The sequence below is a fragment of the Brachyistius frenatus genome, unplaced genomic scaffold (genome assembly GCF_029030835.1).
Source record: "Brachyistius frenatus isolate BFR_SWC_R1_liver_20210118 unplaced genomic scaffold, ASM2903083v1 Contig_104, whole genome shotgun sequence".
Lineage (NCBI taxonomy): Eukaryota > Metazoa > Chordata > Actinopteri > Embiotocidae > Brachyistius > Brachyistius frenatus.
Genome location: NW_027210703.1, coordinates 1096408 through 1218303, shown reverse-complemented (window position 1 = coordinate 1218303; position 121896 = coordinate 1096408). Strand labels below are relative to the sequence as shown.

At 43.9% G+C, this 121896-nt stretch overlaps 5 protein-coding genes across 13 annotated transcripts in view; 2 read left to right on the top strand and 3 right to left on the bottom strand.

Moving 5' to 3' along the window:
- Nucleotides 1-6329: 6329 nt before the first annotated feature.
- elp6 (elongator acetyltransferase complex subunit 6) lies at nucleotides 6330-9699 on the top strand. The gene is made up of 7 exons (XM_069711915.1): nucleotides 6330-6582; nucleotides 6681-6759; nucleotides 6860-6930; nucleotides 7403-7527; nucleotides 7692-7899; nucleotides 8014-8178; nucleotides 8954-9699. Exons 1-7 carry the CDS (start codon nucleotides 6529-6531, stop codon nucleotides 9077-9079), a joined length of 828 nt encoding a protein of 275 aa, XP_069568016.1. The 5' UTR covers nucleotides 6330-6528; the 3' UTR covers nucleotides 9080-9699.
- A 768-nt stretch (nucleotides 9700-10467) lies between these two features.
- On the top strand, nucleotides 10468-40082 carry scap (SREBF chaperone). Of its 2 annotated transcripts, none has more exons than XM_069711932.1 (23): nucleotides 10468-10722; nucleotides 16940-17140; nucleotides 18585-18705; nucleotides 19234-19391; nucleotides 19623-19843; nucleotides 21594-21699; nucleotides 22611-22783; nucleotides 23808-23934; nucleotides 26294-26406; nucleotides 26510-26604; nucleotides 27141-27239; nucleotides 28256-28468; nucleotides 28897-29285; nucleotides 31225-31374; nucleotides 34370-34571; nucleotides 35050-35165; nucleotides 35689-36250; nucleotides 36713-36798; nucleotides 37293-37375; nucleotides 37509-37675; nucleotides 38544-38624; nucleotides 38966-39172; nucleotides 39837-40082. In XM_069711932.1, the coding sequence occupies exons 2-23, from the start codon at nucleotides 17019-17021 to the stop codon at nucleotides 40080-40082; spliced, it is 3837 nt and encodes a 1278-aa protein (XP_069568033.1). In that variant the 5' UTR covers nucleotides 10468-10722; nucleotides 16940-17018. The 2 variants fall into 2 exon arrangements, with proteins under 2 accessions (XP_069568033.1, XP_069568032.1); XM_069711931.1 differs by lacking the exon at nucleotides 10468-10722 and adding an exon at nucleotides 12989-13070.
- A 3958-nt stretch (nucleotides 40083-44040) lies between these two features.
- ptpn23a (protein tyrosine phosphatase, non-receptor type 23, a) lies at nucleotides 44041-60580 on the bottom strand. 2 transcript variants are annotated; one of them, XM_069711929.1, is made up of 24 exons: nucleotides 60327-60580; nucleotides 58201-58275; nucleotides 56887-57014; nucleotides 55961-56037; nucleotides 55173-55222; nucleotides 54960-55091; nucleotides 54783-54863; nucleotides 54555-54686; nucleotides 54353-54400; nucleotides 53628-53684; nucleotides 53461-53519; nucleotides 53262-53341; nucleotides 52466-52580; nucleotides 52280-52345; nucleotides 51645-51790; nucleotides 50717-51034; nucleotides 50011-50165; nucleotides 49510-49841; nucleotides 46867-49399; nucleotides 46322-46506; nucleotides 46070-46174; nucleotides 45782-45920; nucleotides 45474-45587; nucleotides 44041-44818 (listed from the first exon to the last, which is right to left on the bottom strand). In XM_069711929.1, exons 1-24 carry the CDS (start codon nucleotides 60408-60410, stop codon nucleotides 44243-44245), a joined length of 5787 nt encoding a protein of 1928 aa, XP_069568030.1. In that variant the 5' UTR covers nucleotides 60411-60580; the 3' UTR covers nucleotides 44041-44242. The 2 variants fall into 2 exon arrangements, with proteins under 2 accessions (XP_069568030.1, XP_069568031.1); XM_069711930.1 differs by having other exon boundaries at nucleotides 60331-60414.
- An 18620-nt stretch (nucleotides 60581-79200) lies between these two features.
- On the bottom strand, nucleotides 79201-86452 carry LOC138628732 (cortexin-3). The gene is made up of 2 exons (XM_069711923.1): nucleotides 86087-86452; nucleotides 79201-79631 (listed from the first exon to the last, which is right to left on the bottom strand). Exon 2 carries the CDS (start codon nucleotides 79552-79554, stop codon nucleotides 79303-79305), a length of 252 nt encoding a protein of 83 aa, XP_069568024.1. The 5' UTR covers nucleotides 79555-79631; nucleotides 86087-86452; the 3' UTR covers nucleotides 79201-79302.
- Nucleotides 86453-116415: 29963 nt separating this feature from the next.
- sema6cb (semaphorin 6Cb) overlaps nucleotides 116416-121896 on the bottom strand; it is a 156307-nt gene continuing 150826 nt past the window's right edge. For all 7 annotated transcript variants that reach the window (XM_069711939.1, XM_069711944.1, XM_069711943.1 and 4 more), the window contains one exon: nucleotides 116416-120672. In XM_069711939.1, the coding sequence (XP_069568040.1) occupies nucleotides 119345-120672 (1328 nt within the window). In that variant the 3' untranslated portion in view covers nucleotides 116416-119344. The remainder of the gene's footprint in view (nucleotides 120673-121896) is intronic.

Here is a 121896-nt window from a genome sequence, read left to right as displayed (position 1 = left end):
ACTTACAGTCGTCTCATGGCACTTGCGCGCGCACACACACACACACACACGCGCGCGCACGCACACACACACACACACACACACACGCACGGCTCTGTTCCCATCGTGACCCCAGTCTGATTTTAAGGAGACGGTCATCAATAATCAAGATGGTGGTGACGTGCGTAGGAATGTCAGGATGAATAAAATCAGAGTATAATTTATATATATATATTATATTATTTTATATTTGCGACGTTTGTTTTGTTTTTTTCTACTGTGACAAATCCACAGACTCGACCTCTGGAGCCTTTCAGCTCATCGTTTTGGTTTAACGAACCCAAACTTTTATTGTTTTGATTCAGTCTCACTGCACTCATCAGTTACTGCAGATTTAAGTGAAAGTGTAGAAGCTTTATCAGTAAAATGTACTTAAATATAATGTTACTCTCTTTTTCTTCTTTTTTTTTTTCTCCATTTGTTTATTTTCAATAAGCTTTAGAGGCCAGCGGAGGTAAACCCATTCAAAATTTAACAGCCCAAAATATGATGTATTTTTCAAGTCAACATCTTCACGAGCCCTCAGATTTATTTTGTGATTATTGGGAGGGCACTTGAGGTTAGGATCCATTGGTTTAATCCATAACATTAATCGCATTGTAATTTGTGTTTACTAGATTTTTGCTTGCAAAACCTTAAACTGCAAAGTATGAAGTCGGGAAATGTCACATGCAATAAATAAATAAAAAAATACAATAACGTTCTCTGATATGTAGCGAGAGGATATTTACATACTCCAAAAAAAAAGAGTAGAATTAGTAAATCACGAGAAATGATCCTTCGCAGTACTTTAATTTTTATTTTATTTTACTGGTGATGAAAAATTCTCCTTTTCCAGCTGGACTTTAAGAAGGAAAACCAGTGCGAGAGAACCGAGGGTATAAGAGAAGGAGCAGGAACAGAATTGAAAAATGGAGAACATGGCGAAGGCGTGTGAAGATCCTTCTTCTTCTTTTTTTTTTCTCTCTCTGATGAATCCCGAGTCAAACCTGCCGGGACTCGGGATTCATCAGCCGCCTGTGATTGGCTGACGATGCGGTGGAACGATGGTGTTCGGATCTCGGAGCGGCTGCCGTGATTGGCTGGTGCGGGAGTAGTAGGACATGAAGGAGGCCTGCACACATGTACAACACACGCACACGCACAAAGTCATGCATGTATCTGTGCCCCCCCCACCCAAAAAAAAAAAACACACACATGGAAATGCAAAAAAAAATCAACACACAAAGTACAACGTTTGAGCTACATGCGAATATAAAACACACACACACACACACACACACACACACACACACACACACACACACACACACTCGAATGTTAAAGCGACCGGGAAACTGCTGGAGTGCTCTTAATTTAGATTTACATGCATGCACACACACGGCACACAGTGTGCCTTCACAAAAGCCGCCCTGAAAAGCAGGGAATGAAACCAAAAGGAAAGAAAAAAGGGGAGGAGGGGAGGGGGGGCTGCGGCGGGGGAGGATGGGGGGGGGGTGTGTGTGGGAGAGATCTCCATAAAGTCTAAATGAATCCTTCTGGCACCCTCTAGTTTACTAATGAGACTCTGAGGAATGTGGCTGATTAGAACGGGACCCTCTGGCTTCTTTTCTAATGGAAATCTGACAATACATTACCAGAGTAACTCACCCCCCACCCCTCACCCCTCACTCCTCACTCCTCACTCCTCACCCCACCTCCTCACCCATCCATCCATCAATCCCAACCCACCCCCCCTACCTTCAACTTCCCGTCCTCCTGCACTACATCTGCGGTGACTGACTGGTTTGGCAGCAGGCCGCGTGATGGCTTCACCAGGATGAGAGTGATGAAACTGAAACGGTTCGCTTCAGTGGAGGCTGCAGTCTGATGAGGATAATGATGATGATGATGATGATGATGATGATGATGATGATGATGATGATGATGATGATGATGAGGCCCCCGGTACGAGTTGAAGTCTCAGCCTTTGTTGTTGTTGTTGTTGTTGTTGTGAGGTCAGAGTTGTAGTATTTGTTCGGGATCCGTCTTCGGATGCAGGAATATTTCACCCGAGCACCTTTTTAGTCCCAAAAATTTGAATTGGCGCGAAAATTTGAGGAGTTTCCCTTCGGACGCTCCGGAAATATCACGTTTCGCGAGCACGGGCCGATGCGATGGTACCGCGACGTTGACCTCTGACCTTTCGACCACCAAATTCAAATGACCACCAGTTCATCGTTGGTATCGAGTGAATATTTTTGACAAAGAAATTCCCTCAAAGTGTTCTCGAGTTTTTGTTGTTGTTGCATTCACGAGAACACGAAAGACGGATAAGAGGGGGACATGAGGTCGTGGCTACCTTGAACTTTGACCTTTGACTACCACATTTTTTTTAACCGTGAGGCCAAGTGAACGATCGTGTCACATTTATTTATTTTTTTTTTTAATTCCATCCAGGCGTTCCTGAGATATCGTGTTTCACGCGAACGTGTACAATTGAGGTCACAGTGACATTGACCTTTGACCTTTGCGCCGCCAAAAATATAATGCATTCGTTTGTCCCCGATTTGAAGGAATTCTCACGAGGCGTTCTTGAGATATCACACGAATGAATTCGCTAATTAGGACCAAAAAAATTTTTTTCCCTACTAATGTCTAATAGGACGAAATGAAGTGATGACATCTTGCATTCAGAAGGTCAAAGGTCAGCGTTTTGGTTTTCTGTGTGTGCATATCGAGCAGTGCATTTTCTCAGAACTTTCTGTGGCTCCAACGTCATTGATCGATGAATCTGTCACGCGTCTCTACGTGGTTTTTCTTTTACTCTGCTCGTGATATATTTATTTTTGGTGATAACCGGTCTCTTCCTGCACCGCCAAGGTCACCATCAACCTGGAGCTCCACCTCTCCAAGAAGCTGACGTCCTCCTCCTCCTCCTCCTCCCCCGGAGGAGGAGCTTTCGCCCAGTACGACCTCTTCCTCTACAAGATGCCCAAAACCAAAAAAATCCGGTTCGCCGACGGCCCGAGGGCGGGGACGGCCAACGGCCCCGTCAGGTCCAGGGGGCGTGTCCTCAGGTGGGAGGACGACGTGTACCCGCCGTCTCCTCCCGCCTGCTCCTTCCGCGGCCCCGTCAGCGCCCGCTCGCTGCCGACCTCCACCGTCAGCATGCTTCAGCTGCCGCCGCCGTGGATGCTCTGACCTCACACCCCCTGACGGAGCGCTTTTTTTTTCTTTTTTCTTACATCTTCGTGTGTTTTGCATTTTGTCGGGAGTTTATGAGAAGCTCAATTTACAAAAAAAACGTCAAGCTTTTTTCTTTTTTTTTTTGCCTCGATAGTTTGACGTACGTCAGGTTGAAACGGGGACTTCGATGACGAGTGTCGGACGAAGTGGACGCTGTGGTTTACATTTTGTTTGCAGGTCTTTTCCGGCACGAGAAAAGTCTGAACCAAGGACTTTTAAAAAAAAATTATTTACTGGATATGAACTAATTTAAAGAATTATCGACCAATAAATACAGTTTATTATAACATTCATCTAAAACCGCCGATTAAAAGTCGTCACGTAAAAACAAAAGAAATAAGTACCAAAAAAAAAATTATTTAAAAAAGAAACAAGGCATTAATGTAAAATCTACAAAGATAAATTGTGTAAATCGACAAAATAAATACAAAAAGTTTTTGTATTTATACTTGGAACAGTTTTTCGCTTTACTCTGCTCGTTATTGTGTTTTTTTCGGGGACACTTCGGAGACTGCGGGACTCAAACCGACGACCTTTTGGTTTTCAGGAGAGGCTTGACCTTCAGACGAAGCCGAAAGAACGGACGTTTTATTTTTTGACATCCGTGTAGCCGTGCCAACAATTATTACGGCAGAACAAATCGGGGCGGTTTGCCAAACGACGAGTCGATGAAACGCTCATCGGATTGTTCCATATCGCTCGTCTGACATTACACATCGTCTCTGATCGCCGTTCAGTCAATTCGCTCGCGTCCCACTCGGCGGTGTAAAATAATACTGATGACTGTGTACATAGTATAGATTAATTACGTAATCCCCGTATCGATCCCCGCTGACAGACTCGTTCATTTTGTTTTCACACAGACTGAAAGTTTCAGATGCGACGAATCGTTATTCAACTAAAAAGTTTTCATTTTTAAGAATTTAATAAACTAAAATTTCTGTCAGGATTACTCTTATTTACATAGAGCTGAAAATGTAAATATGATTATGTGCCAGTATACAGAGAGAATTGAGGGAAATGTCCATTAAAACAAATCCACTGGGGAAAAAAAAGTTGCTTCAACTTCTGACTACGATAAAAATGCATTAACTTCATAATTTTCATTTTTAGAGCTGCACTAATCAACAGTTTTATGTAAACAAAGGTTAAAATAGATTATGTGGAAGATGTTGCTCGTTATTTTTTACTGTTCAGCTTTTTTAGCTTCTTTCGGCTCATTGTTTTGGTCATTCCGCCTGCAACTTTACTGGTTTGGTTTTTGTGTCACTGCTTGAATTGCATTTTTTTTTTTCCAGCCACATCAGCAAACAGATGTTCTCAGGTATCAAAGCTCAGATGAAGTGACTGTTCACTTCCTGCTCAGCACCAAGCAGCAAGACAGGAAAACCTTCTTCTTCTTTTTTTTCAAGAATCAATGGAAAACAAACAGAGCTTGTATATTTATCAGGTGGAAAACATGACTTTAAATACATGATAATGTCGCCCCCATCTGTACTGGATGTATAAAATGCTTGCTGACATAAGTGTTTAAAAAAAAAAAAAAAAATAGATGCATCTTTTATTGTGTCATTTTGAATTACAGCATTTTATAGAACAAATAAAAGACTAAAATGGACAACTGACCAGCTCAAGAAAAGTCTGCTTTATATGGGAATATGTGTGGTGTCATATAAAACCTGCAGAATCATTGCATGCACAGTCTTGATCTCTTTTATATCGAGCTGTTTGAGAGCTACACACTGCCATCTGCTGATTGGACAAAGAAAAAAGTTCAGTGGCTGATTTCTCTATCTCCCATTTTACTTGTCTTTTTTTTTTTTTATTCAGCTGTTTTGCATAACCTGTGAGTATAAGATGGATGACTTTTGTGATCCAGACTAGATTTAATCACATTTATAATCACTTTAAACGATTGACTTTTGTTTTTCAACACAAAAAACATTCTCTTCATGTGGAGGATCAAATATTTATAATGGCAACATGGTGAATTAAAACAGTAAGATTTTGTTTTTGTTTTTGTAGTACAGCAACAAAAATGTGTTTCAGAGTCTGTTCAAGGAGTGCACAGTTGCTATACCCCAGATATTAAGGGTTCAACATCTTCTGGTAAGTATTTCCTTGCAGCTTTAAAATATTTTCAAGACTTAACCTAAACTTTAAATGTACCACATGTAGAGTAGGAAGCAGTTCTGTGACAAAAAAGACAAAAAAAAAAAAATGAGGGGCATTTTCTTGACATAAAGTAAGATTTCCCACTTAATACCGTCAACCTAAAATACATTATTAATTAAAACTCAATATAAATAAAAGGGATATGGGAGTGTGAATGACAATCACATAATCCAAAAGATGCAAGTCACAATATAGGTGATTAGAACAATAACAGGAAAATATTAAATTAAAATTTTTCAGCAGTACACTAAGGATAAAACACAACTTTATTATTGCAGAATATATTTGACAGGTCAGCTATATTGGTCATATTTAGATGATAAAATGTATTTATTATTGTAAAGAAGAGTGCAGATTTAGTATCTCTGAGGATGAATTTGTCTCCATCATGATGAGAATCATTTACTTCCTTGACATTTAATTGTGGCTCATAATCGCTTCTATCATCTCAACATCCATATCTGCTTCTGCTATTACTAATAAAGGAAAACTACCGGAGCTCACCGCTACTGCTGTCGCTCATGAGGCCCGCCAGCAGGAGGCGCTGCCTGCAATCTAAAACAAAGAAAAGAGACGACGAAGAAGTTGCCATGTGCGAGCAAAGATCGTCTATTAGAAAAGACTGTCAACACGTTGTTCGTCATACACCCGAGGCTTTTGGTTTTTCAAAAACAAATTCCCCATCAAAACATATAATGTAGTCTTTAAAATGAGCATTTAATGTCGCATAAAGCTAAAAAATAAAATAAAATAAAAGATATTCGTGTCTTGTAATATCCGCATGATCTTAACGGCCTCTCTCTGATCAAAAGGCTTTTTCTGCCGCCGGAAATGCGCTTCAGAGTGAGAGCTCCTGCTCGCCTTTTTTTACCCCATCTTTACCAGCATGCTAACTGTTACCTCACCAGCTGAGCAGAGAGAGAAAGGCGTTTCAAATCGGCTATTTGATGAAAGATGACTCTCTAAATCTGACTTTGCAGCCTCCAAAAGCGCGTAAAGCAGACTTTAAGATTTAACTCCTGCTTCGCGACGCTCATTTAGCTCCCTTTGCAAACCATTTCGCTTTGTGTTAGTTGAGAGTTAGCCATGTTTACAGAGCTCAACAGCATCCTGAGCATCTCTCCGGAAAACTTCACGCAGGTGACGATTGCACGTGTTATTTGTTTTTAAACTTGTGGTCCTTAATATATATCTTTTTTTTTTTTATAACATAATGTCACGTATGTTTGAACCTGCAGGGAGAATTTATCCTGCTGTCGGACAGACAGAGTGACGCCTCATTCCTCATTCACCACTTCCTCTCTTTCTACCTACGAGGTGAGGATGTCAAAATAAAAGAAAGATGTTTATTTATTTTTTTGCATTCCTATTTAACAGCTGATGTCTTTGTTTTTTTGGTTTTTTTTTGTGGTTTCAGCGCGATGCAAAGTGTGTTTTCTGGGTTTGGTTCAGTCATTCAGTCACTACAACGCAGTCAGTCAGAGACTGGTGAGTATCGACTATTGTGGGCTTTTATTTTTGCATTTATCAACACAAGAAAATATGAGTCTCCATCTGCATTAAAACAGAACATTTATTCTTCTAAATTCTGTATTACAAGGTCACAGAAGTTAGGTGATCATTTTCCCTATCAATTAACCTGTCCGTTACTTATGACTTCAATTTTCCACGGCTGTTTAAGTATGTTTAAGTACATGTTTTATATATTAAATATGTTTTATTTTTAGTACATGTTTTATATATTAAATATATATATATATTATACATATTTAAGTATATGTTCATGTTTAAGTACAAGGCAAGTACGATTGTCAGCTGGCATAAAAAAATAATTAACATCTCTGTATTACATTGCTGTTAATCAAGTACTGATGTTTTCACTGATTCATGGCTGTCTCTCTCTTTTTTTTTTAATAACATGTGTGTGTGTGTGTCTGTGTGAAATGTGTGTGTTTCTCAGGGTGTAAGTTTAACGCAAGCCAAGGAGAAAGGTCAGCTGATATTCCTGGAGGGACTGAAGGAGTCGCTGTCCATTTCGATCCCTCGTGAAGCCGACGCAGGAAGTGAAGCCATGGACTTCCTCAGGTACGATCGTATAATCACCCTTGTTTTTGTTGTCGTTTCACTTTTATTTCTATCTTGTGTTACAAACCCATAAATGATATATCTATTTAATAAACAAATTATTATTATTTAACCGTCTTTTGACCTTGTGGGCCCGCCTCCCACCGTCTCCCCTCCGCCCTCAGGGATCCTGCCGTCGGCCTGCGGAGTCTGTTCGAGTTCGTCCGGTCCGGCGTGAGCGGCGCCGTCGGTGGGGAGGACGGGTCCGAGGAGTGGGGACCCCCCGTGCTGCTGGTGGACGACCTCAGCGTGCTGCTGAGCCTCGGGGTCGGCGCCGGAGACGTGCTGGACTTCAGCCACTACTGCAGAGCCGCGGTCTGCTCTCAGCTGCAGGTCGGACCGAAAATAAATAAACGTCTTCGCTTTGCGATAAAATGTTGACCGTGAGCGGGATGGTCTAAAAAAAACAACAACAAAAACAACAACATGACTGTCTGTCAACCACAGGGGAACATGGTGATGCTGGTGCGCTGCGACGGGGGAGGAGAAGAGGAGGATGACGGAGAGGATGAAGGCCCAGAGCGGCTCCTGAAGGCCCTGACCCACCAGTGTAGCCTCACTCTTCAGGTTCGGGGTCTCCCAACCGGATACTGCAGGGACATACACGGGCAGGTGTGTTTTCTGATTGAATTTGAATATGAATATATATATTACATTACATTTAGCTGACGCTTTTATCCAAAGCGACTTACAACACACCGATGGTACAACATCGGGAGCAATTTTAGGGTTCAGTGTCTTGCTCAAGGACACTTAGGCATGTGGACAGGAGGAGCTGGAGATCGAACCAACAACCTTCCGATTAGTGTGCAACCCACTACCAACTGAGCCACAGCCTCTCGTGTGTGTGTTCGTGTGTGTAATAGATAAATTAAGACATTATTAATCCCACAATTCATTTGTGTCGTCACAGCAACATAGAAACACAGTTAGGGGAAGAAAAAAAAGGTGCGCACAATAAGAAAAAAAAAAATCACAAATATATATACAATAAAATACAATAGAATAAAAGAATTTTACCAATGAATAAATACACACGCACAAACTATACACAAACATAAATAAAGACAATAACACCGTTGCACTGTCTTTAATTAATTAATTTTATTTTGTTCTATTTTATTTGTTTATACTTTGCATTTTTACATGTTTTATATTTATACCTTTCCGACCTCTATTTTTATTCTGTTATTTTTATTGCTTTTTAGAAAAAAGTAAAACCCAATGAATAAATGCACACATGCGTACAAACTATACACAAAACATAAATAAATGCAGCATTGTAAAGACCCAATCTGGACTCTTAACGGCGACGTACATGTTTAACCACCGTTACAACACAATCTAAACTATTTATATTTATTTAAACTATTCACTGTGTTTTCAGGTGGAGGTGTGTTGGAGGAGGAGACAAGGTAACGGACAGCAGACGCAGAAGAAACTCTTTCAGTACAAGGTCCACGATAAAGGAGCCTCCTTCTTCGCCCGCGGGACATCCAGCGCCGTTCTCTAAGCTCCGCCTCTTCAACAGACGCTTTTAAAACTGTCCCATTTTTACGTGTGATTTTGTTGAATAAAATGAACTCAGTCTGGATCCAAGACCCGTCTGGAGGAGGATGGAGGACGTGTGATGCTGCCGCTTGGAAGAATCTGTTGTTGTCGTGGTTACCGGATCGCCAAACATACGGACAAGCGAACCGGCTGGTAATTTAAACACGTTGTCCAATCGTGAAACTCCACTGACCGGGAGACTGCTGGTGTTTTTGGCTGAGAGAATTCCTCTAGCTGTAATACAATTCATATCTAATAAAAAAAAAAAAAATAAACAAAACATTTTCATTGTGTGTAAACTGTTTGAAAGGAGTGTTGGTCTCACTTCATTTCATTTTAACGTGTTATAAATGTTTTCTAATTCTTCGAAACAAGAAACAATGAACTTTTGTCTTCATCGAACTTTTTAACTACAACTTGTGAAACAGGGATTAATAAATACATTTAGAGTTACAGCACCATGGATGCTACGGCACAAGCAATACAAATTACAGAATAAAAGTAAAGCTCCGCCGTCACGAGGACAGATACAGGAGATCATTCCTGCCGACCGCAATAAGTCTGTACAATAACTCACCTCTGGCAAAATCCATCACAACAATAACACTGTTGTCTGTGTTTCTTGGTTATTTGTATATAATATATATAGATATATACTGTACTGTATATACTGTGCATTTTATATTTTTTTTACTGTTATTTTATTGCTTTTTATTATTCTATTATTATCTTATTGCTTCCTGTATGCTGCTGTAGCGAAAAAAAATTCCCCTCGGGGATTAATAAAGTAACTACCTACCTAAAGGAATGAATATACTTTTTTTTTTTTTTTAAATGCACAGTATATACAAATAAAACATTTAATAAGATCAAGATTACATGAAATTAAAAAACAGTGCAGCCCACTGCTGTAATTTCAAGGTCATTTTTGCTTCTTTTTTTTGTGTGTGTGTTATTTTTGCATTATTAACAAATGTTTCATATAAATTTAATCAGCATTTTGTTTGGACAAGAGAAACTGCTTTATAGATCCCGTCCACCAGAGGGCGCTCCTCGTCCTGCTGTCCCCGCTGCAGGGTTGAGAGGTCGGAGTGGAAGAAGCATCTCGCTCGGAGGTTTTGACAACTAGAGACGCGGTGTTTCCTCCTCCGGCGTTTGCACGTTAAAGCAAACACCACCCACCAACACCACCCACCACCACCTCCACCTGCTCGACGGGACCGCAAAGCGGAACATTTGCGTCTCTCTGAAGTTTTGTCCAGGTAAGTGTGTGTGTGTGTGTGTGTGTGTGTGTGTATGCGCGCGCAGCATCGGCGTTGCGCGACTTAAACGTCGTGCTAATACCCGAGCGGAGCTAACTTTAGCATCACTTTGATACTCCGGCGTTCACGGTCCGGTTTGAGTGACGCTAACCACTCACAGTTTATTTATTTATTTATTTATCTATCTCGGGGGAGGAGGTCTCTCACCGTAAGGTCTTCCGGTGAAAACTAAATCCACCGACCCGGACCAGGGGCGTTCACGGAGGAGCTGACCGAGCTTAGCCGCCTGCTAAGCAGCGTTTATCTTCCTTCAATCACAAGTTTGTCCAGAGGTGCAAAGAAGGTAAAAAACAACAACAACAACAACACTACCGTTTAACGTTTTAGTTGTAGTATTAAAAAAACAACAACAATCTGTTTATTCCCGTTTTTAAAACGCTCTTGTTTTCTGCGTGCAGAAGTCACGCAAGAAAACGCGAGCGCGCTAACGAGCCCCCGAAGATTGTTTGGACCTAAAAAAAACCAAAAACGGGTGAAGTTGTGAATAAATGTTGTTTTTAGCCGAGCCGAAAACTCAGTTAAAGTATTTTGTCGCCTGCTTGGTGTTTTCAAACGATTAAAACGAGTGTTTGCGGAGTGAAAGTTGGTTAAAAAGTACGAATGGCGGATAAAGTCAAGCGACCATGGTTGACACTTTTTTTTTAACAGCAGCGGGTATGAATGTAGTTTTTGCATGGGACACATTACTGCTTGTTTTATATTTGATCTCTATTAGCGTTTAATTTGATTGCATTTTATCTGTTCTCATGCATCTCATTTATTTTTCTATACTTTTAAATGTTCCTTTATATCTTTTTTTTTTAAAGTCAAACACTTGGAGCTGCATTTCTTGTATGAAAGGTGCAAATAACGTTTTTTATTATTGTTATTATTATAATAAATTAGACCATTATTTTTGCTGAGTTGGTTTCTTCAAACTTGCATTGTTGACAAATTGTTGTGTGTTTTTTTTTGGGGGGGGGTGAGAAGTCACAGACAGACTTTGTTGTTGTTGTTGTTGTTTATCAACGTCAAGTTACATAATTTCTGACTATATGTGAAACTTGGTGTTTGGAAAACTTAAAAACAACAACCAAGTCTTCTCAAACCAGTTCTGCTATGCTTGGGTCAGTTTTCTTAAACATCCCACAGCTTTCATCTAAGTTTTAAAAAAACGGCACGTTATTCGATTTGGGACAGTTTCGGGACAGGGTGAAGGAAAACCACCGGACGTCCTGTGGCTCCGTGCATTTTGGGGAGACACGCACCGCACTGAACTTGCTCTTGGCAAGGCGAGTTTATTTGTGGAGCGCATTTCGACATCAAGGCAATTCGAAGTGCTTCACGTTAAGCCATTAAAAGCATCAAAACATAAGGCAAAGAGGAAAAAAAAAGGACATTTAAAAACAATTAAGAGCACGTGATTAAAACATTAATTAATGCAGTTTTAAGACATCCTCGAATCGGGTTCAGCGAAAGGCAACGAAACAGAATAAAGTCTCGATTTTAAAAGCAGCTGAGAGTCGCAGCAGACCTGCAGCTTTCTGGGGACTTTGTTCCAGATATGTGGAGCATTAAAATCTGGACGCTGCTTTCTCCATGTTTAGTCCTGACTCAGCAGAAAGGAGACGGCCTGAAGGGTGGGAGTGAGTGTGTGTGGGGGGGGGGGGGGTCTGGATGGTTCATAAAGTGTAGCAGCAGATCAGAAATGTGTTTTGGCCCCTTTTAAACCATTCAGCGCTTCACAGACCGGCAGCAGGATTTTAAAGCGGATTCTTCTTTCGGTGTAAAAAACCTCCAGGAACCGGAGTGACCCGATCCGGTTTCTCGGTCTCGAAGCTGCAGCCGTTCTGATTGACCTTTAACCTGTAAACACACCGTTACAGCAGTTGATGTTGCGACACACGGTTGCATCATCCCCCCCCCCACCAAATCTCTGCCATGTGCTTCACTTGTCTTGTGAAACCTATTTCACAATTATATATTTTTTTTTTTTCTAGCCTAGTTTAAACAGTCTGGATTGTAAAAGCACGTGCTGGAAAGAAAAAAAAAAAAGATGTTTGTTTGGATTTTTTTGGGGGTTTTGTTTTCTGTTTAAAAAAAGAAAGAAAATAACATCTGCATAATGATCCACAATTATAATCAGATGGCAACAGACTCCCTGCTACACACACACACACACACACACACACCGGTCATTATTAAGTGTTGGTTACTGATTAACAGGAAGTTTACCCTTTTTTTTTTTTTTTTTTTTTTTTATCATCAGCTGTGGCTGTAAAAGGCTGCGTTGCGGTAGATCGGCTCATCCACATCGAAGCTGGTGTCCGCGTTTGCGGCGGGACTAAATAGGTCTCCGCTGATCAGAGGCGCGAGCTTCGGCGTTATGCAACCATGTCCCTGAATTTGAATGCAATTATGCTACGGACACCGGACGCTGCGTAAAAGGAAAACAAAAAAAAGCTCTCCGGAGATGTTTGTGGATACCGGCGTGGCTTTTTTGGGGGGCCTCGGATTAATTCACGCGAAAACCTTTTTTTTTTTTTTTTATTTCTAACTGACACCCCAAAAAAAGTTGCTGATTATGCCGCTGAAATCCACAAACCCCGGAGATGCCTTTAAGTTGGGCATTTTAGGAAGTGTTGAAAAGAGGTAAGCTGTAGTTGTTGTTTTATTTTGTCCCTTTTTTTTTTTATGACATTTTCGGTGTCGGGTTAAAAACGTAGCGCTCCGTTTTGCTGACAGCCGGGTTTGCGGGCCCGGTGTCTTTTTATGAATCTCGACTTAATCTGTCTGAAATCTAATTGAAGCTACAATGATCTCCCTTCACTGAATTTTGCGCTCGCAGCGTTGAAGCGCTCTCTTGTCATCTCCTGTAACTTGGTTGTTTTTTGGAAGTGGGACCGGCGTCTCACGTGGGAGTCGTATAGAGTCCTCTTTGTTTAGATTATATGTCCACACACACACACAAGAAGTCCTGGGTTGTATTTTTTTTCCCGTCAGGTCGTCATGGAGATGTTTTTTGGGGTTTTTTTTTCCAGCAGAAACTTAAAAAAAAAAAAATGTATTTCCCTCCAGCCGGAGGAGTCGCCGGTATATATGTCCCCAAACCGGGCACCAGTCTGGCCGCACAGGACAGAATTCCCAAACAATCACTGGTCACCTGCCAGAAAGTCTTGACGGAGAGCCGGAGATACTTTTCCTCACCAGCAGTCGGCCCGGCGTTTCACTTTTCAACCGCGGTTTGGTGAAGTTTTTCCTCGTTAAGTTTTTTTTTTTTTTTTTTTTTTTAAACTTGCAATACACGGACAGACATCAGTGTCTATGGCTTTCCTTATGTACTGGCATGTTACACCGTCGGCTGGAAGGGATGAGGGTGAGGGAGGTGGTGGAGAGGGGAGGGGGGGGGGGGGCTGAGCCCTGCTCGTTGAGTTTTCCGATCAGCTCAATCCCGGATTAGTTCACTGACGAGGATGCTGCTGAGCCAAATCGGGCCTCACAGCGACGCCCCGCGTAAACCCGGCAGGCGAGCGGGACGGTCGGGACGGCTGAGAGATGGAGGCGCTCGTTCAAAGTCTTCCCCCGGCGGGACGGCGAGCGGGACCGTGACCCGGCCCCCGACGGCTCGACTCCAGACGCACAAAAAAAAAAAAGGGGGTCGAGAGTTTTTTTGTTTTTTTTTCCCAGAAGCCGTCGCCGTGTTTACTGTAAAGAGTATTTATAACAGCAGATCAAGAGACTCTCGAGGGCCCGAAACTCCTCCCAGGGAATGTTTCCGCTGGGGAGTGTGTGTGTTTTTTTTTTGGGGGGGGGTTGGTTGTTAACCGCTAGACACAGATTAGGCTAAAACAACACCGGCGCCGCTGCTTTCAGGGGACGCCGGCGGGCGCGAGTCGGAGAGATAAACCGGTCTCCCGTCGGCAGATACGGGTCTCGGAGCAGCGCCGGGCTCCCGCGGCGGATACGGCTTAAAATAACACCTCGTCTCGTCGCGGTAACGTTAACGACTTGCAGGCCGCCCGCTTTCGACATCCTGGGAGAAACTGTGCGTCTGCGTCTGCGCGCCAGGAAAGCAAGTTAAATATTGTAATAGAGCCGTGTTTAAACACCGATAGGCAGAGCTGAAACCGTCCGCTGAGCAAACACGCAGACGAGGAGCTGAGATTTGGGCAAAGGCGTCCACGGGAGGATTGAAAGAGCAGACTTTTTTGGGGGTGGTTTTTTTTGTTGTTGTTGTTGTTGTTGTTGTTGTTTCAAGTGAGGCTGAACTTCCCTAAAAGCAAAGAGTCAACACATTTCTTCCGCGTTAAGCGGCTCGTCCGCAGTGAAAGAAAATCAAAAGTTGACGTTGAATTTTAAGCGCGCTTCATTTCGGAGACTTTCAGCGTGAACACGCTTGCGTTGTCATTTTTATTTTTTATTTTTTTATTCTAGCGTCCCGATTTATTTGAGGAAAAATAGTTATTCTGGTGAAAGTCTTTTTTATGTATTTGTCATCAAATCGAAAGCGGCGAAAATGGTTCGATCGGTGGTTAGACCTCAAACAATAAGTCGATCTTTGTCTGAGAGTTTTATTCCCAAAAAACAGTCGTTAGTGACTATTTTCCTAATCGGTTAATCCTCCAATCAAATGTGAGACTTCGTCTGATTCCAGCTTCTCAAATCTGATGGTTTCCTCCACGTGAGAGTAAACGGATTATCTTTTGGATGAAAAAACAAAACAAAAAAAACAAGCAATTTGTATTGTTTGCTGACTTTTTTTTTTTGTTGTTGTTTTTTTTTTTTGGACTACTTGGCAAGCAAATTACTGAGCAAATGATAAACGGATCACTAGATGAGGAAAATAATTGTTCGTCGCCTCTGGCTGTAGCGTCACTAAAATCATATCGTACGCATCACGTCTGCTGGAGCTGCACATCTGGCTGATTGAATGGTGGTTTTTTTTAAAACCTAACTATTCAACTGCAGGTCCTCGTTAACAGGGGATGTGTGTCCGCACCTTTTTTTGGGGGGGAGGTGTGTGTGTGTGTGTGTGTGTGTGGGGGGGGGGGGGGGGGCTTGAATGAGCTGTGTGTTTGACACCAGCGAGCATGTGACCTGGTCTGAAGGAGGAAAAAAAAACACACCGTGCCTTTAGTCAGCAGTCATGTGTGCCAGCGCAAGACGCATGTAACTAATTAGGTGTTTGGGACAGAGGCCATCTCTGTGTGTGTGTGTGTGTGTGTGTGTGTGTGTGTGTGTGTGTGTGTGTGTGTGTGTGTGTGTGTGTGTGTGTGTGTGTGTGTTAGTCCTTGGAGATGTGCTACAGGATTCGCCCTGATAAGATACCAGATAACGTCTGTAAAAATGTATCTTCGGGCTACGATTTGCGTCTCGCTTGTGCTTCTTAAACTCCTACTTTTTTTGAAACGTGGACAACGGGGATCGCGTAACTTTGTCGAGGCAAGCAGAAAAGCGGTTGCTTTGATCGCAACACAAACTTTTCACTCCGCGTGGAAATAGACATATTGATAGACAGTAATGGGACGTCAGCAGTTCCTCTGTAAGTAGTAGTCCGCATTTTCCCCGGATCTGAAACGAATAGTCGGCTCGACAGAAAAAAGAAAAGAATTGGCAGCTATTTTGATGCTTTTCTTCGGTATACTGCGTCATATAATGTATTTGTTTTAAGTCGTAAAAAAAAAGTACCAAATATTCACTGGTAGCAGCTTCTTAAATGTGAGGAATTCCTGTTTCTCTGTGGTTGATACCATCAAGTTTTCTGAACTCTTGGTGGACAAAACAATCAAAAATAATCATTATTTTTCACTACTTTCTGACATGTATATTCTAAAGGGTTAATTAATTACTCAAAAAAAAATGTTTGATCAACTTCAAAGTGATTTATTGGTTGCAACCTGTAACCCAAAAGGTGAATGAAGCTGCCTGAGAACTCGAAACCAACAATGATTTTTTTTTTTTAGTTAATCTTTATTCTTTTTTTTTTTTTTTTTTTTTTTAATGATCACTTACAAAATGCTTATTAATATTCATCACAGTCCAAGTATGTGACTATAAAGCTGTTTTCTTGGGGCATTTTTGCAGCAGAGAAATGAAGTGATTTATTATCAGAAAAGTTGGAGTGCAAATAATTCTGTTAATTATGAGATTATAATCAGCGGTAATGAAATACTCTTTAAAATCTCCTCAACAAATCTGCCCAGTGGGCCCCCCAAAAAAAATAAAAAAAATAGGTACAACACAAGAAGTTTCAGTGTGTGTGTGTGTGTGTGTGTGTGTGAAGCTGTAAGTGTTTGAAGTTTTGAATAATTAAAAGATGAATTAATTTATTGTACCATATTCCCCTCCCGGGGCTTAAAAGTTATTCATATCAGGTGTCTGTGAATCTTTATCTTAATATGCGGGGTGAAATTTTAAATACTCCTTTTATATACATATTCTACAACATGAAACTGAGTGTTTTTTTTTTTTTTTTTTTAATAATAATTCGTTAATGTGTCGGCACACTCGCTTCCCCTCAGATCCCTGGATGCACCGCGGCGCCCCGTCCTCGGCCGCCCAGCGCTTCTCAATGGCCGGAAGTTGACCACGTCCGCCAAGATGACGCTGCGCGAGCGGCTGAGAGAGAAGATCTCGGCGGCCTTCTACCGCCACGGGCTGCTGTGCGCCTCCTACCCAGTACCCATCATCCTCTTCACCTCCGCCAGCATCCTCACCTGCTGGTAGGAACATCCCCCACCCCCGGCCAACGTTTCCGTTTCCGTTGCGCCGCATTCAGATTCAGTTCGAAAAAAAAATAATTTTTAAATGGTTTGGTGAACACATTGGGTAGGTGCATGCTGATTGGTTGAAATGAACCCGAGGTATACGCCCAGCGGGATGAAACGACATGCAAATGATTCCCCTTATGGAGGGTGGCCAGATCGATATTCGCACCAGTGAAACTGTGTGCGTGAAGGTTAACTTCACTTTCAGTGTTACAGATCCGTTTATGTCACATTTCCTGTGCGCAGCCCTACGAATGTGCCGTTACCTCCTCTTCGAAAGATGTCGCCTGCTGACGGTCAGTTTGTCACCCCTGCTTTTGGGTGTGTCCCTTTTTATAGCTGCTGTGCGGTAAATACTTCCGCCGGTGTGGTTGAACAACATGCCGACCAAACTGGCATTGTTCTGGCAAAAAGAAAGAAAGAAACCCGGCTCTTACAAATCTGCTGTAACCGCCGTGACCCCGGACGGATGGACGACTCCGTACCTCTTCGTGTCTGCTCTTTTGGTTTCGGCCTCCCGTTTTAAATCAAGAGAGAAAAGCAATCTTTGTCACCCGGCGCCGACGGACTGAATCGTAGAGAAACCGAGTGCACCGAGGAGACAAGTTAAACGGGCTCAACTCGACACAAAACATTTCACCGAACACACGCACGTTTCTGCTTCTTGCCGAATCGCCGGTCGGAGGACGAGGAGGCGGAGGTGGACTGTAGGTCAGAGAGTTGGCTGGGCTTCGTCTGTGAAGGCCTCGTAAGACAATCCCAGCGGTCTGAAAGCGCACCACATGCACCTGCTGCGCGCTTGTCCTCGCGGCACCTTACAGCAGGGGTGCCGGGGGTGGGGGGGGGATGAAAGAATAGAGCTGGACGACGGGGATGTTTAAAGGCAGGAGCAGGAGGGCTGTGAGAAAGTGGCCTTGTGAGAATGGGATGTCTGTCCCTCCATCTGCCTGTCAGGAGGGGGGCCGGCTCGGCACAAAAGAGGCCTTTGTGGAGGTACAGTGACCTAGGAGAGCGGAGGAGGCCGAGTGGGGGAGGGAAGCAGGGAGGGAGGGGAGGGAGGTGAGGGACAGGAAAAACAGAGAAGAGACCAGAGAGTTTCTGTCCAACTGACCGTTTTGTAGAAGAAGAGAGTATGTGTCCAAAGCGGGACGCGAAATTACCACACGGCGTCTGCGTGGAGGTGAATAATGTTGATTATTGATACCAGTGACTCAGCAAAAACTTCTCAGCTTCTTTCAATTCACTCCCAATCCCACTTTCAGTACATGCAGAAACAGACGTGTAAAAAAAAAAAAAAAAAAAAAAAAGAAAAGAGAATTGATTTTGTTTTAGAGATAAAAAAAAACTTCGAACTATCTCTTTCCCTCATGAATCGTATCTCTTTCCTTGTCTCTCACAGCTATCCGTTACTGAGGCTCCCCCTGCCCGGGACGGGTCCCGTGGAGTTCACCACAGGGGTGCGAGACTACAGCGTCCCTTCCCATGAGCCTCAGGGAGACCTCGGTGAACGGCCTGACTGGGTAGGAGAGAATTATTATTATTTTTTTTTTACATATTTATTCCTCCCGCTACATTCATTCTTTAACACTGAAATCTACCTGCTCATCCAAACCTGAGACTATCTCTGATCTTAAGCCTAAATGTGCACCCTTTGAATTGATAAAAACAAATACGGAGATAAATTGTTTTTACGTTTTCCTCCGACACACACACACACACACACACACACACACACACACACACACACACACACACACACACACACACACACACACACACACACACACACACACGTATGAGTTTTACAGCAAAGATGGAGGCTCATGAATAATAAAGCAGAATCTGAATACAAAGAAGTGGCTTACTTTTTTTGTCAGCAGTTGTTTTAATTCACAAAAAAATACAAAAAAAAAAGACTTTCACTGTCTTGAGTTCTGGCGTAAAGACTTTAGGTTACAGTGGTAACCCCGGTTACCTGACTGAAGCACTTCCTGTGTGTCTCTAAATGTGTGCTTGTGCGCGTGTGTGTGTGTGTGTGCTCGCTGTAGTACCGGGGTTCTCCGGTCGCCTACATCCAGCAGGTGTTGGTGAAGGGGGCGGTGTCTCCGTGGGACAGCAGCCTGGTGCCGGTGGACGTGTTTCGGTCGCCGCTGAGTCGAGTCTTCACCCTGCTGGAGGAGATCCGCAACCACGTCCACTCCGACAGGTAAACGCAGTATTCGATCGAACAAATGCCGCAGTGGAGAAATACAACATTGCAAATGAAAAGTTCTGCGTTCAGATCCTATCAGCGTAAAAGAAGACTCGAGTAAAATGACCCACGATGCAAAAAAATGTAATTGAAACAGTTAAAAGAGAATTGTAGAAATTAGGATTGTTTGGTATCTGTGAGCTTTTCTCTCACCTCCTCTCCTCTGCCTTCTCCTCGTCTCGTCAGCTCCGGCATTCGCAGTCTGGAGACGCTTTGTCTCCAGGTGACGGACCTGTTTCCGGGGTTACGGCGGATGCAGTCGGTGCTGCCGGAGCACGGCTGCCTGCTCGTCTCCCCCGGCAACTACTGGCAGAACCAGCGGGAGCTGTTCGACTCGGACCCCGACCTCCTCAAGACCATCCAGAAGCACGAACCGAAAGGCCTTCACACCTCGGCGACCCTGCGAGGTTAGGGATGAGCGAGCGGGACTCGACATGATCGGAGATGGTGCATAAGAAGACAGTGTGATATCTAAATTTAAAAAAAAAAAACATGATCTCCATTTTTGTATTTGGCTTCAAGTTATTTTATTAGAAATTATGAAAAAGTTTTGGGGATTTTGAAGGAGACGGCAGATTTTTTTTTAGCCTCCTGTTGTTCGGAGGTTTTAAGGTTGAGTTCACGTCTCTTTGTGAACTGTCAAACGTTGAGGCCCGTGACGGATTGATCGGAGTAGAGCATTCATGAATATCTCACCTCAATCCGTCCAAAAAAAATAATAATTATGAACCAACTTGAACTCGAGCGACATATTTCTGGTTATCTGTCATCCACTGACGTTTAAAAAAAAAATTTTTTTTTATTGGACAATAAATTCATTGTTGTCAAGACTGTTTTTAAGGGTTTTGAGACTCAAACAAAACAAAAATTGCAAACTCAGCATTTTCCAAAAAAGACATTCACTTGTTCTTGAACTTTTCAGGTGTGAGAGGCACCGATACAATAAGGGAGCAATTACGATTGGGATTGTTATCGGATCTTTTACTCCCAACACCGTTTTTTTTTTTTTTTTTTTTTCATTCCTACAAATTCTAAACACTCCCGAGTTCTAGGAATTTAGTTTTGGTAAGAGATTCCCAGTGTTGAAAAGTGGTGGTTTCCTCATCTAATGTATTTTCAGGGGTTAAAATGGTGCCTTATATTCAGTTCCATATGTTTGGTAAAACTGCTTCATAAAGCTGCAGAATAAACTCTTAATAAGTCCGTCTGACCGCCTTGTTGGAAGTAGCCTCCCATCAGTCAGCATTGTTGGGGGGAGGCGGGGTAGGGGGGGAGGGATTAGTCGTATCAGCCACCTAAGAGGCTTTTCATAATGATCGAGCACAAGCAGTCTCATTCCATGGGAACTTAATGAATTCTCTTCCAACTTTACCCACTGACACAGTGAACCATGTCCGCCCTCCCCGTCCCCGTCCCCGGCCGCCCGAAAAGAAAAAAGAAGCCAACTCAGCATTTCTTGTCCTCGCCGTGCAGCTCAAAGTGATTTAAGAGCTGGGAAGCTGCTCGTGGAGTCAGAGTCAGGGCAGCTTTTGGCTGCCAGATAACAAAAAAAAATGAAATGCTGCTTTTCGGACAGCTGTGAAATGAATCCCAGCTGCTTATAAGTCCGCAGAGATGATATCAAGGTTAGGAGGAAATACACATGGACGTGATGGGTGTTTTTTTTTTTTAGGTTATCCAGGTGTGAACAAATGCAATAGTTAACTTTAGGCGCGTTAACCCCCTTTTGTCTCACACACATTTTGGGATTAGATATCCCCCAACGGAGATTTCCACGTTTAGAGTTGCACTAAAAAAACAACAAAAAACAATAAAGTCCCCTTTCGGCCGGTCCACGGCGTACAACACGTCCTCGGTCCCTCCCTCGGGGAACATCGGTTATGTGCGTAGCCTTTAGTTATTTCGCTGTACTTCAATTCAATTTGATTTACGCCGCCCCAAATCACAACACGGGTTATTTTCATGGCACTTCACACATTAAAGTCCAGAATTTATTTCTTACAACAGCATTATACAGAGGAAACCCAACAATTCAACAATTCCCACATAAGCTAGGAGGGGGAAAAAAAACCCACCTCTTTTAAGGGAGAAAATAAACCTCGTGGGCAAATTCTACTTTTAACTTATTAATTGTGTGTGTGTGTGTTTTTCTTTTAGACCTGCTGTTCGGCGTCCTGGGGAAGTACACCGGGGTCAGTCACTACAACAGGAAGAGGGTGGTGACGTACACAATCACTTTCGTGCTTTCCAGCTACGATGCAAGGTGAGTTACATTTACAAGAGAGGGGGGGGGGGATTTGTTTTACTTGAATTTCAGACCTTTCATCTCCTCCTATTTTACTTCTTTTTTTTTTTTTTTTTACTTTTTCCACCGTGTAAAGACCAACTGTCTTAGGGCCAGTTGGGACGAGAGGATTTTGAAAATTTGTAACTACTCGCAATTTGTCGGTCGGCAGCCTCGCAAGTCTTTACACCGAAAGCAACAAGACGAGATGGTGCGACATCTCCACGGCAACGACTCTCTGAACTTTTCATTTTAACTGACGGCCATTCAGTCTTTTTGTCGTAGCTGGATATCATTTCTAGCGTCTGTAACCATGAGTGATGGCAGAGTTGCATTTTTTTTTTTTTTTTTTTTTTTTGATGAATTGGCGAAAACAAAACAAAAACAAGAGTTTCCGGAGGTTTGTGTGACATGTTGTTGCCGCCAGCGAATTCGCCGATGACTGAAAACAAATTCGTCGCGCCGTCTCCCGACATCTTTACGACCCGAGAGCTGTCAAACGGCACGTCACTTTTTCTTTTTTTTTTCCGAGGTTACGATGTCAAAACGACAGTCTGAAAGATGTTAACCGAGTGTTTTCGAGAGCCTGACGACAGGAGACTGCGAGTCTGTGACAAACTACGCAAATAAGTGTCACAAACGGTGTTACATGTTGCAATCACACAAGAGAAGTGGCTTTAACGATGATTGCGCTCTTCTCGTATGATTGACAGGACGAGTGTATAAATGCCTCCTTTTTTCTCCAAAACGGATGTCGGAGGTCTTGTTATAATCGGTACGTTTCCTTTGTGTGTGTGTGTGTGTGTGTGTGTGTGTGTGTGTGTGTGTGTGTGTGTGTGTGTGTGTGTGTGTGTGTGTGTGTGTGTGTGTGTGTGTGTGTATCCGTCCAGGTTCCTGGGCAGCCTGCGGGCCCGCCTCAAGCAGCTCCACCCGTCAGCCAACTGCAGCCTGAGAGACGACCACATGGTTCACGTCCACTTCAAAGAGGAGATCGGCATCGCCGAGCTCATCCCCCTCGTCACCACCTACATCATCCTTTTCGCCTACATCTACTTCTCCACCCGTGAGTCCACCGCTTTTATTTATCTCGCCTTCTTTGTTTTGTTTGTTGTTGGTTTTTTTTTCCCCCCACCTTTTTCTTCCCAACGCCTCAGCCCTGGTAACTCTTGAAAACGCCCCAAAGGTTTGTCGATCTGGTCTTGGTTTGCGCCTTGTGTGTTGTGCGCACGTGTGTTTTGAGTGCCAAGGTTGTTCCCGTCTGCCGCGGGGATTATCCTCACACGGGAACATTGCACGCCGCTGTAAGAATGTACCGAGCTAACCCCCACAGCGACTTGCCAAGCGCAAACATTAGTTCAGAGGACATCACACACACACACACACACACACACACACACACACACACACACACACACACACACACACACACACACACACACAGTCAAAGTACTCAGAATGAACTTTCACACTCAAGCTGATTAGCTGATTCACGTTTGGCACCTCGGTAAATACGACTTTTTAAAGGGAATTTGCTTGAGAAACCTCAAAACGCCTAGGAAGGGCAGTTTTGATTAGTTTATTTTTCAAGTTGAAACTTCTCAGGCAAGATGAGAAAAGTATATTCCCCCCCCCCCCCCCTCACAACTTCCCCACCCCAAAAAATATAAAGGGAGCAATATTTTTAAGTTAATGTCAGTTTTTGTTTTGTTTTTATTCATTTATTCATTTTTTGCTGGTATAGCTATAAACTATCACTTTTTTTTTGTATGTTAATCATCATGCAGCAATTTTCGTGATTCAAATATTCAAATTTGGCTTTTGAATGCAAATCTCTTTAAGTTTGAAAAATAGATGATTGGACTATTCAGGTTTTGAAACATTATTAACACTGGATCAGTTTTAGTTTAAGAAACACCTAATGTAATTGAAGTCTTCCTCGTTTCCCTCCAACTTTCAAAAATCATTTGAAGTGTTTGTTAAGAGAACTTCTCCCCTCCGCTGCCGAGGTATTGAGTAGTTGACTATTGTACCGTGGGTTGCCACGGTGTCCCGTTTCTTCAACGCCTTTCCCTTCTGCTTCCTCGCAGGTAAGATCGACATGGTGAAGTCGAAGTGGGGTCTGGCTCTGGCTGCCGTGGTAACGGTCCTCAGCTCCCTGCTCATGTCCGTGGGACTGTGTACGCTGTTTGGACTGACGCCCACGCTCAACGGAGGGTAGGGAGGCCCACTTTTTCTACATGCCTCGGTGTATGAACATAACTATCGATGATTGGTCTCAACTCTTATTTGTTGGTTTGCAAGGAACAAAATAGAAATGGTGAGATATTATCCGACATGTTTTTGCCACAAGGAATACAATTTTTTTTTTAAAATGTTGCCTTAAGGCAAGTTGATGTGAAAATGAATTCAAAACCAGGAAGTCATTTGAACTTGATACTTGATGCTGAGGTTTCCTGTTGATTATATTATCAACTTTTAGACGGAAGGAAGCTGTTCAAGCATTTGGGTCATTTTGTTTTTAGTTTTTTATTAGCCGTTCTTTCCTGTTTGCACCCGACTGAAATATCTCGGCAACCGCCGGATGGTTTGAAGTTTTGTGCCGACATTTGTGGGCTTTTAGAGGATAGTCGTTTGACTGTGATCTCCTGATTTGTTTTATCGTGACATTTTTAAACAGCTATTGAATGTACTGCAAACAAAATCGGTGTTTTTCAAATATTCACGCTGCCCAGAGGATGAATCCGAACCACTTTGGCTAACTTTTCATTTAGTTCCAGCATGAGGTCAAAATTATACTTTTATGATCAGATACCATTAAAATACTTTGTGTTTAGTGTTATATATTTGACTAAAAGATTGTGAACATGCTAGATGGGGTCAAATGTTGTCAGCAATCGGAATTTATTTAGCAACTTTGCCAAAGTGCGGCCTGACCCATCTCACAGCTTGTGTTGCAGTTTTTTTTTTTAAAGTAGGGTCAATTTTATCAAGACACATGGTGGAAAATCTGCCTGAAAACAATTCGTATCCAAGTAGTTTGAGAGATCACGGTAAAATGATTGAATGTAGCTTCCTTGGAACGATGTCTGCAGCTGTTGTGTGCTCTTTATGCCCGACATGCAAATATATCCTGTTCATTTTTTACTGCCCCAGCAGGCTGTTGCAGTTTCATTGTCGCTTATCATATTCACAGAAAGGCAAGGACAGGCCTCACACACACACACACACACACACACACACACACACACACACACACACACACACACACACACACACACACACACACACACACACACACACACACACACGCACACCAGATTATTGATTTTGCACTTCCTCTCTAATGATGGATTTGTGTTAATGTTTACATTGGGGTGGAAGGGGGTGGGAGGGCAACAAAAAGTCAGTGTGTTAGTGTGGATTTAAAAAAAAAAAAAAAAGGACTGGGTATGGAAGCGTGGAAGTGGGTTGGATCACCTGAGGGGGCGGAGCTACGGCGACATTCAACGGTCGTCCAATCGTTCGAGGACGATTAGAAAGCCGACGTCATGGCGTGACAGTGAACACGCCGTCGTCCAACCACCGAGTAGGACCCACGCAGGTCCGCTGTTGGCCGTGCTTTGTACCGTGTGCGCGAAAAAAAAAAACCCCAAAAAAACCACACACACAAGGTCAACATAACGTTTTGCCGAGTCACAATCAGCTTCACACACGGGGCCGCGGAGATAGCGTTGTGTGTGTGTGTGCGTATTAGTGTGTGTGCGTACACTGTTCCTGAGTGCATCTGATGTAACGCGCAGTTGACTCCTCTGTGACCCAGTTCCATACTTTGCTCCAGTTTATCTATACCCTCAATCTAATCTCTCTCTACACTTCGCCAGGGGAGGAAAATCCCAGCAGACATCTGCCAAATATTGACAAATAAGTTTGAACTTAGTTGATTATTGGCTTCTTTTTTTTTTTTTTTCTAGCAGCAGCGCTGATTGGAAAATGATCTTCTTTTTGAAAGTCGCTTTTGGCTCGTTTCACATTTAGTTTTGAGATCCAGGCGTCGCTGTCGACTTCTTTATATTGGGGCTGCAATATGAATCATAGGGTCATAGCTCCCACGCAATCTCATTTCTAAATGACAAACAATTCTGCCGCCTTTTCATTTGGTACATCAGCAGCATCAAAGCAACGAATAAGGAAGTGGCATCACATCATTCGATGCAGCAGCGGCTGGCAATAAGGAAAATATACCTAATGAAGAAGAGTGAGAGACACGGCAGACTTATAAGAGAAGATCATAATTTTAGTTTTATCCAGAGTCGTGCAGCCCAAGGTCATACTGATGTCCACATGCGGTTGATGTTCATCACTCTTTTTCACATCACTTAATTTATTTGTTTTTGGGTAATTCTTTTCCGAAGGGGTTCCTCTGTTGTGTCTTTGGTATAAAACAGAAAGTGTAAAACGAACCACCACTTTAAAAGCAGGGGAATGTGATTGAAATGTAACTGCAGATGATCACATATGGACAAAAAAAACCCACCCAAAAACTCATTTAGTTTTTGCTGTTTTCTCTCTGCAGCGAGATCTTCCCTTACCTGGTGGTGGTGATCGGCCTGGAGAACGTCTTGGTCCTCACCAAGTCTGTGGTTTCCACTCCCGTCGACCTCGAGGTCAAACTACGCATCGCTCAGGGTGTGTTGCTGTGTGTGTCGTAAACTGATTATTAGACATATTCTGTGGTTTTTTTGGTTTTTTTTTTTTTTTTATATATTAATGCTGCTCTTTATCTCTGCAGGCCTTAGTAATGAGAGCTGGTCTATCATGAAGAACATGGCCACTGAACTGTGCATCATCCTCATTGGATATTTCACTCTGGTGCCAGCTATACAGGTAACCAGGTGCTAATAATAGAAAATAGTTTCTAGATATGTCTCGTGAAGATCCACTCTGTGAAGTGCCCCCCCCACATTTCACCCCCCTCTTCCTCCTGAAAGAAACAATATACGAACGTACTCATAGAACTGTAGTTATGTCTAGTAACTACTATTTATTTACTTAGTTCCTGTGCACCCATTTCATTTCGGAGTTGCTCATGCATTTTCCTGTCACTGAAAGTCGCGCTAATTTGTCTGAGAAACAAGTTGGCCGCAGGTGAACGTAGCTAGAGTCGATGACACCTGCACTCATTACGTGACTGGAAAAAAAAACTTAAAAAAAAAAAAAAAAAGCGCAATAAAAGCTTAAAGTTAAGCTATCGGTGGACGAACCTGAAAACCAGACCAGCAGAGGAAACGCTGCTGTCTCTTATGCAACAACTTCCTGTTTTGTCCAAGTGAGCAAAGCGTAATGGTACATTAAGCTAAGTGGGAATACTAACGTGTGGTTAGCGTGTGCTGTGGTGTAACGCTTGTTACTCTACTTTGTAGGAGTTCTGTCTTTTTGCTGTGGTGGGGCTGGTGTCTGACTTCTTCCTGCAGATGTTCTTCTTCACTACAGTTCTGTCTATTGACATCCGCCGCATGGAGGTGAGAGACACACGCACACGCACACGCACACACACACACACACACACACACACACACACACACACACACACACACACACACACACACACACACACACACACACACACGTGCACGCATTCAAAACTGAGTTTGTATTCATCATCAAAGTAATCGTTGTTGTCACATTTTGAGAATTCACTTCACTAATGATTCTATTTAAGTAACATATATTAGCCACTCAAGATATCAGCCTCAAAGTTAAATAGAAGTCAACCTTTGAAAACCTTTGTGTATATTCATCTCCTGTTGTTGTACAATTTCTGTTATAACCAACCAGAATGACGACTGACTCGATGTGTGACTTATTTGAGCGTTACATTTTGTTCAGAATCGCTTGTTGGATCTGAAAATCCAAAAAAATAACACGCGCTGCACCAACTATGACTCGCACACACAAAACCTCCTACTCATGAGCAAATATAGGACACAGAGGAGGTCAGGTGGAGGTCACAGGCCCACATACATTCACCGCATAGTTTTCAGATGACTGTTTCCCCACATTATTGAAAACCCTCTTACTGTTTGTTCTTTTTGCTGTCACGTACGTACCCAAACCTTTCAGTAGTGTTCAGCTCAGTGCTAAGCTGATAAGCATTAGCACCACAAGCTTCTACACTTGCATACAGAAAACAACTAGAGTATCCAGAAACCTTTAATCCCTCCAAAGTATATGTGGTATATGTACAATATGATTGATGGGGATTGTTGATAATTGTTTAGCCTACAAAATGTTCATTGCAGTTTAACGCAGCCCAGTTATTTACAGGATTCAAGTCAAATGACAAAAAAAACAACTTTAGGTTACAGAGATAACCCCGGTTCTCTGATAACATGAGTGATACCTCACTCGTTATGTTCTGATGGGATACCTTGCGAATGTTTGAAAGAGAACTTTAGGTTACAGAGATAACCCCGGTTCTCCGATAACTCGTCACAGTAAGCAAAATCTTTTAAACCGCGTAATTTCCCCCTACCAGCTGGCCGACCTGAACCGCCGCCTGCCGGCCGAAGCGGGTTTGCCGCCGCCCAAGCCGGGCCCCCTGCGTACACGGGAGGCCCCCCCTCCGCCCCGACCCTCCCCGCACACGATCACCCTGCAGACGCCGGCCTTCAGGAACCTGAGGCTCCCCAAGAGGCTGCGCGTGGTCTACTTCCTGGCCCGCACACGGCTGGCTCAGCGCATCATCATGGTGAGAAGACGGAAGCAAAACTGACCGTGAATCTGTGTGAAATTTGGCTGTTTCTCATGTAAAATGTATAGAATTAACATCGTTAAAAAACATCAACTAGTGGCTGGAAGCTTAATGCTATGTCCACAACTAGCTAACTGAGCCAACACTATTAGTGCATCTAAAGACTAATTTGTTGCATCAATTGGTAAAAATTTATTTATGCATAACTAAACAACAAAAAGTGAGTATGCGGGGCCATTAAAAGATACCCATAATGTATTATAATATATGAATGTTAACAAATATACAGACTTAGATTTTTTTTTTTTTTTTTTTAAACAGCAAATGGGTGGATAATTGACTTCAAGTTTAAGTGAATATTAATTAAATGTAAGCTGACATTCTTGCAGTGCTGATCATTACGAACATTTTAAATATTTCTCCAGGTTGGCACGGTGATCTGGATCGGCATCCTCGTCTATACAGACCCGGCCGGGATCCGCACCTACCTGGCGGCGCAGGTGTCTGAGCAAAGCCCCATGGGAGACCCCGGGGGAAGCGGTCTGCCCCCTCACCTCGGCGTGGCGCCGGTTTTTCGCGGGGGGGATCCGACCAGCACCCTGAGCATCCACCCGGCACCGGCTCCGACTCCCTTACCCGAGAACCAATCGCAGGGCCACCACGGCCCGGCGAGGGGGGTGCTTTTCCGCCATGCCCCGCCCCCTGCCGTGCCTCAAATCACCTGGGGGGCGGAGGACGAGGAGGGGTGGAGGAGATTGTCCTTCAGGCACTGGCCGTCGCTCTTCAGCTACTACAACATCACTTTAGCAAAAAGGTGAGAGGAGGCGGAGGATTTTATTCAGTGTTCATCAGTCACAGCGTTTCTGAATTTTACTCTGTTGTGGACTGAAAAGGAAGATACTTAAAGCCAGGTTAGATTTAGATTTACCTCCAGGTAATGTATTGAGTGAACAGAGTCAATCAGGTTGACAAATAATGAGTGATCGATTTCCATGAGGTCACTTTCAAATTCAAAAAAATTGTGGGTTTTATGATGTCAACAGCGAGGGAAATGTGAAAATGATAAATACATTTCTTTAAACTGGAGAAACTGAAGCAGTAAAATTCACCCATTTTTAAGTTCTTGCCTTTTTAAGATTTATTTTTTCAGCCCAAAAAGATAATAATGATAACTTTATTTATACGGCACCTTTAAAAACAGAGTTTACAAAGTGCTCGACAGAGAAGCAAAGCACTTGACATATCGTCAATACCGGTAAACATTTAAGAAAACAGGAGGCAAAAAAGACCAAACCATAAAGGTAATGAATACAACAAAACCAAACAAATAACCAAAACAAGCAAATGGAACAGAAAACAAATAAATGAATAAAATAAACAAACAAAAACAGGGGAACAAAAGAACTGCATAAAAGAAGCAGGATCTGTGTTTCAAAACTTAACTGAGAGTCAAACATTACTTCAAAGCAATTCTATAAAAATGGGTTTTAAGAAGTGATTTAAAAGAAGTCAATGATTCTGCAAGCCTTATCTCCTCAGGTAGGTCATTCCAAAGTTGAGGGGCCCTAATGGCAAAAGCATGGTCACCCTTTGATTTTAAGTGTCGACTTTGGAACGGCCAGAAGGGCCCCACCGGAGGATCTAAGGCTGCGAGTTGGCTCAAATAGGGCTAACATTTCAATAATGTAGCTCGGGGCCAGACCGAGGCGGGTGGAGAGAGGCCAGAAGCCTGGCTGCTGCATTCTAGACTAGTTGGAGGCGGGAGATAGATTTTTGGTTTATGCCAGAAAGGAGGGAGTTGCAGTAATCGAGTCGAGAAAATGAGTGCATGAATTACTTTTTCCAGGTCAGAGTGTGACGGTATGGGTTTGATTTTGGAGATTGTTCTTAATTGAAAGAAGCAGGACTGGACAATTTTTTTTTTATCTGTGTTTCAAAACTTAACTGAGAGTCAAACATTACTCTCAAGTTTCTGGCAACAGGTTTTAAATAAGCAGACAGGGGACCAAGTTGACTCTCAATGAGACCGGTGTTATTGTTTGGGGAATTGAACAATATGACTTCTGATTTTGAGTTGTTGAGCTGAAGAAAGTTTTGAACCATCCAACAGTTAATGTCAGAGAGACAATCTTAAGACAGCAGCCAGGCTCTTTGGGTCACCAGGTCTCAGCGGAAGGTATATCTGTGTGTCGTCTGCATAGCAATGAAAAGATACATCGTGTCGTTGGAGGATTTGGCCGAGTGGAAGCATGTAGATAGAAAATAAAATTGGACCTAAAATTGAACCTTGTGGTACACCACAGGTAATGTGTGTCGTGGAAGATGAGTAATTGCCTCTAGGTTCTTTCTAAAAGGTAAGAATAAAACCACCTAAACCAGCTACGATAGCATGCAGAGATTAAAGTCACTCCTGTGATCGTTTTCCATGAAATGGAAAAACTACACTACCTGTACAGATGGTACACTTTATTATTTATTCATATTATATTGTCCTGGCAGAAACTTATCCATTTTTTTTTCTCGATAAAATCTTTATCAATAAGTTTCTCAATCACTGTCAAACAGCAGCTCTCTGACTGGCTTTAAATATAAAGGTGAAGGGAAGAACAAGTGGACAAACATCAGACCCACAACTCCCGGCGCGTTTTTTGTCCCGATGCAAAGAAACGTGCGTTGGCCTCCGTTGTTTTCCCGAAATGGATCGTCTCATCAGGTTGTTTTTTTTCACGTCCTCTCTCTCTGTCCGTTTCCAGGTACATCAGCATCTTACCCGTCATTCCCGTCACCATTCACCTGAGCCCGCAGGACGCCATCGAGACGCGTCACCCTCAGGACACGAGACACCCTCCGCCACCCATCCCCAAGGTTTCTGCAGACCTGCAGATGGACCTCACCCTCTACAAGTAAGCGCAGAGAAACGCACGGACGTAAAACGAACCCTCCCGGTGTTTTCTTTTTACACCTTTTACGGGATCAAGTCCTGCAAATGTCCAAGGTTTTTTTGAAATCCACAATCCCATAGGTTGTGCTAACTTTGAGGTTCAGGGAAGAAAAGACTCTTTGAACCGTTTTCGGGGGGGCATGAGCCTCCCAGACAAATTAACATTATTTTGTAAAAAGAATCGTTTCAAACGCATATCTCATCAAAAGAAAACATGGACTTGGTTTGGGCATCAAATTCAGGGCATCTTGGTGACTCACCTAATAATTCTTCCCCAAAAAAACAACAACAAAATGATCATACTAGAGGCATATTGCTAAAGCACTTAAAATATGTCTCCCTAAATTAAAAACAATAAGAAATCTGATCCCTGTCAAGCTGCATTTGTAAATGCGTCATAAATGCCGTTATTTTTTTGGAGCCAGATCTGTTAAGTTAATGTTATTTATATAGTTGTGCAGTACCGATATTTGTGTTTTATTGTTTCACAACATGAAAATGATTATGAAATATGCTCCTGGTTTAAAAAAAAAAAAAAAACCACTCGTACACATAAGCAGGAGCTCCAGCTCCAAGATGACCTTGACCTTGACCTTGACGGTTGGCTCTCTCCAGCTGTGTGTCATTGAACTGATTGCTCAGTGGACATTGAAGCCTTTAAGTCCTCTCTGCAGTAGAAACTCCAGTTGCGCTGCAGGTTGTTTTAATGTTTCAAGACTTTGGATTTACTCCGTGTACTGCAGGGTTAAGTTGGTTTGTTTTTTTTAACGTCTAAATGAAGGGAGTACAAGAGAAGCCTCATCTTTGGCTTGACTTGTAGTTCACTGTGTCAAGTGTTATCTTATCAGAGGCAGAGATAGAGACTCGGGTCCCATTCACACATTGATATGCATCTCGGCTGATTCCGATGACGCGTTGAAGACACATCGAGATCGGATCTTCGGGAAAAAAAAAAAAAAAAAGAGGATGATCTTCCTGTAACGTTCACAAGATGAAGCTTTGGATTTTCAAGACAAAACTGAAAACATTTCTAATACTAATTTGGTGACCTTGCCGAGAATGCTGCACTACGCTGAGGTGACTTCTTTTTTTTTTTTTTTTATCAAATAAACCGACATCCTCTATAAGCAGACTTATACACATTTTTTGTGTTAACAGCATCATGTCAAAGGGGAAAAACAACAAGACGACGAAAGTAAAGTTCTTTGGATTTCTTCTTCTTCTCTAGTTTCCGGCAGCCTCGGGAAGCACGGCGAAGCGCGTTGCTGCCTCCTGCTGGCTAAAAGAAAAAAAAAAGTTTTGATCCTTGCAAATGTAAATGTTGCACATGTAGAGAGTGAATTGCGATCCCAAGCCGTCACTGGAGACACAAAGAGACGCATGTTAACGGTAGGTGTGAACGGAGTCATAAAGGGAGAGAACAAAAGACAAAGGAGGCTGGTTTCTGCCTTCAGCAATATTTCCTTTCAGCCTGACCGGACCAACCGGGCCGACTGGTTGCTTCCAGCATTTGACAGCTCTCTCCCCGCGAGAGGAGCCATTCAGGTGTGGGACGGTTAATGTTAATCCTTCTCCGTGAGAAGTTTTAATCTTGCGGCGTAATTTCGCTTCTGTTGGTCTCAGACGATGTTTCAGTCAAAGCTTTGTACGTCTTTCCAGCAGTTATTATTTCGGACTGTTCTGGATCGGAAAAAACGTGTGCGGGAAGGGTGTGTTTGTGTTGCCGTGACGACGCTGCGTGTCCCCAGTCAATCCCCATCATTTTATTTTTTTTAATTTTTTATATATACATGATGACAAGGAAGTTTTATTCTTATGTCTTAAATTGTAATTGATGTAAATGCCTTAATTTTTTTATTTTTTTTTAAAAATAACCTTACAACAGCAGCATTTATTTTGGGTGCCAAAAGGAGAGTCGATTCTTGGCAAAGTGACCAAATTCGCATTAGAAATGTTTTCAGCGTTGTCTTGGAAATCCAAAGCTTCATCTGGGGTCATGTTATGGTGAACGTTACAGGAAGATCATCCTCTGTTCATTTTTTTTTTTTTTTTTTTTTTTTAAACCATGAAATAACTGAAACTGGTTCAGTCTCCTCTCCAGGTTTTATCAGCTGCTACTTCTCTCACCCACCCGGCCCTCAGTCCGCCATTAAGTTTTCACTTTGCCGTGTGGTGTTGTGTAAGGAAGTCACCCTGACTGCTGAGTGGAGGTTCTTCACTTCATCTTTGGACGGCAGACATGAAGGCCATCAGCTGTTCTGGGCTCAGGGTCGCGACCTTGACAGTCGGGGAAGTTACAGCTGAGTTCAAATGACTCAGAGTCAGACAGAAGGTCGACGTGATAAAGAATCTCAAGAAAGAACCTTCACATGCAACAAGAATCCCCATTCACGCTCTATTACGCTCACTTCTTCCACATTTATCTGAACGTTTATCTGCTTTTACACACTACGCTGTCTTTATAATCCACTTCATTCTGTCTCCATAAACCAATAATCAGCTCTGTCTTATAAATGACGCAGTAAATGCAGTAAATGAACCCGACTTCCTCCTGAATATGCGTTTAGATTTGTTCGATGTTGCTCTGCAAGCTTCTTTTCCTCTTTTATAAAGTAATAACAAATAATAAAGAGGATTATTTAAAAAAAATTAAATAAATAAATAAAAAAAAAATTCCCTTTTAAAACTGTGTCGATGTAACTATGAGCCTAAAATCGAAGGGAGAAAACTCCTACCCGAGGAATGAGTGGTTATCTTCAATGACACCCTAACCCAATATACTATTGGTCCTAGTTGAACAATGTAATGAACAAATATATAAATGTAGTTGTACATATTGCACCGTGTAGAGCGGTACAAATGTTAGTCGTGGAGAAGCTTTGGTTTACAAGCGAAATAGTAGAATTAAAAAAAAAAAAAAAAAAAAAACATTCCTTATTCGTCCCTCTTCCTTCCAGGGTTGCAGCTCTGGGTCTGGCCGCGGGCGTCCTGCTGGTCCTTCTGCTCTTCTGTCTCTACCGGGTCCTGTGTCCACGCAACTACGGGCAGAACGGCGTCGCTCACGGGCGCCGGCGTCGGGGCGACCTGCCCTGCGACGACTACGGTTATTCGCCGCCGATCAGCGAGATCTCGCCGCTGCTGCTGAGAGGCCACAGCATGGTGAGAACCGACGCAGAATCACATGGAGATGAAGAAGCTTTTGTAATCCTCAGAAACAAAAGGCGGGAAAAGAATGAACACACTGTTTTTGGTATTGAACGGAGAATATGAAGAGTATTTACAAGAGAAAACTCCACAGAGGGACCTTTTTAAATAATCCAGTGGCACTCTGTAATCATGAAAGCGTTTCTAATTACTCTGATAAAAGTGAGAGCATTTCACCGACAGGAGTCAGATTAGTTTGTCAGAGTTAGGAACAAAAATAACAAAATATTCGTGACTCCTGATTCCAAAAACGAGGCGTGAAACCAGAATAAACTGACACCTGCTTGTAGAAATGTGAGGTTTAAACGCCAAAAAAAAAAACGGTCACGTAAACAAAGATTGACAATTTCAAGTTGTGACATTAAAGCTCGTTTATTTGTCGAGTTCAGTTTTAAAGCGAAGCGCGTCGATGCTGCGTCCGTCTCTCCCGCAGGACATCGAGTGTTTGGCCAGTGACGGGATGCTGCTGGCGAGCTGCTGCCTGGCCGGACAGATCCGGGTTTGGGACGCTCAGACTGGGGACTGCTTGACCGTCATCCCCAAACACGGGTGACACTTTTATAATATTTATTCTTTTAAAAAGTTTGGATCGCTCTGGCAGACGTGTTGTCCTCCGAAATTGTCCAGAATTTGTACATTTTTAAAAATTTTTACAAATTTAAACTCGTCGTGAAGTGGGATTGCTGTGATATTCAGAGTGAATTTCTACGGTTGATCTTGCATGTTCATTATTAAGTGGACTGAACATACGGTTTTACAGCACCAGGCAATGGTGACCTTAAATTTTATATATATTTTTTTAAATTGAAACCTCTTCTGCACTGTTGTTGACAACAAGCTGTCGTTTCCCCGATTTTATTCTTTCATTGGTGTTTTCAAAACGAAATATATTAAGAATGCTCATTTTGAGTTATTCACGGTGTAAAATCGTTGTGGAACGTGATCTCAACACACTTTACAAACTACAGTCAATACAACAAAAGACTATTGTAAATATTAAAGTTAAGGGCATCCTGCAGTCGTACACATGCATGAAGAGAGCACAATGAATAATGCACATTTTCTTCCTCAGGCTGAGGCGGAGCAGCAGCAGCGGCTGCTGGGAGCAGCGGGACGGCTGGGACGGCGTCGCCACCACCGAGTCGGACTGTTTGGGCTCGGAAGGTCGCGACCCCTCCGCCGGCGGCGACGGCCTCTCGGAGGACGAGGGCTACCCGCTGAGGCGGCGCACCGCGCCCGCCCGCCCGACCCTCTTCACCGACCAGCCCGACCTCACCCCGCTCATCGACACCAACTTCACCGCGGCGCCGTCGGGCGCCCAGCCCCCCTCCCACCTCGCCGCGCCGCCCCCCAGGGGAGGCTTCAACTTCGGAGGCCTGGTGGAGCGCGCCTACATGGAGCACGAGCCCCCCTCGCCGTCCGCCTACCCCTCCCCTTCCTCCGCCTCCTCCTCGCCGCCCTCCGGCGCTCAGCTCCAGAGGAGACTGAGCTTCGGGGACGCGGCCGCCCCGTCGAACCAGGAGAGAGCCTCCGCCGCCGGGACGCACCCCACGGCGGACTGGGAGAGCTCCGTCTGGGCCATGGAGCTCCGAGGGAATCTGATCGCCGCCGGGAGGAGCAGCGGCAAACTGGAGGTGTGTGAAATGGAAACATCAGCTTGTTTTACGTGGGAAACATTTGATAGTTAGAAAATGATAAATCTTGTGTTTGAGACCGTAAACAGGTTGAACTTGTCTTAAAGTAAACAGCATCTAAATTAAATCAAAGGCGTCTTATCTGTCATATTATTTGATGTGGAATCTGGAGATTGTGATTTTTGTGTTCACAAAACAGCCATTTAAAGATGTTTTATGTTTCGAGAGGCACTTTAGAAGCTCAAGGACATGAAAAATAGATTCGGTGGAAACCGAAGGGAGCAACAGTTCAGAGGCTGTCGTGGGGTCGGAAAATGAGTTTTCTCTTCGAAAGATGAACTTCGACTCTTTTTTTTTTTGGCCCAATCTGTATAAAACATCAACTCCAAATGAATAATAAATTGCAAACGCGCACTATTCACGCGAAATGAACGTTCACGTCACACTCTCGCTTGGTTTCAGCTGTGGGATGCAGTGGAGGGGTCGTTACGCTGCAGTAACGAAGACAGCGTCTCTGGGATCACAGCCCTGGCCTTCCTCAACAACAGGTTAAACACACACACACACACACACACACACACACACACACACACACACACACACACACACACACACACACTGAGACTGAACCGTACTTCTAGGATCTGACTAATGTTTGAATTTCTCATTTCTCAAGTTTCGGAGCATTAATTTGATTTTCATACATATATATATATATATATATATATATATATATATATATTATTTTTTTTTTTTTATTTATTTATTTATTTTTTAAATTTATTTAAAACGCGTGTAATAACGTGTTATTGCGTTGAAATGATTGAGTTTCTGTCGGTTCTCCATCCTCATAACAAAAGATGGAGTTTACACTCTTCGATTACTAAAATAATAAAAGCAATTCCAACAATTTATTTTTTCCCCCCGCGTCAAATGTAGACTAGATAGAAAATTAAAAACTCGGCGAATATGAAGCTAAATCGTGACTTTAAAAAGCTTATATTCATTTTATCGGGGTTTTTCTGTTTCTCATCCTCCTCAGAATCGTGGCGGCTCGGCTGAACGGGTCCTTGGACTTCTTCACCGTCGAGATAAACAAACCTCTGGGTCTGCTGCAGTACAGAGGTGAGGCTCAAAATGGCCGTCAATACATCCGTGTAGAGAATATTTCTGATTTGATCGGTAAAAGCGGGCGGTCGCTTTAATAAAAAAAAAAACATGAAGAATTATGATAAACTTGATCATAATTCCTCTGCAGGGCCCCCCGGCAGAGGCAGCATGCCTCCGTCGCCCTGTTACAGCAGCGAGGACGTGATCAGCTGCCAGCTCACGCGCTCGGTGCAGTGCGCTCACCAGAAGCCCATCACGGTTCTACGAGCCGCCGCCGGACGGGTCGTCACCGGAAGCCAGGACCACACAGTCCGGGTAACAGACCGACCCGCTTTTAAGTGTCCGGACTCTTACTGTTTTAACACAACTTGTGAGGAGAATGAAGCACCAGATCGTCATTCACCAAATTTAGAAGAACAACAAAAATATTTCAGTATTTTTTTTTTTTTTTTAATGTCTTACACTGGTTTATTTAATTTTTTTTTTTTATTTCATACATGTATTGTCCTGTTTTCCAAAAAAGTTGGCACTGTGTAAAATGCAATGATTTGCAAATCACATTATTATTTAACCCAATTCTGTCGCAGAAATCACTGCATGGGCTCAAAAACACTTTAGAAAACCATCTGTGAACACAGTTCGTCACTGCGTCCACAAACGTCGGTTGCCTTGTTTGAAGCTATCAAAAGTCGGTGCTCTGATTTCTCATAAAATACGACAGAAAAAGAATAATCATCAGATCGTTATCACCAAATTTCGAAGTAGAACAAAATATTTGCATTTTGTGTCTTACACTAAAATGAAACTTTTTTTTTTTTTAATTTATTTATTTCATACATACATTTTAGCCTGTTTTTGTTTGTTTTACAACCCAGTTTCCCAAAAAGCTGGGACACGGTGTAAAATCAAATCACACAAACCCATATTTAACTCAATGCTGTCGCGGAAATCACCGCGTGGGCTCAAAAACGCTTTCGAAAAACCATCGTCGGTGAACGCACTTCGTCACTGCGCCCACAAACGTAGGTTTCCTCGTCCAAAAGGACATAAAATGAGTCAAAAGCTCCCGATTTCTCATAAAATGCTACAGAAAAACATATCGAAGCGGTCGTGAACGCAGGCGAACGATATAAACTGTCTTTATTGGTGTTGCTTATGAATCCTGTTTGTGTTTGTTGGTCAGGTTTATCGTCTGGAGGACTCGTGCTGCCTCTTCACCCTGCAGGGTCACTCTGGAGGGATCACAGCCATCTACATAGACCAGGTCAGGAATATTCCTTCCCATAATGCTGAAAAGGACGCCAGGAAATAACCTGTGTTTTGATTTGGCCCGATATAAATACAGTTGAATTGAATTTTATATTCCAATAACAATCTGTAACAAATAACAAAAAGTTTTAGCCTTTCAAAAGTTAAAACAAAGAGTTTGTGGTTATAGTTTTTGTTCTGATCTTATTTGCCGAACGCTGACAATCGGCTGATACGTTGACGTGAAAATGGTCCGATATCGTACGCATTTTTTTTATTTTCAAAAAAAAAAAAGGAGCAATAAACTAGAAAACAGTTTTTAGTTTTTTGGTTGAGCCTCTCCGTCGCCCCCTGCAGACGATGGTTCTGGCGAGCGGCGGGCAGGACGGTGCCATCTGCCTGTGGGACGTCCTGACCGGGAGCCGCGTCAGCCATGTTTACGGTCACCGTGGCGACGTCACATCGCTGGTCTGCACCACCTCTTGCGTCATCAGCTCGGGACTGGATGACCTCATCTGTATCTGGGACCGCAGCACCGGGATCAAGCTCTACTCCATACAGCAGGTAATGAACGTTTTTATTTATTTATTTATTTTTTTTATCTCTGGCTCCTTCATATCTTTGATTCTTTAAATCAGCGATTGACAAACTTTTTTTTTTTTTTTTGTAACCCATTAAGAAAAAAAAACTGTCTTCTTCTCACCGCCTGTTTTTCAGTCTTTTTATTCATATTTTATTTAGCGGAAATGTCACATTTCCATAAATATTTCCACGTTATTTTGGAGGTTTGACCGACGCTCTTTTAATGATGTCATCTTCTTCTGCTATAATTTAGTTAAAAACATTTTTTTATATTATACATAATATATAATTTGTACCTGTTATAGTCATTTTATTGCATATTTCAGTTATTTCAGTTATATCTGCCCAGTGCGGATCCATTTTCCCCCTATCCCGTATTAATATGACGTATAACATCAACAGAATAACAAACCTTATCACCTTCACGCCGCATTATGGAAGATCAAACTATTCTCCACTTTCGTGACGATCCTTAAAAGTATATCATCGATCAATAATGCGAAACGTTTTCTGTTTCTAGTGACGGTTATTCTACAGATCCACGTTCATGAACAAAACAAACAATTTAAATAGCGTCTGCTTCTGATCCATTTTCTGTCCCCCTCTCCTCCCCTCCTCCCCCTCCCCCCCCCCCCCCCCCCCCCAGGAGGCGGGCTGCGGGGCGAGTCTGGGCGTGATCTCCGAGTCCCTGCTGGTGACGGGGGGTCAGGGCTGCGTCTCCTTCTGGGACCTGAACTTCGGCGACCTGCTGCAGACGGTCTACCTCGGCCAGAGCAGCGACGGCCAGGGCGTCCGGCAGCTGCTGGTGCTCGACAACGCCGCCATCGTCTGCGACTTCGGCAGCGAGCTCAGCCTCGTCTACGTGCCCTCGGTGCTGGAGAAACTGGACTGAATTTTGGGGTGGGGTGGGGGGGGGGGGGTTCCTAGCAGCCGATTGGCCGGTCGTGTTTCCGGACATTTCGGATGAACACGTACGAGTTTTTTTTTTTTTTTTTTTAATTTTATTTTGTTGTTTTTTTATAGCAGTCAGATGTTCTGAGTCTGGGTGTAAAAAAAAAAAAACAAACGAGGAGCCGATTGTTCAACCTGCTGCATTTTTATCAGAGCCGTCGAGGCGACGTTAACGAAGGTCATTGAGGTTCGTTTAAAAGAAAAAAACAAAACTGGAAACTTCTCGCTTAAAGAGAATCTCAGTTTGTGTGTGTGTGTGTGTGTGTGTGTGTGTGTGCGTTTGTTTTGTGGCTCTGCCCTCTATGCTGCTGACACGGGTGGGGCTTCACTGTGACCCCGCCCGCCCCGAGAGGAAGATAAAACCTCGTCTTCTTTTTTTAAATTTTTTTTTTTTTTATATATTCCTGCTGTGCTGTTCGCTCGATTGGCGAAGTGCAGCCTGAGCTCCACAGGTCTGCGGCCTGTTGGGATGAACTGGGCTGTGTGTGTGTGTGTGTGTGTGTGTGTGTGTGTGTGTGTGTGTGTGTGTGTGTGTGTGTGTGTGTGTGTGTGTGTGTGTGTGTGTGTGCGTGCGCGCGCGCTTTGCGAGGGAGAACTGACAATTACTGTACAAAGGTAAGCCTCCAGAGGGGGCTGTTTTTATATGTATAAATCTATTATTTATTAGCGATACACTTTTGAATAACGGTTTGTTTATGAATGGCTAACCCCAGCTCGTAAACAACAATATAAACAATGTGGGAACGGTGACTTAAAAATGCAAGGAGGTGTTTATTTTTGTTCTGGCAGCGTCGGGCTCCCGGTTATGAAACGATTATTTGAGCTGTTTGCTGATGTGGAGTTATTTTTTTTTTTGGGGGGGGGGGGTTGTTGGGTGGAGGAGGGGGAAGGGGTGGGTGGGGCCTCTGATTCTCAGGGTTACTGATGCTGTAACGGGGAGGGGGGGGCTGCGTGCTACATCATGGTTTGTTTTTTTTAGGGGGGGGGGGGTTCAAACTGCTTGAATTTTAAGGATGAGGATACTGACCCTGTCGACCCTGCGCAGGCTGTGATTGGCCGGTATCACGTTTACATTGGCTAACGGTGTTTTGTTTTTTTTTTTCATCAATTATGCCCTTTGGATATTTTTTTGTTTTTGTTGTTATTTTTATTTTTTATTTTTTTACTGTAACTGGCTTCACTTCAACTATTTTCAGTCCACGTGTTTTTTTTTTAAATTTATTCTAACATTAGACATTTTCCTACGTAGTCTTTCCACCTCTTTCTGCAACCAGTCAGTTAAAATGTGAAAAAAAAAGGGCCCCAAATAGACAGAAAAATATTGAATATATCAATTTGAAAATATTGGTTTAATGTATAATACAAATATAAATGTGAAAAATTCAAAAATGGTCTGACAGCGGTCCGTTGAAATGAGATAATCTCTACATTATATATATTATATATATACATTTCAACGGACCGCTGTCAGACCACGTTTGAATTTTTCACATTTTGAATTTAAATTCTGAAAAAACAACAACTCTGCAGGCTCGTCCGCTAGTTTTTTTTTTTTTTTTTTTTTCTTGTGTTTTAATCGCACCGGTCGACTCCAGTTGTACCGAAAGCACCGTCCTCTCGAAGGAATGCGTTTCCTCCAAATCGGTCCCTTCTTAAAAAGTTGTGAATTTTATAACGGATTCTGCAGACGAGGCTTAAAATTTTAAAAAAAAAAAAAATTAAAAAAAGATTCTCAAAGTCAACAAGCCAACATTGAAGAATTGCATCCTGTTTTATTGCAGTTTTTTGACATGTGACCCCCCCATCCTATTCCAATCAGTGCCTGAACGTCACCCCCCCCCCTTTTTTTTTTTTGGGGGGGGTTGTTGTTTTACTCTGGATGACTGTTGAAAGAATGTAATCTTTCAGGTTCGAAGACTTCTTTTTTCCCCTGACGGAAACCAACAACATCCAGAATGTATTGTTGTTGTTGTTGTTGTTGTTGTTTTTGCCCACCCCCTCCCCCGTCAATCATCAAGCGCATCTACTGTATCTGCATCTGCTGAACGTGGCCTCGGCAGGTTGCGACGAAGAAATCCAGCAACCAGAAATACTAATTCAACGCACTCTTGAGGCACTCGCTCACACGAAAGGCACTTTTGCGAACGTCGGCTTAAAAGGAGAGGCGGGACGTCACCGGACTTTGCCAACCGAGTTGTCAACACTGGCTGAAAACGCGCACATGTCCAGGAACTGCAGCACTTGGTTTTGGTTTACTTTCCGTTCAAGGGGACGAAAACTTTTTTTTTTTTTTTTAACATTGGAGTTCGTGACACCTGCGATCGCGTCACGCCATCGCCTCGGAAACGTGTTCATTAACGAGCTTTTCTGTTTCGTAGCGGAGAACTTTTTTTTTTTTTAGAAATGTGAAATGTGTAAGTTTGTTTTGTTTTTTTAGACTTTTTTTTTTCTACTTCTGATTTTCTAGCAATGTGAATTAAATTTCAAGTTTGAAATTTTTTTTGGGGGGGAAAAAAAACAAAAACGCTCTTATTTACTTTTCGACGCGGAGGGTTGAATTGAAAGTCAATGGTTACATTTAGCCGAGTTAGGTTAGCTCGAAGACTGATCTGTCCCTCCGAAGCTCATCAAATACAGTTTATTTTGAGAACGGAGTCCCGATTTATGGAGAACAAAATCCAAAACACGTTTCGAGAATGAAGCTGAAATGCCGAAAACTGCCGATTTAAAGTTGAAACAGCTGTTCAATGTATCGTCCGTGCAACAGAGAAGGGGAACTTTTAAACGGCCGTCGAGAAAAATCACAAGTGCTCGGGAGAAAATGTCGTCTATAAATCCCCCAGGTCTGCTTCGCCCTCCCCCTCTCCCCCGTCCTCCCCCCCTTCAAATCCTTCTCCCGTCATTGGCTGGCCACAATCTACGCAGGCTGTTGTAACGCCGGTAACTTATTTTACTATTTTGTAACACAAAAAAAAAAAAAAAAAAATGCGCAAAACTTTGTACTAATTTTCAAATAAAGAGGCTTTGATACCACAGCAGCTGTCTGTCCGCTGGATTTATTTGATATTTGTAAAATATTGAATGAGCTGCCTGAAACGTTCGGCTCCTGAGATGAATTAGTCGGAGCTCCACAGCAGCGATGATGTTTAGTTAATAACACGATATTAACTTAAAAAAGACCACAAAAAAAACCCATCTTCACGAGGATGTCAGGACTATAAACACACCAGAGCACCAGAAACGTTACAATATGGGACCTTTAATATATTTACAGTGTTACAAAGGAAAAGAATCAACTTGTCAAAACGTGCTGATTTGTGTATTCTGCTCTGTGTTTACCATCACGACTGAGCTCTATGCACTGATTGAGGTGGGTGGGTGGGGGTGGGTGTGGGGGGGAATGGAGGTGGGCGGAGGAGGAGGAAGGGGGTTTACTGTTCTTTAAAAAAAAAAAAAAAAAAAAAAAAGCTCCACCACTTCTCCCCATACATTTATTCTTCCAGTCATTAAACGGACCAGCGCTCCCAGGAGGGAGCGGCTGACGCCTCCGCGCCCCACGTGTGAAGGTTGGAGTGCATGCTGGGATTGTTGGTTGTTGTTTTTTATTTCTTGGTGGGAAGTGAGGGCCCACATCCGGCGCCGGAGGTGCAGAAAGTGCTTCCGTCCGACACGGATACGCAGACAGAAGCAGGAAACGGCGACAGAGCGAGTGAAGAGTTACAGACAAGTGCATAGTGAGCTGGTCCCAGGAGCCACCGGTGACAGAAGTGTGTGTGTGTGTGTGTGTGTGTGTGTGTAAACCCACCAGCATAAGGTTGATGTTGGGGGGGAGGGGAGGGGGGGATAATCACCCTTAACTTCTGACCTGATCGTCTGCCACCAGGCACGTCTTGGTAGTCAACACCGCTAAAAGAAAAACGGCTCCAACGCTCCCAGGATTCAGTGCAGGTTTTTTGTCTTTTTTTTTTTTTCTTCTTCTTCTTCTTCTTCTTCTTCTTCTTCTTCTTCTTCTTCTTCTTCAAAAGCAGGATTAGAAAAAGAGCTGCTGACGCCCGGCGGTAAAGTGAGAGACAGAAAGGCAGCGATCCGCGGAGTCTTTTCTCAGGGCTTGTTGAGGCTCCACAGGGGGTCCAGGCTACTGAGCGGGTCGTCCCCGCCCTCGTCCCCCGCCCGCGTCCCGTGGAGACCCTGACCCTCGGCCGGCTGCAGGAAGCTCTGCTTGGTCACCCGCTGCTTCCCGCGCCCGGCTCCGTCCATGTTGAAGGCCTCGGGTGTCAGCGAGGCCAGGAGCTCCAGAGACGAGGCGGAGGAGGCGGGGGGCGGGCTGACGCCGGGCGGGTCCTCGGGGGGCGGCCCGTGGTCGGGCGCCGGCGGGGTCGAGGGGGAGGCGGCGTCCAGGCCGTTGGGCGGCGGAGGAGAGCGGGCGGGGGAGGCGAGGGGGGGGCTGAAGGAGGCGGGGGGCGGGGGCTCCCGGAGCGGCTGAATGTCGCCCAGCGAGTCGAGCGGAGGCGGGAAGCCGAGCTGCTCCTCCGGGCCGCAGGGGGCGCCGGCCTCCATGGCCGGGTCCGTGGCGCTGGGCGGCCGGATGCTGAGCTTGGCGATGGTGGCTTGGATGGAGCTGATGGGCATGTCACCGCCGAGGACGATGTCCTGCTGGGACTCCTGTCTCGCGTAAGGCTGCGGAGAGACCGTTCATAAAAAAAAAAAAAATACAGATACATTTTCTAAAGTATTAAAAAAATATATACTTCCCAGAATGCAGCAGCAGTGTGCACGTGTCATTATTATTATTTTTTTTAAATTACAGTTTTTATAAGAACTATTCTTTTAGTGGAAGATAAAACTCCAATGTGAATTATCTAAAATTGTTTCACTTTAGAAAAAGATTTAAAAAAAAAGGCTGCTTTTGAGCTTTTAAAAATAATAATAATAATAATAACAATAATAATGTTATTAGTCACATATTTTCCAAGGTCCAAGTATCCATCAAGATAAAAGGGTCCAACGTAGAGCTAATATAATATAAAATTATTCCAGTGAGTTTTACGCTCGAGCCGCTTTTCAAAAGAAAATGAAAAACATTTCCTCGCACCGAATTTTGCAATCGAATAATTTACAGTTTCTTTCGCATATTTAACCGTTAATAAATAAGAAGTATTTTAAATATCCCGTAAACACGGGGTCAGATAAATTCTCAAACTGCAATTTTCCACTTTTCTAACTGCATAATAATAATAGAAGCTGGCGAAGCCCAAACAGCCACTTCAACTATTCTTCACGACCTTTTTTTTTTTTTTTTTTTTTTTTTTTTTACACCAGAAGCGATTCAAACCTTGGTGGCTGCAGAGTTGCTGTTCTTGCTGCAGGTGGCGGTAGTGATGCCGTGACGCAGAAGAACCTGCTCAGCGTGCTTCAACACGGCCTCATAGCAGAACTTCAGGTGGAGCTGGAGACACACACACACACACACACACACACACACACACACACACACACACACACACACACACCAGAATATTAAAATAGAGCTTGTTATATCTAAAAAGCCAGGATTTAAAAGGTGCATTCAGCATTCTCGATCAGCGACCACGCTGAATTCGAAAAGCCTCGGCTTCAGATTTCTGTGCGGGCGTGTCTGACCTTCTCCTGTAGCATGTTCTTCCTCTGTTGTCTCATCTTCTTCACCAGCAGCGGAAGGTCCGGGATCCCGTTTCCGGCCTCCAGCTCCTGCAGGGCGGCGTACAGCAGGCAGAGGGCGCCGGTGCGTCCGACGCCCGAGCTGAGACGGGGAAGCGCGTGCAAAGTTTTTTGGTGAGGTCTGGGAGCACTAAAAGGCGCAATTCTTTCGGCAGGAGTGACACGCGCGCCGACTTCCTAAATAATAAACGATAAAAGCGTCGAAAAGGACGGTTACGGGAACGCACTCACCTGCAGTGCACCACTACAGGTGTGTGTAAGGGCCTCTGGTGGAGGTAGTGTCCGTGGACCTCCTGGATGAATCGCAGCAGGTTGCTTATGCTGTCGGGGAGACCCCTAATGAGACAGAAATGACCGACTCCTTCAGAGAGAAACAACACTTCAAAACGATTAAATCCCCTCCGGCAAAGTAGTTTTTTTTTTTTTCCGTCTCCAGAAACTAAGCTCAGGCATCTTTTTAAACGCGAAACGGCGACGACTCACAGCTCCGGCCAGGAGGTGAACTGGAGATGGACGACGGTGCGTTTCAGGCTCTGGTCGCGGTACTGCAGGCTGATCATGCGCTCCACGTGCGTCGGCGTCGTCTTCTGCGTGGTTAGGCTGAGCGTGATCGGTCCCTGAGAGAGCTGCTGGCCGCGCTCCGTCGGGAAGTAGCGCAGCACTTTGCCCTGGAGAGATTTTGGGGGAGGAGGGGGGGGGAAAAAAAAAACAACGTTGCGTAACAGAAACGAACAACACGATAGATTAAAAAAAAAAAAAGAAAATGACACTTTGGGATAGAAATTAGACTAAACTTGATGATGTGCGTCCCAAGCAAGATGAGACAAAATACAGGAAATTGTTCCCTCTCCTTTGAAGAACAAAATAAAATCAGACGGTGGCGGGAATTGGCCTAAAAGCTTTTGATCACTGGTGATCGAATAATTACGTACGCATTTCGAATAGCGCTTTTGCTTGAAATGCCCGTCCCTGCTGCGCAGCGCGTGTTGTTTTAACTACTGCCACGTTAAATCGCTGTTGAAAAGTACCTTTTCCAGCTCCTGCTCCGAAACCAGCATGACTATCAGGGACACCTTCTGCTCGTACACCATCAGCCAGAAGTCCGCCGCCGTGCCGGTGAGCGGAGCCTGTGTGGCGATAAGGCGTGGGCAGTACGGCGACAAGTCCTCCACGTAGCTGGCGTTGATGTAGTCGTCCTTCCCCGACTGCAGCACCACGCGGTTGAGGTCGTAGGGCATCACGTCCTGGTGACGGTTCTTCATGGTGTAGCAGCGGGCGATGGCGATGGACAGCTGGCGGGCGTCCTTCTCCTGCTGGTCCTGGAGCTCCTTCCAGCGAGCGTCCAGCACGGACAGACCCCCCTCCGTCTCCGACGGGTGCTCCAGGGAGTCCACCTGGGCTCTGAAACGCTCCAGTTCGCCGTGGAGACGGGCGACGCGCTCCGGCGCTTGGTACGGGTCCCCCTGGATCAGCAGAACTCCCTGGGAGCTCTTCTTTCGACGCTCCCCGTCCTGCGGGTCGGCTTTGGTGGGCTGGAGGACATTGGTGGGGGCCTTGGGGCCTCCGGGCTGGCTCTCGGGGCTCGAGGAGAGGAGGTCGTCGGTGCTCGAGTTCTGCCGTTGAAACAGCGACGTGGAGGGAGACGCGGCGGAGGGGGAGGGAAGAGCGGGTGGGGCTGTGCCTCCGGGAGTCGGGGCTGGCGTCGGTCTCTGCTGGGGGTTCAGACCCAGGGAGGTGGGACCCGGAGAGGGAGACGGTGAGGGGGAAGGCGAAGGGGAGGGGGGGATAGTGTTGGATGGCTGCACCACTGTCGGGCCTCCCGGAGAGGGCTGAATCATGTGCTGCGCGGGGGGGGCGTGTGGACCGTGTGGGCCTACGGCAGTGGGCTGCTGTGGGGCACTTGGAGGTGCGTTAGGTCCTGGAGCTGAGGGGTACATCGTCGAAGGCTGTGGATGGGCCATGGGAAGAGGAGCCTGAGGTTGTTGGGGAGTTGCGGGCTGCGGCGCCAGGGGTTGCTGAGGCATCATCGGAGCGCCACCGGGGTAGCATACTCCCCCGGAATGAGGGGGCTGAGACTGGGGTTGGCTTGGCATCCGCATGGACTGCTGGGGCATATTTGGTATAGGAGGCTGTCCGGGATGGGGGTGATGCTGCGGGGGTAGTGCACTGGGGGGCATTTGGGGCATCGGGCCCCTTGGCATGTGCACCTGAGGACCGGGGACCATATGAGGCTGCGAGGCAGGAGGCATCTGAGGGTGCAGGGCCGGGTGAATGGGCTGGCTCGTAGGGGGCATGTAGTTCTGTGAGACCGGAGGCATCGTCTGACCCGTCGGGGGCATCTGTGCTCTGGGACCACCTGGTATCTGCATCTGTGGGTGTGGCGGTATCTGCTGCGCGATGGGGGGCATTGGGATTTGCTGCTGTTGTGGCAACATGTGTTGGTGAGGGAGCCTCGGGGGCATCTGCTGGTTGGGATGGGGCAGGTAGGGTTGGGAACCTGGCGGTGCTGGTTGAGAAGTTGGGGGAGTTGGTTGGCGTGCGGCGTGAGGTGGCATCTGAACCTGAGGTGGCCTTGGCATCGAGCCCGGCATCATCTGAGGGTGCTGCTGGTGTACGTAGCCCTGTGGAGTCTGGTAGCCTTGGGGTATCTGAGGCTGGAAGCCATTTTGTTGATGTGGCTGCAGCTGACCTGGGAATGCCTGCTGGTACTGGGGAGGAACACCCGGCTGAGGGGGCATATATCCATGTGGGAAGGCCTGAGGGTGTGGACCAGGAACAGCCCTCGGACCAGGCTGGTACCCCTGAGGGAGTGGCTGAGGGTACTGCTGCGGATGCTTCTGCTGCTGGGATTGGGGTCCAGGTGTCTGGCCTGGGCCTTGAATGGGAACGCCTGGTTGGGGCATAAACTGGGGGTATGCCCCCATCTGTGGGGGTATGATGTAGCCAGTTGAGGCTAGAGATGGGACAGGGTGGTGTGGTGTGGGGTTGTAGCTGGGGATAGGGGCCTGGATGCTGTCCACAGTGGTGGTCGAGGGTCGGACCGCGATGGGGGCAACGGGGCCGGGTTGGGGAACTTGCGAAGGGGGTGGCCGGTAACCGGGCACTACTGCTTGGCTTGGCATTTGGGGAGGCCTGTGATGAGTCATCTGAGGGAGGGGCCCACGTGGCAAGGGTCCATGTGCTGCCAGACCCCCTGAAGTAGGAAACTGAGCAATCCGTGCCAGGAGCTCTGGAGGGGGCAGGTTGGCCGGGAAGCGAGGAAGACCGGCCGCTGGAGCACCAGGCCAAGGCAGAGAGATGCTACCGCCCAGGTTAGCACCAGGCGGCATGAAGGCTTCGGGACGAGGCAGGTGAGCCGCGGTGTTAGGGAGGGAAGGAAGGTCAGGGGGGAGGCTGCGGAGGTCTTCGGGAAGGTCACCCCCCAAGGCCAAGATAGCAGCACTGAGCTGGGCCAACTCGGAGTCCTCAAGGCTGGAACAGGCCGAGTCCACATCCGAAGCCTTCGGTTTAAAGGGGGGCTTAGCTGCTGTAGGCCGCGCTGGGGGCTTCTTCTGAGTCTCTCTGGGGAGGGAACAAAGCACAGAGCCGGCATGAAAAGCAGAAATACGAAAAAAAAAAAAAAAAAGTATTCATAATTAATAGAGCGAGGTCGCAGAAAACATCGTCCTTACTTCTCCAGGACGGGCTTCCTGTCGTCCGACCTGCTCTGACACAGGGACTTCGATCTCTCCAGCAGACGCGACGCTTTGGCCTCCAGGTCGTCGTAGAACTCTTTTCCCTCCTGTGACTTCTTCATCAGGTCCTCGTAGGCTTCGTAGGAGCCCACCAGTCCCTGGACGGTGCTGTTCCACTGCTGCTCGGTTTGGCTCAGGCCCTTACGGACGGAGGCGTACTGAACGTTGGCCTCCGTCAGGGCCTTCAAGATGTTTTCCTGTGCTGCCAGGTTCTGCTCGATGTACACTTTCACCTGCTCGTACTTCTTCAGCTGCTCCTCAAATATATGCTGGAAGGACAAAGACGAAGTTAAAGCGCTCAAGAGCACACGTAACATTTAGCAAATTCTTTTCGCAATTTGAAGTCTTCCTCAAATCGTTTTCGTTTCCCCTCAGACCTTTTCAACTCACTACGTGCGTGTTTATTTGTACTGAAAGAAACGCGTGCAGCCAAATGACCTTTATGTCGGCTCTCTCGGAGGTGACGAGGGTGGAGGTGATGTCGTCCTGCTGGATGAGGTCTCGGAGCTGTTTCTCCAATGAGCTTCTCTGTTCCCTCATCTCTTGCACTTTTCCCAGGATCCGCTTCATGCACTGCAGCCCTGCCACTTCCTCTGCAAACACATTTGGTGACATTCACACTTACTACGTGAAAATTATATTTAGAGACATTCGTATTATTAGCTACATGTCGTGTTGTCCATTTCACGACACAATGCAGTTTGTATAGTTTCATATTTGAAACCCTGTTTTCCTGCACTTGAATTAGAAAGAACTATTTTAGATTGTATAACCAGAACTATTTAGATAGTCAATCGTTTCGAGCTAAAACGCATGATACTTCTGTTTTTCTCTCGTGTGATTCCTCATTGAATATCTTTTAGGTTTTGGTCTGACAAAACAAGCCATTTCATGACATCACCTTGAAGCTATGGGAAATTAAAGACTATTTTTTTGGACATTGTATACAGGCAAAACAAGTACTTAGCTAATCTAGAAAACCACCTGATTAAGCAATGAAAATTTATTTGCAAAAAATTTTTTTTTTAAAAATCACGGTGCTGCAAAAAAAGTTTCTTTTTTTAGAATTTCGTCACGTCTGAAGACTCATATTTCACACACTGCTAAATTACACACGAAACCGCACTAGGAATCGGACCCTCACCTTCGCTGAGCTCGGGCCGCGGCAGGGCATCCCTGAGACTTTCCAGGGGCCCCCCCAGCAGACGCAGGTTGCTGATGTGCAGGTTCATGGCCCGGTGGAGCTCCGTGTTGGTGAAACTGGCCTTCTCGTGGGCCTCCATGTACTTCTCCAGGTCCCTGCGGATCTCCGCCAGAGCCTGGCCCTGAGCAGCCGGGTGCACCTCGCCCGCGGCGGGGCCGCCGACCTCCTGGAGGGCTCGCTCGCCTGCCTCGTCTTCCTCCAAGACGTCTCTGATCTCCTTCAGTGAAGACTCCACGTCGGTGAAGACGCCCGAGAGCACTGCGCAGGCACGAACGTGAGAGGAATTATTCAGTCGGAAGCACGCAGCAAAGCGTAGCACAGAAAAGTACAGTAAAAGTTCTGAGTTCAGGTTAAAAAAAAATTTGATTTTCCAAACATATACAAGTCTTCAAGAAAAAGGTCCTTCGTACTCATAAACTATGTTAAAACTTGGTTTCGTTTGAAGTGCAATTTTATCTGTAATTTCGATTTTTCATGAAAGAACACGTCGAACAAATTGCGTCCCCCAAATAATAAAAATTCATAAAAATCGAAACATTATTCAAATGAAAAAGTACCTTTATTAAATCATAATATTAAATGCAATGTTAAAAGTACTAATTTTCAAAACTCTGCGTTTTTCACAGGTTGCCTTTTCATTATTAAATTTCTTTAAATAGAGGAAAATCATAATCACTATCATACATTATTTTTTTTTGTTTGTTGTCAAAATCAAGAAGTGACTTTAGGGACACCCACTGCAGTTATTATTTGCCCCTCTCCCCCCCTCCCCCTTATCACTCCTCTGCACTCTCGCAGTAAATCACTGTAAATAATAGCGCCGCTGTGTTTGCTTGCGTGATTGCGTTGGGAGGCCGTCGCCACCGACCCTGCATGGACTGGATGAGGCTCTTGACGGTGTCGGGCCGGACGCTGAGAGCGGCACACTTCTCCATCAGCACCAGAGGGATGTGGCTGTACAGCTCCAGGTTGTCGACGGACTCCGGCTCCAAGCCCAGAGAGTCCATGAACTGCCTGCAGGAGGAGGAGGAAGAGGAGGAGGAGGAGGAGGAGGGCAGTCACGTAACAGCGGTAGCGCCAGCTTGAAAACAAAAATCTATTCCTGTCGGTGCTTCGCGATTAATTCTTCGGTGTTGCTTTTACGTTTTTGTTGGGGCAAAATGTCAAAAGATATTGTCGGTTCTCGATCAAAGAAACCAACAAGGAATTCACAAGAGTTCAGTCACAACTTGAATGCCAAACTTCTGAAAATATCCATGATGAAAAGAAGGATATAATCTCATGTTAGGTTTGTGTTTTATAAAAAATAAGAGGTCCACAATTTGCACCTTAAAGCGACTTAACGACTCAATTAAGGGAGAGAAATGACATGCGTTCAACTGCCTGCTTAGCGAACAACGAGAGCTATTGGCAAAAAAACAAAGACCCTAATTTGATGATAACAAAACAACAAGGAATATTTTAGCTTTTTCAGAGAAACTCTTCACTCGCGCACATACTCACTCTAGTGTTTCATTCTTGCTTTCAATCTTCGCCATGATGTCCCTCAGCAGCTTGGCCTTCTCCTCACTGGAAAGAGACGGAGACGCGACCACGGACGTGACTTTAAAACTTTCTTGCACGCGTGTAAATCTGACTGCACATGTTCGTCCAACCTTCTGAACTTGACATCCGCTGGCGACGCCCTACCTGTACAGAGAAGAGGCCTCGTGGGCAGCCATGGGCACCAGTTTGGCAAACAGGTCCGGTCCGGTGACGCTGGGATCGGTGGGATTGACCGGCAGAGCTTTCACCAGCGGAGCACCTGGAAGGGGGAAACGAAGACGTTTCACTGGCACATCGACACATAAACTTGATTTTTATAAATGTCACGACACGGAACAGGATTAAAAAAAAAAAAAAAAGGAGATCCTGTTGATCGACCGCACGGAAAAGAAACAGCTGGAAATCAAATCAATAATGTAATAAATAAAGAAAATAACTGGCAGATTCATTAATATAATAAAAAAAATTAAAAAATTAAAAAAAAAAGAATCCTCTACTTGTCCACTGTTCAAAGACAGAAAATTAATTTTGGCCCTTTGATTTCAAAAACATCACATTAATCAACTTAAAAAGGACAAAATCCAGAGGTAATTAACTACACATTTTAAACCCTGCCACCAAAGTATGTATCTTTCATCGGAGCTTTAACCGTGAATTCATTCTGGTTTCAGATACATGAATACGGCTGCAGTTGGAGACAAATAATACCTGATGAACAAAACTATAAAAAAAAAATTTTTAAAAAATCACTTTAGTCACTAAACCGATATAAAAGTCCAGGAGTTTTCTTTTGAGAAACCTGCTGAGTCATGTTTAAATCATATATTATATATATAGATGCTATATATAAAGCTGTACAGTACGTACATGCATTAAGATGAATCTTTAATAAGAACTGGCTGTACATGTACGCGGTGGCAACATCGAGGCTTCCTGTTACCTTTGACTGAAGCCAGAGTCTCCAGAGAAGGAACCGTCTCGTGGTAGATGAAGTCGTTGTCCTTTTTGGCTGAACTAAACCTGAAGTAAAAAAAAAAAACAACAACAAAGAAAACATGACCACCATGTATTTCTGTTGAGTTTTTAATCAAAAGTAAGGAACAACATGAAAATACCATTAACTGATACACGAGACTCACTTTCCACCGATGACATCCATGGTGAATCTCAGGGCCTCTTGCACGCTGTCAGGTTGACCCTGGTTGTACCGAGACGACACAACAGAAACACCAAGACAATGACTTCATTATACGCCGCTGGGAGGTAATAATAAAAAAATAAAAAAATGTAAATAAACATATTTTACCTTGGCGAGCTTGATGGCTTCGCTGAGTTTGTCCAAGGAGCTCTGCAGGTACGCCAGCTGTAGGAAACGGAGAATTCAAGTCACTCAGCCGATGGAAAAGTAAATTCCGACTTAGCTTAGTTAAATATCAACATTTGAACTTTTAACAGTCTGGATTTTTTGAAAGCTGACTTTTAATTTTTAAGTTTCATCACAATTTTAATCACAATTTATGACATTTTAGCTCCACTTCAGGAAAACTGCAAAAGCAGCAGTAAACTAGTAAAACTTGCTCCGTTAAGTCGTTTTCGAGTGTCTGAGTTTTTTGTTGTTGTTAGTATTGTGGCCAATATGAAATTAATTTCCTGCAAACATGCGAAAACAAACAAGCCTCTTTAAAAAAAAAAAAAAGGAGGAACTATTGCTATAAAATGGTCAACTGGAAAATCTTGTTGAAAGCGATACAGCCTGAAGGACAAAGAAGACGGAAACATAACTTTCCCAGAAAATTAAGGCTTGATTTATTTTATGGATAAGTGAACGGCTGGGATTTTTAATTTTTGGCAAATTACTGTTATTTGTTATTAACAGAATAGCTGCATTCATTCCTCACAAACTCACCAAGGGGGCTTTTTTTTTTATTTATTTTTTTATTCCTGTCTGCATCAATGCAGCAAAGGATGATTTGCACAAACCCAAAACGCAGTTTCATGTCAGAGGATAGAAAATAGACGGAAGTAATCTACCCGCTCTCCGTACTTCTGCTGCTCCTCTGCCTGTTTTCCCATATGAAGCTGTTGAGATGAAAAAAAAACCCCAAAAAAACAAGGTGATTGTGAACGCATCTGACAAATCCGATGCCAACAACACAAACAAGTTCATAGACGCACTGAATTACCACGAACACAACATCACAACCACACACTCGCTCTCATATCAGACACTCACATGTGCGATTGCAGCAAAGTAGTAGATCTTCATCTGAACCAGCTTCTTCCAGTCCTTCTGGATCTTCCCCAGCATGGAGGCCGTCTCGGAGTTCTCCAGAGCCCTGCAGGCCTCTTTGTAGTAATCCACCACCTGCAGCAAAACCCGCAACCACTTATCAGCCTTCGATATTTTCTAGTATTGACTATGATAAAAAAAAAAATAATTAAAAAAATTTAAAAAATCAACCTGAGCGCTGATGCGAGCGACCAGGAAACTCTTCCTGTTGTCCAGCATGGACTTCTCCAGGAGACACTCCTGAGCCTGGCCCTGGGAGACAGAGACATATGGATGAGACGTGATTCTTTGTGTGTGTGTGTGTGTGTGTGAGTGTGAGTGTGAGTGTGTGTGTGTGCGTAAACCCACCAGCATAAGGTTGATGTTGAGGTTGAGAATCTGGTGGCTCATGTCCACGCTGAAGTTGTGGCTGAAATGGTCTCTCAGGTAGGAGAACGCCCCGGCGGAGCACTGGAAGTGGGTGCAGGACACCTTCATGCCCTGGACACACGGCACAGAGAGTCAGTGTGTGCGTGCGCGTGTGTGCGTGTGTGTGTGTGTGTGTGTGTGTGTGCGTCTCACCTCCTCAGACACCCTGTTGTCCATGGCTCCCAACATGGAGTGCAGCGCCCCTGCAGATAATCCACATTTAGCTTCTTTTTTTTTTTTTTTTCTTAAGGCTTTGCAGGTTTTTCTGTTTACGGTTTTTCTAAACAGGAAGTGAGTGTTCAATTTCCTTTAAATGTTTATCTCGCTGCATTTGTGTTGCTTAATAAAGCACGGTTGGAGGAAAATAGGGGACGCATTTGGGTACACTTGAAGGACAGATTCACATTTTTGGTGTTTTTGAAGCTTAACACAGCATGACATGCTGACATGTTCATATTGCACGTAGATTAAGAGGGTTATCGTTTGCTTTGATTGTGCCTTTAAGTTACGATGTGACTGTTGCAGAATACAGTTTAGAAGTAGATGATAAATCAGTGAGCCTGCATTTATTTCTTAGACCTAAAATCAAATGCAAATACTGAAGAGTTTTCTTCAAAAATGGAGACAAATAGCTCTGAAATTAAAAAAAATCTATGCAACAAAAAATATCAGCATGAATATTATTTAGTACATAAAAAAACTACTTGTAGGACTTTTGACCAAAGAAAAAACTGCGTTCATGATTTGAAATGTTATTTTAGAAAGGTACAACTTTTTTTTTATTTTAACTAGTTAACACAAAAAAAATTACAACTCCTCATTATAATGATTCTATGATTGAATCTTCATATTCACATTAGCAAGTATAGCAGCTTTAATATCCTTTTATCTGGTCTGGTTTAAAAACTAAACTACAAATTGCTGTGTGTGACTTTACTCACCGAGATTGTAGAGGATGCACGCTTGCTCGTAGCTGATGTCATCGTGGGTGACTGTTTTTCCAGAGAAAATTTCAGTCCTGAACAACATATTAAAAAAAATATATATTAGAAAGAATAAAATTAAAACGCCATTAAGTCAATAGGATTTATTAATAATATCAGTCCGTCCAAGATTTTACGTTTTTTCTTTTTTGATTGTTGCGATAAAAAAATGTCTGATTTTACTGCAGCTCTTCTAAAAAAAAAATAATAATAAAAAAAAAACGTTGAAAAAAGCAATAAAATTGTTTTTAAATAAAACATTTTAAGTGTTGGTTTTTTTGTGGTGAATTGGAAAATATTGCAAGTCAATAATTTGATTTTACTTTCATAAACTATGACCTAATGAAGAAAGACCCATATGTAATCACTTCCTTTTGTAATAAGCACACTGCACATCTCAGATATAGCAGGATGTATTTTATTTCTCACATTTAAAAAATAAAATGAAGTAAATGTTCCTTTTTTTTTTCCTTCATCATTTTTCTTGATAAGGCAAGTTTTGTTTGAAAACGTTTACTTTTTGACCCGATGCCTTCAGCACAGCTTCGATTGAGTAGTTTTATTGCGGGAATGTTTCCAAAGTAGCAATAGTGAATTTGCATTTTTTTTTTGCAACATCACAATTTCCTCGAAGACTAGTCCAAATTTAATTAAATTAAATGCACATAGTGCCAAAAGCTACCTTACAAATCATACGCACATAAACGTTAAGATTCAGAGCAGTGAGCCGATATTGTTATCTGAAAATAATTCATTCAATAATTTGAAAATTGAAATATGCCTCTATAGCTCAGTAGAACAGACTGCAGCAGGATGGGCGTGATTGTGTTGTGTGTGTGTGTGTGTGTGTGTGTGTGTGTGTGTGCGCGTGTGTGTGTTCCTACCACGAGATGGGGACAGCAGCCTCCTGTCCTGTTCCCATGGGGACTCGGCTCTGGAGGTAATGCAGCTGACCGAAGTACTTCCTCAGAGTGCTGCATCCCTCGAAGTCCCTCGTCACGTTCACTGCGCTCTGTTAAAACGGACACAAAAGGCCGTGTTCAAATCAGCCGTTCTTCAGCCCTACTGCTACAAAATCGCAACCTCAGCAAAAACACCATGACCTCTGTGCGTGTGCGTGTGTGTGCGCGTGTGTGTGTGTGTGTGTGTGTGCGTGTCACATCGCAACCAGTTTGACCGATGCATGTTTGGAATTCATCATTTTCTCGATGCCGTTTCCGAACAGCTCATTTTTTAGGACGACCTGATTTAATAACTGACTGTGAAACCTGACAAGCAAAACGCGGCAAATATCAATCAGGTTTTAAGGTCTTTACATACTGGAGGGCGTCGTCGTCCCGCGAGGAATTTCCAAGTCGATACGTTTTTTTTGTTGTTTTGTTTTGTTTTTCCAACTGTTGTTTTTGAGTACTTTTCACACCGTGTGAATATCAAGCAGCAAAAAAAAAAAAAAAGGTGACTTTTTGCCTTCAGACGTTGTTGTTTTTTTTTGGTTTTTCTTTGGAACGCCAGAAAACGCATCAACCAGTCAAGTCACACCACAGCTCCGAACGACGACGTCGAATGTTTTGCGTCTCCGGAGTTACAATTTACAAAGGGCACTAACATTTTTTTTTTTTACAAAGACAGCCATCTCGGCGGGAGCGAGTTCGTGGAGTTTACGTTTGGATGTCGTGGAGAGGGTAAGTAAACGGACCGTCACGTCGGGATGCGGCTAAAAACATTTGCAATTTGTTGTACGGCAGAAGAAGCAGAGCAGCAAATGCTTTGATTATCGGGAGGCTGGACTGACGAGAGCGTTTCGGCATTTTGGCACTATTCCTGAAAACGGGACACAGAAACCATTATTGAATGATCAAATCTATTGCTTTGAATGAAGTTACCTCGTAAATAATCACTTGATGCCGAGCTCGTGTAAATTATCACGTTCCCGCTCTCCTAAATGTGACTTTAATTTACATTTCCTGCTATATTTTGGGGATTTTTAGCGACCGTACGTGGCAATAATATCAGCCCGGAGCTGGGAAACACAAAATTCCTTGCTCGTGGTATTAAAAGTAGTTAATGTCATCGAAAAGAGGGATTTATCGGTTGACGGTACGTTTGACCATGACACACACACACACACACACACACACACACACACACAGAGATCTGAGAGGAAAAACATGTCTGCCGATGCTTCACGCGGCGCTCACCTGCCGCAGCGTCTCCAGCTTCTTCATCTGTTCGTTGTAGTTGTCCGGATTCTCTCCATAGTTCTTCAAGATGAACTAGAGGAGAGGAAAACACAGGCAGGTGAATGTGCTGGAAAAACGGAGACTAAAACGACCTATTTTAAAAACCGAATCAATTATCTGATATTCAGGATAAATGCTTCGGGAGGGGGAAAAAAAAAAACAACAGAAAAAAACTGTTAGACAATCACCGAACCGTAGCCGATTAGTCATTAGGCTAATCTTCTGTCTTCGGCGTAAGACGAGAGTTTGGACTCCCTTTTTGAAAGCCTCTTAAGATCTCCCATCATGCTTTGCCAAGACTTTCACCGTCTCCACGAAGCCACTGGATGTCGGGTCAAGAGGTAAGACAGGCAAGGGCAAAACCCCTTCTCTTCTTTACCAGCGCCTCCGTTCCCGTTTATAATGAAATCACGGGAGCAGGAAAGGTCACGAGGTCACCGGAGAGACGCACGGCGACGCAGCAACAAGACCGGCATTGTCCCGCTTTGACTTCCACAAGCCGGATGACGTGACATTTTTGTTCAGGGACGAAAACACTGGTTGCGATGCGAATCCTCTCTCGCGTCATATATTTGATCTGGCATTTAAAATGAATAAAATACCCGCAAACTTTATTCAAAGTTAAGCATTTAAACAACATTTGCCAATAAAACTTGTCATAAAATATTCTCTGACAACAACTTGTCCTAACAAATTAGTCGCGAGGGCAAAGGTCGGCTCTTTTTTTTTTATGTGACAGGAATAAGTTGGAGAATCTGGGTCACCAGATAAAGAAGAACACCTGGGAATTTTATTTTTTTATAATTACAAGAAGCCCTCGAATGACCCGCATTATCTTTCCCGTAAATATCAAGACACGTGAGCTGGAAGCGGGGTGTGTTTGTCGTGACTGTCCTTGCACAGCTGACAAGATGTGTGACTACGCAAATTAGTGTTTTGAAATTCAACAGGCCGACCTGGAGCGGGAGCTCAGGTATCCCACTCCAGTCCGTCCTCATTTTTCTTGACGGTGAAAACAAACATCACTTTTTTTTGTTGTTGTTCACTTCAAAACACTCCCTTAAAAACGGTCTTTTCTCCTGAATGGGGAAAAACACAGTTTTACATCCAAAAATCCAAATTTTTCCTCTTGTATTTTGTGTTGTCATCCTTCTATGAATATATATATATATTTTTTTTTTATTTTTATATATATATATATATATATATTCATCGTTCGCATTTCACATTTCTGTCATTTATTTTGTTTGTTTGTTTAAACTGCATATTTAAACACTTTTTTTTTCTTTTTTTTTTATGCCGCTGATTGTAAAACTACTCGATTTGTGCTTTGTAATACAGTATTCAAATTTAATTCAGTTTTTATTCATATAATAGTCACAACATTATCTCATAACCAGAAACCAGCTTTCTTCTGATTCAGGTGACGAACTGAGTGACTGATTTTTTTTTTTTTTTTAATACTTTTTCTTCTGTGACTGTGACAATAAAATGTAGAAAATACGTCTGTATTTTTAATTAGATTTTCCCCCAGCTGGTAGTTTTCCTTGTGGATCCGGCGCTCAGGTGCATGTGACAGAGTTCAGTTTATTATTTCCATGTCTGACTGGACCGGGAGGAGCCATGCCACGTCTTTTTTTTTTTTTTTTTTTTTTTACAAATATGTTTTTTTTGGTTTTTTTTTTAATTATTTAACCGCCGTGAGTTTAGTTTAGTTTCGTGTTTTAGCCGTTTAGCTGAAAGCTAATTATGAACTTTAACTTCGAGCTTTATTATTATTATTATTATTATTATTAGCCATCGAGCGGTTAGCTGAACGTTAGCAAACAAAAGGCGGTGGTCAGGGGTGGAGGGGGGGGGGGGGGGGACCTCGGACCGCAGCTAGCCGGCCACAAGCTACCCGCTTCTGGAAGACTCTCTCACGAACTGTCAGCGCGAACCGCGGCCGACGTTCGCTTCTTGACCGGGTTACCCAGTCGTCCGTAACCCCTGTTCGGTTGACTTCCGACCTCAGCCCTGTTGCTCCGTGTCTCTCTCCCCCCCCACCCCCCTTCCTCCTCCTCCTCCACCCCGACCCAGCTCACCTGCCTCACGGCCGGGCTGAACTGGAACTCCCCTGCCTCCTTCAGATCCAGCCAGATCATCGGCATCCGGGGGACCGCCTCCATCGCGGCCGACTCTTTTACACCGGACCGTCAGCCGGTACGATGTCCCCCAAAACAAAACAACAACAAAAAAACAAAACAAAAATCGCCCCCGTCGGTGGTTTCGCGGCCGTTGACGGTTTTCCCGGAGATAACGTTCCTTTAAACAACCGTGTCATGGATCCATTTACACTTCAAACCGGAAGCACGTGACGCCGAACGTCAAATACGCGCCCCCGCTAGTGCTGCTGGGAAATGTAGTCGATCACGCAGCTCCAGCTTTTCTTCTTTTTTTTTCCTCCCCCCCTCCCCTCCCCCCCCCTCTCTGCTGTTTGATTGCAGTTACGCATTATGGAAGTGAGATATCTGCAAAACACAGTTGGAGAGTAATTTACTTATTTTAATTAAACAAAATGAATCCATATTTTATAACAGACACCAAAACCTAAAAAAAAAAAAAAAAAACCACTATAATTTAATGCCAATGCTTTGTTCTGGAGCTTTCTGTCATATTTTCTTCCACGCTAAGCCAACCAACATCGACAAGAAGTAAGCAAAAGGAAATTATAAAAAGAAAAAACTATAATAATCTATTAACAGCCCAAATTTGTGTTATTCAGTCATGAAGTAATAAATCAGTGCAAATCAGTAATGAAGCGAACAACATCATTAATGTATCTTGTTCATTATTTTCTCGATTAACCAATCACGTTTTTTCCTTTATTCCTTCATAAAATGTCAGATAATATAAGAAATGCCAACCACATGCCTTCAAATTATTATGTCAAACCAACAACTCTGCAAAAATCTTCAGTTTACAATAAATTTATGAATAAAACAAGTGAGAAGCAGTGACTCAACACCTTTCAGAAGCTATAGAACAAGAGAATGTTTGTTAGGTTTTGCTTCATGAATGGATTAAACAGCGTATCGATTATCAAAACGGCGGCGGATCAACTCGACTAATCGACCGAAGCGCAAGAGTTTGAGAATGACTTGGAAAGGAAGATACTAGAAGATCCCGATGAAGGACAAACTTAAGATTAACGCACGACAAAACAGCGTTAAAACAATTGTGTAACTTTCCCTGTCTGCAGATGTCACTGGTGCATCCTGCAGCGGCAGCACAGACTGAGCGTGAAGAGGATTTCAGACCGGGTGAGAAGATTATGGAATAATCTTCAAACTAATCTGTAATGAGACGAGTGTCATCTGTGGCCACTAAACAGCGATTGCCATCTCTCATTGACGTGCGGGAGTTTTGTCACCGTGCAGCAGCGTCGAAGCCTCATACTGAGCTGGAGGAATGAGAAAAAGTTAAAAAAAAATAATAATAACGTGAGCAACAACCTGATTTATTAATAAACATGTTTGCAGTGAAAATTAAGTATACACTATAACAATTTTGCCACATGTTTCTGAAACCTCTTAAACTATAGTCTATAGGGCTGGAGTGATTTTTTTTTTTTAGTTTGCAGATCCCCTTTCTTAGTTAATCAATTCATTGTTCAGCCAATAAAATGTCAGAAAATAGTAAAAAAAAAAAATAATAATTCCCCTCATAAATGGGATCAAATGTCACGTTTTGTCTCCGCATCAAAAATCCCGTTGACTAATACAAACAGCAGCAAAGTCTCATAAATAATCGCTGAAAATAACAGAGTGAATTTATCATGAATCACATTTTTCTGTCTACGGACTAATTGATTAATTGACTTATTATTTTCAGGCATATTATTTTACACATGCCCTCAGTATAGATAGAAAAAGGGACAGCAATAGATGCTTGACTCTTTGTTTTTATAATGTACAGTACATTTATGAGCTTTTCTTTTCTTTACAAGTACAAAACATTCACTGTCTATCTTCTTTTTAATTGGAATGTGTAATTTTTTTAATTTATTTAATTTGTTCTAAAAGCTGATGAAATAAAAGTGTCTAATTAGATATCAAAATAATGCAAAAAAAAACCTTTTCTTTTAAATCATTTGGATTTTTTTTTTTAATGTAAAAGCATACATTAAAAGAAATCCACTTCTGGTGACTCTTATTATCATATCTATATATAACATTCATTTATAATTTACTGCTCAGAAGCACTCTCTACAACACTAATGCACTTTTATTCCATATCCTCTCCCCTTTAATGCTCCCTAATGCGACCTGCATCCACCACGAAACAACAGATAAGAGTGTTCAAATGAATTCAATGTCGGGTGGAAGTACACTAAGTAGTTGCAGTTTTAAAGGGCACGTGGATTCGGATGTTCACGTGATGCGCCTGCATTTAAAAACAAGAGGAGAAATGTGACCTTTTTTTTTTTTTCTAACTAATCCCAGATCATCTACGAATTCCAGAACCAATTAAAATGAAGCTGATTCGTCACTTCTCTCCTGCAGTAAATCCGAACGTCTGAATAAAATGAATCGTAATTTAGATTTTCATTACCTTCGGCGTTTCGACGTCGGTTGATTAGCTGTCACATCTGCAGCCCGAGTGTGACTCAAGAGCTGGAAACTTCCAAGCCAAACTCTTTACAACCATCTCCGCCTTGTATAATTACACGGAAAAATTAATGTGACAAGTTTTTTTTGTTTTTTTTCCCCCCACCGAGTCTGCAGTTTGTGTTTATGGTAAATCTGACACGATGCGAGCGCAGCATGCGGAGGGTGACAGGTGTTATGTCCTGAGATGACAGGAACGATGGCACAAACTGAAGTTCTCGAGAGGTTTGGGGGGTGTAAATTCATAAAATAAAAAATAAAATAAAAAAAAAACAGACGGAGGAGAGTGAGCGTCGTAAAAATGACTCGGAGAAACCCTCTATATTTTAAAGTTGTCGGATTCAGTGTGTGGATAAAATCAATAAAGGGCTCGCTGACTTCACTTGTAAAGGTCCTGTGAAAACTGGGTTTCCAGAGGAGCTTTGTCAAGATAATTACTCAAATGACGTAACTTGAGTGATGCTGGCTCGTGTTGAATTTATGGATTTTTAGCAGGAAGACCACGTTACCAACTTGAGTTGTGGAGTTTGAAGGACGTGGGTGTTTCGCAGTCACCAGTTCGCAGCATTTTAAGCGAGCTCGGCCGCCTCGGCGAGGGCCGACGACGAGCCAACGATCTTCCTCCTCTGCTGCAGCAATTCGAAGCATTCTGTACTAATCTGCCCCTCAAGAGGCCTTAATTACTCGCATGAGCCTTAATTACTTCATAACCGCATTGCTCTTTAAATGCACTTCAGCTGTGATCGAGTCCTCCTCGGGATTCGCGACCAACACAGCTGCAGCCTAAAAGTCAAAGAAAGGAGTGAAGGGAGAGAATTACTGCTGTGATCTGATGATGGCCGAGATTTATTTTTGACCGCCGTGGAGTTTCCCTCCAGCAGCAAATGTAAGCTCTGCAGCTGTGATGGTGTCGAGTCAGTTGTCAGATATCAACAGTTGAATGTCTTGGATCTCTATGCTGTTCTTTTTCTCGCTCTGCTCTCCCCTCACCACCAACCGGTCGAGGCAGACGGCCGCCCAACCTCTGAGCCCGGTTCTGTCCGAGGTTTCTTCCTCCCCTTCCTTCCCTTTCTGTCTTGAGTTTTTTTTTTTTTTTCCTCATAGCTTACGTGGGAATTGTTGAATTGTCGGGTTCCTCTGAATTGAATATCACGAAGCACACATTTTCCACGAGCGGTTTTACGATCAGAGCAGCGTAACAAACTTTGTCCTTGAACCTTAAATCAGACGTGGAAAAAAACTGTCCCCAAAAATAACTTTTAAATGTGGAGGGATATCTGTTCCAGGATGTGCAATAGGTGTTTTCTTTCTACATAAAAACCAAAGTGCTACGTTTACAGTGTGAACAAACAGGACGATAAAATTGTTAACTGCGAACGTAGATCGATGGCACCGCTCGCACTGCAGAGGAAACAGAGCTTCCTGTTAAGTAAACATTTCATGGACAAAATAATAAAAATGAAGTTGTCACCTTCAGCCGCTTCTTTACTCCCTCCTGTTTTTGTTTTTTTTCCCCTCCGGCTGAATTTCTCACCGCTGCATCACCACTCCACTGAAAAGGTGCTGGTGTCAGCAGGAACGCCGGAACCATTAAGGGCATGAACCTTCTTCACAAAGCCGCCTCAGAGGTTTACTCCACCTGTAAGTGAAAGTGAGGAAAGACATCATCTTCGTGTACATCACATCATATTACTGTCCAATTTCTCGCGCCGTGAAAATGAATTATTCTGAGTGGTAATTAAATACATTATGATGATAATATTATGCGTACATCTCCGCCTCTGCCTGACATCCACTTCTGTTCTGTTCTTCCTTAGAGGCCCCCAGTCCTCCTATAGGAGCGTAGTGCTGCAGCTGCGTCTCGGGCCGACTCATGGGAGGGGGGAGGGAGGGGGGGGGTCTATTAATCCTCTGATTTAGGAGAGCTGTGGGATCCTGCGGGAGGAAGTGGTAAATTATTGCTGAGGAAAGGCAGGTCTGGACTACATGTTTAGATTGCTGATGCTGCGCTCGGATAGACGGATGGATGGACGGCTGGATGGGCGGACGGGTGGACGGACGGACGGACGGACGGATGGACAGACGGATGGGCGGACGGCTGGACGGGCCGACAGACGTTTCCGTTTCTCATGAAACACGCGACATAATTGCACCGAAGATCGCTGCGATCGTTTGATCCCATGTGATTTCACAGCCGCACATTCTAATACTGATACTGCAGTACTGTAATTATTACAGGCGTCGAACCTAGTGAGGAATCTTATGAGTACACGGACACCCAAATGTTTCATTCCCCCAAATTTTAGAATCTGGCTGCAGAGATTTGCTCACATTGCAGGATGCGACCTCACATGTCTGGCAGTCAGTTTGAAATTCCTCCCAGAGAGGAGGCGAGATCAGGTGAAGGTCGAGACTCTGTGCAGGCAAAATGTTCTTCCAAAACAAACTGGGGAAAATCCCTTCTTTGTGAACCCGGCTTCATAGACGCAGAGACACAGTCATGTTAAGAGAAGAAAAAAAAAAAGGCAAAGACAACACACACCAATGTTTAAAAATGTCATCGTGGCATTCAGAACGAACTAAATTGGAAGTAAGAAAGGTTTGATGTAAGTGTCGGTGTTTGATGCAAGATTGGGTCGTTCGTGGCCAAACATTTCCGAAATAAGATGTGTTACATAAGAAAGTGTAAAGGGGTTACAGATGACCTTGGTTCTAATCTTTCTGCATGAACCGAAAGGCCATTTAACAATTTTTTTTTAAAGTTCTGATATACAGACAGAAAAATTATGCATTTCTGATGTTTAAGTGAGGCTCAAATCTATCAGGAACCCTTTTGGACTGTTTTTTTGGGGTTTTTTTTAACATTGTCACATTGTGTACACACCACCTTTTCTCACACGTGCCACCTGTGTTACAGACATCTGATCTCATCACTTTCTTTTCCGTCCCTTTCCTCGTCTCGCCACCGAGGGGCGATGTTCCTCTTGCACAGAACCGAGAGCTGACATCAACGACCTGAGAGACATCGCCGAAGATGACGGCGCTGCGCTGGGCTGGGCAGCTCAACATTGGGAGGGGGTGTGTGTGTGGGGGGGGGGGGGGGGGGGGCACAGGGAGGTGGCCCGGGTTCCCCGCTGAGACCAGAGGGCAGGGCGCGAGACGGACACACTCAGCAAGCCTGATGATGCTGCTACAGGTGGACGGACGGGGGGAGAGACGGAGACATCAGTGTGGGAGACGCAGGGTTTGAAAATTCAGACAGAGTTGGAGGGGAGTAAAAAAACACGAGGGAGGGAGGGGGCAAAGACTGCGAGTGAGATGTGAGGAGTCAGAAAGATGAGATGAAGGATGCAAAGACGAGCCAGAAAGAAGAAGGAGGAGGAGGAGGAGGAGGAGGAGGAGGAGGAGGAGGAGGAGGAGGAGGAAGGAGGAAGAAGAGGGGCGAAAGCTTAATAAAAAGAGGGAGATAAAGGGTGAGGCAAGGCAGGAAAAAAAAAAGAAAAAGAGAGCCAAGTCAAGCCAGGTCATCTGAGCTTCTCCCGGCATCTCCAACACATAACAATGAGGTGCAAGGTTAGAAAAACAAGATAACAGAAACGGCGGAGACATTTGAAATTGACAGCAAATGACCAAGCACATTTCAGGCCAAGGAAGGCGGGTAAAGAAATGAAAAGGAGAAGAGAGATGGACAGATAGATGAAGGCGAGGAAGACAAGGAGACAGAGATGGATAAATGAGGGGGCTCGCGAGGGAGATGGACAGAGATTGTTCGGACGGCAAGAGCAAGAGGAGGAGGAGAAGCCGAGGAGGTTGACAAGAAAAAAAAATAAAAAATAAATGGCAAGATGAGGAAGAGAAAAAGTCAAAAGGAGAACCTTTTTTTTTTTTTTTTTTTTTAAGAGTGCAGCTGCCAAAATGTTTGCACGCCCTCTCGGTGATTTAAAAAAAAGAAAAAAGAAAATACGTTTGATGTTTTCTAAGTGCGACTATATAGCGGAGCTCCAGTCGGACTCTGTTGCTATGGTTGCAAGTGGCCGTGCCAGACTCTCCCTGTTCAGACAGCCATGTTGCGAACCCTTTTTTTCTTACCACAAACACCCCGCGTTCAGACACCATTTCACACGAGATCAGATTAGCCTCTGATAGCGGAAATAACAGCAGGATTATTGTTGGAAAATTAGCGGACACAGTGTTGGGAGAGAAAATAAATAAGTAATAAAAGGCCCGCGTGGCCTTCCTACCGCGGGCCCTTTACGTAACACGAGAGCGTGGCGGCCCCTCAGGTGGTACGTAGGAGGTTCTCGTTAGCGTTAGGTAACTTCTCTCCCCTTCAGCGGGACTCTTCAGCTACGTAGCCGGGGTGCAGATAGTAGGGCCTCGGGCAGAAAGCAAGCTGCGGTGACCCGTGCGAAGACGAGGGGCACCGACGCCCACTTCGGCCCGAGAGTTAAAAAAAAAAAAAAAAAAAACTCCGCTCGGGTCAGAGTTTAGAGAAAGGATGAATCACTGAAAAGTGCACCACCACGCTGATATGTGTTCATTGTCTGAAGTTAACTTACCGCTGTGCTCCGAAGGGGAGACAAAAACAGTCATATCGGGAATAAAGGTGTTTTTTTTGTTGTTTTGTTTTTTGACAAAAATCTTTGAATCCTGTCTGTGAAGTACTCACACAGTCAGTAGCCGGCACGTCACTTAGTGGGAAGCGGCAGGTGACGTTTCCTGGTGGCACGGCACTTTGACTTGTTGGTAAGCCCCGCCTTCTCTGAGGCGCCATGTACCGATTTCTGGTGGTATACCAGGTGGTACGTACCGATCCCTGGAGGCATGCTGCTCCGTTGGGCCACTGATGCAAACCGTCTCGCTCGAGGCATTTGCCACATTAAAGTGGTAGGCCGTACCATAGGCACACATACAGGGCCGTACGGCCTGTTGCTAAGCCACGTTAGACTGGCCCCGCCCCTTTATGCATATGCAAATTGGGTGCGGAGGGTTACGTCGAGCGCTGCCGTATAAATGTCTTCTTTTCTCTCATCATCTTCGAGTCCTTGGTCTTTATTATGTTTTTGCCCAACAGAGCGATGTAAACAAAGGGATGTACGCGTTTCTCTCTTCATCTCTTCTCGGATGTGTGCGATGATTTTCAAATGACAGTTTCATAGTCTGATTGTGACTCTGAAATCCTGCCGACGTGTCCAAACGGGATATTAGAGCTGGTCTTGGATAACGGAGTTAACGTTAGTCTACTTTTTTCCCCCATCACGTGTGTCACGTTTGCACATGTAAAATTGATGTTTTTTTCTGTAAAAGTTTCCCGTGTGGGCCATTTTGGAAAAAAATAACTCCACATTATCGACGAAATGATTTCATTCACGTCCTGGGTGCCAGTGTCATCTACTTTTTTTTTTTTTTTAACAAACAGTGACGCCAATTAAAGGTACTCATACTGGACGATTGTTCTTGGTTTCTCGAGTTGTGCCTCGGAGATAATAACGATGTCCTTGAACCTTGATTTGGACGTGGGCCCCAAACCTGACAACTTCTAGCAAATGATGATAAATACAGGCAATTAAAGGAAGATTTTGTACCCAGGATGGTGCAGTGCAATTTATTCACCGGAGTCCATGCAAAGTTTGCCCGACTTCATATTGCCATTTTATTTGAAATGTGCTCACTTACCCGGATCTGTTTGTACTTCATCGTTAACTGCAGGGAGAATTCAGCGTGGCCTCCCTGGTTGTGTGTCACAGGATCGCAGGCAGAACGAGCAGATGGGAGGGAAGCGAAGTTCTAATTTGCGCACGTGAGAATTTATATTTTAATTTTTTTTTTTAAACCTCAGGAGACTTGCCGTGTTGTCTCAAGGGACGTAATCATATCTGACGAGAAACGAGGAACAGCTGGACCGGACAGAGTGCTCTGAAACACAAAACAGATGAAAAAGTTGCAGAACAAAGAAAACGAAGAACTGTCATGATAACAAAATAATACCCGGAATCTGTTGGCAGAAGAAACAGGGAAGGAAACGCATCCAATGAGCCGGCTTTTCTCATGCACCTGTTAGAATAACAGAGCGGCTTCTCAGTAGTTCTGCTTGTTGAGAAATCACGTTGCGAAACCATCTTTAACTTCTTTGTGGTTGTGTAACTATTTTCCCCATTTTTATACAGCAGCATATTGTTGGAATAGTCCTTTACTGTTTTTCTTCAGGCGAGTCAGAGGACACTTCTGTATCCTTCGGGAGGAAGGTAAAAAAAAAAGGGTCGTCGCCATAGCGATGGACCAGCGCAGCATCCTGATATCTGCAGCCACGGGCCAACAGTTCATCAGTACCCTCCAGGGACAGCAGAGTGAGTGGGCAACACATCCGGAAAGCGTCGGTGCTTTTGAATACTGATCAGGACCGAACTTAAGAGAGAGAGAGAAAAAAAACAACAACAAAAAAAAAAAACAGCATAAACTGATGTCGTAACTTCAAATATATGAAAAAAAAATGATATAAAACGAAAATATCACAAAAACGACGCACACGTCAAACAATTACCCCCGTTTAGAGTGTGCGATGATTCTGCAGACCGAACCCCCGACACTGTGGAGAATCAAAGCAAAAACGGAGGCACTTGAAGTCGCATGAGAAATTTTCAGTAATGCTCCCCCAGCACGAGTTCTGACAGCCTTTGAGATGACATCGCAATTTACTTGGCAGAGAGTGGAGAGACTTGACAAATAAAACTTAAAAACAAGAACAGATTCCATCTCAGGGTTGAGGAGTTGGTCCCTCCTTCTCTGCCACGACTCGAGTATGTTATCTGCTTCCTTTTTTTTTTTTTTTATCGCAGCTATGACAATATTGTCTCTGTTCTTGCACTCTTAAACTTTTCCTTCCCTTGGGTAAAGTGTGGGAGGGTTGTTGAAAAATATTTTCTTCCCTTCAAAGTTGGATTCTGTGCGAAAGCTCCATGCAAATGTCCTCGGCAAGTGAATCCACTCACTGCAGCGAATACATTTTTTTCTCATTTTCTTTTTTTTTGTTAACAACAGGTGTGACTTAAACCCTGAACTAGACAGTAAATGTACCGCATGACCAAAACAACGAGCTAAAATAGGCTAAAAATGTCTCGAGATGTACATTATTTACAATTAGTCATCCATTTTTGAAGTGAAAAAACTCAATCTGATTGGAAAAACCCGGCGATACTACATCCCGCCCACCGATAGCCGTAACCTGACTGCACCACAGGCTTGTCAATCAAGCCGACACGACCCCCCCCACCCAAAACACAGCTTTTTGAAGCTTATTTTCTAATTAATGACGGGATTATTTTATTATTTTCAGATGGACCGCCAGCAAACTGAGAAGGACCGACCTCAGCTAACAAAACCGACATAACTCGTGGAGAAATTTGAGTTCGTTGGATGGGAGTCTATGGAGGCTTTATGGAGCCAGCCTCTAGTGGCACTCGGCGGTATTGCAGTTTAAGGCACTTCCGCACCGGCTCCATTTTTCAGAACCAAAAGCGACGTCCACTATTATATACAGTCTATGGTGAAAACCCAATCAGCTTAAAGTGGAATTCATCTTTATTAATGCATGTTATTTTGTTTTGAAACTTAAGTTCTCCTCGAGTATTTTTGTTTTGTTTACATAATTTGTGACGAGGGCCCCCAGACTGTGATGTGTCCGACGGCGAATGTTCCTCCGTAGAGGTGCACTGTACGGACGAAGACAATCAGGAATCAATTACTGTAAGAGCACTTCATCCACTCTTATCCAGGGTGACCCGTCGTGAGCAGATAGCAGCTCGGCTTCGGGCTCAAGGACACTTCAGGAGAACGCGCAGCGGTTCATGGATGCACCTTTATCTTTTCTGGGAATCAAACTTTTGTTTCAGAGCATCCCCCTACCATCTATTCAGCAATAATGCGTAAAGTTCTTCTTTTTTTTAGTTTTTATTTTTATTAACAGTTGTGTTTACGTTAACGTTGTCACCAGATACTCATTCAAAAGTACTTAACGAATAAGTGCATAGAAATTTCAATGTATTATGGCTGTATTTGTGGAAGATGGCCCAAAGACAAAAACAAGGACAAAGGTCTGGATGTTTGAGCCAAAGACAATTTGATTAAATGGCCGAAAGCAAATCTTTCCCTGCTCCAAAAAAAATAAAGTGCAATAATCCATATTAACAATTAGTTTTTCCTCCCGGTAGTTGGACTGCCCGCCCTGCTCGTTATTGAATATTTCAGTGACATTTGTTGACACATTTGCACTTAAGGGAGACCTGATTAAACTTTAAAATGTTTTCACAGAGAGACAAGGAAACAAACTCACAGAGGTTGTACGTGTTTTCTGAAGCTATGGACAGTTTCTTAAAGGGGCACCACACTGATTTTCAATATCAAAATTTAAGATTAGTCTACCAGTCATGGGGAGATTTGTCAGGTCTGAGAAAAATAACCCACGACAGTGTTATACTGATGTCATCAGGATGATCTCAGCCTGGACTACGAGAGGAAGTCTTCTTTACAGTCTACAGAAAGATAAAGGTGAGTTATGGAAAATGAGGAATCTAGAGTTTCCAGATCTTGACATATTAAGGAATAAAGGTGTCTATGCTGTCCATCAACATGTCAAATGTCAAGTCTAGAAAAGTCTCGGTTGCAGTCTGTTAGATTTTGAGTTATTTTGAGGCTGATAGATCATAGTACTGTAAAAAAAACACAAAAAAAACAACAGCAACAACAACTCATGCAGAGACTTACAAGTATCAACTCCCATTATCCATTTTTGCTGTGTTCTGTAAATGTACCAAAACAAGAAACAAGTTCTGTCCATATGGCTCTTATTTTTGTTTGAAAATCCTCAAAAGAGGAGGGAAGAGAGTGGCAACTCGGTGGTGGCTTACATAGGAAAATGAAATAAAATGTTAATTCTGCACAGTAAGTTTGGAGGTTCAGCAGTATATTCTGCATTGCTTCATGTCCTATTCAGGGTTCGATAGTATACAATACATTGTAGAAGCAGATCCCATTTGACACTGAAAGTTTTAACACTCGCAGCTTTTATTGATGAATTTTTCCACATTTCTCTCCCGACTGCAGATTTCTGCAGCGGCCCGAAACTGCATCGTGTAAAAGCGCCTTGGAAGTTGGACTAGTTCGGCTTCTGCTGCTCTGTTAGTAATGCTTTCGTCGGTAATGTGTCCTGTGAGTCACCCAGCTGAAAGTGCAACACTAATACAGTTGGAAAAGAAAAAAAAAACAATATTTCATTTTCAAAAGAAATCTGTGTCAATGCAGCTTCGTAGTACAGTACCACAGAGAGCGAAGAAGGAAATGCAAAAAATGTTAAATAAAACTTTTACATTCGCAATAATAATTAAAAAAATGTTATTTTTCATGTCATATACTCACATTTATTAGTTCATGTAAATTGTTCTGTACTGCAGCCAGTGAAGGCATTTATCTCCCCAGCTGCCTTAGCGAAGCCCTCCAGCGGTCACCAGTAATGACCGTCATTATTATACTGGGCAGCTCCCAGTGGCCAACAGTCAGACACGGCGGATCAAGACACCCTTGGACTCGGCACTCTGTTAAATAAACCCCTCGAAACCGCGGGCACAGACTGGCTCAGTGAGTGGGAGAGCTGTGTGTTTCCCGAACAGCTGTCTTCCTCTGATGTGCTTTGAGGACTAAGGCAGATTGCGGCTAACATGAATCTGACAGACCGACTCAGACATTTAACAAGACGTATAGGAGGCGGTATCCCCCCCCCCCCTCCCCAACCAACCAACCGCTGGTATCCTCCTAACACGGGCTGCCAAGTGCTTTCCAAACTGACCTTACAAAAGTGGGCCTCGGGAGCTCTCGGTGGAGCTCGGTTCCTTCGCTATACAGTGCATCCGGAAGGTATTCACAGCGCTTCACTTTTTCCACATTTTGTTATATTACAGCCTTATTCCAAAATGGATTAAATTCATTTTTTCCCTCAAAATTCTACACACAATACCCCATAATGACAACGTGAAATACATTTTTTTGAAAATCTATTAAAAATCAAAAACGAAAAAAATCACATGTACATAAGTATTCACAGCCTTTGCCATTACACTCAAAATTGAGCTCAGGTGCATCCTGTTTCCACTGATCATCCTTGAGATGTTTCTACAACTTGATTGGAGTCCACCTGGTAAATTCAGTTGATTGGACATGATTTGGAAAGACACACACCGTCTATATAAGGTCCCACAGTTGACAGTGCATGTCAGAGCACAAACCAAGACATGAAGTCCAAAGAATTGTCTGTAGACCTCCGAGACAGGATTGTATCGAGGCACAGATCTGGGGAAGGGTACAGAAACATTTCTGCAGCATTGAAGGTCCCAATGAGCACAGTGGCCTCCATCATCCCTAAATGGAAGAAGTTTGGAACCACCAGGACTCTTCCTAGAGTCGGCCGCCCGGCCGAACTGAACGATCGGGGGAGAAGGGCCTTAGTCAGGGAGGTGACCAAGAACCCGATGGTCACTCTGACAGAGCTCCAGCGTTGCTCTGTGAAGAGAGGAGAACCTTCCAGAAGGACAACCATCTCTGCAGCACTCCACCAAGCAGGCCTGTATGGTAGAGAACCAGATGGAAGCCACTCCTCAGTAAAAGGCACATGACAGCCCACCTGGAGTTTACCAAAAGGCACCTGAAGGACTGTTAGACCATGAGAAACTAAATTCTCTGGTCTGATGAAACAAAGATTGAACTCTTTGGCCTGAATGCCAAGCGTCATGTCTGGAGGAAACCAGGCACCGCTCATCACCTGGCCAATACCATCTCTACAGTGAAGCATGGTGGTGGCAGCATCATGCTGTGGGGATGTTTTTCAGCGGCAGGAACTGGGAGACTAGTCAGGATGGAGGGAAAGATGAATGCAGCAATGTACAGAGACATCCTTGATAAAAACCTTCTCCAGAGCGCTCTGGACCTCAGACTGGGGCGAAGGTTCATCTTCCAACAGGACAACGACCCGAAGCACACAGCCAAGATAACAAAGGAGTGGCTTCGGGACAACTCTGTGAATGTCCTTGAGAGGCCCAGCCAGAGCCCAGACTTGAACCCGATTGAACATCTCTGGAGAGATCTGAAAATGGCTGTGCACCGACGCTCCCCATCCAACCTGATGGAGCTGGAGAGGTCCTACAAAGAAGAATGGGAGAAACTGCCCAAGAATAGGTGTGCCAAGCTTATAGCATCATACTCAAAAAGACTTGAGGCTGTAATTTCTGCCAAAGGTGCTTCAACAAAGTATTGAGCAAAGGTTGTGAATACTTATGTACGTGTTATATTTTTGTTCTTTATTTTTAATAGATTTGCAAAAATTTTAAACAAACTATTTTCACTTTGTCATTATGGGATATTAATAGCGTGTAGAATTTTGAGGAAAAAATTTTTTTTAATCCATTTTGGAATAAGGCTGTAACATAATAAAATGTGGAAAAAGTGAAGCGCTGTGAATACTTTCCGGATGCACTGTACGTTACGGCGCTCTGAAGTGCTCACACGGACCTAAAATCACCTGGCAGGGGCCCCTCAGGCTGCACCGCAGAGACCAGTAGTGACAGCATTTGTTCTGTCAGAGCCCCGAGGCTCCAAACAACCTGCCCGAGGAGCTCAGCGACTCATCTGCAGAATCAGCTATTAAAACGCAGCTCTGTCAGGATTTCAGCTTTTTTTGTTTTGTTTGCATCATTGTTAAAAAAAAAAAAAATCCATCCATCTGTTCAATCTTCCATCCATCCATTCATCCATCCTCCCTCTATACCCACGTTGTCCTGGGGCTTAAAAAGAACCCCGTTATGCAGCCCAATGGGCGTATCGCATTTAATTGCACAGGGATTTATAAGCAAGTTGTTATTTTAACTATGGGAATTTCCATTGTTGATTTAAATCTGTCGGCCCGCCACTGAAAAAAAAAAAAAAATCAAAACTCAGATTTTGTTCATTCATCCATGTCGCCCAGACGATAAACCCCACTGCCTTCAGAGGTCCCCTGACTTTTCCTGTACTGTCCGCACGAAGTTGATACACGCATGTGGTTAACTTTGCGCACCGAAACTACCCGGCTAGGTTGAGGAAAAGGTCGGTTGTTTGTTTTATAGGTAAATTATGTTACCTACGTGATATAAATTCAATAAGTGAACTGAAATAGGTTAGCCCCAACGTTTGTTTACACGAATGACATGAACTGCGGGGTCTCGTGGGTAAAAAAAAAAAACTCATCTTTGACCCATCCAGCCAGCCACCCCACCCCCCGAACTCGTCCACTCCTTATGCTCCCGTCACCTGACTTCCTCCTGTCATAATTACTCCTGGCCACTAGAGGTCAGAGTAAATGTAGGACGTATTGTCTCTATTAACCTGGACCCCAAATCCACTGTGTAAATATACAGTATGGGTCCGTTCCACGCTCCAGTGAGGATTTCTTCCGGTCATCGCATCCTACTGGGCGTTAATTTTTAAACCATTGGAGCAGCTTTTCACCAATCGACAGGAAATCGAGAAACTGCCGCTATTGTTGCAACGACTTCACTATCGTCGCACTGGTCACCGATTGGTTCGTCGTTCAGAGTGGCTGAGCAAACCTTAAGAGTAAAACACACAGTGAATGCTGAAGCTGTGAGAAATAGTCAGGAAGAGCTATATCAAACTGCTTTGCACAGAAAACACAGGGGGTTGGGGGGTGGAGGGGGTAGGGGGGGTGGGGGGGGGACTGTCTGCACAACACAAAAGATGCAAAGTTAACCAATACGAGTCTGAAAGGCTCAGACCCAACTCATTTTTGAAAAAGGCTGCCGGGATCCTCTTTTCTTTTGATGCCAATGTTCTTTGAACCCCTCTCAATATTCGTCTGCGACATAAACGACCGGCTATTGTAGAAATCACCGGCTCTCGAAAATAAAAGGAATCGCCGCAAAATCAATTATATCAATACGCAGATATCAATACTCTCTTGCCTTCATGTCCTCTCGCACAAAACCACTCACATTCACGGGGGAACAATCCCGTCGAACCTGTTCAGAGAGCATTAAATTAACCGGAGGCTGAATAGTGAAATGGGGCGTTGGGGAGAGGGAATAAATTCGGCATCCGAGCGTGCAGAGCGGAGAATGAAAATAATTCTATTATCAGTGGCTTTTCTTTAATATGAGTCATGTTGCATAAAGCATGACTGCGATATTGATCCATAATAGCTCATGTTCCCTGCCGCTGCTCCCACTTGCTGCGTAAAGGGTGTGTTTGGAATGGATTATAATCTTTGTTTGGCGCGAGCTAATGAAATTTTCAGAGACGGAAAATTAAGGCTTTTCATTCCAGAATGATTTGTTTCTATTTCGGCTGTCGCACATAAACGATCGAAATTATAACCCATCAAAGGCGAAAACTATGTTTGGAAAAGCCAAGCGTTTTATGAGGACCGCTGCCTTCAGCGAGTTCAATTTCAAAGTCAGGTGTCGGTTTCAAACGACGGATTCATAAACTCTTCGACGTGTTTCCGACACGCCGGTAATCTTCACCGCTTGTCGAGCTTCTTGTGCAACGAGCTGCTTTCCTGACGATGCGCGTTCAGCTCTGCATTCGTATCGCCAGCCGCCCGTATCTCTATTTTGACTTTTAAAAGTGAACCAAATGTGAACAAGACTTCAGTGGAGGACGTAGGTTGTCTCTTACATAATAATCCAAAAAAGCACCGACTGCACATCTCTCCTCTGCGGGATCAGGCCCTCATTTAAAATTCGGATCCGCTTCAGCTCCCCTTGCCCTTCCCCCTAAAAGAAAGAAATAAATAAAAAAATAAAAACCTGCAGATGCGTGATATCAGCAGAATTATTAAGCAACACAACAGATGCAAAATCCGTCTGCGTCTCGCCTCGGCGTGAGGAAATGAAGCAGGTTGTTTTGGGTTTTTTTGGTGTGCAAGCAGATGATTGCATATCAACATATTCTGTGTCGGTGTCAGAGAGGAAGATTGTTATTCCGCGTGGCGTCCTGGAGGGTCTCGGCTCAAAGAGCAGCCCGGGCCTGGAGCCTACCGCCTGCACATGTGTGTGTGTGTGTGTGTGTGTGTGTGTGTGTGTGTGTGTGTGTGTGTGTGTGTGTGTGTGTGTGTGTGTCTGTAGCCAGACGGAGTGTCTGGGTTCACAGAAAACCAATCGAGACACCTGCCGGCTACCACTGCCAGTCGCTGATAAAATGTGGAGAAGAACGTGTTTGGCCTCTGGCAGGTACGGGGGACCGCCTTTGAAAAGGACGGAAAGGATTGGGGGCGGAGGGTGGGAGAAGGGTTTCCTCCCACATTTTCTTTCATTTGTCCTTTTAACACCTGAGACTTTTTTTTTTCTTACCGCCCGGTGAATGAACCTGATGAAATAAAAACACATTAAAAAAATATATGTAAGCAGTTGTACACTGATCATTTTTATTACAAAAAAAAAAAAAAAAAAAAAAAAAAAAAAAGGTTTCTCGAGGCGGAAAACAGGTCAAAAACAAAAAGGCTTCCAGTACAGACAGGAAATAGCTGCTTGAGCAACTGACCCACAGCTACAACATCAGGATTAAAGCACTTCACCATTTATCATGCGCGGAAAGGGAGACTGCAAAAAAATACATGCGGGGAGATGAGTGGGGGAGGAGAGGGGGGGGTAGAAAAAAGCAAATAGAAAAAAAAAAAAACTCACCACTGCAAGCACAACATCGCAATATCCGCGTTAGGTAGGAAAAGGCCACAGCAGATCACAAGAACGTCACATATAAGTCAGAAAGGGTCACAGTTCACGAGATCAGGAACGAGATCAGGGGAACGTTTGTTTTTTTGTTGTTGTTTTTTTTCGGGGGTTGTATGACATCTCTGTGAAGTGCGAAGACACCGCCGCGTTGGCGTTTTTTTTTTTTTTTTTTTTTCCAGCGTCTCTGCCACCTACTGATACTGTAAACAATCTACACTATAAGGCGCACAGTTGAAAAGTTGCCCAACGAAAGAGCCACAACATCAGTTCAGTAAAGGGTTTGATGGTGAAAATGCATCGTCGCCGTCCTCGTCAACAAGCTGCAGGTCTGGCATACCAACTGTTAATATACCAACTGCAGGCAGTAAAATGCTGTTTACATTTCTTTAAATGGGCAATACACAAAAAAAAATTAAAAATTACACAAAAAAACAACAACTAAAAGATATGAACCCATTTTCTTTCTTTTTCCTAAAACATCAATCTCAATGTTTTTTGTTTTTTTTTGTCCCCCTCAAATTAGGCACACGGTACAGCACAGTAAACTTCTTTTTTTTTTTCTTCAATACCTCTTTTGGTTGTTGACATCTAAAGACGTGGACACCGAAGGTCCCTCCGTGACTGAAAGGACTAATTGTTGTAGTTTGTTTTTTTTGTCTTTTTTTTAATTGCACTATACAGAACAGCTAGTTACTCACTTCTGGAATCCGTCCGTCCAAACTGTTACTAAACGTTAAAGGGAGCTTTCTTTGCGTTTCCTTCTTTGTGATTATTTAAACCTGCTTTTACGACCTCGACACCGGGTCAACTTTCGCGGCCTCTCCTTCCTGTCTAGAAGATAAAGGACCAAATTGCAGAACATTTCACGAAGACATAAGGCATCGAATTCCTCTTCGCCTGAATCCCGTCGCAAAGTCTTTTGGACCTCTCGCGTCCGTCCACCAGTTAAGATAAAAAAATACTCTAAAAAAAACAACCAAAAAAAAACTACCAAACTACCTCGACTAGTCACTTCGCAAATAGTTTTTTTTTTTTTTTTCCTTCACTATTTTGAACACTGATTGTCTACGTTATCAATAAAAATCGAAGGACGGACGTAAACATGATAAGATGTAAACACTGGTTTTATCCAAACTGGCTTGGATCTCGAACGGATGTTCAACCCTGTGAGATGTGAGAAGATAACTTCCACACGTGAGATGGAGGAGGTGCGAGGTAGTCCATGAGCGAACTGATGGGCGAAGGGAAAGTTGAGTTTCGGGCGAGCTGTAAACCGGCTCGGGCGCCTCACTTGGACTCGTCGGGCCATGTTAAGCTTGTAAGTTCTGGGTTGTCTTCTTTACAGTGGAGAATTTTCAGATTTGGCAGGGAGAAGCTGTTTAAACTCTGAATTAGTTTTTGGCGACAGTTCGCTGTCAGATTTCTTTTCAGTCCGAGCTTTTGAGGAGATTTTCCGAAAAGTGTCTTTTTCCCGGTGAATCAGCAGTCATTTTTTTTTTCCTTCTTCTTCTTCTTCTTCTTCTTCTTCTTCTTCTTCTTCTTCTTCTTCTTCTTCTTCTTCTTCTTCCTTAGGGCCGGGGGGCCTCCGGCAGCATCGAATCGGCCCGTTTAGCTTCTTTTCGAGTTACGCGCCGCCCCCTTCAGACGATGCGGTAATCGAACGTGTCTTTCTCGGTGTGGTCTGTCCAATTGGACGAGGGCATACTGCGGTACGGGTCCAGCAGGATGCGGAAGCAGCGCACGATGAGCAGGGCCAGGAAGATGAAGAGCAGCAGCACGAAGACGAAGGCGGCCTTCTGCTCCAGCGTCAGGTAGGAAGGCACGTGATGGCCGCCGCCCGACGAGGACAGCGTGCTGCTGAAGAGGCCCTCGGCCATCCTGGGCACATCCATGCTTGATCGTCTCGGCTCCAGCTCTTTGTCCGTTGCTTCAAGATTTCCGAAGGGAAGATGGGCTCAGTGGATAAGACCTGTGCGCAAAAACAACAACAAATGGATGGATTATAAATCATGTCCCCCGTGGTTTGACAGGTGCAACAACAAAACCGATAAGATAATTTGTCTCTTTCCCCTAGTTTTTTTGCATATTGTTTGCTGGCTCTCCGTACGGTTCTCCTCTGTGCTTTCTTTTACGGACATCCCCGGAACTGTGATTACTGGCCCCACCAACAGTTTACAGTCTTGGATCTCTATGCTGTTCTTTTCTCGCTCTGCTCTCCCCTCACCCACGACCGGCCGAGGCGGATGGCCGCCCACCTCGGAGCCTAGTTCTGTCGGAGGTTTCTTCCTGTTAAAAGAAAGTTTTTTTTCCCCTCCAGCTCTGGTTCCTGCTGTCAAAGGGGAGTTTTTTTTTTTTCCCCCTCCCAGCTTACGTGGAAATCGCTGAATTGTTGGGTTCCTCAGTCTGATGTTGTAAGGACTACACTGTGAAAAGTTACTTGAAATTTGTTTCGGCTATAATATAAATAATATAGAATTCAATTGAATTCATTTAAATGATCAGACCGTTACGTTTCTCAGACCACAACAAAGCGGCTCCCGAGACGAGTTTATTTCTGGAGCTCCGGGCAAAAAGCTTGCTCTGTGAGTTAAGAAGGCTCGGGGGACTCCTTCGGCCTGGAATTTCAGCAGCAGTGGGGTTTGAATTGGCACTTTGAATTTTAGTCATACAACATTTATTGGAGGCGATACTGCTCCGGAGGCAAATATGTCACCGGCTTCATTAGACCACAGCCTATTATCCTGAAATTTTCCTGCATTCGATTGGATTACATTCATATGCGACCAATCTGCAACGGCAATTTAAATTCACTGGAAACATTTATTTAAAAAACATTGTCATGCGTGAGGAAAAATGAATTTCTCCTCAGACAAGGTTACAGGAATGAAGCATGAATGCAGATGGCTTTGCAGCAGCCGATGACGGACCCATTACCAAACCAGATAAAGTGCACAGCTGCTGCAGGGCCCCAGAACAGTAGGGGCCCGAGAAAGTGTGTCAACTGGTTTTGGCAAATTTAAAAGAAGTTCTGTTAAGGAATACATTTCGCTGGCATTTAATGTTTTGAGGTCGGGCTTCATTATCCAATCAAGGCTCTGTCACACGGAAAATTAAAGTTGTTCTAACATGGTGCGTGTTTCTAAGCTCCTAGGTTAATTAGTGCTTAAAGGACATGGTTGGTGATATTTTACATTCATGTTCATGTTGGTCATGCCTACTAAAATACAGAAACCAAGAATGAATTTCTTCTATTAACAAGAATAGTCTGCATGTCAATTATATCTTAATAGCTTATTCCCACATACCCCCTACTGTAATTATTCCATCCCATTAAGCTGGAGCCGAAAACAGACCTCATGCACTATTTCCTTCTGTAAAGTTTCCTAAAAATGACAGTACCCTGCACTTTGTGGAAACTGCTGAGCTTTGTACAAAACTCGGAAAAAACACGCGATCACATACACCTGTGAGAACCCAGTATCATGGCAAAGCGTGAAATAGTTACGCTTGTCCACTACAGCAAAACGTGAGCCAAGCTTCGGGCTGTGTAGGCGTGAAAGTTACACGTTTTGTAAACGTGAACCTCGACCACGTGTTTTTGCCAAAAGATTCATTTTTCTGTAAATCACACGGGCTCAAAGCATGCAGTGGGTTTTTATTTTCGTCCACAGCAGGAAAACGTGCAAGTTTCAGGCCTAGACGTGGCTATTTCACGGTTTGCTGTAGTGGTCGGGCGTGTCTATTTCACGCTTTGCGCGACATCGGCTTACATGTGAGTTTACACGTGTGAAACGATATTCTGCCCATGTGAAAATCTTTCCACATATTTTACCCATGTTATCATATGTTGCAACAACTGGTAGACATGAGTCATACGTGTGATCACGTGTTGGAAACATGGGAAACTTGTGTTGTTGTTTTTTGTAATAAGTGTATATTGTGAGCCTCAGTGCAAGATCTTCAGTCATAACAAAAAGGTCTGGGACTAAGTACAGAAAAGTATTTAGAGATGGACTAACAAATTGTTGGCTGTTTATTTTGTCTTTTCATGTCATTTGTTGACAGTAAAAACAGACATTAGGCCTCATCCTTAAATCCAAAACAGCAAACCTGAGCCCACACCTGACTCTTGTATAAAATATAAAAATCTCCTCAGTTCATAACCCATTCCATGTAGATATAAATTAAGCAGTTAACGTAAGTATAACATTTCTGAAGGGGTCTTTTGGGTTACATTAAGTACATTAAATTAGGATTGGATCACAGTAGACGAGGGAACTAAAGTGGACTTATGCAAATAGAAAATATTGAATATAAGTTGTAACACTCTTTTGGTTTTACCATGTCACTCCCACAATTATACAACAAGCTGAGGAGCCTGGAGATTTGGGCGTGAATACCTCCCCCAGCATTCAACCCTAAAGGTGGAGAGGTTAGTTTCATTCGGCATATTGAGTAAGCATTAAAACAACACAAGCAGGACTTTTTTCCCCCCACCAAATTAGACTCGCAGCTGTGTGGATCATTTGTTCTGACAAAAAGAGGCGTAATACGAGGAATTGGGAGGAGAAGCCAGTTGTGTCGTCCGTTCTATAAATTGAGCTGCAGGTGGATTAATCAATTCTATAACAGCCAGCAGGACTGCTCATCGTTTCATGTTGTTTCTCCTGCTGAGCAACTCTCGCTGTGAGTTATTGCTGCGAACCGCTCTCCGAATGCGTCTTTTCCTTTCCACCGCAGGAGCGCCGCCGAAAAAAATCATTCATTTAAACCTCGGTCATGAGATTGCTCAGACGTCTGAGGTTGTTTCTCCTGCTCAACGTAAATGGGATTTTTTTTTTCTTTTTCTTTTTACACTTAGAATAACTGCAGGTTTATTCACGTGCTCAATTACTACAATCTACAGAACGGCAATCAGGTTAACTGGTACGTGTAAAATTGTTTGGCTTTAAAATGAAATTACATCTACTTGTAGCCCAAAGTCACGAATTGTATGTCTTCTGTGTAAAAAAAAAAAAAAAAAAAAAGGTCAGAAACACTCGAATAAAAACAAAGATTAGAGGAAAATCTTAAAAAATGAAGACGATCGCATTTTTTTTTTTCAGCCCGGTGTCACGGAAAAGCTTGTAATACACCCGTCTGTCCACTAGAGGATATCGTGTCTTGTTTTGGCTCGTCCAGGCGTGAAATGTTTCACATATGTTTGACCAGCCTAACGCGGGTAAAAGAAGCAGGACGTTTCAGGTGGTTTGGTGAAACCAACACAAGAATTTAAACCAGGAGGTCGGTGTGCGATTTTGTAAAAAAAAGCAAAAGTCAATGTGGACAAAACGTAATGTTCTTTTTTTTTTTTTTTCCCATTATGTGAGTAACGTACGTAAAGTTACTTCCTTTAAGCCCAAACCATGATCTCTTACTAACCCATAGTCAAGGCTCCGGTTCTTGTTGTGGACTTCCGGGTGTATTACGCACTTTAGCGTGATGGCTGGTTGCTTTTTCTGCTTTGCTATCTTTCTAATTTGACGGATTTAACATGAGAGAGGGGTCTTGACCCGCAGGATACACAGTAAATCGAATTATCCCGAATTAAAATAGTGATGAACACATCTGGACTCCCCGTGCAGTTGTCAGATTCACTGAAAAAAACAAAAAAACAATGTGCAATGGACACGTTAAAGCAAACTGACGTTAAACCAGAAAGCAGAGGTCCAAGTAGGATGCACTTTTAAAAAAATAAAAAATGTAGGTGTCGTCCAAAGGTTAACTGGACTTGCTTGAGGTTCTTGAGGAAGATTTTCACCTTCCATCCAAAAAAGGCTTCTTCAGCTCAAAATTGAAGAAGGTAATAACAAACCCAGCAAGAGTAAAAAGCCTGGGACGAGGGACGAGCCTGGGACGAGGGACGAGCCTGGGACTCCCAGCAGGCCGTTCCAACTAAAGAAGCCTTTTCGGATGAGACGGTGGAACGTCTCCAAGAACCTCCGGGGAGTCCGGTGGACTTCAGATAACACTTAGCTGGACCAGGACTTTAACAGACGGTGAATCTTCATCGAGATGCAATGCAGGTTAAGATTAGACAAAAGGTCATTTTGCCAATACTTCTACTCTGATTGGCTGACTTTTGACGGACTCCACCTGCTTTGCAGTTTTGCAGGTGAGTCAAAAGGCAGCAAAAAAAAAAAAAGGGGGGGGGGGGCAGATTCCATTAATAATGGATTATCAATTTCCTCGGAGAAATGTTCGCCTAACCCAAAACTCCAATCTCTTTTTGGGTTTGTTTTTTTTTGCATCCTTTTCGGTTACGCTCCGGTAAGCGCGAGGAGCCGTCACAGACACCGACAGTCACTCGGGAGGGGCGCTGAATGCGTTATGAGACGACTCGAAGTGACAGGACGGCCAAGAGGAGCTGTCTCTTTTCTGACTGAAAGAAAAGAAAAGAAAAAAAAAGAGCAAAAGAACCCCCCCCCCCCCCCCAAAAAAAATAAAAAAAATCAGCCGGCAACTCTCAGGAGAGAGACAGAAAGGGGGCAGCCTCCAGCCCCGCCTGGCTTGATCGGCCGCCTGTAATCCATCACACTTAAAACTCCAAAAATGATATTTCACAGCCGTGATTCATTGCCCTCGCTGTGGAAAAAAAAACCAAAAAAACGATAAAGAACAGGGCCTTTTTCTCTTCGTCCGCCGGTTTTCCGTCACTGTTTACCGTCAAAGTCGTAATCGCATCGTCTCGTAACCTCCAATGACAAGCGAGGTTACAGAGCATGAGCACTTCGGGCCAGAAACCTCTCCGGCTGTTTGTCGCGAGGGTTGCGTAACGGACTTCAAAAAGACTCACAACATTTACATCGCCGGCAGCTCTGAGACTTTAAGTACCGAGAGCTTTTCTTGACAGCATTTCACACGGAGACGCGCGAAACATTTAAGCTGCCGCTGACAACTTCGGGGAAGAGCTTTGAAATTTCAAAAGGAGACGTTTTTAAAAAAAGAAGAAAAAGGTCGCGTTATCTCGCTTCATTAGCGGTTACATTTCTGGAGAAATAATTACTTCTGCAGCCCCCGAAATAGCCCCCCCCCCCCCCAGATGACTGAGATAAAAACATAAATAAATACATGTGATTTTAGTTATTGATAAGTTATTTTGGTTCGACTGTACTCCATCGGTGACGGCTGCTGCGGAGAGGAGAGCACATGAAACCGTGTCAGACGGCGACAGTAAAAATTGACAAGGATATCGAGCCAAATTTAGAAAATGAAGCCGGTTATGTTGAAATGTTGACGTAACCTGCGGGTGTTCGCTCTGTGTGTGTGTGTGTGTGTGTGTGTGTGTGCGTGTGCGTGTGCGTGTGCGAGCAGTGATTATGACTAATGGGGAATTCAAAAGGCATTGGAGGAGGTGAAATTAAATGATTGAGAGGAATCATTAGACTTTATATTTCAACATGCTGTCAATCACTTCATAAATTTAAAAAAAAATCACCTTTATGATTCAATTACAGCCAGAAATGACAGAATGGAACAAAATATATAGATATATCTATACAGAAAACCGCACCTAACTAAACAGATAATAAGTTAAATATGTCAAAATGTACGTTTTTCCATATATTTCATCTTTAAAAAGGAAATATTTGTACACGTTTATTTTTCCAGTTCAGATTCTGCCTTTCGGCAGTCACGGTGCATTTAATTACAATTATCGTTTGTATTTGTGACAAACAAGCCTTTGAATTCTTATAAGCCATCACGCGCACACCATCCAACTGAAACTGCACAAATATATGTAGTAAATACATAAATCTATTAAAAGCCAGATGCTTCTATTTATTATTAATTTTTTTAATATTGCAACTAGACTTCTACATGAGATACTCATTTTTATGTCAGAAAATGCAAGCAAAAGAGGTAGTATTGAATAATTACGAACTAAGGAAGGCTAAGGATGTGATTCCTTCACAGATATGGAAAAACATGCACGAATTCATAAATGCAAAGAGGCTGAGTCCTCCTGCTGATGCACTTTGTGATCAAAAGGTAGACACACCCGCAGCTTCAACGCAGGAATGCTGTGGAGCAATTCAACGTAAAAAAAAAATAAAAAAATGAAAAAAAGATGAGCCGCCATTTAAATGAACTAAAAATCAATGTTAAACCGCTCGTGTTGTTTCATTAGACCGAGCCGGTATCCTTCACGAGCCACAGCGGGACTCCGCGCACGTGGATGCGTCTAGAAAACTAAAGAAAACGCGTCAAAAATGGAAAAAAAAACAAACAAAAAAATAATAATACACATCTTCGGTCGCCTCCGGTGCGTCCGACTCGCACCTTTCAACACCCTTAAACAAATAAATCATCAAATCATCAAATCATAAAAGGTGAGCACGTGCGGCTGCAGGTGAAAGTGACCCGAGTCTGTAAAGCACTAACCTGTTGTTATCAGGGAGGGGGGTGGTGGTGGTGGTGGTGGTGGTGGGGGGGAGCTCGGGAATCTCCGTCAGCGGCAGGTCTCCATTCCGGCGGATCCGACGATTCTCTGGCTCCCGGTCACCGAAAAAAACAACAACAACAACAACAACAACAACAAAAAACCACAACCCAAAACGAGCAGACGGCGTCCGTGCAGAACCCGCGGGGCTCCTCACTTCGTGACAGAAAACAGCCTCGCAGTGGCGAGAGTCTCTTTTCTTGTTTCTGTCTTGTGCTGACTGAGCCGGGCAGACCTCACCCTCTGATGCTCCTCCGTTGTGTGTGTGTGTGTGTGTGTGTGTGTGTGTGTGTGTGTGTGTGTGTGTGTGTGTGCGGGACGAGCAGCGCGTCAGGACGAGAAGAAGAAGAAAAAAACACACACACACACACACACGCGCGCGCACGCACACGCACGGGGTCTTGTAGTGGTACCCCGTCGCTACTGGCAACCTGTTGCCATAGTAATCCTCCAGGTAGGGTTGTATGTGGGTGTACAATTTGCAAAGCGGATGAGGCAAAAGGTGTGCCCCCCCCGCCCCCCGCCCCCCCCCAAAAAAAAACCCAACCCCCCCACAGCTTCACGTAGGTCATCATGACACGTAAAAAGAAGCAATGCATCATTTTTAAAGAGGTAAATGAAAATGAAGTGATAGTCTTACTATGACTTTAAATCACAGGAGGAGGGTATTAAAAGAGACTAAAGTGGGCTGTATTTTATATTTAATGCCCAGTTGTATTTTTAATTCAATCAAGGCACATTATGCTAAAATACAAGCAAATGAAATGAAATAAAACATTTCTTTTCTGCAGTGGCTCAGGTTTTATATGTGCAGGTGTGATGGACATGTGAAGCAGAAGAACACGTGCATTTTCTTCCCCATCTCCCCCTGACAGACCAAAACAAAATCCCCTCCGAGATGTGCGAGGACGTGACGGTCCGATGAAAGGGTCAGAGAGTGACTGTGCAAGAGCACTTTGGGGAGATCTGGGGAGGAGGGGGTTACATAACGTCCCCCAAGTCAAGTGCGAAGAGTCCAACTGCTGGGCTGCATCTCCCCCTGGTGGAGGTGAATGAGAACTGCAGGTGGTGACACTCCACTGCAACTCCAGATTACCTGAATTCTTATCAGTAATGGGATTTTTTTTTTTTTTTTTTTTTCATCTTCTACCTGAATACTAACCGAAGCAGCTGCAGAGGAAGGAGGAAGTCCATTTAAGGATTTAGCTTTCCTTAAATAAAGCTTTAAATCCCTCAGTAATCTTTTATACGCTCCGGATCCTTTATGTAAACTTATTAACAGGGGTCCCTTGAGGTCAGCCGGGAATTAAACCATGAGGTATTTTGGGGATATATATATATACTCTTATCACATGAAGTTATACAGCCAAGAGATGCTGAGCTTAGCTTAGCACAAAAAAACTGGGAAAGCAGCTAGCCTGGCTCTACTTAAAGGAAGAAAATCTGCTTACTGGCAACTCTAAAGCTCCAGTAATTCAAACATAATACATTTTTTAATCAGTGCAAAAAAAAACCTAAGTGGTTTAAAATGGGGGGGTTATTGGGAGGTTGCCAGGGAAACAGACTTTATAGGTGTTGGTGGATTTCGTCACCTTTTTTGGACAAACTAGTCTTTTTCCTTTTGTTGCACGAAGCTAAGCCAACCGTGCTCCTTCATATTTAGCGTACAGGTGAGATTAGTATCGAACTTCTTATCTCTACATTTTTTGACATTTTCCCGAAAATGTCAACGGTTAAATCCGTAATTATTCAGACTAGAGCAGACTCTTTGTTTTAACCCTTACTTTGCCTTAATTTCATGTCGATTTCATCTGAATAATAACAAAGGGGGGGGGGTTAAAGTATTAAAATAGAGCTCTTTTGTTCCACTGTGACTGTAGAGTGAAGAGTGCAGCTCCAAAGAGCCGCTGATCGTCTATGATCTTATAGATGAGAGTCTAAAAATAGCACACGTCTCGCTGTGATATTCGGATACTTGGCTTGCATAAATTGCATGCCAAATAAAATTTCAAATAGACATATAAATTACAGTAACTCGATCTATCTATTAATTTTCAAGCAATTAGTTTGGCTCTTTGGAGCGTGTATGACTTGACGTCTCGTTAATAGCTACATTAATGGGAATTTTAGACGTTATAAATGAGGTCGGAGGAGTTTAAGAAATCCTGCTGTACTCGGTTAAAACGTGCCTTTCAGACAAGTACGTAACTTAACTCGTGGCCTGATTATCACTGTTTTATCTGTAAACAGACAGACTACACTGAAAGCAAAGTTGGATATATTTGTTTCCCAAACGCATGAATTTCAACATGTTTTTTTCCCCACACATAAAGTGTAAAAAAAAAAAAACACAAAAAAAAACCCCACACATGAATAATACACCGTACACACACCGTGGTTATGAAAGCCAAAGGTGCATGGGATTTGCCAATTGGCCAGCCGGAGCAGCGGAGGTAGCTGATTGGTTCCTGCCGCTGCTGTGTCAGTCTCCCGGTCCTCAGCTCACGCTTCAGAAGACAATGATCACAGAAAAAAAAAAAAAAAAAACGAGAGCCTGCTTTTGCCACAATTTTCACCATTACAGGCGCGTTACAGCGCGAAGATACAGAGACGGTGAACGCACCGGCGTCTCTCCCCCGCTGCACCACATCTGACCGACAAGCGAGCCGAGCAACAGTTTGCTCCGCATGCGATCACGTCCTTCGCACGGTTTTCCACTGATCTGATGAATGCTGGGTCATTTATTTCATTTATGATTTCGGCAAGGTGTCATTTCACTTAAAGTCTCAATTATTATGTAAACTACTGAAGTGAAAGCAACCTCGTCTAAAACGACATTCACACCCAGTCAGCAATGAAGCGTGAAATATATTAATTGGCAATGCTATTTAAGTCTTTTGGTGTCATATGCTTAAAGTCACTGCTGTCTTTTCCAATAATAAAACCACAATCTTTCCTCCAAAAACCATTAATCATCCTTAGCCCAATAAAAAAAACGTCCCCTCGTAATGTCAATAAAACCTGTAACTCGTGCATTAAGTTGTTCTTGAAATGTGCTTTGAGTTGTAAATTGCTCGTATATAAATATTATTTTCTGGACTGGGTCAAAGATTGTCGACAAAACTTAAAACTCACAGGCTCTGTCAGGCTGCACTTAATATACGGCCGTGCTTCGAGCTAAATGCTAACATCAACATGCTAAAAGATATGACAATACCAACAGCTCGATATTACATTTTAATTACCACTAAATGCAAAGTGATGCTGATGAGAAGGTTATTAATTGTTGGACAAATTCAAATTTGAACCTGATGAAAAGTTATGAGGGTTCATCCTGATGGGAACACGACTACCTGTGAACTTCATGCAAATTCCTCTGTTAGATGTTGAAGCAGTAAAATCAAAAACCATAAAGAACAGACACATACAGTGTCTGGAGAGTAAAACTCAAGGAATCGCCAAAGCTGTTAGGGTTCATCATCCGGGAACCACGAATGTCGGATGAAAAGTTGAACAGACAGTTCATTTTGATAGTTGTAATTCAGGACCGAAGTGATGAGACGTTTACCATTAATAAACCGAAAGAAGGCTGAAAAAGCAAAACAACTTGTTTTTCTTTGTGACTTAAAAGAACGGAAAATTAATAACTCGGGTTTTTTTTTCCCCCAGGTAATTTCAACCTGCCGGTGCTCAATGACAAAATAATGAATTTGAAAATTACGAGAGGCACTGAGACCAGAGGGAATACAAAAGGTAGCCGAGATCCGCTAGTTTAGAAAAATGACAAACCTGCTGCAAAAATCTGAATATGAATTACCATCCTGTGAGCTTACGAATTTTCTTTTTAGTTCAGTCTGTGAGGCTTTTTTTTTTTTGTTTTGCCTCTGTTGTTGTTGTTGTTGCAAGACAAATCTGTCATAAGTCATTCGACTTTTCTACTCTTCATTGGAATTCTTTTTTTCATCGTTATTTATGAGGCAAAGTTCAGCTCATCTTGCGTCAGCTGGGCGAGCTCCACACCGGACCTCCATAACTTCTACACTCCCTCGGGCCGAGCTTCCTTTTGTTTGCGCAGCTAAACAGAAAAAAAAACCGCAGGGAAATAGAGATGGTACCGATCTGCTAATAAAACCAACTGAAGCCGGCGAATGTTAACTTGTTTGAACCCCCTCAGCTGACCGCTCCCAAATACCGCGCTCTGCAAGACAAACAGATTTAAGTCTGATCACTCTGATCAAATGGAGTTTTTGTCGGGAACCAAAATGTTTTGAATCAGAGCTGCTGACTGCTGACAACTTATATACATATCTTCAAAAGTAACTATGTGCATGCATTAAATCCATAAATATTCAAAAGAAAAAAGAAAAATCAATTCGGGTATTCGCTACTAATATTATTCCCTTTGAGGTGAAAAGAAATCGAATAGTTAGAGCGTTATGTGGCAGTAAAATTCTCCTTTAAAAGCCCAGATGATTGAAAATGAAATGGATAGATTATAAAAACAATAATTGCCACTCCATTTTCCGTCAATTTATGAATCATTTTTAAGACTACAATTCCAAACATTTCATTGCAGCAGCAACAAAATGTGACGATTTGATCCATTTCCTTGGATATTAAAGTGTTGGTTGAACAAAATGGAATCATTTAAAATATGTAATCTTTGGCTTTGAGCAACTGCAACTTTCTGACGTTTCATATCATTTTATATTAAAAATAAATAGTTGATTAACGGAGACAATAATCAACAGATTATTTAATAGTGAGAATAAATGTCAGTTGCAGCCCGAATTGATACTTCAAAAGAACGAATATGAAACCTGCCGTCTCCGTGACCTGTTTTAACCTGAAAATCTGTTTCAACTTCAGGTTTTTAACAGACTGATGCTGCTGAAACTGTCGGAGTAAAAAAAAAAAAATATATATATATATATATAAAAAAAAAGAAGGGATCTATAGCCCCGTGGTGTTGGCAGCAGACACTATCTGAACACCTCCAGGGTTTAAGTGCGAGATCAGCGCTGCTATCGGCAAGCAGATAACATCGCCGTAACCTCAACGTACACACAATGTCATTTTAGCAACTCTGGAAGGGAAAAAAAAACAAAAAACCAACACCGAGCAGCGCTGCCAAAAATCACAGCCAAAACACGCCGCGTGATGTGATGCCAGCGGCTCGGCAGCCTCCGAGCCCAAACTCGCTCATCGTCGCTCGATACCTCTCGTCGGCTCCGTTATCCTTTTATTTCCTAAATCCTCACCTGGTCTGTGTCAAAAAAAAAAAAAAATGGCTACGAATCAAGAGAGAGAAATCCTTTAAGTATACAAGCACCGATCGACCCTCCCACCCCCCGCCCCAGCCGGGACGCCCCCCTGCGGTGTCGACCCAAAACACGCCTGATGATGTGTCCGACTGTCTCCGCCCGGGTAGAATAGAAATATTTTCCCAGATTTTAACGTTTCTTTTTTTGTGTGTGTTTTTTTTGGTCTATTTGTTTGTGACCAAAAGTTAACGCTCTAAAAATAAAAAAAATAAAAGAAACCACTTTCCATGCATCACCTCTGCTGCTTTATCGCAACCTCACTTGCAGTCGTCGACCCGATGAACTCTCGACTACCGCCGCGTGGCATCGGCGGAGAGCAGACTTTGAGTTATTCCGCTCCGAAAACCAGATTCACAGCCGGCCGTGACTGAACCGGAGACTCCCGCAAACGATTCCAGCTGAAGGAGGAAAAGTGACGGAGAACCAGCGGCCCCGGGAAGGAAACAGATTACAGGCAGGCGATAGGCAGACATGTGACACCGTAGAAACCCAGCCGACTGATGAGCAGCTGGATCAGCTGGCGACCGGGTCAGGTGATTTTTAAAGGAGGTGGAACTCGCTGGGAGCAGGTGGGTGGGTGGGGTGGGGTGGGGTGGGTGGGGTTCGACTCGGGCGGAGAAACGGTGACGAACTGGAACTGAAGCCGAAGAAGGACGAGGGGATGGGGAAGCAGATTTGGGACGATAGGCCCGAAGGTTTAGGACGAGTTTGCAAAAAGTAGGAAAACAAAAAAGTCACAACAGTTGATCTTTTTTTTTTTAAAGCGGAAAAACCTTTAAAGCAAAGATGCAGGTGGATTCAGAGATTACTGCAGCGGAATCAGTTTTCATTTTGCGGTTTTCGAGATAATTGCGAAAACGTAAAGTTGTTTGTTACAGCGCCACCTTGCGATCAGTGCGTGTCGTATTTTGTGCCTGAGTCGTGGGGTGGGGGGGGGGGGGAATTTTGCGACCCAGCTGCTAATCTGGTCAAAGTTCAGATTTATAGTTTTTGCTGGCCGATCACTTTTAGCAGGAAAAAAAAAAAAAACGAATACGAAAGAAGAATCAGAACAAAAACAAGAGGGTTTGACTTTAGCCAGCAAAACCGAAATAACCCGTGGAAAAAAAAAATCTGCTGACTTTGTATTTCATGAGACCGGTTGAATGGGAGTTTATGGAGCCGGAGACTTTTTGTAGCCGACCTCCAGTGGCGCTAAGTGGTATTGCAGCTCAAAGAACGTCCACATTAGCCTCATTTCTTTCGACCCGGAAGCTACGTCCACTTTTATATTCAGTCAGTGGCAGACACAGTAAAAAAAAAAAAAAGATAGAAAAACGACTTGTGATGATGAAATAGACTCGGGTCGAGCCACAGAATCAGAGAGGGGACACGTTCGAGCTCGGCCTGAACTGGAGAGACAGGTTCGTGTTGGAGGGACAGGTTGACGCTCCAGCTCAGACAGACACGGTAGCTGGTTTCAGAGAGACAGCTCCGGGCTCGGTCACAAAGATGGGTTCATGTTTTGGTCTCAGACACAGAAGCAACTCGGGCCCCGAGGGGCTCGGACGGAGGGGCGAGTCCAAAGCTTCGTGACAGGTCCGGGGCTCAGAGAGGGAGACGGGTTCGCGTCCAACAGGTTTCGATTTTTTTTCGGCTCAGAAGGACACGGATCAAAGGGTATAAAAATTCATGCTTGCGTTCAGACAAACAGACACAGAGAAGAAGAAGAAAAAAAAAAAGACTCCGACAGCGAGATAGCAACAGGGACAGACTCCCTGGACTGCTGGGAAACATGGGACCACGAATATACTACGGGGAAACTAATAGATTGGGGGACTGGATGCGGAGGACGGACCGCAGGAGACTGGTGGACAGACAAGGATTTGAGCATTTTAAAGAGATGTCGCTGCAGAGAAAAACAGATCTTGCTCGTTGACAGCAGGAATGAGAATGACCTACCGGGGAAGCTGTGCGGCTGACTAATGAGGACGGAGCAAACCAACCAGGCGGGGGGGGGAGCAGAGGAGTTGAGTGATGGGATGACAACGTTCATTTTAGTTTGCGTTTATGTAAAAGTACTTTTATGTAATAAAGTTTTCTCAAGACCGATCTGGCCTAACTTCCTCAGCCTGCTGCCATTGTGACCCCAAAAACAGTGACCAAAAAAAAAAAAACCCATCTCCAACGTTGGTTAGATATTCAACACCACTTTTAAAGTTCCTTGTGTAAATTACTCCGTCCTGAAGATTCACCTCAGTTTGTAGAAAAAGGGTCAAAATCCCGGCCGAAAACCCCCCCCGACGATTTAACATTTTCACTCCAGAGAAAAGGTATGTTTTACAAAAACGGTCCGCCATCACTCGTCGTGCCGCGCACGTCAAACTGAGTCCGATCTCCTGTCAAGTCAAAGCGAGTACGTTTAACCTCGGAGAGGGCAAAAAAAAAAAAAAAAACCGAAATAAAAGACCTTTCAGGATCAGTGGGGGACTTTCGCCAGCGGCCCGAGACAAATCTGCTGTATACGAGTGACTAATAGTGGTTACTTCAGGAAAAAACAACAACATGACTGACAGATAATTTAAAGCGAGAGGTTTGTTTGCCACTTTAAATGCGAGCCAATTAAAACGAAGCTTGAACGTACTCAAAATGAAAAAAAAATGAAAAAAAAATTATACTCTCGAAAAACCTCTTTTATTCCCCCGACAGGTGCCTTTTTCATGTCGGGAGTGCTTTCATAAAGTTATCACTTTGTATTACAAAGCAAAACATGAAAAAAAACAAAAAAAAACCAGAGTGCTGCCAAGGGTTTTCTCCTAAAAGCCGAGAAGCTAAACAAAACAAAATGTGAAAGTAGTCGTGGGACTGTAAATGCTGAATGATGATAATGAATGACTTGAAGGCCGAGACAAAACTTTTCACATGTCGAGTTTCTGCCGAAGTAATTCCCCGCTGACGGAGTTTTTTTGTTGTGTTCCCCCCCCCCAGACGGGAAAAGTCATTTGACCACATCACTTACAGGTTCATGCCACCGACTTATGCAACCCTTCATTTGCATTTAAAAAGTTACGCTGAGCGCTTGCAGACAAGTTCGCGTTCAGCCGGAGCGCCCGAGTCGACGCTGGGGAACGACTCGGGGAGTCTGGCGCGCGTGGACTCGATGAGACGATCTCTCGGAGCCCGTGGTCTTTTTGGCTTCCCCCTCGCCACGGGCGCCTTTCATGTTGCCCGCTCTGGCCTGCAGAGTTCCCTCCCAAATAAAATGTCCTAATGAGGCGAGTGTTGAAGGGAGAAACGCGTCAACCGTACGAACTTTCTTAATGCTGCAAAGTTCCGCCCGCCAGCGAACTCGTGCCCCGCGTCAGCGGCGCCAAAAGCACGACACGGGTTGTTATTGACCCCCCCCTCCCCTCCCGCCCTCCCACCCCTCTTCTTTTTTTTAGGTTGGGGGGGGGGCTTCTCACTCTGACGGGTTACCGCTTCGACACCTCGTCTCTCTCGGCGACTCATCCTCATCGCTGCTGCACGAGCTCGGTGTCACCCCCCCCCCCGCCCACCCGACAGCATTAATTAATAGCTTTGTGCTTCCTTTCGGCTCATCTATTCCCTCAGACTAATTGCGAGAGGAAGTATCTCTGCTAATCCAATTTGGAGCCCTTGAATAATCTCCAGGAGCGTCTCAGGCTTTATTGAGTATTTTTTAGGGAACCTGCAGGCTTAATGACTACAGTGTGTGCGTTTCACTTTTCTGATCTTACACGAGGATATCCTCACTTTTTTTTTTTTTTTGGGGGGGGGGGATGATGGGGGGAGAGCAAGGAGGGGTTCGCTATCCTCACTAAGCTGCAGCCATACTGACCGCCATGCTGAGTGAACGGACCCGTTCTCAATGGGAAGTCTTTTCTCTCTGCTCTGCAAGAAGAGCTTCTTTTTTTAAAAATTTTTTATGATAACTTTTTTTTTTTTTTTTTTACTATTACAACACTTGGGCAAATTATTGCATTAAAATTGCAATAATTACTGGAAGCAAATGAAATTACTGCCGTAAAAGTGGGTAACCTCTGTTTTATACCGGTGTTAGTTCAAATGTTTTTTCTGAAACAACTTTTCAGAGATTTCCTCTTAAATCAAACCCTAAAAGTTTCATGTCCACGTTCCACAGTTACAGTCGCATGTGCTACTGATGTGTTTATCTTTTAGATTTTATTTGTTTGCACATTTAAAAACAGTTATTATACCAGCACTTGAGGACATTTACAGAACCCGATGGAGGGCACTACAGGTCTATCGAGACCTGCACCTCCAGACTTTTGAACAGTTTTTACTTATGTGCAATCGAAAAACTAAGAATAAGTATTTTAAACTTTTATTACAATTCACATTTTTATATTTGATCTTGATTTTATAATGATCTGAATGTACATCATTTGTTATGATATATGTGTGTGTGTGTGTGTGTGCGAGTTATCTTTGCGACAATGTCTTTTTAAAGCATTATTATGTAGTATATACCACTGTGGGGGAAGCACCAAATGTCATTGTATAACCCGATAATGGAATTGAATTGAAAAGATAAACTTGTATGTAAAAAGGCCTATTTACAAACATATTTTTACCTAAATGACACAGACATTATTCAAAGTAAACAAGAGTGATAAAAAGATAATTAGATAAAAAATACGCGTTCAAATCACATTACTGTGTAAAACCTATTTTTTAAGTGGATTTAAAATTGTATGAAAGGAACTATTGTAGAGCCGTCGTACATCCTAACTCTCTTTGTTACTATGCACGTTCTGTATGCGTGTTAAAACCATCTATACAATCCTCACTACTCACAGTATTACTTAACTGCATTCGGGGTAGTCATGCTGAAGAACAGCTTTACTAAATGTGCCAAACCGGATCAACTACTGAATCAAAAGTGAGTAAGAATGCCGATTTGAAGCATGGAGTCACAGGAACGGCTAAAAACCCGGATGTACAGCACGCATGCAGACTCCCTGCACTACCAGTCTGCGTCCACAGGGTGGCAGTGTGCAGCTACGGATCCGCTGCAGGAGAAACCACCCTCCGACCTGCATCTTTCAACTGAGACGAAGTTTGAAGAATTAATGGCTGCGGTTCAATATTGTTTGGATGGGAGTCTGAAGGACCTGATGGTACACTCGGCTGAGTTTTGGCTGCCTTGGACAAGTGTTTAATTTACTAAAGTGACTGTCTGGAAGAAATGTGGCCACCTCACCCACAGGACACGACTGACAATCAACCGTGCACTGTGTCTGAAGCCGTCCAGTTCACAGTCTACACACGCGCCTGTACGTTTTGTGAGGACACTCTCTCACCACTTACTACGACCTTACCCAACTAAATACTAAACCAAAACCCTCAGTGGCAGCCTGATTATAACCTGAACACCAAAGCCAAGTCTGCGGCAGCTTGGGGATCTGACTCGGTTGGATTGGAGACCCGCCGATGCTACAGTCAGTTAGCCTGACTGACTGGACCAGAGGCCTGTCAATCAAACAGACACGACCCAAAAAAACAAACAAACACGTTTTAATTAATGACGGGATTATTTTCAGATAGACCGCCAGGAAACGAATAAAAAGAAGCGACTATAGCTAACAACACCGAAATAACTCCTCGGGAAATTTTATTGACTGAGAATTTTATGAGACTAGTTGAATGGGAGTCTGTGGAGCCGGAGGCTTCGTGGAGCCGACCTCTAGTGGCAAACCGGTGGTATTGCAGCTTAAGGCGCTTTTCGCATTGGCCTAATTTTTCAGAGCCGGAAGCTACGAGCACTTTTAAATACAGTTTATGGTCTGAACCTTCAAACTGCAATTTAGAGGTATGTCCGACCAAAATCTCCTCACTCCCGAGGTCTAAAACTGGGTCCTCACAAAGATAGCCATATAAGTACACAAACATACACAACCCTTGTGTTTTTAGGGTATTACATCATTTCTGACTTCTGCCCTCGTGAGTACAAATCAGCGTACAGCCTTTTTTTTGTTGTTGTTGTTCTCTCTCTTTCCCTGCTCCCTGCTGTTGAGCTCATAAAATGGCTCAATGCTTTTGCCTTCATTTGTTGTTCACTGTGCAAACGGTCGGGATCAGAAGCCCTTTCAAAGACAGCGATCAGTCCATGGCCACTTGGAGGCTAATTAACTGTATTAACTAACCTTCTGGTTTGCCACAACAAGGCTTTCTATTGTCACATCTTTTAAATTAATGAGGCAAGTTGATTAGAAACCCGGACTTGTGCAATTGGATGGGAAAAAAGGTTGATTCGCTCACTTTCTCACGGATAAATATGAAATATTTCTCGTCTGCGTTTACTGTCCGCTGGATGGCACACCTTGATTTGGTTTCAGCGGTTTTGTCGGAATCGGAGAAAGCCTTTTGTTGGCGATAGATTTGCAGAAAGTTTGAGTAACAGCAAGGCACAGTTGACTCAGAATTGCATTTCGCCGTCCCGTCAATCAGGCTAAGAGCTTAAACTCTTTCTCTGCTGTGACGTTAAAATCATCCGAATTGATTTCATGTCACTCTGTTCAGGGAGTGCGTCGTCACAATGTGAAAAGTGAGAGCCATTTAAAGGATTCCTCTGACAACAGGCACACAAAAACACAGGCGGATTGTTCCTGTCATCAGTAAGTGGGTGTACAGTCGCAAAAAGAGGACATTTTCTTATCTGCCTAAAATAGTCTTGAAAAACTATCACTTCAGTATAATACTAATTTTGAATGAGGTTGAATTGGTGTATTAGTGCAGCAAAGTAGCATAAACATGTCTGACTTTCAACTTGAAGCCTTCGTGATCGTTTGACTTTAAATTCATGTAAAGGTTTAGATTACAATGAACTCAAATGACGTAATCTCAAGGTCTGAAAATTTACACCAGTGTGGAAGTGCCTTAAAGTGCAATACCGCTGAGGGCCACAAAGGGCTGGCTCCAATAGACTCCAATTTTTTTTTAAAAAAGGGCAACTTCTCTCATGAAATACTAAGTCGGTAAATGTTTTCTTCGAGTCATTGTGGCGTCATTAGCGACAGGCAATCCTTCTGATCAGTGTTCTGGTGGTCCTTCAGAAAATAATCCTGTCGTTGCTTAGATTTTAGGTCTCGAAGAGAGTTATGTTTGGGGGGCGTGGCTGGTTTGATTGACATGAGGTGCAGTCAGGTTGCTTGTATAGGTGGGCGGGGCATCATTTTTTGTTAGGTTCTCTTACCCAGCTCGTCCAAATATGGTCACTTCTGGCTCCAACAAACAAAAACAAAATGCAAGATTGGAGGCTTCAAAACAGCAGTTCAAAAAAAACGAATGGGTGATTCCACTTGTTTATCACACATTAGTTGGATCTTGGATAATAATCCTACTCCATAACAGCGCTGTAATGTGCCGAGCTATGATCCTATTTCCAATGCTGACTTTCCTCTGAAAGACTGGTGCTGCTTGAGAGGAGGGTCAAACAGGGTTCACATCTAAATCTCTCTCTGTTGTTGTTGTTGTTGTTGTTGGTTTGAATCTATTCCATTTCACTGTACAATCAGTTACTGCATTAAGCTACTCTAATATCCTGCTGCTTCATGAAAACGACCTATTCGGGACCAGTAGATGACCTTGTAGGTGTAAGTTTATCATACTACGGTTTATGTATCATGTTTCTTTCTTAAAAGTCCAATATAAGATCTCATTTTGAACTCTGGCTTGGTCTCATCCAATTCCTGAGAGAAAAACCAGACTCTTTATCTGCTTAATGTTCTTCTTTGTCGTTGGCCAGGTAACGAGTGTGTTGCCAGTGTCGTTAAAAGCTATGATATAGAAGCGTTCTGTAAACGCGCTTCAAAATGGTGAGTTAAGAGGCTGAAAAATGATCTTTTAGTGATAATTGTCCGTGGATTTATGACACATTTGATTGAATCTTAATATGAGAGTACTGATCGGTGAAGGAGAAAAGGAGGTCGCTGTGGGTGTATCGAGACTGTGAGTTGTGACTCACTTTTCCTGTCGAGATCTTCCACACGAACCGTTTCTGTAACCATGAAAACCTCATTTTTAAAAAAAATTTTTTTTTTTTTTGTTAAACTGCCAACGACACAGAACAAATAAAAGGACAAAGGGAACAACATGGGCGCTCGTGTTGGAACACATTGTAAGAGGAATGTTCAAAACCAAACCGTAAACAGCGTCTCTCCTCCATGTGATGGCCGCATGACTCATACGAAGCATGTCTGTTGATTCATCGAACAAGAAAACAAATGGGTGGCGAAGACAGAAATCGATGAGAGGAGCCTTGAAGATCAATCCTGTGGTTGCGTTCATGGTTTCTATTTTCTCCTCACACACTCCACACGACCCTAAAACTCATTTAGGGTGACAAAGACTAAACATGTTACCGCCTGCACAGAGAAATCTACATTCCTCAAAACTGTCATCTCCTCCATCTCACGCCGACAGTAATGATCCTCGGACGCCGCCATTTTGAGACATGCAATTTAAAAGAAAAAAAATGAGTTTGACGGGAGAGAGGAGGGTGAGGGGGAGGGTGGGGAGGGGGAGAGAAACGTCTCACGGCACGGAGAAAAAAAAGGGGGGAAGACGATGGAGAGCGAGTGGGGCTTTGCCGTGAATCATTAGTTCGAGCGCCGCTGTTCCAGGACTAATTGAGTATCAGCGCGAGCCACGGGCGGGGTCGGCCTCCGAGCTGCTGCCGTCAGCACGAGCCGGTGGGCGGCTTCGAGCGGTGAAGTTAGCAAAAAAAAAAAAAAGGAGCCATACGGTATTCCCTGAAGTTTAACGAGACGCAGCTTTGAAGGCTTCGCCGGACAAGCTGCTGGAAGCTACAAAGAGCCGAGGACGCCCCGACTGTAAAGGGTTCAACATCTGCACCTGTCTTCCAGATTTAATGATGCACAATCATCTGGGGGAAAGTTTGTGAGTCGGCCAGCTTCGTTTCTCTTTTCAAATCACCCTCTTGTCTCCGGACGACTTTTATATCTGACGCCGTTCGGTCAGTGGAAAGTCCATTTGATTTATTCTACGGAGGGGTCGCGTTTACCGCGGTACGCGAGAAGAGTCCGGATGAACGGCGCCCTCTTTCGGTGTTCACGGCGTCGAAAGTCCAATTTTCGATAAACCCCGGGGGTTTACGAGTTGCGACGTGTTTGCTGACGTTCGCGGAAAAATGTCGGAGGTTCGTTGGATGTTTTCCTTCTGAACTTAGATGATAGTCTGCGTCTGGGGAAGATGTTGATCTATTTCCAACCGCCTCATTTTTTTTTGCCTTTTGCGTTCCCTGCATTACGTCGCCCGCCCCGTCAGCCCGCTAAAATCGTCAGCCTCGGTGGCTTCTAGACGCCGTCCACAGCGACGTTGCCTAGCGACAACAGTGTTTTCGCGACTTAATCACTCGAGCGCCGAGCACGCGCAGGTGCGCCCACGACTTCCAACGTCGCAACCTCACGTGTTCCATTTGAACGCAGCATTACCTTAGCTTAGCATAGCTTAGCTTAGCGTTAAAAAAAAAGACATGGCTAACACAAAAACACATTTCGCTCGTTTAGTTTCAGCTCGCATTTCCCTGTAAAACCACAATATGTGTCTTTTACACTTCTGTTTGTGTGCAGAAGAACTAGATGTAAAAATGTTAACGTAACATGTAAATTAGCAAGCATAGCGGTGCCACAAAGCTAAATACCGTAGCTGGAGGTGCAGATCTTTTTTTATCTGAGAAAGTAAGAATGTTTCCCCAAAATTTCAAATGAATCCTTTAGATATCTACAAGGGTTTTTATTTATTTTTTTATTTTATTTCAATGTGGGTTTGCAATTCAATTCTCGAGCACATTTGACATCTTATTTTAGATTATTTTTTACAAAAAAAAAAAAAAGAAGAAGTTCAAATCGCAAGTAAAATTGTACATCAGATCGTTTTTCTCGCCCGGCTCAGAGCTTTCGGCGGTCCTTTCTCAGATCATAAGTGCGTGACCGGCCCGCACAGATGAAATTTGCCATCTTGTGAAAGGTTTAGTTTGTCATTTGCGTCACGTGGCAACGCATTTGCAAAAAGATGAAAAGAGGCTGCTCCCTACTGCTCGTGATTACTGTGATCTCTGGCTTAATCTCTTGACACTTCGGAAACAAGCACCAAAGGCTGAGTTTGTTATCAAGATCTAATAATCTTTTTTCTTCTCCCCCCCCCCCCACTCTTCGCTGGCATGTTCTCTCTCTCTAAAGTTAATGCAGTGTCACGTTTTTTTTTTCTTTTACTCCTCTCTCAGGGATGCAGATGACATATTTCTCGCCGGCAAGCGAGTCACATAAACAATTAACTTATGACCCGCAGAGTAATCAGCTCTTCTCCCACCACTCAGGAGAGGCCGAATACCGAGAGAGACAATTTTCCAAGGCAACAGAAACCGTCCTCTAATCTTCACTCGGTGATTAGAGAAGGAACGGAGAGTGAAAATGATGAGTTTATAGGAGCAGCTATAACCTCCGTACAGTCAAGAGTGGGATCGTAATAGGAAAAAAAAAAAAAGAGAAAGGAAAAGAAGCTCAGATGTAATTCAGGGTTGTGACTTTAATATTTCATAAGGGGAACTGTGACACGTATACGATCCGGTAAATGATCAGTGAGTAATAAAGACTCTGCTAGGAAAGAAATCGGTCTGGAAATACAATAATGCATCGGTATTTGATTCCTTTATAATGTACTCCGTTTCGGACTAAAGCACTTCGGGCTCGGCGTCATTTTCTTTCCCAGTCTGACATTTTTCGACGACGAAACTCGTTCTCGGGACGTCTCGGGACGTCTTGGGACACCTCGGTCCCCCGGAACGCCAAATAAATGAAAAATCCGACGACGCGCAATCGGTCGTTAACGAGCGAGTTAAAAACGCATTCAAGGTCGGCGCCGGATGAATTGCGCGGCCGTTTCTGTACTCGGCTGGAATTCTTATCGAGAAAGGATTTGCCTTTTGTTAAGTGCAGGTCAAGCAGAATCTAATTCCAGTGTCCGTGACTTTAGCCGAGCGTGACCGACTTATCTGCACTCTTTCCTTTTTTTCTTTTTTTTTTAACTCTCCTTGTTGAGAAATGTGCCTCTTCTTTTTTTTTTTCCTGTTGGCCCCCGAAGAAGGAATTTCACCTCAGCTTGGCTCCGTGTTTGCCTTCAGTTCATTTTTTTTTTTTTTTTTGCTCTGCTCAGCTTTCCAAGCGTGAGGAACGTCTGGATATCAGACGCTGACATCTGTCTCCTCGTACCCATAAACCCTTGAGTCTTTGGGTCGTTGTCTGCATTTGTTCGGGTTTATCTTCTCACTCTTTACCTCCTGGAACGAGCAACGCTGCAGTTATCCTGCTGGCACGCAGATACCGGTTTGTTCATTTTTTTGACATTTTTCTGTTCTTTTGGTGTCAACCGAGTACAAACGGTAGATTGAGAGGAATAAACTCAGTTCAGTTCAAACAGAGTATTTCCACGTCCAATGAGAATATATATATATATATAGACAGTAACTGTGGAGTCACAAAACATCATTTATCACATGTTTTCAGCGTGACCCGTCGGCCCAACATCTGCCCCAAATAGGAGCGCCGACAAAATGGCTGACCGGCTGAAAAAAAAACAACCCAACAACAACTAGTCAAGTCTGGTCAACAGCTGAAACAATAACGAGGTTCTATTTAAAGCGCCGTTAATCAAACATTTTAGATTGCCTAATCTAATTCATCAAAGGCTACATTTACTGCGCTGTTTCCTATGTTTTAGTTGGCGTCTAAACTATGCAGCACTGATTTAATCGTTTCGCACGTCTTGGATCCTGAGACTCTCGATGCGTTTCAAATGGCGCACTTGCGAGTGCAGCGCAAGTACCGGGACGATGCGCTCGAAACCGTCCGAAAATGTACCCCACGTTCCGGTAGCCATACTACCACACCGGTTAGTAGGAAAAAAAAAGAAGATTTTAAAGCGTCTCAAGTATGTTAAATGAAGTATGATAGTCGTTTTTGTTGTTGTTGTTGTTTTTCTTTTTTTTGGGGAAGGGCAACGTGCTGGAAAAAGTCCAATCGGCCGCAGCTCCGGCTTACAAGACGTGGATGATCTGCTGCTCGTGTCTGGTTGCCGTATATCGCGGGACGCCTCCAGAAGTCTTGCCGGGTCCGTTTCTCGGTGGTTTAAAGCCGTTTCGGCGAAGCGCGTGAATAAGGCCCACGAGGCGATGAGCGGACATCTCTGCCTACCGCTTTGATTTCTTTCTTTTCTTTCGTCACGCTCTGCCCGACGACTCTTTAGCGTCATATCCGATCGCGCGCGAGCATCACGGCGTTAAAAAAAAAAAATTAAAAAAAAGTTTCACAAGACAGCGCAACACCCTGAGCTGCTATTCCCATCGTGGAAAGCTGAGACAGCAGCATCGGTGTCTGGCTATCGATTGTGGCTCAGCAGAGAGAGAAAGAGAGAGGAAGCCCTCTGTTTGCCTGAGGATGCTGTCCAAAAATACAACTTCAAGGGCTTCCCTGGACCGCAATAGCAAGCAGTTGTTTGATAAGATTTTGTGCGGGTTTATTTTGTGGGTTTTTTTTTCCAAAAGATTTCAAGAGAAAAGATTTATATTTCACACACAACATTTTTTTTTTTTTTTTTTTAAAAGAAGTGCGGTTGCGAGTACCGTAGTTACGTTAATAATCCCTGTACCAGTTTTGGACACCGGTGACCTCAGACAGCCCCGTGTTTTTTTTTATTTTTATTTTCCTGTGTTAATATGGACACAGTTGATCTGGCAGGACAGATTTGTGCAGACGGGAGCTGTTGGACGATGGTTATCGCTGCGGACTGGAAGGGAGCGGCCAGAACCGGTTGCTCTGTGGGGGGGATTTCCAGCTGGCTCCGAGAGGGGGGGGGGGGACGGACGGACGGACAGTGATGGAGTCCAGGAGGCCCTGCAAAGAGGAGGGGAGGGGGGGGGTGGGGCGGGCAGTGGTGGTGAGGTGAAACGGGGGCGAGATGTCCCGGCGAGGACAGGTGCACGGGGAGGGAGGGGAGGAGGAGGGGCGCGGGGGCGGGGGGGGGGGGTGAACGGCGGGCTTAAGGAGGAAGCGCGAACGCAGACGAGCCCGCGCGTGAAATCGGAGTCGTCGCGGAAAAAACGGACGAGCACAGGTGGGTCCTTGTCTCCGGGGCGAAAGTGTCAGAAACCGCTGAGTCGTGACCTCGGCTTCGCCCCGATCGCTCCGGATTGAACCGGTAAAACACACACACACACACACACACACACACACACACACACACACACACACACACACACACACACACACACACACACACACACACAGCGGCGCTGCCAGGCGTGCCAGGCGTGCCAACCATACCGCATAACTGCCAACTGTCCTCGGCTCTTGCGGCAGAGGGCAGCAGCGCAAAATACAGAGCTGCCGCGTAGCCCGGGGGGAAAAAACAAACAAACAACGACACACACACTCTGCAGCATATCCAACACGGTTTGAAGTTAAACGGCCGCTGTTGGCAACACTTCACTTTGGTTTCGGTGTCAAATCAGGGACTTCATCTGCAATTTAAAAGTCCGTAGCGTCTCATTTACGCTCACGTGTGACCCGCGTTTGTATTTGTTACCTGGAATTATGCTCACAAAGTAAATAATACACATTATTATGGGACATTAAGACGTGTGGATTCGTAATGCTGTTATATGTTTCACGTTCACAATAACTTCAAATCGCAGTTTTACACTTTGATAGTTTTTAAAAAAAATCAGATGTCTTTGATTGCTTATTTATGGCTACACGGTACTTGTGATGTCAGGTGTAATTGTCATTATCGAGGTACAAAAACAGCGTATATCGATGTATTTCCCTACAGCGCCAGGAAAACGGCTCAACTCTTTATTTCTTTGTAACGCCGGCAAAAATGTCTCCTGCATTGAAGCAGAAAATACATTATGAAGGAATCGTAATCGGATGATTTGTTTCTGTTAACATTGCTAATTAACATATTTAGAAAGTTGCCAATACATTGATGCCTAATTGTATGCTCACAAATACTGTATTTTTTTTTTTTTTTGCATCCAATATCCACTCGTAGCGACTGCGGCAATTTTTTTTTTTTTTTTTTTTTTTTTTGATGGTTATGATTAGCGAGTCGCAGCGCTTGGCTGAGGTCGGGGAAACATTGTGGTCTGGTCTTAAACAGAAAAAGTCCACAGTGACACGAAACACAAGTCTTGTTTATTTATATTTAATCAAAAGCATGATATTCCCTCAACCGCAACCATTTGTATCCAATTAAATGTGATGTGGGGAAATAAAACGTACGTCATCCTTTTAGATAAAATTACATTTGACTGTAGGTTGGCTTTTGGCAGTAACCTTGTTTTACACTTCTAATGTTTGAGGTGTAATTCATCAATTCCTCGCTCGTCCTCCACATCCTGATGGAACAAAGGCGGATGACTCAGACGCAGACGGAGGCCAACAGTCCTCCATGTTCGACACGCAAGACGCGCCCACGATTCAGCGAATCCAATCAAATAGATTACAGGATTGGATTCTATCCTGCCTTTCCTTTAACTCAGAAGTACATCGTGTTGCAGAACATAAAAATGCTGTAATTGCCTTTCCTTTGTGACTTTAAGTGAGACCAGGCTCACACACGTCGGTCTTTCTGTCCTTTTGCGGACATTTTTGGAACGAGGCGTTTCTTTAAACCATCACGACTAAGTGCTTAGCTCCAACCTTTACCCAAACCTGAACCTAACTCTAACCTGAAACTCTAAAACCCAGTCTTAACCCTAAAACCGCCCTTCGAAGTTGGGACCAGCCTAAATGTCCTCGCAGCAAGGGTTTGAACCTCGAACCGCAGATCTAGAACGACATGCCAACACACCCGGGGTGGTTAAGGGTTTCTTTTTTACATTAAGCCTAATGTCGTTGTTATTTATCTTTTCTGAGTTTTTTTTTTTTGCACGATTAAATCTGTCAATTTTCTGCAGTGAGAAGCAGAGCTGGAGAAATCTGGTTCGGCACGCGGCGGCGGATGATCTGAAAAAGTTTTGGGAGCTCGGCTCTGTTAAATGCGCTGAACGAGAGCCGGTCAGCCGAGCGTTCGTGAACTCCCTCGGCCGCTGGACGGAGATGTAGGTCAGTTCAGACTCGGCAGCGATTCAGTAAAACAAAGTGACAAATGTGTAAACTAACAAGCAGGAATCAGCTGTTTCTAACTCTCTCCTGCCCACAGTAGCAGCGGGGGTTTTATTTGTATTTTTTATTTTTCATTTTTTTTTCAGCCCGCCGTTTATCCACTACGGCAAAGGCCTGTTCTCGGAAGGATTTCATATGAAGCACTGAGCCCTGTGATGTTCTTGGCAGCCCAGACATTGAATAACAACTGTAATTTCTCCTCTCATACGCCTCAGCATAAAAGGCTCTTTCATAGAAATGCTTATAAAAAAAAAAGAAAGAAAAAAACCAACAAAAAAAAAAAAAAAGAAAAGAAAAGGCAGCAAAGGCATATCAGATTGAGAAATGTAATAGTTTTCTGTGAAGCCATTTTCGGGGAAACGGCTCGGTGTGTGGGGAGGGGGATGATGGGGGGATAATAGTGGGGGGACGGGGACGAGGGGATGATAGGAGGCGGCGGACGGACGTCCTGTCACGGTGTGCGCTTGCATTTCTCTGGCGACGGGTGTTTACGGGGCGTTTAAAAGCCTCCAAATGTGCGGCGGTTTTCGCGGCCTACCAGCCCTCCCCGAACCGTCCGGGCGAGCTGCCAACAGAAGGCTCACGGTGAGAGCAAACAGAGCGGCTGCAGCGAAGTGAGAGTTATGGCTTTCCTTTTTTCTTTTTTCCGCAGGAGAGCGAGTCGCTGACTCTCGTCTTCGCTTGTAAAAGCGACGACTTCTTTCAGTATATGTTTAACCGGCCCGGGTCCGTCTTTCGGCGCAAATGTTACAACAAAACCTCCAAAACATGCTTCAAGGTTCGGAGAATCCCGCAGTTGCAGAGTCAGACGAGGACAATCCCAAAGGGATCAAATAGTTTAATCGCGGCCCTTCAATTTTACTGTCTCTGTACTTGTACGAGCTTTAATGAGCCCCTTTTAAATCAGCAGATAATGGATAGCAATTTGGTGTTGTTCACATCTTGTTACAATCCCTCATGGTTCGAACACCACTTAATTATATCCTTTACTCTGTACATTTTGCACAGAGTTACACAGAGATCAGATAGCAGCCCCGGTAATGGCCCCCGATCCGGGCAACATCCGAGAGGACTTCTCTACAAATCATTTTTAAAAAACGTTCACATGCTACACGACACTTTGAACCTTCACAATCTGGAAATGCGCCTTCGGCGTCTCGCCGGCCGGAGTTAAACGCAAATGCCGATTATTCGCCGATTGAAGGAGATCTCGTCATAAATTCTTGCTTCGCCAAGAAACACGGAACCCCATCGTAGCTTTTATTTTTTTATAGCTATTCGATGTGAATGTGAAGACGATAAGGATATTTTACTGTTCCGACAAGAAATCATGTAGTTTTATAGATGAAAGTGAACCTGGGAGAACGAACAATCCTTCGGCGGTTAAGGTGGGCTGTGGTTCTTTCTTTCTTTCTTTCTTTCTTTCTTTCTTTCTTTCTTTCTTTCTTTCTTTCTTTCTTTCTTTCTTTCTTTCTTTCTTTCTTTCTTTCTTTCTTTCTTTCTTTCTTTCTTTCTTTCTTTCTTTCTTTCTTTCTTTCTTTCTTCCCTCCCTTCTTCCCTCCCAGTCAGTGTGATTTATTCGGGATGATGATCCTGACCCCAAAGGGTGAACGGCAACCGGTTACACGTTCACTTCAGTGAAATAAAACATCAGAAATCTCTCGCGCAGCTCCGGTTTTCCGGAGGAGCGCTCGGTCAGCGACTTCGCTGCAGGAGTGTGTCATCAAAGCTCATCTATATACACGGGTATGTTATCACTTTTACCTAGATAATCATTATTAGACTCAACTTTTGCCAAGTCCGTGTGGATTTACAGAAGAACTGGAAGCAAGATGGCAGAATCTTTGATTTTGCCCTTTAAAGACAAAATGTGAAACAAGTTACTGGTAGCTAATGCAGATACGTGAAAGTAGAAGTTTATAAGTAAATTTAAAAAGCTCTAGAGTTCATTTTTGGTGGGTTTACTGAGAATAACAAAACTAAAAAGAAAAAAATGTGAAATAAAATGGTGTACTCACTGTCCTATATGGTTTTAATTCATTTGTGCTCATAAATTACGTGGGACATTGCTATGGTATTATGTCCAATCAGGCAATAAATAGGCCCAAAACAGCAACTGCAGAGAGATATAACAACTTAATCTGCAGGCTTCTTGTGGTTTACTTTAATACGTATTAGCATATGTCATGGAAATCAACGTAGAAAATCTTCCTTCAGATATGTAGTTTGCCAAATTGAATAGTTTGACAAAGTGTCTTTACTTTGGGAAAAGTTACATAACCGCCATATGGTACATCTTTCCTGTTTGAACAGGACTTTTTCTGACAACATGACTTTGCTTGGACCTTTAAAACGGTCTGTGGTGTTTAAGTAGTTAAAAGACTTTGTTTTCAAATGTACTTTTTTTTTTTTTTTTTTTTTCTTAAGTTCAAGTAAAATTCAGTTCAGTTTGATTTGAAAAAGTATATGTTGGCTGAATTGGAAAGGAGAAAAGGCGGCACGCCTCGACCCCGACAGCAGCAGCTTCTCTAATTGAAAGAAGTGAATCTGCTGAATGGACGCTTTTCACTTCAAACCCTGGAAACCGGCCCGACTGGACGGATTTCAGTGTCATGACAGCGCAGACCATGATGTAAATACTGGACAGTCTGCAGTAAGAGAGTTCAGGGGCTGCATTTTAAACAGGAGCACTTTGAAGGATAACTGTTAAACACTGCATGCGCTTTTACTGCCTGGGGGTAATAGGTTTTTTTTTTTCCGATGGACTCCGAGAAGATTTTCTTTTTGTAAACATCACAAAATAAAAATTCTCCATCCATCTTCATCATCATATTGAGAGGAAGATATCTGAGGAAAAACTCACGGCTGTCTGGATTGACAAATAGGCTAAAAATAAGAAAAACATGTCAGTGTTTCTTTTTATTTGGAGATAAACTGGCCCTTCGACAGTTCTTCCTTCTTTCTGCTCATTTTTCTTCAAACTCCTGCAGGTCTTCCGTGTTCAGTGCGAATTCCAAGACATTCCTATCCTAATATTTTGCTTACTCAAAACTGAAGCAACGTTCATGTTAATCTTCATCCAAATCGTCTGCATGCTCTTCTTCAACATACGTGGCAGCTATCGGTTGATACTGTTACGTATTATTAGATCATGACTGTTAGTAAAATTCGGGTTTCATTAAAACTGAGCTAATTTGAGCTATTTGACACATGGCTGCGTATTATGCATCTTATTTTTTATAAGCTATATGTAAAATCTTTATTTGTAAATGATCTAGGACATATATTTGTCCGATAGAAATGTCCTCCAATGCATTATCTATAGCTGTTTTTATCCTGAACCAGGTCACTGGGGTGGGTGGGGGTGGGTGGGGGGTGTCTGAAGGTGGGTAAAAGGTCACCAGTCCGTCACAGAGCCGGCACAGAAAGGCAGACAACCATTCACACTCACGTTCAAACAACTACCCCTCGAATCACCAATCAACCGAGCATGCATGTCTTCGGACCTGTGGGAGGACGCCGGGTAATCAGGCAAAAGTATGAAGTGGAAAAACTGTCATTTCATCGCTGATAGAAATCCATAATGACCTCAGGACATCCAACCTTGGAAAAAAAGACACCCCGATGTCATCCGTCCCGGCTGCAGACATTTTTTTTTTTTTAATACCCCTCCCTTCTCCTCTTCCAATGCGGACACACGCATTGGAACACGCGATGCCTTCAAAGCCTGAAAAAGTTAATTAGAAAGGAGGACTTCAGAAAAGTTCTGCCTGGCTCCGTCACCCTGCTCTCACAATCCATCCTGACAGGGAATAGATCCAGCTGCCGACTTTTAACCGGAAACTTCCTGGACTGCCAAATTCAGCAGAATGTTTCTGTCACAAAATGAGATGAAAGTCATGCCGGGGTGTTAAACAAGCTCATTTTAATGCCCGCTTTGATGAGCCGTTTTCTCAGATCCTTTCAATCGAGTCTTGAGGGCGAGCGGAGCAGAAATGCAAGCCTCCGCGTGTGATCCACGATGTGCAGCCCACCAAACACTGCAGTCCCTCACTTAAAAAGGGGGGAAAAAAAAAGTAAAATGCAGAAATGATCCTCTGATCCAAGATGACACGTTGGATGAAAATGGCAAAGCTCAGAGATGCATCTCAGTTTTACGGTTTGATCCAGAGTGACTTCGTTAAAGTTGTAGATGGTTTACGCTGAAATTTTGTTCAGACATTGACGAAGCCCAGAGGAGGAATCTGGAGTTCATCTGACTTCTAGTCTACAGATACCAACAGGTCTGATTTTAAACGTTTCCAGCGCTTCGCTTCAGGACAGAATACGACTGAAGCTTGACCGAAGTTCCCAGACTGGATCCGCCAGACTTCTGCTCACAGCTTCAGTTTTCTTCGCTGTGGTTATAGTCTGGAAATCCTGGTCGCGTTAAGGTTTGCTCGGGCGGGCCAGTCGGGGACCAGTGTCGGTGCGCAAGTACGATGACGTTGAAGTCAAGCCTTTTCTTCTTTTTTTTTAAAGTTGTAGTTACAGCAATCTCGGCACAAACCGATTGGTTAAACCTGCTCCAATCGTTTGAAAATGAACTCTACGCCCAGCAGGATGAAACAACTGCAAACGAGCGTACCCAGACCCACATATTTATAAAACGAATTCGGGTCTGGCGACACCTTGCTATTAACTGCGAACTCAGCTTGTTTTAGTGTTTTCTGCAGCCACTCTGAAGGCGGGGACCAATCAGGGACCTTCGTCCCCCCCGCCCCTTCACCGGACAGCAAACGATTCTCTACGGAGTGTATTCAGACCCATATATTCACACAGTGGAATTGTGAAGCATAAGCAGCATTAACTGCTCAACTCAGGGAAGTTGTAATGTCATTAAATCAAGGGTTTCTATTGTTTAATGCAAACCAGAAAACTATACAAACTATCTCTCATTTCTTAGTTAAAAAGATTTAAAAAATATATATATATTCCACTGAGAGCCAAAAATGAATAATGAAGTAAAAACAATTTACATTACGCAGTACACTAAAAGGAACACGCTTCAGCACAGCTTGCCACATTTTGCCGCGTGGCGAAGGGGACTGGAGGATTTTTTTTTTTTTACTTGGGAAGCCGGTGACAGTGATGAATGGGAGAACATAAAGAGGGGCCTTGGAAAAAAAAAATCCACAAAACGCTGAGGCAGGTCAGGAGCGTGCGACTTGGAGTCGGGGACAAGGAGCAGTTACACGTGTCCTGAAACCAGGATCAGTGTTTTTCAAACATCTGCCTGTTTCACAGAACAGGAAAGGAAGAAAAAAAAAGAAAAGAAAACCTCACCGGCAACTTGTCAGTGTCGGTGATTATTTCACTGACAGGCCTCGAGAGTGAAATATGGTGAGAGCTTCTCCCTGGCCCTCTTCGAAGCCTTTTTTCCCAGCACAGACATAATGAATTGTGATGCCAGCTGTCAACGCTCCGCTGCCGGGGCCGCAGACGTGGGGAATAGAAAGTCATTATTGGTGAATACCATGATCCCACTGTATTTTCTTTTTTTTTTGGAGGGCCAGAGAGTTGCGGGGAAGGTGCGAGAGGTGACGCTGAAATGGCTGACAACACAAAAACCCATTTAAAAATCCATGGAGTCACCGGTTAGACCGATTAAGGGAGGTAGGGGACCGTGTGCTGTAATTGGAAAATGTTTTTTTCTCTGTCAATCACACCACTGTGTTTTCTTTTCTCTGTGTTTTTTTTTTTTTTTTTCATATTTTTGACATCTGAAGTGCAGACAAGGTCAAAGCCAATAATTGGATTAGAGATCAAAATATTTTGCAGGAGAGCGTCTTGGGGGGGAATTAGGCCATATTCATTTTCACTACACAAAACAAAACATAGAAACAAAGAAAATAAAAAATGTCAGACTTACTTAAAAGTTGTACAATCTTGAGAGAAATGAAGAAACCTGGACGTGGCTGGAGGCTACAAAGAGGCCCGTTTTTAGGCTTCAGCCGACGATGTGGGAAGCTCCCGAGAAAAGAAACAATCTGAACGAAATGAAAGATGGCAACTCGTCCCGATGGCCAAACAAACTTAGTTCCCGTAAAAAAATTATTGAAGACAAATACACAAATGTTTTTCCTTTTCATCAAGAGTCCATCACTACACAGCAAAAAAAAAAAAAAAAAAATGCTGTTGGGTATTTCTGCAGTCGTAGTAGTTTCAGGGAGGGCTCATCAAAACGCCGTATATATACGAGTCGAATCAAAACATCCAGTGACGGCTCCTGTTGTTTTTTCGAGCGGCGTTGGCATCTCGGGAGGGATGGAGCGTCGTTGCACTAACCGGAAAAAGTGCGTCAGCCCGACCTTTTCACATTCACCGGGTGGTGCACCGTGAATTCGTCCCCCCCTAAGGGTCAGACTGTCAACACCGAGTTCTCCTGTGACGCTCCATGTGCAGGAGCAGTTTCGAAACTTTTTGTCCGCCCATCATGCTGTATAACTCGGTTTGATTATAAGATTATACTTCACGTTTTTGAAAAAAAAAAGAAGTGGGAATGACCCCCCCCCCCTTATCCCCCCCGTCTCCCTCCCCCCTCCCTCTAACCGTACGGCAGCTCGAAAAAGCATCATCGCGCCTCAACGCACATTTCCAGCTGGTAATTATGTAGTGAAACTACATTTCTTTGTGTCGTCATCGTGGTTATTGACAAGGGTCAAATTAGGGGCTTCGGCGGAGGCTCATTTTCATCAGCGCCCATTCATCATCGGCAGCCATCCGAGTGGAAAGCGTGTTAAGAATCTCGAGGAAAAAGCCCGACCTCTCCGCGACTGCGGGCCATCGACGGGCATTTTGCTGGAATCTAATAATTATGCCGAGGCTAATCGCCGTCCATTATCCGGCCCGGGTTCAATATCCAACTGCCACAAACACCTACGTCGCTCAGTCACCTCTTCTCACCGTGACGCGCAGCCGGGGGAGAACTCACAAACACAGACATGATTATCTAATAGACTGCGGGGGGGGGGGGGGGGATAATTGCATAAACTAATCGATACCACCTCATTAGGAGAACTGCTTCGGCTAAAAGGTCAACCTCACCACCCATCAAGAGTCCTTTCACTGTATATGTTATGAGGGAGACATCCTTTTGCTTGAATGCCAAAATCGGTTTATCCAAGAAGACCTCGGCTGTAATGCATTTACATAGAAGGGCGTCACATCAAACTGAGGGACATTACTGTAAAGTTGGGCTCGCAGGCTTCCTTGAAAAGGCACTAAAGCTGCCGTAATGGCTCCTTTGTTGCTGCTGGAAGTCCTTTACATTTGTAATCATCCTGCACAAAACCCTGCAGCCGTCGCAGTGCAGGAAACTGTGCAGAGTTCAGCTGCAAACAAAACACGAGCATGATTAAAAAATAAATAAAAATAAAAATGTTTTCTTTCAATGTTTCCTTGAAATGAGTATATTCAAGTTCGGGTTTGTTCATCCCAATGACAGCAAAACACAAGTATTATGTTACCAAGTCATACGTTTTTTTTTAAATTTTTATATACACTGTATGGGTTAAACATGTCACATACGCAGTGCTTTTCATCGACATGATAAACTGAGCAGAAATGTCTCTCGACACGACCCTGAACCTCCCGGCTGTTTACTCACCACAGGGGTGCTACCACACCATGATTGTTTATTATCTTGCGTAATAGGCGGCGGGGACGCTGTTAGTCGATGTGAGTCAGCCGTTAGATTCAGATTCACTCCTGTAAACACTCCAGAGCTCTGTTTGTTCAGACTTGGTGAGAGCGACGCCATTCGCTCCCCCGGCGTCGCGCGACATTGTTGGGGAAAAATGGATCCGCTAACGACCGGGCTGGTTTTGGGTCCGCGCGGTTTTAACACGGAGCCCCGTGTTTTGTTCAAAAACGGTGAAGACCCGCGAGGTTATTTATTATCGAGTTCCCTGTTTTGGACGACACGCTGCCGGAGGAACGAGAGCAAAACCTCAAAGAACGCAGCACGTATCGAAGTAAAACTACACGATCCTCCGAGCGTAAATTGAGCGAGCTCCTTCTGTGCATTAACACATTTACGAAGTGATTTGAAAAAAAAAAAAAAAGGGTGAGACTGAAGCAGCACTTCACGATGCACAAAATCAGTTAACCAAATGAGGTATTTAAACGCTCGTTCTCATGCATTCGTTATACGGTATCATGAAAAAACGATTTTAAAGCACACAGTTACAGTAATTTGAAGAAATTCTGATCTGTTCATTAATATGAACTATTTATGCTGCCAAATGTTCCAAACCTAATGATCCCAAGGGCATTATTATAACCATGAACTGAGCAGTGCTGGAGGAACATAAGGCGTAAGGTAAATACTGGATTGTGAGTCTGTCCCACACAAGGCGCTGCAGGGTTGTAAAAGGAGGGTGGACAAAATAAAAAAAGAAACACCTCTGCAGTACAGTCCTAGAAATACAACAATCCAGCAAAGGGTTAATTAATGGGACTGCCTAATTATTTCCTTGTAACTTTCCTGATAAGACTAGTTAAGACAGACAAGTTCCAAACCCTACACTGAACTTTCTTATATGTTGAAGTTTTGGATTTTTCTTTGGTACCTTGGAGGACTTAAAATTCAGTCAAACAAAAGAGGTGGTTTCGGTCCGGATCAAATTGAACTATGTTTCGGTTATTTTGAAGCGTGAAAACAGTTTTTGGACGGTTCGGACTTTCGAAAAACAATTACAGGAAGTCGAGGCGGGCCATCGTCTCTTCTGGAAATCTACGGGCGACGTCACGGGAGTCTACGTCCGTTATTTATATACAGTCTGTAGTTTTCCCTCTTCATTGGAGTAAGAACGGGATTGACTCACACACTGCATGGGAGCCAGTCCTGGATATTTACTCTGGCAGTCTCCCGTGGTGGTTTTTCGTCCCGATCTTTGTCACAGGAGCTCGCCAAAATGCAGTTTGCTGATCTCACTCAAAGCTTTCAGATGAGAAACAATTTCATAAAGTACAAAACTCACCTTTTTGTGGTTTATCCGAGTGCGTTTGAAGTGCGTCTTCCCTCCTGCTGCTGTGCCCAAGCTGCAACGGGCTCGTCGATGCCCCCCTGCGTATTACAACAATGAGTTTATTGGCACTTACTGGAGAGTGCAGTAGCGATGTGATCACTTCTTAAGACTTCCATCGTTACGAAATACACAAATTAAATAGATACTCAATCTTTTTATGCAAGCCCCCGGTGAGACAAGGAAGCAGCGGTATTTCCCGAAAACACTGCAGTGCAAAGATCCCTTTGAAAAATTCCTAAAAAGAAACCAAAAACAACAGCACCGAAAAAACATAAATCGCTCGCGTTTTGGCCGAAACTGAAGATGTCCTGCAGTCCTTCGTGGAGGAAATGCGATACAACGCAACACGAACAGGAACTACAAAAAAAAAAACGTGTGTAACTCAGCTGCTGATGTTGATCGAGTGACGAAACTTGGAACAGTCACTCGCGCGGGTTATTGCTTCCCGCTGCTCCGTGCAGTCTCAGAACTGTTTTAATCCACCTTCACCCGCTCTCGAGGTTAAATCGACAACTGACAATAGTTTTAACGATCTACATAAAAAAAAAAAAAAAAAAAGGTAGTATGGGACTATCTCATTAAACTGCAACTTCAATTAAAACAATCACTGTGTTTGTGTTCACCCCATCATGGATTATTTCGACACGCATTCACCAGCGAGACACTTGCATCATATTTTCATTTTTATTCCTAGTATAAGAGACATACAATGGTATTCTGTGAGACCAAATTCATAGTAAGTCAAGAGGCGTAGCCTGGAAATCAAACAAGAGAAACAAAAAAAAAAACATAATACTGAATCAGTGAGACCCCGCCCCCCATAGAATGTATTTACACCAAATCAAATACTGATAAGAGCTTTTAAGAGGCGAGACCGTCCCCTCTCCCGTACAATCTGTGACCGGCAGATTAAAAAAAAAAAAAAAAAGCAAAAGCAAAAGGAAACACTTCCACTCGAACTCTGTAGCTGCCACAATTCCTCTTATTCAACGTTACCGCCTCAACATTAAATCAAGGTGGATGTTTTGTGTTTGTTGTCCGGGAGGCTATTTAATGCTCTGCTGCCCGTTAATATCCAGATCAACCCCCCCGCCCCCCTTCGCAACAAACGTGGTCGGCCATTTTTTTCCCCTTCACTTACTGGAGTTGAAATGGTCAACTTTACACGGGGTCAAATGAGCTCTGGGAAATTTAAATCAATAAACACCACTTTCGGGCGCAGTAAATATTGTGTACGGCTGTTTTCACAGAATTGATCACGCTACCAGTCAACCGCGGCCACAGTGACTCTTCTGGGAAAAAAAGTGCAACAGCGGGGAGATTTTGAAGGGGCGATGTTTCTGACCGGCGTTCGCCACCTCCTGAGGGAAATCCCCGGGGAGATGTTCGGCAGCACGGCCACCGGTGAACCGGTTTCACGATCGCTTCCCGAAGCATCGATCCAGGAGACAATCAAAGCCTGTCGGATCGGAGTTCATTGCACACGTCCACGTTTCTTCTCCGTGTTTTGAAGTTGACGCCCGGGGGAGGTAAAAAAAAAAAAAAAAAATCTACCACAGTAACCATTGTAGAAGCCCAATTTCATGCATCTATTTTTTTTTCCCCATGTTTATTTAAAACAGAAACAGTATTGTGTAACACAATTATTTCTGGAGTAGCACTGAAAAAAAAAAAAAAAAAAAAAAAATCCTGATATTCATAATTTGAACGAAAATGGCTCGTATTTGCTGTATGCCTCGGTGAAATGCGACTTCTACAACGGCCACCGGTCTGATAACTTAAGAGGAACTGTGAAACTGCTCCTTTCAAACAAAAAATCAAAACGATGATAACGCTACAAGGAAAAAATATCAATGGCACCGACAGGGAAAAGTGACACCCAGTAGAAAGTGACATAATACAGAGACAGTCGAACCTGAAATGTCTGCAGTCTCAAACTGTGTACTCGCTTCGCCCAGCGCTACTCTGAAACAAACAAACAAACAAAAAATCAAAATCTGCAGGCTCACACTTTTGGGATGAAAAGAAAGGAAAAAAAAAAACAGAAATGAAGGGTTTCATTCCAAAATACTGTATCGATCTTTAAAAATATATATATATTTATGCGGTTTAATATTACTCAAAATAACCCCCAAAAAAGAGAAAAGAACTCCGTATACTCAAAATGTAACATAACATATGCTTCATTAGTGAGTGTTACAATCATACTTGCAGTTATTAGATAATCAGACCATTTTTTTTTTTTTTTTAACTGACAAATATCTCATTCTGGAATGAAACTCTTCAATTATACATTAGATACCGTATGACACATACTGACGACCATAGAAAATGAGACACCTACAATATACTGTAGCATAGTAGCCATCTGAGCCCCTTGCATTAACCCCTACCCCCATGTCACACACTATTATTAAATAAGGCACACATTTACACATACAGTTAAAATTTGGCTAGTTATTATTCCTTTATTTACAACCAATAGCCACGAAGTTAATAATTATAATAACTGCAGTCCGTCCTATGTTTTATGTTCATTCTCATGACGCCAGAATGGCTCGGCATGGTTTGTCTCGTCCTCTTTGGGGTCCAAAAAAATGTTCCGGAGAACACCACATTGTTTTATTTCCATTTCGGAGGATGTTAGACCCACCAGGTATGTGGAGCACCAATCTTATAGAAACATTCGCGAGGAACTCAAATGGACCCGAATTAGTCGTTTCTGACCTGACATCGGCTGAGACGAGAAAAAAAAAAAAAAAGAGAAAAGAAAAGAAAAAGGCGAGTATAGCTGCTTTGTTGAAATATTTCCTTTATCTTGTCGTCACAAACAAATTTGGTTCGGTGTTCTTAAACCAACTGACAAAATCGTGTTGATGAAGTGCGTGATTTTGATGTCCCTAAGATATTTCTCAGGAAGTAGAGGGGGGATCGTTTGATATGCCCAAAGATGAAAGAGTATAGTAAGGCAAAGACATAACTACTTTCGGGGGGAATTCTGCTGACTTTTCACCACAGGTTACACATACTGCATATGTATATGTATACATATACGGTGTGGATATAAACACACATATATATACACACACATGCATAATATAAACACATTCGAGGGGTGGGGCGGGCGGGGACTGGATACCAACACTACGTCAGAAAAAGGTTAAGCAAAAGCATGAATCTAAGCATCGCAGGAGTCTCCGGTTATTAAGTCTTCAAGATGACTGATGTCTCAAGTCCCCCCCCCCCCGACATCGACGTGTCCAAAAACTGAGTTGCATTGTAAATCCACATTGAGGACATTGGCAGCCTAGTATAAGGAGGTGGCGTCACGTCACCCGAGTCAGCGGTTCTATAATAAGCGAGTAGCTGAGCAATACCAATATGGTACAAAGATATTCGTTTGGACAAAAAAGAAGCGGAGAAAACAAGTTTGGTTTGAGGCTTTTGTCCACAGTGACACTGGCTGCCACGCAATTGGTTGTGTTTTTTTTCTGGAGAAGGTCCGCAACCTCGAAACCCACTGCATTTCTTCAACAGGAAGTTCCTTGAAGATGACACACTGAGGGAGACTCCCCTCTCTAGTCCAGGAGCGCACCTCCTCAGTAGTTGAACTTTCCCTGTTCGCTGACGGGGGACGTGGCAGGTATGAACAGGGGCTTGGGCGGGACGTCGGGTTTGAGGGAGGAGGCCCGGCGGACGATGGCGCCCCTGTGCGGGAGATCCTGCTGCTCTGCGCTGTAGCTGTGTTGGCGTGCCAGGTACCCGTTGGGGATGAGGGGGTAGTGAACCTCGCAGGCGCTGCCCGTCGAGTTCATCCGGGCCAAAAGGGGAGGCGGCTGGTGGGGCCCGCCGTTTCGTTGGCTGAAGCTGTGCTGGCGAGGGATCATTCCTCCTCCCCCGCCCGCTCCGCCGCCTCCGTTGGGCATTTTGGCGGCTGCAGCGATCAGCGAGTGCCTCTGGGAGGAGTGTCTCCTCTCCAGGGTGGACTGGTGGTGTGCGGGGATGTCCGGAGGAACATCCATGCGGCGGGTGAGGCTGTCCCGAGGTAAAGTGGACGAGCTGTAGTAGGGTGCCGATTCCGTCTCGGGGATGTGAGGCTGGATGCGGTTGGCGAAGGCCAGCTGGCCGCCACCTCCGCTGGCCATCAGACCCGACGGACTCATTAGCTGGGAGTTCTTGCTGCTGCTCGCCTCGTGGATGTGCTTCAGGAGCTCATCCAGCGAGGTAACCTCCATCACCTTCTGGGAGTAACCGGGGTAAGGCTGTTGGGAGAGCACACGTTCAACATTGTGGATTTTGCGTTCCTCCAGATGGAGGTGACCGACTACTGGCTGCCCATTAGACAGGCCGTGGGAGTAGGGGAAGACCTGCTGGTGAAGTAGGGCCGAACTGGGCCGGGAGCCAATGTTATGGGACTTTGGTTCCTTGGCATTGTTGCAGTTCTGGTTCTTCTCCCACTGGTTCTTGAAAGCTTTCATGCTCTTAATGGGCAGCTCTGGGGTCGAGTCTGGCGTAGGCAGACCAGACAGCTCCGAGGAGTGGTGGAGGTGGAGGTGGTGCGGGTGGACCAGGTCTCCCATTGTCATGCCGTGATGGCCGTTCCTCCTCGGCACGTGATGCTCCTTGCTGTTGGCGAAGAAAGAGTTGTAGATCTTTGGAGAGGACACCTCCAGCTTGTCGTCCTTACTCTGGCTGTCCAGGAGGCCGTTGAGCTTGGCCAGGCTGCGGAGCGACAGGGCGTGCGGGATGGGGGCTTCGGGATCTTTCGACAGCTTCTTGGTCTTGTGTCCCGTGTGGTTACAGTAGCACGAGACCAGGAACCCAGAGAGGAAGGCGCCGAGGACGAAGGCCACCAAAACACAGGCGATCAGAAGAGTGTAATGGACGCTGTGATTGGTTTTGTCCAACTCTGGAGGTCGCCTCACACCTTGAAAACAGAAAGAAAAAAAAAAAAGATTGAGAAAAGGAGACTTGAGTTAGAGCCTATCTGACTGAGCCAGAAGAAGAAGAAGAAAAAAACACATTTTCAAGAGCTAATGTAGGTCAAGCAGCAGCTGGGACAGACAGGTTGTGTTTACAGGGGCTTCACTATGTGGGGAACAGCATGGGAGAAGTGTTTGAACTAAGCTCTTGGCTTCCTTTCCCTCCACCATTAATAGATCAATACAACCTTTCTTTCTAGGACCTGGACTTTCCCCCAACACCCCCCGAGACTGGCAGAGGCCAAGCGCTCCCCAGTCAGTGAGAAATCAACTCAGAAATGAGTTAGAGGGTTTAAATATTGATGGGAGCACAGCAGCGGGAACCTGATGTCATTTTCACAGACTTTGCTTTCCAGCGCGAGGATCAGGGGCGAGTGCACCTGGTATGATGAACGAGCCAAAAATAACAGGTCTATCCAATATCTCCTTTGCCAACGCTGACTCAAATGAGGTTGTCAAAATCCGTCCAAAAAAAAAAAAAAATGAAGCCGAAGGGGACATTCAGTGCAAGAGGCGCACCGCAAAAACACAAGGTTACCCTAGCCGAGGTAAATCTACCATGGAAATGCCCTTTAGGTGTTGCGACCCCGGTACCGCGTCCGCCTAATGGCGTGAAAGGCAGCGGTGATAAGAGGAGCGAAACCCGCCACCTCTCGTAATCGGAGCTCGTTTCCGAGAGGCTGCCGCCATCTGTGGCGTCGGACCCTTCTCTACGCCCTTAATGACGGTTTCTGTGAAACTGATTAGTCTGCGGAGAGAGGGGCAGTGAGAGGGGGAGAGGGGGACGGGACGCCGGAGGACGGACCGTGGAAGAGGAGAAATGCAGGTGTTTCGGGGTAGAAGAAAAATACAAATAAAACAAGCGAATGAAAGCTCGGTTTGAGGAATGAGAATGGAAAACGGCGGCGTCTAAATCGAGCTCGATGACAGTTTGTGACATATCGGGCACGACGATGATGAGGATGATGATGATGATGATGATGATTGGTGGGCGAGTGCGAGGGAGATCGGTTGGATAATTAGGTCGGCATTCGAATTAATTAGCTTTAAATGAAGTGACCCGGACTCGACGTGACGAAGAGTCTTTCGTTACAGATCGCTCCTGCGTAGGAATTCATCTCCGAATGACGTTGGCCATACGAATCGCATTCATCAGGGTACAATTGTTT

Excerpts from the sequence above, each read along its gene's own strand:
- elp6 (XM_069711915.1), top strand. The coding sequence starts at position 6,529 with ATGTTTACAGAGCTCAACAGCATCCTGAGCATCTCTCCGGAAAACTTC. Across the intron at positions 6,583-6,680 it reads CTCCGGAAAACTTCACGCAG|GGAGAATTTATCCTGCTGTC; the intron begins GTGACGATTGCA and ends TTGAACCTGCAG. Across the intron at positions 6,760-6,859 it reads CCTCTCTTTCTACCTACGAG|CGCGATGCAAAGTGTGTTTT; the intron begins GTGAGGATGTCA and ends TTGTGGTTTCAG.
- scap (XM_069711931.1), top strand. The coding sequence starts at position 13,003 with ATGCCGCTGAAATCCACAAACCCCGGAGATGCCTTTAAGTTGGGCATT. Across the intron at positions 17,141-18,584 it reads GCCAGCATCCTCACCTGCTG|CTATCCGTTACTGAGGCTCC; the intron begins GTAGGAACATCC and ends TGTCTCTCACAG. Across the intron at positions 27,240-28,255 it reads TTGACATCCGCCGCATGGAG|CTGGCCGACCTGAACCGCCG; the intron begins GTGAGAGACACA and ends TCCCCCTACCAG.
- ptpn23a (XM_069711929.1), bottom strand. The coding sequence starts at position 60,410 with ATGGAGGCGGTCCCCCGGATGCCGATGATCTGGCTGGATCTGAAGGAG. Across the intron at positions 55,092-55,172 it reads ACAACAGGGTGTCTGAGGAG|GGCATGAAGGTGTCCTGCAC; the intron begins GTGAGACGCACA and ends CCGTGTGTCCAG. Across the intron at positions 51,035-51,644 it reads CCTCATCCAGTCCATGCAGG|TGCTCTCGGGCGTCTTCACC; the intron begins GTCGGTGGCGAC and ends GTGCCTGCGCAG.
- LOC138628732 (XM_069711923.1), bottom strand. The coding sequence starts at position 79,554 with ATGGATGTGCCCAGGATGGCCGAGGGCCTCTTCAGCAGCACGCTGTCC.